At 60.0% G+C, this 131,073-nt stretch overlaps 34 protein-coding genes across 34 annotated transcripts; 13 read left to right on the forward strand and 21 right to left on the reverse strand.

The window, feature by feature from the left end:
* Window positions 1-804: 804 nt before the first annotated feature.
* BXZ73DRAFT_106927 (uncharacterized protein) lies at window positions 805-4,659 on the forward strand (the record flags this gene model as incomplete). Its single annotated transcript, XM_048016773.1, has 14 exons — window positions 805-829; window positions 984-1,032; window positions 1,090-1,305; window positions 2,620-2,818; window positions 2,886-3,006; window positions 3,081-3,163; window positions 3,243-3,499; window positions 3,553-3,622; window positions 3,672-3,725; window positions 3,784-3,911; window positions 3,975-4,104; window positions 4,158-4,347; window positions 4,388-4,440; window positions 4,522-4,659. The coding sequence occupies 14 exons, from the start codon at window positions 805-807 to the stop codon at window positions 4,657-4,659; spliced, it is 1,713 nt and encodes a 570-aa protein (XP_047872207.1).
* A 313-nt stretch (window positions 4,660-4,972) lies between these two features.
* BXZ73DRAFT_81916 (FAD/NAD-P-binding domain-containing protein) lies at window positions 4,973-6,908 on the reverse strand (the record flags this gene model as incomplete). Its single annotated transcript, XM_048023604.1, has 9 exons — window positions 4,973-5,153; window positions 5,285-5,421; window positions 5,521-5,775; window positions 5,836-5,934; window positions 6,076-6,336; window positions 6,401-6,474; window positions 6,534-6,654; window positions 6,716-6,865; window positions 6,906-6,908. The coding sequence occupies 9 exons, from the start codon at window positions 6,906-6,908 to the stop codon at window positions 4,973-4,975; spliced, it is 1,281 nt and encodes a 426-aa protein (XP_047872208.1).
* Window positions 6,909-7,614: 706 nt separating this feature from the next.
* BXZ73DRAFT_12406 (HbrB-like-domain-containing protein) lies at window positions 7,615-10,025 on the reverse strand (the record flags this gene model as incomplete). Its single annotated transcript, XM_048017466.1, has 6 exons — window positions 7,615-7,714; window positions 8,108-8,536; window positions 8,592-8,869; window positions 8,924-9,146; window positions 9,199-9,443; window positions 9,846-10,025. Coding segments are annotated over 6 exons (1,455 nt in total), but the record flags the coding sequence as incomplete, so codon positions are not given.
* A 916-nt stretch (window positions 10,026-10,941) lies between these two features.
* On the forward strand, window positions 10,942-12,974 carry BXZ73DRAFT_106929 (FAD/NAD-P-binding domain-containing protein; the record flags this gene model as incomplete). The annotated part of the gene is made up of 9 exons (XM_048016774.1): window positions 10,942-11,055; window positions 11,104-11,238; window positions 11,299-11,419; window positions 11,476-11,558; window positions 11,626-11,879; window positions 11,940-12,009; window positions 12,066-12,119; window positions 12,176-12,430; window positions 12,540-12,974. 9 exons carry the CDS (start codon window positions 10,942-10,944, stop codon window positions 12,972-12,974), a joined length of 1,521 nt encoding a protein of 506 aa, XP_047872210.1.
* A 719-nt stretch (window positions 12,975-13,693) lies between these two features.
* Window positions 13,694-16,836, reverse strand: BXZ73DRAFT_92953 (uncharacterized protein; the record flags this gene model as incomplete). Its single annotated transcript, XM_048026538.1, has 16 exons — window positions 13,694-14,230; window positions 14,252-14,306; window positions 14,331-14,359; window positions 14,387-14,507; window positions 14,547-14,601; window positions 14,644-14,680; window positions 14,717-14,763; window positions 14,794-15,126; window positions 15,154-15,214; window positions 15,251-15,430; window positions 15,508-15,728; window positions 15,792-15,942; window positions 16,094-16,252; window positions 16,304-16,456; window positions 16,506-16,598; window positions 16,648-16,836. The coding sequence occupies 16 exons, from the start codon at window positions 16,834-16,836 to the stop codon at window positions 13,694-13,696; spliced, it is 2,421 nt and encodes an 806-aa protein (XP_047872211.1).
* Window positions 16,837-17,246: 410 nt separating this feature from the next.
* Window positions 17,247-20,089, forward strand: BXZ73DRAFT_55510 (amidohydrolase family-domain-containing protein; the record flags this gene model as incomplete). Its single annotated transcript, XM_048021356.1, has 16 exons — window positions 17,247-17,571; window positions 17,625-17,717; window positions 17,780-17,851; window positions 17,911-18,035; window positions 18,092-18,257; window positions 18,315-18,477; window positions 18,529-18,553; window positions 18,604-18,721; window positions 18,789-18,814; window positions 18,894-19,001; window positions 19,072-19,225; window positions 19,295-19,322; window positions 19,390-19,423; window positions 19,488-19,660; window positions 19,758-19,798; window positions 19,905-20,089. The coding sequence occupies 16 exons, from the start codon at window positions 17,247-17,249 to the stop codon at window positions 20,087-20,089; spliced, it is 1,836 nt and encodes a 611-aa protein (XP_047872212.1).
* Window positions 20,090-21,165: 1,076 nt separating this feature from the next.
* On the reverse strand, window positions 21,166-24,427 carry BXZ73DRAFT_81921 (uncharacterized protein; the record flags this gene model as incomplete). Its single annotated transcript, XM_048023605.1, has 11 exons — window positions 21,166-21,434; window positions 21,470-21,661; window positions 21,720-21,960; window positions 22,040-22,747; window positions 22,899-23,283; window positions 23,361-23,536; window positions 23,580-23,757; window positions 23,809-23,924; window positions 23,976-24,120; window positions 24,150-24,352; window positions 24,404-24,427. The coding sequence occupies 11 exons, from the start codon at window positions 24,425-24,427 to the stop codon at window positions 21,166-21,168; spliced, it is 2,637 nt and encodes an 878-aa protein (XP_047872213.1).
* A 1,156-nt stretch (window positions 24,428-25,583) lies between these two features.
* On the forward strand, window positions 25,584-27,405 carry BXZ73DRAFT_106934 (uncharacterized protein; the record flags this gene model as incomplete). The annotated part of the gene is made up of 6 exons (XM_048016775.1): window positions 25,584-25,691; window positions 25,733-26,004; window positions 26,186-26,289; window positions 26,339-26,576; window positions 26,630-27,266; window positions 27,328-27,405. 6 exons carry the CDS (start codon window positions 25,584-25,586, stop codon window positions 27,403-27,405), a joined length of 1,437 nt encoding a protein of 478 aa, XP_047872214.1.
* A 604-nt stretch (window positions 27,406-28,009) lies between these two features.
* BXZ73DRAFT_106935 (FAD/NAD(P)-binding domain-containing protein) lies at window positions 28,010-30,543 on the reverse strand (the record flags this gene model as incomplete). Its single annotated transcript, XM_048016776.1, has 11 exons — window positions 28,010-28,116; window positions 28,500-28,941; window positions 29,052-29,239; window positions 29,293-29,305; window positions 29,365-29,418; window positions 29,476-29,545; window positions 29,606-29,859; window positions 29,927-30,009; window positions 30,066-30,186; window positions 30,247-30,381; window positions 30,430-30,543. The coding sequence occupies 11 exons, from the start codon at window positions 30,541-30,543 to the stop codon at window positions 28,010-28,012; spliced, it is 1,581 nt and encodes a 526-aa protein (XP_047872215.1).
* A 3,030-nt stretch (window positions 30,544-33,573) lies between these two features.
* BXZ73DRAFT_55511 (uncharacterized protein) lies at window positions 33,574-35,316 on the reverse strand (the record flags this gene model as incomplete). Its single annotated transcript, XM_048021357.1, has 5 exons — window positions 33,574-33,651; window positions 33,718-34,354; window positions 34,403-34,640; window positions 34,699-34,802; window positions 34,910-35,316. The coding sequence occupies 5 exons, from the start codon at window positions 35,314-35,316 to the stop codon at window positions 33,574-33,576; spliced, it is 1,464 nt and encodes a 487-aa protein (XP_047872216.1).
* Window positions 35,317-37,655: 2,339 nt separating this feature from the next.
* BXZ73DRAFT_55493 (kinase A anchor protein) lies at window positions 37,656-38,490 on the reverse strand (the record flags this gene model as incomplete). Its single annotated transcript, XM_048021354.1, has 3 exons — window positions 37,656-37,913; window positions 37,985-38,082; window positions 38,133-38,490. Coding segments are annotated over 3 exons (714 nt in total), but the record flags the coding sequence as incomplete, so codon positions are not given.
* A 3,568-nt stretch (window positions 38,491-42,058) lies between these two features.
* Window positions 42,059-42,944, reverse strand: BXZ73DRAFT_81925 (uncharacterized protein; the record flags this gene model as incomplete). Its single annotated transcript, XM_048023606.1, has 4 exons — window positions 42,059-42,091; window positions 42,173-42,682; window positions 42,739-42,861; window positions 42,915-42,944. 4 exons carry the CDS (start codon window positions 42,942-42,944, stop codon window positions 42,059-42,061), a joined length of 696 nt encoding a protein of 231 aa, XP_047872218.1.
* Window positions 42,945-44,842: 1,898 nt separating this feature from the next.
* BXZ73DRAFT_92957 (uncharacterized protein) lies at window positions 44,843-46,397 on the forward strand (the record flags this gene model as incomplete). Its single annotated transcript, XM_048026539.1, has 3 exons — window positions 44,843-44,885; window positions 44,943-45,756; window positions 45,842-46,397. 3 exons carry the CDS (start codon window positions 44,843-44,845, stop codon window positions 46,395-46,397), a joined length of 1,413 nt encoding a protein of 470 aa, XP_047872219.1.
* A 4,032-nt stretch (window positions 46,398-50,429) lies between these two features.
* BXZ73DRAFT_55529 (integral peroxisomal membrane peroxin-domain-containing protein) lies at window positions 50,430-52,282 on the reverse strand (the record flags this gene model as incomplete). The annotated part of the gene is made up of 3 exons (XM_048021360.1): window positions 50,430-50,759; window positions 50,822-51,995; window positions 52,059-52,282. The coding sequence occupies 3 exons, from the start codon at window positions 52,280-52,282 to the stop codon at window positions 50,430-50,432; spliced, it is 1,728 nt and encodes a 575-aa protein (XP_047872220.1).
* Window positions 52,283-52,546: 264 nt separating this feature from the next.
* BXZ73DRAFT_92959 (HAD-like domain-containing protein) lies at window positions 52,547-54,121 on the forward strand (the record flags this gene model as incomplete). The annotated part of the gene is made up of 9 exons (XM_048026540.1): window positions 52,547-52,577; window positions 52,682-52,731; window positions 52,785-52,870; window positions 52,930-52,948; window positions 53,008-53,076; window positions 53,135-53,310; window positions 53,366-53,414; window positions 53,472-53,904; window positions 53,952-54,121. The coding sequence occupies 9 exons, from the start codon at window positions 52,547-52,549 to the stop codon at window positions 54,119-54,121; spliced, it is 1,083 nt and encodes a 360-aa protein (XP_047872221.1).
* An 801-nt stretch (window positions 54,122-54,922) lies between these two features.
* Window positions 54,923-56,933, reverse strand: BXZ73DRAFT_81929 (MFS general substrate transporter; the record flags this gene model as incomplete). The annotated part of the gene is made up of 13 exons (XM_048023607.1): window positions 54,923-55,014; window positions 55,071-55,154; window positions 55,210-55,241; window positions 55,303-55,360; window positions 55,418-55,469; window positions 55,662-55,788; window positions 55,818-56,191; window positions 56,247-56,331; window positions 56,388-56,465; window positions 56,529-56,590; window positions 56,631-56,659; window positions 56,720-56,733; window positions 56,797-56,933. The coding sequence occupies 13 exons, from the start codon at window positions 56,931-56,933 to the stop codon at window positions 54,923-54,925; spliced, it is 1,224 nt and encodes a 407-aa protein (XP_047872222.1).
* Window positions 56,934-58,467: 1,534 nt separating this feature from the next.
* On the reverse strand, window positions 58,468-59,165 carry BXZ73DRAFT_81930 (uncharacterized protein; the record flags this gene model as incomplete). The annotated part of the gene is made up of 3 exons (XM_048023608.1): window positions 58,468-58,524; window positions 58,586-59,077; window positions 59,127-59,165. 3 exons carry the CDS (start codon window positions 59,163-59,165, stop codon window positions 58,468-58,470), a joined length of 588 nt encoding a protein of 195 aa, XP_047872223.1.
* A 2,188-nt stretch (window positions 59,166-61,353) lies between these two features.
* BXZ73DRAFT_106942 (uncharacterized protein) lies at window positions 61,354-65,872 on the reverse strand (the record flags this gene model as incomplete). The annotated part of the gene is made up of 16 exons (XM_048016777.1): window positions 61,354-61,592; window positions 61,644-62,128; window positions 62,179-62,483; window positions 62,561-62,837; window positions 62,887-63,092; window positions 63,146-63,207; window positions 63,259-63,415; window positions 63,467-63,812; window positions 63,864-64,120; window positions 64,171-64,272; window positions 64,323-64,349; window positions 64,403-64,531; window positions 64,585-65,095; window positions 65,148-65,261; window positions 65,312-65,558; window positions 65,611-65,872. 16 exons carry the CDS (start codon window positions 65,870-65,872, stop codon window positions 61,354-61,356), a joined length of 3,726 nt encoding a protein of 1,241 aa, XP_047872224.1.
* Window positions 65,873-66,626: 754 nt separating this feature from the next.
* BXZ73DRAFT_106943 (asparaginase) lies at window positions 66,627-68,012 on the forward strand (the record flags this gene model as incomplete). The annotated part of the gene is made up of 6 exons (XM_048016778.1): window positions 66,627-66,855; window positions 66,914-66,966; window positions 67,017-67,090; window positions 67,134-67,611; window positions 67,704-67,854; window positions 67,915-68,012. 6 exons carry the CDS (start codon window positions 66,627-66,629, stop codon window positions 68,010-68,012), a joined length of 1,083 nt encoding a protein of 360 aa, XP_047872225.1.
* A 462-nt stretch (window positions 68,013-68,474) lies between these two features.
* Window positions 68,475-69,735, forward strand: BXZ73DRAFT_55524 (uncharacterized protein; the record flags this gene model as incomplete). Its single annotated transcript, XM_048021358.1, has 4 exons — window positions 68,475-68,938; window positions 68,993-69,040; window positions 69,092-69,449; window positions 69,520-69,735. The coding sequence occupies 4 exons, from the start codon at window positions 68,475-68,477 to the stop codon at window positions 69,733-69,735; spliced, it is 1,086 nt and encodes a 361-aa protein (XP_047872226.1).
* Window positions 69,736-71,960: 2,225 nt separating this feature from the next.
* On the reverse strand, window positions 71,961-74,691 carry BXZ73DRAFT_81933 (uncharacterized protein; the record flags this gene model as incomplete). Its single annotated transcript, XM_048023609.1, has 8 exons — window positions 71,961-72,040; window positions 72,069-72,700; window positions 72,758-72,850; window positions 73,232-73,410; window positions 73,591-74,074; window positions 74,113-74,350; window positions 74,459-74,536; window positions 74,559-74,691. The coding sequence occupies 8 exons, from the start codon at window positions 74,689-74,691 to the stop codon at window positions 71,961-71,963; spliced, it is 1,917 nt and encodes a 638-aa protein (XP_047872227.1).
* Window positions 74,692-77,462: 2,771 nt separating this feature from the next.
* On the reverse strand, window positions 77,463-83,370 carry BXZ73DRAFT_106947 (uncharacterized protein; the record flags this gene model as incomplete). The annotated part of the gene is made up of 7 exons (XM_048016779.1): window positions 77,463-77,896; window positions 77,955-78,343; window positions 79,789-80,326; window positions 80,378-81,644; window positions 81,716-82,937; window positions 83,055-83,244; window positions 83,313-83,370. The coding sequence occupies 7 exons, from the start codon at window positions 83,368-83,370 to the stop codon at window positions 77,463-77,465; spliced, it is 4,098 nt and encodes a 1,365-aa protein (XP_047872228.1).
* A 5,686-nt stretch (window positions 83,371-89,056) lies between these two features.
* Window positions 89,057-90,303, forward strand: BXZ73DRAFT_106948 (GroES-like protein; the record flags this gene model as incomplete). Its single annotated transcript, XM_048016780.1, has 4 exons — window positions 89,057-89,331; window positions 89,388-89,466; window positions 89,591-90,118; window positions 90,184-90,303. 4 exons carry the CDS (start codon window positions 89,057-89,059, stop codon window positions 90,301-90,303), a joined length of 1,002 nt encoding a protein of 333 aa, XP_047872229.1.
* Window positions 90,304-92,381: 2,078 nt separating this feature from the next.
* Window positions 92,382-94,776, reverse strand: BXZ73DRAFT_106949 (beta-glucan synthesis-associated protein; the record flags this gene model as incomplete). The annotated part of the gene is made up of 11 exons (XM_048016781.1): window positions 92,382-92,478; window positions 92,549-92,718; window positions 92,780-92,890; window positions 92,948-93,024; window positions 93,097-93,220; window positions 93,284-93,343; window positions 93,406-93,696; window positions 93,729-94,272; window positions 94,336-94,517; window positions 94,580-94,615; window positions 94,675-94,776. 11 exons carry the CDS (start codon window positions 94,774-94,776, stop codon window positions 92,382-92,384), a joined length of 1,794 nt encoding a protein of 597 aa, XP_047872230.1.
* A 1,907-nt stretch (window positions 94,777-96,683) lies between these two features.
* BXZ73DRAFT_106950 (major facilitator superfamily domain-containing protein) lies at window positions 96,684-98,313 on the reverse strand (the record flags this gene model as incomplete). The annotated part of the gene is made up of 10 exons (XM_048016782.1): window positions 96,684-96,734; window positions 96,786-96,977; window positions 97,056-97,125; window positions 97,181-97,551; window positions 97,608-97,692; window positions 97,748-97,825; window positions 97,882-97,930; window positions 97,982-98,010; window positions 98,065-98,091; window positions 98,159-98,313. The coding sequence occupies 10 exons, from the start codon at window positions 98,311-98,313 to the stop codon at window positions 96,684-96,686; spliced, it is 1,107 nt and encodes a 368-aa protein (XP_047872231.1).
* A 1,499-nt stretch (window positions 98,314-99,812) lies between these two features.
* BXZ73DRAFT_106951 (uncharacterized protein) lies at window positions 99,813-101,097 on the reverse strand (the record flags this gene model as incomplete). Its single annotated transcript, XM_048016783.1, has 2 exons — window positions 99,813-100,138; window positions 100,212-101,097. The coding sequence occupies 2 exons, from the start codon at window positions 101,095-101,097 to the stop codon at window positions 99,813-99,815; spliced, it is 1,212 nt and encodes a 403-aa protein (XP_047872232.1).
* A 1,506-nt stretch (window positions 101,098-102,603) lies between these two features.
* On the forward strand, window positions 102,604-103,221 carry BXZ73DRAFT_10350 (uncharacterized protein; the record flags this gene model as incomplete). The annotated part of the gene is made up of 1 exon (XM_048015598.1): window positions 102,604-103,221. A coding segment is annotated over one exon (618 nt), but the record flags the coding sequence as incomplete, so codon positions are not given.
* An 816-nt stretch (window positions 103,222-104,037) lies between these two features.
* Window positions 104,038-105,419, forward strand: BXZ73DRAFT_55508 (uncharacterized protein; the record flags this gene model as incomplete). Its single annotated transcript, XM_048021355.1, has 2 exons — window positions 104,038-104,994; window positions 105,057-105,419. The coding sequence occupies 2 exons, from the start codon at window positions 104,038-104,040 to the stop codon at window positions 105,417-105,419; spliced, it is 1,320 nt and encodes a 439-aa protein (XP_047872234.1).
* A 6,938-nt stretch (window positions 105,420-112,357) lies between these two features.
* Window positions 112,358-113,187, reverse strand: BXZ73DRAFT_81940 (uncharacterized protein; the record flags this gene model as incomplete). Its single annotated transcript, XM_048023610.1, has 2 exons — window positions 112,358-112,453; window positions 112,495-113,187. The coding sequence occupies 2 exons, from the start codon at window positions 113,185-113,187 to the stop codon at window positions 112,358-112,360; spliced, it is 789 nt and encodes a 262-aa protein (XP_047872235.1).
* Window positions 113,188-113,677: 490 nt separating this feature from the next.
* On the forward strand, window positions 113,678-116,721 carry BXZ73DRAFT_81941 (uncharacterized protein; the record flags this gene model as incomplete). Its single annotated transcript, XM_048023611.1, has 12 exons — window positions 113,678-113,701; window positions 113,760-113,863; window positions 113,897-113,955; window positions 114,010-114,104; window positions 114,158-114,626; window positions 114,696-115,150; window positions 115,211-115,224; window positions 115,281-115,666; window positions 115,723-116,095; window positions 116,144-116,237; window positions 116,299-116,350; window positions 116,390-116,721. The coding sequence occupies 12 exons, from the start codon at window positions 113,678-113,680 to the stop codon at window positions 116,719-116,721; spliced, it is 2,457 nt and encodes an 818-aa protein (XP_047872236.1).
* Window positions 116,722-117,467: 746 nt separating this feature from the next.
* On the reverse strand, window positions 117,468-118,603 carry BXZ73DRAFT_106956 (uncharacterized protein; the record flags this gene model as incomplete). The annotated part of the gene is made up of 4 exons (XM_048016784.1): window positions 117,468-117,856; window positions 117,908-118,048; window positions 118,101-118,328; window positions 118,396-118,603. The coding sequence occupies 4 exons, from the start codon at window positions 118,601-118,603 to the stop codon at window positions 117,468-117,470; spliced, it is 966 nt and encodes a 321-aa protein (XP_047872237.1).
* Window positions 118,604-119,185: 582 nt separating this feature from the next.
* BXZ73DRAFT_55528 (Alpha/Beta hydrolase protein) lies at window positions 119,186-121,019 on the reverse strand (the record flags this gene model as incomplete). The annotated part of the gene is made up of 10 exons (XM_048021359.1): window positions 119,186-119,437; window positions 119,494-119,528; window positions 119,584-119,834; window positions 119,886-119,937; window positions 119,997-120,346; window positions 120,409-120,478; window positions 120,542-120,638; window positions 120,725-120,803; window positions 120,860-120,900; window positions 120,957-121,019. Coding segments are annotated over 10 exons (1,290 nt in total), but the record flags the coding sequence as incomplete, so codon positions are not given.
* Window positions 121,020-125,787: 4,768 nt separating this feature from the next.
* BXZ73DRAFT_106958 (uncharacterized protein) lies at window positions 125,788-127,518 on the reverse strand (the record flags this gene model as incomplete). Its single annotated transcript, XM_048016785.1, has 1 exon — window positions 125,788-127,518. The coding sequence occupies one exon, from the start codon at window positions 127,516-127,518 to the stop codon at window positions 125,788-125,790; it is 1,731 nt and encodes a 576-aa protein (XP_047872239.1).
* A 1,207-nt stretch (window positions 127,519-128,725) lies between these two features.
* Window positions 128,726-131,059, forward strand: BXZ73DRAFT_106959 (alcohol oxidase; the record flags this gene model as incomplete). Its single annotated transcript, XM_048016786.1, has 14 exons — window positions 128,726-128,861; window positions 128,924-129,005; window positions 129,066-129,129; window positions 129,192-129,285; window positions 129,335-129,514; window positions 129,570-129,700; window positions 129,750-129,766; window positions 129,817-129,904; window positions 129,962-129,989; window positions 130,037-130,108; window positions 130,161-130,252; window positions 130,310-130,555; window positions 130,611-130,695; window positions 130,752-131,059. 14 exons carry the CDS (start codon window positions 128,726-128,728, stop codon window positions 131,057-131,059), a joined length of 1,623 nt encoding a protein of 540 aa, XP_047872240.1.
* Window positions 131,060-131,073: the final 14 nt, after the last annotated feature.

Here is a 131,073-nt window from a genome sequence, read left to right on the forward strand (position 1 = left end):
TGGTTTGCACACGCTCACTGACGGGTTCTTGGGTGATACCTGGCGGTGGGGAGTGCTTCGAGTGTGTGGGGACGGTGTGTCGGACGGCCGATGTGCGCGTGCGTTTCGAGACCACAGTGAAGGGCGGAGAGCGAAGGGTTGCCACACACGGACAGGACGGCCAAAGGGGCGTGCTGGAGCGGAGCGTCGATGGCCGATGGTCGACAGGTCGAAAGGCGTCGGGACGCTGGGGATGACGGGTTGTCTCGATCGCTGTACGCCCTGGGACGCAAGGGCGTGGAGGCAAGCGTGCTGGGCGAGATTCTGGCGCATCGAGATGCGCCGGTACGCCGTCGATGAGGCCTTGAGGCGTCGCCCTGCTTCGAGTCCAAGCTTAAGGACGGTCAGCTTGCGCCGGGCGAGGGGTCACCGCAGGCGCTCGATTGCGTCATGTGCGCGAGGTCGGACTCCACGTCGAGCGAGCTCGCGCTCTCTCTCTCTCTCTGCGCCGCCTCGCGCTCTCTCATCCCGTCTCGTACTTGAAAGCATCTGGCCGTCGAGCAGAACACCGAGTCCCGCCTTCTGTGTTCCAGCTCTCCATGATCGAGGCCTGAGGTCCGTGCGTCTTCCTTCGCCACCGCCTATGTCTAACGTGAACTGACAGTACACAGTAGCTGTGCATCCGGCACAGTTCGTCTACCTCCAGAACAAGATATCACCAATGCGCTCAACGACGTCCACGCGATACGTGTCTTGCACAATGTCGTCTTGCGCATAGGCGTCATCGACCTCGCGGAGCCAGGGTAGGGCAGGTGTGGTACGGAGATGGATGTCTGTGGTACAAAGATCGGTGAGTCTGTCTCGCACTGGGTGGAGGTACGACTACCAACTCCGCGTCTTCCGTCCCTTTGATTCCGAGGTTATCCTCGCCAAGGTCGACTCCTCGGATGAGGTTGGGACCCGACAAACGTCGTTTTCGCGCCCTTAAGCTCACTCACGCCCAGTCACTGTCGTCTACGTTCCCTTTGGCTACCTTCTGGAACCTTGCGCCTTGTACGTGCTCCTCTCTCTGCCCTGTCTTCCCCGAAACCCATGCCCGTCCGCCCCCAGCGACCCATCAGAGCGAGCACACTTTTGGCTGCCGGGATCGGAAGTGACCTCGTCCCACGAGCTCTTCGCTTCGCCCCTGGCGGAGTGGATGTACATCGAAGCCGCCGGTGTCCTCCGGGTGCGCGTCGAGGCAGATGAGTTCCATGACGATGAGCTTGGACCGCCGAAGACGCGTGAGAGGCTTGTGAAATGCGCCGTTCCCCGTATACCGTTACCGTGAGTGCCTTCCCTGCTTCCCCCTGTCGGCGGAAAACTGCTTATGTCTGGTTCTGGTTCCAGTGGTCGATGTCGAACAGGGAGTTGGCCCGGATTCGTGGTGTGGAGAAACGCCGGCGTCGAAACGACGGATGGTGCCTGATATGTATGTAATCAGACCGACTTGGACGGGATTGAAGGTGAAGTCGTAGACGCACCTAGTTGCAACGTTTCGGCGTCACTGATCTCCGTGAACGATTCTGAGTCTGCCCTTGTGGGTTCAGCCGTTCTTTGCATGATGTACAGTAGTCCTGAGCGCGGTTCGACGCGCTGTATGAATGACATATCCGCTTTGGAAAGCAACAGCGGGTGAGTGCTCCTGCGCGCGCGGGCCGTGTCGCGCGGTCGCCATGTGGAGCGGGACAGACCGATGGGGCGTGCGCCCTTGCCTGTCCTGTCGAGAACGAGCGCCTTCGGAAGCGTTCGTGCAGGCTACGCACTCGTCGCGCGCGCGACCAATTTGGCCAGCATCCTGCTCGTCTGATCTGCATCGATCCCGGTTGGCTCTCCCTCTCTTTATCTCGCGCCTGCCCGAGTGCTGACGGTCTCCCCGTGCGCGGCGCAGAGCCAGTCGACGAGCGACGGCGTGGCAAGATTTCCGCGGAGAACGACTTCTCCGTCGCGGCCCCCGCCCGCCAGGTTCGCGGCGGCGGCGGCGGTGGCGCCAGGACTTGAAGGTATACATCAGCAGGACAAGTGTACATACATCAACCCGGGCAGGAGCCGTGTGGTGCCTTTGAAAGCGTTGTCGCGAGGTGTTAGAACGGCGAGTGCTGGTCAGCGCAAAGGCTGTCTGAGATAAGTGCTCTCGAGGCCCCACGCGAGGATGCAACCGGCGAGATGCGGTGGCGTCGCCCTGAGGCCCGCCCCTCGTTTCGACCGGACCACATCCTGGAGTCGACCACAATCTGGAGCTCATCCGCGTTTCCAGGTCTTCTACACCGTAGCAACCCTGCACTCGAGCCTGGTACCCGACGCAACACCGTCTCTCGTGCGACCGTCTTGGGCCACTCGCCACCCCGTTCTCCGCCGGGCGGGGAACGAGTGTCAGTGGCGGGCAGAACGCCTGATGCGACCCCTGGCCCGATCATCTGGCCTCGCAAGACGAGACGCTTCCCAGCTACCCGGATGTCGAGGACCTCCCCACGTGGTGAGACATTCAAAGTCACTCGTCGCCACGCGCGTCGCGAATCATCCTCCGACTTGCTCTTCCCGCCCCCTCCCCCTCCTCACACTGGATACTCATACCATCAACCGACGCGCACGCCGCGACAGCGAGGACATGGTGTGTCACTTCTATCCCCTCCCCATCGCACTCGACCCTCACATCGACCGGCAGCAGTCGAAAGCACAATTCCTCTCGATAGACTTTCTAATCGTCGGGGCCGGCGTCGCTGGCCTTTCCGCCGCCATCGCGCTCCGCCTCGCAGGGCATAGAGTGACGGTCCTGGACAAGAAAGAGCCGATCCGGGACGTGCGTCGACCACTTTTCTCCTTCCATCCCGCGCTCCACCCATCCTCACTCTTCATCCACCCAACAGATCCAATCCCCAGGAGGCTCCCGGATATCCCCAAACGCGACCCGCTCGTTTTACCGCTGGGGCATGGAGGCAGAGATGAAGCGGCACGGGCTCAAAATCGCAGGCATCAAGATGCTCGACCGTACGTCTCCACTTCTCGCTCTCTCCCGCGCCTGACGCGCTCATCCAACTCGTCCGTCCGCCCGCGCGTCTCAGACACGTCCGGGAAGCAGCTGGGCGAGTGGGAATTCGGCGCGCAGGTGTTCGAGGAGAAGGGCGGCGACCTGCTGACGATGCCCGTGAGTCCGCCCTGCTTCCGTTCTCACCGCCGTCCCCCCCGCCCGGCCCAACTCCCTCTTCCTTTGTCCTCCCCACCAGTTCGCCCGGCTCTCTCGGATTTTGGCCGAACGCGCGGAAGACCTTGGCGCGACGCTTCGCTCGCAGTGCACTGTTCTGTCCATCCAAGCCCACGCCGTTCGGCCGAGCGTGACGCTCGCTTCGGGGGAGATCATCGAGGCCGACGTCGTGGTCTGCGCTGACGGTGCGATGTGGCCGGAGGGGTCGAGTCGGAAGTGGATGATGGACGCGCTGGGCCAGGAGAACGTCGAGAAGCCAACGGGACGGCAAGCGTTCAAGTGCGTACTCCATCTTGTCCCATCTCCTTTCCTTTTGACGCCTTATCTCGCAGCCTCTACATCCGGGGAGATGCGTTGGCGAACATGGCCGACCAGGGACTCGTTGAGGAGCTCCACCCACGAGTAAGTCGCCATTCGCTTGTAGATACAGATCGCTAAATCGGAGTGGTAGGATAACATTTTTGCCTGGATCCACGGCGGGTATGGCGCCGTGGGATGGTTCATGGTATGTCGTCGATGGTCTCCGCCCGCAGACTACTCAAGCTGAACGCATGAACCGTTAGGAAGGCGCAGAGGAGGATAGATCGGACTTTTTCATGTACATGTACACCGCAGATGATGTGGCAGACAAGAACCTTGAGCTAACAAGCAGGGACGCTCTCATCAAACACTTCTGCAATTGCGACCCCCGGTGCGCATCGCGTCCCCTCCTCCGTGCCCGCGCGAACTTACCTCCTTGACCCACCCGCACCAGCCTGGCGAAACTCGCCGAAGCCGCACACACCGTCAACCGCATCTCCATCTCTGACTTGCCCGCCCTCCAGAGCTGGACGCACCCCGACGGCAACGTCATCGTCCTCGGCGACGCCGCCCATCCTCTATACGTGCGTGTCCTCCCCGCGCGCCCCGTCCCGCTCTAGTACTGACCCCCTCCCAGCCCGGCTCCCTATACCCCATCGGCCTCGCCGCCGGCGACGGCGCCTTCCTCGGCGCGCTCTTCTCCCACCTCCACTCGCGCCCCCAAATCCCGCAGTTCCTCGCCGCGTCGAAGACCAGCGGAGCCAGCGCCTCGCCCAGCTCATGGCCGAGCTCGCCAGAACCCCTACGCGGGCACGCTTCCGCCGGGGGTGACCGACGGCCCAGTCGCCGTCCAGAACCCCGCCCCAGCGTCGATGACGCGCGGGAACCGGAACTTCGAGGGCACGGACGGGCTGATCAGCGTACGTGTGCCATATTTGTTTTTTTTTCTTTCGGATGGTGTGCGCACGCTGACTTCGGGGGTTTTCGCGACGCGCCGCCAGTTCATCAACACGGTGTGGGCGTACGATCCGGAGGACGACGCGGAGGCGTGGTGGCAGGAGTGGGGGCTGCCGGCGGAGCGCTCGGAGCGGACGTATTCGCCAACGGACCTCGAGGTTGGGCACGACGAGCACGAGTGAGGCGACCACGGTCACGGGAGGCCGACGGCACTGCGGACTTTGGATTTTACGGACCCAGGACGGCAGAGTATGAATCGCAGGTCGACATGTTACGCATGGGAGCCTCGAGCATTAGATGGCACTACTATAGTACTGATCACACCGACGGCCGGATGTGCTCATCGAGAACGCGATCGACGGCGTGAGGGCCGGGAGGATATATATGCACCAAGTGTCCGACCGAAAGTACAAAGCAAACCCAGCCATCCACCCCTCCACGCGCGTAAAGGCCGCAAAAGCTGCGAACCTACAACGCCTCGCGCGCGCACCGTCATCACGCCTCCCCTTCCTCACCCTCGCCCTCCTCAACCGTGACCGCCATCCCCATCCCGCCCAAGTTCCACTGCGTGGCGCGCTCCTGCATGAGCCCCCAGTTAACCCACCAGTCGTCCGCCTCGTCCTCGGCGTCGTAGCTGAACAGCTGCTCCACCGCCTCCATCATCCCTGGCTCGGCCCTGCACCCTGCAGGCCGTCGAGGCTTGCAGCCCGCGCTCCGCCGCGCCCGCTCGTCGTCGTCGTCCCGCTCGGCGACCCCAGGCGGTAGCGAGAGCGCGAAGATGTTGCCCGACGCGCCTTGAAGACGGACGAGACGCGCGCCTCGCGGATCTCCTGCTCCGCCGAGAGCAGGGTGTCGATCTGGTCGTGTCGGGTGAGGTGCGAGAAGAGCCGGCCGAGGCACGCCGCGTCGCACGTGCACATCGCGACCGAGAACAGCGAGCCGACCTGACGCACCGCGCGCAGGATTTGGATGTCGGGAATGGAGGCGCGGGACGGAAAAACGTCAGCGGTCAGCAGTCCGCAGACGAACGATCGGAGACGGACCGGTGTGGGGTGGGCGCCTTCGCCGATGCACAGGAGCCGGCCGTCGGGGTGGATCCACTCCTCGAGACTGGGGCGGCCGGCTATGGGCACGCAGGTGATGTACGACGAGTGCTTGACGAGCTGGCGGAGGCGCGGGTCCGAGTCCCCGAGCGCCTCGAGGCACTCGTCGATCTCGCAGACGTACGGCCACAGATGGCCCTCCGTTCTTGGCGCGAAGGCGTACAACGCAAACGCGTCTTCCCCGGTGACCGCTATCTGCGGACATCGGCCAAGGTAAAGTCAGCCGTCGCCGTGCCAGCGGCCGACGTCACGCACCATCGGGAAACCCATCGCTCCATGCCCCGAGCCGTACCACGTGAACACTTTGCCCTGCTCGAAGGCCTGCTCAGTGTTGAGTACCTCCGGTGCAACAGCCTATCGCAAAAGACGCACCCCTTTTCGGAGCTGCGCGAGCATCTCCTTGTCCTCAAGTCGTTCCAAATCGGCTTCGAGTATGTGGCAACTGCGAGAGCGCATCAGCAGAGGTGTTCGCAGATCACAGTGGAGCAAGGACACGGCGTACTTGAAGAGCTGGGTGCCCAACGGTGTGCTCTCGTCTTCCTGCTCGAACGCCTCCATAACAGCCTTGCGGCAGACGTTCCCCTCAAAGATATACCCATCGACTCCGAGCACGACGTCGCCAGTGAGGGTTTCGCCGGACTCCAGTTTCAGCGACGGCTTCACGCGGTCAGGGTGTACGGATACGATGGTATCGATGACGAGCTTCACACCCATCTCCGTGGCATGCTCCGCAAGCACCTTGCGGAGCCGGGAATACTGCAGCGGACAAACCAAAACGCTCCAGAGACTCGCGGGGAAGGAATGGGCTTCGATGACTCACATTTACGAGTAGAGTGTCACCGCCAATCTCCTCCAAGATGCTTTCCTCCCACGCGTGGTTCCCGACAATCGAACCTGAGTGGACTTGGGAGGTCTTCAGCCCGTGCGCTCTGGCCAGCAATGAAAGCACTCACAAGACGCGAATAGAGTGCCATGAGACTTGACGGAGACGGCGTGAAGGCGCTCCTTCAGCCCCCAGCGATAGTACATCTTGGTCGAGTTGGGTGGCAAGCGAACACCCGAGTCGTGATTCGTCTGTGGCGCGCATGGACGTTGGGCGAGGGCCAAGACCGAAAGAAGTCTCATGTACACGTACCGGCTCGTATGGAGAGGTGCGGTCGATGACGGTCACGTTGTGGCCCACGCGCCTGAGGGCTATCGCTGCCGACAGCCCACATAACGACCCTCCAGCGATCAAGAAGTCGATGGAGAGGACATCGGTTTTGTCGCCCTGAACGCAAGCACCCTGTCAGCGCCTCGAACGCGTCACACACCTAACCACGCACCATGAAGTCGGGTATGTGGTGCGTTGTCGCTGCTGCCGTCAACGGAGGGGGGATTCAGAGCTCGGGGGGGATCGAGGGCGAGGTCTAGAACATCCAAGGCGGCGAGGCGGCGTACTTTAACGTTCTAGACGACGCGCGCAGGGCGAGAACAGCGCGGAACAGCTGTTGTGGCGGATCAGCCACTGGACAGCTCGCGTGGGGCATGACAGGAGCCTGTCCGGACGCCGCGGATGGAGCGCGCACGCCGCGTGCGTGCTCGGGATTTCCCCCCGACGGTAGAGACGCACCCAGGCAGAGCTCGAGGGAAAACAGTGCAGCTCGTCAGCGACAGGCGCGTCATCGCGCGTCCTTTAGCGTCCGAGGGTGAGATGCCACGGTTCCCCTCATCCCTTGCCTACGCTGACCGTTCATTGCCAAGCCGGTAAATACAATTTGGGTCAAATCTGGGTGATTGTACAACAAGCAGTCCTTACAAGAACATAACATAGACAACAATAAACATAGCGCACCTAACACTTTGTACCCTTGGATTGGCAGCTTCGCCCGCCGGCGCTGTCCCTTCGCCACCAGCTCGGCCGATCATATGCTCGACCGCCTGTTCGTTGATCGATGCAAGCCCCGACGTCGCGTTTATGTAACGACCCACGTCCAGACGGGCCACTCCCAGGTCCAATCAGCGTACCTGAGCCTGATTTCAGTCCATTGGCCCGTCGTTCTCTTCGTCATCCGCGTGCGAGTCGTCTTCACGGCCTGCGCCGAGGCCCCAGCCGCCCATGCTCATCCGTTGCGTGGCTTCCAAATCCGGGCTCCTGGAAGAAGAGGTCAGCGACGCCTCCAGAAAGGCAGTCCGATTGACGAGCGGAGGTGTCCAAATGTGAGTCCAACCATATCCAAGCACAGCACGACCCAGCCCAGCCCGTAGCATTGAAAAGAACGCTGCGACCCACGAACGCGGGCACTAACGTAAATCGTCAAAATATCGTCGTGCAAGACGTTCGAAGGCCCGGGCCGCGCTCAACCAGATTCCACGCAAATCGCGCTGCCGCTGCCACGGACGACGTCGGCACGGCTCCACACGAGAATGCACGTACGCCTCGCGGCGACATGGCCGGTGCAAGAACGCCTGCGCCTGGCGACCCTATGCCCCCACGCGCAAACCCAACTGCAGATGCAGCCAAAGCCCAAGACGAACAAGGACGTACCTCAGGCTCTCCAGCAGCTCCTTGTCCCGCTCGCGCCCCAGGTCCGCAAACGCGACCGTCCCACGCGGCGTGTCCATCTCGCCGTCGTCCCAGTCTGCGCTCTCCCGCCCACCCGCGCGCCTAACCGCGCGTGCGCCCATCCCGAGCCCACCACCCATCCGCCACTGCGAGCGCGGGCGCGCACCCATCGCCGCGTCTGTCTTCTGCGCGATGCGTCCACGACGGTCGCGCGGGGCGCCTGCGGATAGGAAGGACGGCGCACCGGCGGCGGTCGCGCGCGCGGTGCGGGGTGCGAGCGAGCCGATGGGCGCGTGCATCGCGCGCAGCAGACGCGCGACTGCGGCTTCGCCTTGGCTGAGCTGGGGCGGGTTGGCGGTGAGAGAGAGGAGAGTGAAGCGTTGGGAGCGTTGGGAAACCAGGACGAGGAGCCTGCGGGATGTGAGTATGCGGACACGCGGAGACTCGGAACGCAAGCGGGACACACATCTGACGGAGCCGTCCTGTCTGCACCTCGTGCTCGTTTATGTGCTCATCCTTGAACATGGTCAGCCGCGCGTACAGGCGGGGGAAGAGGGGCAGGATGATGCGGTCACGGAAGGAGACAAGCGCGAGCGCGCGGACGTCGATCTGGGGTCCGGTGGCCTGTAAGAGCGTCTTCGAGCCTTTCCCGTTCTGAGTGGTGGTTGGGGAAGACGGACGGTGCGATTTGGGCCCTCGGTAGAGCGAAAAGAGGACGGGGTCGGTTTGTAGTGGGAGAAGGGCCTAAGACGAGCAAGGGGTGAACGACAGCGGAAGGATACCGGGAGGAACACTGACCCCTTCGAGATAGGGCAGCACCTGGGTCCAAAAGAAGGTCCAGAGATCTCCGATTCTAAGCACAAGCTTCTCCTCATCCACACCGGAGAGCTTCGAGTTGAGCGTGACCATGCCATTGGCGATGAGTTCGAACGTGTCGTTCTCAAGACCAGCGAAGGCTTTGCTCGGAGCTGCGGAGACGACTGTCGATATATGTCGCCTTGCGAGTTGGTTCAGATCCTCGCTGGTGTTCTTGGGTAAGTACGGCGCGCCCATGCGGACGCAGGAGTACGCACATCGGAACGCGGAGCGGTTCGCCGTTGAAGAGCGGGAGGACGAGCACGTGGAGGGACGTCCATGGGTTATCATTGGAGAGTGTCTGCGCGAGACTAGGTGCGGTCGAGGCGGGCATGGCGAGGGCAAGAGAGGAGGCGGAGGCGGCGGAGAGGGAGACGGTGGTGGAGGGCAGGTGGGCGAGGGTGCCCAGGCGGTGCATCTCACGCGAGACGAGTTTCGAATCATAAGTGCGCGCGGAGGACGGCTGGCGGGGGCGTGTCACTGTCAGCAGAGCGAGACTTGCAGCTGGGAACAGAAGTTTGGCGGGAGGCCAGCGCGTATGTATGATCGCCCTCGTGCGGCAGGGGACGTCCCCGTGCATATCAAGACCGCTCTTGCTCGCCACCGCCCCCGGGACCCCTTCCCTTCGCTCCCACCGCACTCCTCCCGCCCCCCAGTGCATACACCCACCCACCACGCACAATTGCGCATGGCCGTGGCAGGAGACAAGCCCAGGGCACTCCGTCAACGCCCGCCTCCTGCCAGAGTGCTCTCCCTCGCGACACCCCGTGAACACCCAAGAGCACGACAAAGTCCAGAGGCTTCCGGGCCATCCGCACGTATCCCCTCCGCCACGTCCGAAGTAACGAACGCAATGTACACGCACCTTTGACGGAGAAGGATTGGGCTTCGACATCTGCGGGCTCGAGGACGCCATGGAGCCGGGGACGGAGAGCGGCAGGCCAGAATCTCCGCGCGAGTGTGTCCGAGTGGGAAGCAGGGCCTGTGGTATCGGCTGCGTCGCAGAGCGCTGCGCCACGGACGGGGCCGCGGCGGCGGAGGACGACGGCGAAGGCGAGTGGTGGAGGTGGCCGGGGTGGAGGTTTTGAGGGATCATGATGCGCGTTCGACGAGTCCGTATGCGGTTTGGCGTCGTCCGAGGCCGCGCGCGAGGTGAGGAGTGATGGGTACGGCGCGGGGGAGGGGGCTCGTCGCTCGTTGCGGTCCGCGCTGAGGAGCGCAGCGTCGGGGGCGAGTCGTCGGCGGTCTGTCTCCTGCGGACCCGATCGTGGATCTCGACCGACCGTTCGCGGACCCGCCCGCCATCGCTTGTCATCGTCTGCCGCAGTGACGAAGGTGCCCTCGTCGGCTGTGGTGTCGGTCAATGGGTGGGGATGGTTGACTGCAACTCTTTCCTACCCATTTGCTGTTACCCGCCTTAGGCTGCAGACGTCAAAGTCGCTCCTGCGCTCATGCACCATGCTCGCAGTCATCACCGTCGGTCCGTCGTTCCCATGAGTATCCTCGCGTTATACCAGAGTGGTGACCCATATGGTGGCATCCATCATCCCCTCTACACCGTGCACTCGTTGAGAGCTTTCCGTACTGCCTTTTCTAAGGCTCCGGAGTCCGATCAAACATTTTGGTGCGCTGCAAAGCAAGCGCCAGAGCAAACCCCTTGCTCCACACCTACCTCCCGGGAGGACGGACGACGGTTTCATGCAGCTCAGCGGGCTGCCATAGGTGAGTACGCCCTGCTTGTACTCGTCCCTTCGTTCATAATCTCGTGTGCTACTGCCAGACGCCATCCACCCGAACCAAATCGCGCCCGGCCTGCTACAAGGCAGACTCCGTTAAAGCCGAGATCGGGGTCGGACTGGCCCCTGTTTACCTTAGTACCGGAGTGACGGACTTTATATATCCGCCACGACGGCTTTCCCCCCGCTGCTACCGTTTCGCCCTCTCACCTCCACGACGGTACCATGTTCTACGACCTCGACCTCAGTACCCCCGACGGGTGCTCTGAGCTCGAGCCCGCTTCTGTTGACGACAATAGCGATGACACCCCACCCCTTGCATGTCCAACGAGCTTCATGGTGCGTGATTTGGCATCCGTACGATGCGTTGTTGAGGAATGAAAACAGGGCGACGAGTCTGGTGTACTCTCCATCGACTTCGTGATCGCTGGAGGATCGTTATGTGGTTTGTCGGCAGCGATTGCCCTCAGGCGTGTCGGACACAATGTGATCGTCGTCGATCGTTCATCTCCGTACGAGCCGGTACATCTGCATCAGGTTTATTTGGTGTTAGCCCTCACGCAATGGCCGCGTTCGCCACAGACTAAATTCGACTCGGGCATCCGCTTGCCACCCAACTCAACCAAGCACTACTACCGATGGGGGCTGAAGGAGCGTCTCCACGCCGTGTCCGTCAAGTCTCAGGGTACCTTGTTTGCTTCTTGTGAGTCCTTCCGACAAGCCTATGACGATGAGTGACGCCCTCTGAGGCACACCCAGTCTACTCAGGCGTGGTTGTCGGGAAACATTCGTGGGAAGACAGCATCCTAGAGGAGCTCGGTGGCGACACGTTGTTCATGAGCGTACGTCGTCAGCGACTGTTTTCTCTCATTGAGACTCTCTGAAGCTCCCCCGCCTCCTCTGGCGCAGTACGCGGAGCTTCGCAAGGTGCTCGCGGAGTACGCCGCGGAGATGGGCGTGAAGATCATAATCGAAAATATCTTGTCTGTGCATCCCGACCCCGTGAAACCGTCGCTAACGCTGGAGTCCGGCGACGTCCTCATCGGCGACGCCGTGCTCGGTGCTGATGGGTACATACTCGAAGGAAACGTGTGCCGCGTGGCGGTCTTGAATGCGCTCGGACAGGACCACAAGAGCACTTGGATGGGCATGCAGCTCTTCAAGTACGTCTATTCTTCGTTTACTGGCACCCGTGAAACACCCCGCCTGAAATGCGTGCGCAGCTGCAATATACCTGAAGCCCATCTGGACCGGCTGGAGGACAAGAAGATGCTCGCGCAGCTGCGAAAAGGGGTCCGTCTAGTGGTGGAACGTCATGTAGGTTGGACACTGAGATGGCCTCTAAACAGGGCAAAGTCTTCACGTGGTATGGGTCAGGGTGTGGAGCACTGGGGTTTCCCGTGGTGCGCAGATCCAGTCCTGCGCCGCCACGACGTGCTTAGTTGGCTGCCGGGCGCAGAAATCCATCACAGGAGATGACGCGTTCACCCTTTACGCGTTCGCACCGCGCGCGGAACTGCTCGAGTGGCCGTACTGCGGCAAGGTCGACGAGGTCCTCGCATCGTTGAAGGACTCGGACCCGCGGCTCCACGAGATTGCGAAGCACGCGTCAGTTATCACCGTCGTTCCAATGGCCGACCACCCCAAGCTCGAAGAGTGGGCTCACCCCGGCGGCCGTCTCCTGTGCATTGGCGAAGGCGCGCACCCCACCCCTGTCTGTCGTCCCCCATCGCTCTTTCTGCCGATCGCCGACTAACGCGCCCGTTCTCGCCTGCACTCTGGATCGCTCGCGGCGCTCCTGGCCACACGTCACCCGTTCGCAGGTCGGCTCGCTGTTCTCGGTCGCGATGTGCACGTGCGACGCGGCGTGCCTCGGCCGGCTCTTCTCGCACCTCACCCGACACGACCAGATCGACACCCTGCTGTACGCGGTGCAGGAAATCCGCGAGGGGCCCGTCGCCTCTGTCTTCAAGGCCGCGTCGGGCAACATCTTCGCGACCTCGCTCCCGCCCGGAATCGTCGAGCGGGACGACGACGACAAGCGCGCGCGAGCGGAGCGCGGGCTCGCGAGCCTCGGCGGCGGGGTCGACAGCTTGACGCCGGAGTCGAGCCCGGAGATGATCGAGGTGGTCGAGCAGCTGTTTGGGTACGATGCCGAGGATGAGGCAGACAACTGGTGGGTCAACTGGGGGCTCATGCAGGAGCGCGCGACGAGGAGAGAGCTTCTCGAGCAACGCGTGACGCCCGCAGTACAATGACGGTTCTTGAGCGGGCACGATGGTAAGCCGGCGCGCCGGATGGTGCTTTACATGCGCGCGTGGAGACGTGGATGGTCGAATTTTCTTGTGTAGGATACCAAGCTCTCTGTATAATTAGTCTTGTATGTATAATCTAATGCTTGGCCCATGTCTTCATTTGTATCATGTACTTAACTGCATCTCCGGCCTGGAATGCGGGTGACGTGGGGGTGCAAACACTTTGCTTGACTCGTTCAGAATTGTCCGTCCCTTCATCCGTTTACCCTCGCCGCCCCTGCCCTGGATCCGTCCTTTCAACGTTATATATCTAATCTCTGAGATGCTAAGTTGTATCGAGGCATCTTTGCAGTTCTCACGAAAAGACGACCGACTTCGAAGGCGACAAGTCGACTCACGTCGCCGCTCATCTAAGTTTATGGTGGTTTTGCTGCTCAGAACTATGAGTTATAGCAAGTCCTCGCAAAACGAGACGCACCGCGCCAGAGCTGTAGCGGTGGCACGAGCGGGGTTGTTTTTCGCCACGCGATTCAAGATCATCGAGGAGCGCCTTCAAGCACACACCTGGACTACAACGGTCGCCCACGATGCGCCTGGGCGCTCGCCACACATCTCGTGAGACGTCGTACGCAGCCACACGAGGTGGACGTAGAATACAATGTACTTGCGACTCGAGAGCAAATGTAACAGATCGACAAGGCTTTGACCAACACGCATCACGTCTAGCTCGACTCCGCCGCCTCGACGAGCTCCGCGTCCGACGAACCCGAGGAGGACCACTCGTCCCTCGCGCTCACGTTCGGACCTGCATCCTCTCCCTCTCCCTCCCTCTGCAACTCCCTCTCCTTCTCCTTTTCCTTAGCCTTCTCTCCAGACTCTGAAGACGACTCCGCGGCCGCCACCGCGCTCGAAGACGCCGCTGGGGCCGTGGTCACAGCCGCCGTGCCCTGCGTGGCCGGGAGCACGCTCCGGACCCTTGTCAGCTCCTCCACGCAGCGGTACACCGCGCCAGACACGCCCTCGAGTACGCGCAGCCGCTCGTCGATCGCCTCGCGCGTAAGCGCGTCGAGCCGCGCGAGCTGGGCGTCCGTCAGTGCTGCGGGGAGCTCTGCAAGCGGGCGGCGGCGACTTGCGTCCGCCGCGCGCTGAGTGTACGGGTACGGGGGCGCGGGCCGCGGTGGGAGGACGAGGCTTGGGTCGTACAGGGGGATGAGCGCCGGGAGGGGTGGATGGCCTTGGGCGTGCGGCTCGGGCAACGTCTGGTTCGACGACGATCCTACGAGTTGGGGGCGCGAGGGGGCAGGAGGAGATGTGGGGCTCGCGGGAGAAGCGGCGCTGCGCGAGGACGAAGACGAGGACGCGCCCGCGGTCATCGGAGGGCGCTCGCTCTGTCCCGCGCTTACGCTTGCGACGACGGAACTTCGCCGCTTCGGCACGAATACGATGTTGCTCTCGCGCTCGGCCGTTGCGTTCGGGCTGGCGGAAGCCCCTAGCTGGCGTCTCCGAAGCGCAGCGAGCGTTGCCGCGGCGCGCGGGCTATTCGGTTCTGGTTCTGTCTCAGGTTCAGCCAGAGACGGCGCGGTTGCCTCGTCTGCAGCAGCGGTTGTAGGTGTTGGGCGTGGCGGCCCGCCTTCATGTCCGAGGCCACCAGACCCAGATGCGATCGGCTGACGCTCATCGACCGCTGTAGGGGTGTGCGTAGGGTGCCTCTCCACCGCGGGTTGTGTTCCGGCAGGTGCAGGTACAGGGGCGTGCTGAGCTGCTTGAGCGGCCTGAGCGTACCATGCGGGGTCTCCCCACGCCTGCCACGCCTGGCCGGGACCATAGAACCCACGGAATGGGGGTGGTGCGTGCGGGGGTGGTGGGGGATGTTGCCAACCCTGCCCATAAAACGGCGGCGGCGGCGGAGGGGGGATTTGCCCGGCGAGATGGGGTGGTAGCGGGGCGCCCCACCCGAGCGGCTGCTGGTGATGCTGGTGCTGTTGCTGGTGTTGCTGGTGTTGGAACGGTTGCGGATGGGGAAGCGCAGCGCCGGCTCCTGCGCCTGGCGCCGGGAAGGCGCCGGGTCCGAATTGCGGTGGAGGCGCGGGCGGCTGCACAACAGGCGGCAATCCGAGGAAGCGTCCAAGCCAGCCCATTGGTGGCCCAGCGGCCCCTGCGCCCATTTGACCGTTAGGTGCACCAGGTGCAGCACCGGGACGAGGGCGCGCCACGCGGGCTTGATCTTGACCCAGCGCCTGGTCCTGTGTGGGCTCGAGAACCGTTCGGCGACTGGCGACATAAATCATGAGCAAAGAGAAAGGCGGAGATTGAGGCACTAACCATGTAGGGCAACTCTGCTGGCGTTCAAGCCATGAGCGAAGGCATTGGAAGTGGAAAATGTGTCCGCAGGGCAGTTTTTTGGGCGTCATGTTGGGCCCATCTGCGGGCGGTGCCGCTTGTGCTTGCTGATGTTCTGGCTGGGCGTTCGCAGCGCCGTCGGCAACTGGCGGGGTGTCAACGGGAGGCGCGCGCGAAACCATCCCTCGCGGCAGACGACGCAGGTGCGATCTGACATGACGGCTAGCTCTGCTTCGGTCGCGTCGGGATAGCGCCGATCCATGTCTCGGGTAGCGTTGTGGTAGCGGATGAGCGCGCGGAGACGGGTGATGAACGAGCGTGCGGTGATGAACACGTCACGGATGATGTTGAGCGGGAGCCCGTAGAATGTGAGGATGATCATGAAGAACGTCAGGTAAGTTGCCAGTTTGAGGAAATCTGTTAGCGGGAGCGCGCCAGAATTAGCGAGTGAAGATAGAAGATGGTAAGACAGCAAAGCACCAGTGAGGAGTTCGATATAGAAGATGTACATGCTCTTGTTCTCCCACGGAGGGGCGCTTTCGCCTCCACGTGTGCGAGCGCGTCGCAAGTCGATGATGGACAGCGTGTAGCGCAGTATTGCATTGAGAGCGCTCGCGAGAAGGATCGCGTACTAAAACACCATCAGTACAATGCGGAGGAAGAGTGTACACAACGAGCGGGAAGAGGGTGATCGTGACATGGCATCGGAATCCGATGGGACGGCGTGGAAAGAGCATGACGTACTGTCCGTGCAAGGACAGAAGGCTGTGGGAGGGACTGACCTCGCTCGCGAAGAGGACCATGCCTCCGACTCCGTGGCTGAGCGTGCTCTCGACTGCAATGGCAAACATGGTGGCATCCACAGCCCAGAGAACGGCAAAGAGGGAGTTGATGCGGATGTGGAAGAGGGTGGGTGGACCAGGATAATTAGTTTGATCCATCTAAGCGAGGGGATTAGTCGAGAAGAGGGATGGAAGAGGCTTGGTACTCACAGATTCGACGCGGTCTGCCACAAGCCAGTGGAAGCACTTGACAAACAGGAGGAAGCCGAACATGAGAAGGAAGGGGATGTCGAACTCGTCGCGGAAGATGGTGAAGGCAAGGAGGGACTCGGTGACAAACATCCATGTCTGGTCGTAGAGACGCTGGGAGGAGGTGGGTATATGCACCAAGAAGGAGAGAAACGGGACGCACCTCGACCTCACGGGGCTGTAGGGTGCCAAAGAAGAGCTTCTGGAGAATGCGACCAAAGAGGATGGAGCATATGAAGCCGAAGTTGGCAAGGATCTGGCAGGAGATGAGTAAGGAGAGAGGGAGATGGCGAAAGGAGACCGACCAGGACACTGCGACTGCTGTTAGAGAGGAAAATGGAGACGGAATAGAAGTTGCTGTGTTCGCGACAGGCATTGGCGACGGTAGCAGCGACGGCGAAGGTGGAGAAGACGGAGTAGAGGAAGATGCGGTTGGAGGTAATGGCTGCCGTGAAGGGCTGAGCACGCTGCCGAAGGATGTCGTGCAGCGGCATCGTTGCGAGTCGCAGGGCCCAGCGTGCGCGCGGGAGGAGATGGCGAGCGGGAGGCGGGACGGGCACTGGCCCCACTGGGCAGTGACGCCACACCGACGTGGCTTGGGGTGTGCACGTGCTACGTGACTGCAGAGGCGTCACGCACGAGCGCTCCCTTCAGGCGCCCGCGCTCTTCTCCCGCGTCGTGGCTGGGCGCTCCTCGCGTGGGGGGGGCGCCCAGGGCGCTGAGTTCGAGCCGGCTCTGCACGTTGCACGCTCGTTCCATGCTCCTTTCGCGTCTTCGCCGAGCATCGCGTCCGTCCTGACCGCGTTTCGCCCCGGCCCCCTCTCACGACGCCCGGCCGTATCCCATATAAGCACCTCCCACAGCCCCTCCTTCCACAGCCGCCCACCCGGTCTCCTCCCCCGCCATGTCTCCCACAGACGACGGCCATCTCCGCAAGCGTCCCAACGCAGACAAGCACTCCACCTCCCCTTCACCTGCCGCCTGTCCCCCCGCCGCCGTTCCCCGTTCCACCTCTCGCTCCGTCTCGACCGCGCTCTTCGGCTTCATCTCCCTCGCCATCTCCACCTACCTCCTCTCCACCAAACTCTTCTTCTCTCACCAAGCACTCCACGCCTCATACGCCCTCTGCGCTCCCGATGGTGCACACATACACACCGTCGATCCTTCGAATCCTCGTGTCCAGTGCCTTGTCGTCCACGACTCCCACTTCATCTTCACCGGATCACTCGGTGCGCGTCTCCGCACCGGCGCCCTGCTTTCAACCGCTCACAGACTCTTCCAGATCACGTACGATCCCGCTGGGCTGCCTCCTTCCCCGGTCGCCTTCAAGTCCGCTTCATCAAGCCCGGCCAGATTGTGGTCCCCGGTCTGAGCGGTACTCCGTCCCGCCTCCTCCCCGCTCCTCCTTCTCACGCTCACACACACACACAATCTCAGACTCTCACGTGCATGTGCTTGAATACGGCGCGACGCAGGTCATGCCGTTAGAGGGGACGAGAGACATCCACGGTACCACCCCGCTATTTCCAATTTCCCTCCCTCCCACTGACCCCGCCATCTGACGCCAGAGACCGTTGAGCGCATTGAGGCCTACGTACTTGCAGATCCCGATATTCTCGCGGACACCTCCAAGCCCATCGAGGGATGGGGCTGGGACCACACAAAGTGGTCGCCCGAGCACTGGCCTACCTACGTCCGTCGGACAGCCGTCACCTCCGTTCCCGTCCCAGGCTGATCCACTTCTGACAGCACGCGTTCGAAGCTAGCGATGTTCTTTCTGGGCGCCCGATAATCTTGCAGAGCAAAGACGGTCACGCGCTCTGGGTCTCAAAGACAGTCATTGATTCTATGGGTGACATTCCGGAAGAGATCGAAGGCGGCATGATCATGCACGATGCCGATGGTCAACCCACAGGTCTGCCCGGCCACACTCTCATGAGACACTCGCCAATCCCTTCTCCATTCGGCACAGGTGTATTCTTGGACAAGGCGCAGGATCTCGTCCCTCGCGTAAAGCCGACATTTAAAGAGCTTCACAAGCGCTTCATTTCGACCGTCAAAGACGCCCACGCCGTCGGGCTCACCTCCGTTCATGATGCCGGTTTCGATCCCTTATCCCTGCAATTCTTCAAGCGGTAGGTCGCCCGCATGACATGTGTTTACTGCGCTCACTACGCTTCATTCAGGGAGGCCGAGGCTGGCCCTCTACCAGTACGTCGTACTAATTGACCACCCCGTGTTTTGCCTAACACCGGCAACAGATCCGCATATACGGCATGAAGCACTTCGACGAAACCTCCGACTATTGGGGCGACGCGTTTGAGAAGATCATTCTCCAGAATCGTCTGAGTGTCCGCAGCGTCAAGGTGTTCGCAGACGGTAAGATTTGCTCAATATCCAGCGCTCCATTCCTCTGACCAGCGCTCCCCGATCACTGCCGCCGCAGGCGCCCTCCGCTCAGGTGGAGCAGCGGTGCGTTTCGCCCACCCAGTCTGATTGTTACGGGCGCATCTGACGGCGACTACTGCCCCGTTGCCGCCCTCTCCCACAGCTCTACGAGCCGTACACCGACAATCCGGAAACGCGCGGGTCCATGCGCATCGCGCCCGAGACGCTTAACGACGTCGTTCCGCGGTTCATGAAGGACGGCTGGCAAGTGGTGGGTTGGGTCGCGTCTAGCGCACATTGATCTCGGGCCCCCTGTTAACCTCACGCCCTTGCGCCAACAGAACGTGCACGCGATCGGAGATCGGGCCAACGGCATCGTTCTCGACGCCTTCGAGGCTGCGCTTACAGGCGCGAACGTCTCCGCACTGCGCCCACGGCTCGAACACGCGCAGATCCTCGCCGAGAAGGACATGGCGCGCTTTGGCGACCTGGGAGGTGGGAACTTCTCCCGTTACCCCTGTTGATCGTTGCCCTCCGTCCGCTTTTTGACCCTCTATATTGCAGTCATCGCAAGCGTGCAACCTACCCATGCGTGAGTTCCTGCCATCCAACGCATGCACCAAAATACGACGCTGACGACGGAGCGACATGACCGACAGCATCAGTGACATGTGGTTCGGAGAAACGCGCCTAGTACGCCCGACCGTCCTCTAACCTCGTTTCGTTCCGATCGTGCCCGCTAACAGCCGCTCTTCAGGGCCCCGAGCGCGTCAAAGGACTCTACGCCTTCCGTAGCATCATCGACCACGGCGCCCGCATAACGCTCGGCTCCGACTTCCCCGTCGAGGACATGAACCCGCTCACCGGCTTCTACGCCGCCATTACCCGTGTCTCGTTCGAAGGCACCTCCCCGCACGGCCCTGGAGGATGGTACGTCTCTCTTCCCGCGCACAAACCCCCCAAACGCTGCACAGCGCTTGTGACACGCCCCTGGCCTCACACGACGCTGACCCTGACCACGCCCCAGGTTCCCGGAACAGCGAATGACGCGCGCCGAAGCGCTCAAAGGTGTGCCCTCTCTCCCTCCCTCGCACCCTTCCACGACGTTCCACACCTGCCCGCGCTGCGCCCTGACCATGCCGCACGCTGAACTGCCGACCTCCCGCCCACACAGGGATGACGCTCGACCCGGCGTACGCCTCCTTCACTGAGCACCTCCTCGGCTCGATTGCGCCCGGCAAGCTCGCCGACTTCGTCGTCTTCGACCGGGACGTCATGACCGTCCCGCCCCCGCAGATCCTCGACGCGCGCGCGGTCGCGACCGTCATCGACGGCCGGCCCGTATTTGGCGCGATCTGATTCTGAGCAGTGCTCCCAGCGGCCGCCCACTCGCGCTGCGAGCGGAAGAGGATGGGCGTGGTTATGAACGTACCGCCCAGGACAGTGGAGGGGAACGGGGACGATCTGCACCCGCTAGACACCGAGACGCCACGACGCATGTATCATACTACGCACTCTGCACGGCTCACGACGCTCCACGACTTCAACACGAGATACGCACGAACAGGATAGCGTAGCGCACATGGGTCTTTTCTGTATCTGTATTTATACTCCCCAGTTCGGCACGTATCTCAGCTGTGCTGTTTATTTCATGTACATCATCCCTCGCCTTGACCAACTCTCAGTGCGGTTTTTCCGACACCCCGCCAGCCTGGCGAAGGCGCCAACCCCGAGCGCACCAAATTAGCCCCATCGTGACCCCCTCGGCTGCCATGTAGCGGACGTTCTGCCGCGAACTCCAGCGCGCCTGCTCTGGGAACCCGGTGGACCTACGATACAGTCGTCGGGGAAAAGATCACACTCATGACGGCCGGGGGCGCGTCTTTCCCGGTGGGGTCCGCGAATCTGCCGCGTGACGGGGGGAGAAACGCGTTAACCATTCCCGAAGTCATGATTCCGAAGTGAACCGGGACCGCGTGCCGTGCTTAAGCGAGGCGGTGGTAATCGGGGGCGTATGGTACGTACGAGCACTAAGTAGGCGGGGATATACAAAGAATATATGCTATCGTAAACGAGACTATCGGAGACTAGACTATGGGGTATTTCACAACACCAGTACACCATCACCCATCGAGCGGTGTGTTCTACACGAAGCATCAATACAGGTCGGCGTACAGTTTTTATCCTCATCTCCCAGCAACATCCGTCCACCCGCCTGGCAGTGAACGGAACCACCACGGTACCGCCCGTCGCCCGCCCCACGCGGTCGGTCAAGTGAGATCTATCGTACCTGCAAAGAAGCTCTCCCCGCGCCTCTCCCCGGCGCCTCGCTGGGTCGCAGTGCGCATGGCCCGCCCTGGTCGCATGCCCCGTCCCTGCTCGGCGCTCGTTCAGCCTTCTTTCCCCCACCGAAGCGCGCACGGCGGACCTGTGACCTACGGCATGGGAGAGCCGTCACCGTTGAACTCCATGTCCATATCCATCGTGTCGTGGGCGGGGCCTAGCGTGCGGGCGCGCGTAGCCGGACGCTCGTTATCAGAGGCATCGCTGGAGAGGCTGATGACGTCGTCGTCCGGCACCGGTCGTTTCTGGGACGAGCGAGCGGGGACGACTGGGAAAGAGGTTGGGAGGACGACGGGGTTGTTGGCGGGCCGGACTGGGACGAGGCTGGGGGAGCGGAGCTTTGCGACGATGAAAGCCAATCCTTCGGCGGCCAGTGGAGAGAGGGAGAGGATGCACGGTCCTCTGCGTCCAGCTCTTCGAGATCCGGGAACCCTTGAGGGACCCTAGCTGGCGTCGCGGCAATGACCGAGCGTGCTTCTCGCCGCCGTGTCCCAGCAGTGCTCGCACTAGCACTGGCACTAGCACCGACATTGGCACCGACGCTGGCGCTGGCACGGGCACTGGACTGGAGTGGGACAGGAAACAGCGCTGCCAGCACCCGCACCCATTCCCCCCGTCCGCACGTCCGCACCCGCGCGCGACGCACTTCCCCGCGCTGCCTGCACCGGCCTCTCGGCCTCAGACTCCTCCGACGAAGTATCGCGCGGCAGCGCCCACTCCCTCGTGCCCGCCGCTCGTCTTCCGCTCGTCTTCCTCCGCTTCGCCGCGGGCTCACGGACCGTGCGTTGCACACCCCGAGACGCCGACGAAGCCTTCGCGCGACCACGGCGGGCAGGCCCGGCGCCCGCGGGCACCCCGAGGATGCGGTCGAACTCATCGATCGTCCCCTGCGAGAACCGCGAGTTGAAGCGGGCTCTTGCCACTGCTCGTCTTCATCGTCGTCCGGCACAGGCGGCGACTGGGCACGCCGGCGGGTGCTGCGGGTTCGCGGCGCAGCCCGTTGGTAAGCTGTGGACGCCGAGGCGGAGGGCTGGGGCTGGGGCTGAGTCTGCGGCCGCTGCGACGGCATATGCTCGACTGGGTACGGTCGGTACTCTGCCAGTCCGAAGACATCGATCTGAGTGTATGCGACGCGCGTCTGGAGGTCGTCTCGCGAGCCCGTATCGACCACGAGGCCGTCCGGGTCGTCCGGGTGGGCCACACGAACACGAATCCGCCGTCGAGCGCGAGCGGGAAGGTCGATGCTGCGAGCGGGTCGACGTTCTCCCGGGAAGGTGTGGCCGACGCCCGAGGGTTGCACGAACGCGCGTACTCGTCCAGAGCGTCCGCGGGAGGCGCGCGGGCTCTGCCTTTCCCTTTCCGCGCCGTTGCAGACGCGGACGGTTGGGAATTTGAAGGCCCAGCCTCGGCGTGCTGGGACTGGGTGGCCACGCGCCGCTTCGATGGGGACTTCTGCTTCACTTTGTCCTCATACGCCGCGACGATCTCGGGGTGCACCTGGCGCATGATGGACGCGGGGATCCAGAGGAGCGTGTTCGCCTTCGGGTCCTTGGACTTTGTCCCACCCCCGTCTTCCTCGTCCTCATCCTCGTCCGCGTCGCTGTCCCGTCCGGCGGCTATGCCGGTGGGGTCGGGGTGCTTGCCGCGGATGCCAGAATTGGCGATCTCCACAAACTGGCGCGGACAGATCTCGACCCGTACTCGAACAGCTCGTCCGTCGAGACGTGGTGCCGCATGCGCGTGATGCCGACGACGATGGGGTGCGGGTCTGCGATGACCTCGAGCGGCGGCTCCCTTCCTCCCGCTGCGGCGCGCCGCGGTTGACGAACGCAGACGCGATGCGCTCCATGGCGTCGTCCTGCGTCGTCCTTGTCGTCCGCGTCTGCCGCCGGAGGCATCGCCGCACGAGCGCCGCGGGTGTGCCCACGCCCTCCTCAGGCAGGGGCCCCAGTGGGGTGGTGAGCCGGATGGCTCCTGGGTGCGCGCCGAGCTCGAGGAATTGCTCCTCGTGACGCTTGTCCGCCTCGACCGCGGCGGCTTTGAGGACGGTCATGACGAGGCCGGGCGTCAAAACGTTCTTGAATCGCTTGAGGATTTGCGTGCGCGCGCCCCACTCGTCAAAGTGGTTCTCGCAGAACGCGGCGAGGCCCGCGAGGTCGATCGCCCGTTTGTCGCGCGGCGCGCCCCCGCCCGTGTGCCCGGTCGTCGCGCTGGTGATTGGGTCGATGTACATGGCGATGGCATCGAGAGCGGGCCACGCGACGGGAACTGGAACGTGTGGAAGCACCGCGAAAGGAAGCCGCGGGAGTTCGTGCGGAGCTCGGCGATGACGGTGGCGCGCCACTGCGCGGTGAACGTCGCCCAGTTGGGGTACGGGCGAGCGTGGTAGGCGTCGAGCAGCTGGTCGCCGAAGCCGGCGCGAGCGAGGGCGTGCGCGGTGACGGTGTTGACGCCTTTGAGGCCCTGTGAGAGAGTCAGCGGGAGAGGGAAAGAACGGGAGACGCACGTCGTCATAGTCGTTGCGTGACATGAGCGCAATGAGGAGAAGGCCGCCGCGCGTGAGTTGGACGTCCGGGTGGGTCTTGAGCTCGTTGGCGGTGAAGACGTGCGCGTGGTGCACGCTCGGCTTCCCTTTCTTGTCTTTCGCAGGATGAGACTTGTTCCCGGTTAGGTTGAGGCTTAGGCTGCGACACGAGCTCATTTAAAGACGGCGGAGCGAGAAACACGGTACTTACTTCTTGATAACGGTGCGCGCGCCGAAGACAAAGGTGTCGGCGTCGTCGGAGATGATGGCGTCAATAAACCCGCGCACATTGAGAAACGCAAGTTCTGCCTCCGCTTCTCCTCTCGCCTGTGGCCGGCATCCATTTCCGCAGGAATGGACAAGAAGTCGAGAACGTACCTCACGCCAATCCATCCCAAAAAGCTCAATCAACTCCTTCACGCCCCGCGCAAGGTGGTGCGCACCGCTCTTGCCCATCCTGCTCCCCCGCTTCGTCTTCGGTCTCTCCCTCCCGTCGAACATGAAGAGCAGCGATACTGGCAGCCTCACGAGCTTGCAAAGTCGAAAGAACACCATCCGCAGCTCCGCGTTGGCCCTCGGTCCGGCTTCTCGCCCGTGCGCTTGTCCTTGAAGCCGCCAGAAAAGGTGGCATGTTGCAGCCAGATGGACGCGTCGATGCCGAGGCGGAGGGTGCGCTTCCCCGAAGCGTTGCGGTCGAAGCCGTCTACGACAGCGAGATCCGCAATGGCGCGCGACTGGCCGGCCTTGTTTAAGATCTACGCGACCTGGTGTCAGCGTCTAACCATGTTGGCGTCGCGCGTACTCACATCCCAGAGGCCAGGGATGCCCATCGCAAGGGCGCGCAGAGGGTGGCGGAGATGGAGGAGGAGGAAGGAGTGAGAATCGAGTCGGCCGTCGTCGTCAAGTGGCTCTGCCCATCGCTGTGGCCGGCAGCGCTGACGCGACCCGTCACACGTGACGCGACGCGTTTCATCCAATTTCCCTGCCATAGTCCACACCACCAGTGAATTGGGCAACTTCTTGCGCAAAGTCTCCTCAGGGCATCTCATGGGTATTTCATGTCCGGCTTCCTGTTTGGCTACGTGGTAGTGACAGACTGATGAAGAACAGTCAAGGTGAGAACAGACTATTTCCGTCGGGCAATGTCCCAGGCAGACGCCGTCGAGCACGTCGAGCTGCAAGCCGCGGTACACCATGTCATTGAATGCGAACTCGCCCACCAGTACTGGCGCCAGTGCGGCGTGCGCGCCTTCTCGTCATATACTTACCTCGTTCTGCTCGCCGAGGACAGTCTTGGACGGGATCTCGAATCATTTCGACACCATTCGGGAACTGGCACTCGTCACCGAGCGGGCTCTCGGCCTGTCATTATTGGAGCTATTGGAGCCGTTCCTGGGACGAGAGTCGCTTCGACTGAAGTACTGAGAGAGAGAGAGAGAGAGAGTCGGACCAGCGCCGGTCCGCTCAAGCGTTTGTCCTAAGTACCTGCCCTAAACTAGCAGCCGCCGATCGCGGCTCAGTCCACAAGTAAGTAATGCCGGATACTTTCACCCGAGATCCAGGCTGTCATTCAAAACCTCAGACGATCCGGTCTGGTACTTTTGAAAGTTTGCAGGGTCGTCCTAGTTAATTTGTGGGACTCGCGCGGGATACTAAATGCGCACGCGTCGCCCGTGGCCCAGCGAGCCTCTGCGTGCTGTTTGTAAGTAGATCGATCATGCAGTGGCCGAACGTCGGGAGTCGGATGTTAATTGCAACTTCCTCTCACCTTCTGGACCGGACTCAGAACTGGCAGTCACTCTCTCCTCATGGAAACCGCACCCGCCCTCGTCCACCGAGTAGACTCGGAAGCTTCGGGCACAACTGATGTCCACATTGATGCGCGCCGCGCCAAGGCCCAATCGACACTGTCGTACCTAGACCATCCAACAGCACCGACGCCTAGCGTCCGTTCCGTCTCCGCCAGCGCTCCCGACCACAATACTCATGCTCCCCACCACCCGTCTCGGGGGCGGGTACTCCAACGGCCCCTCCGACCATGCCCTCCTCGGTTGCTTCACCCGCCGCCGAATCATCATCGCTCTCGCCTCCGTCGTCGCCCTCACCTTCGTCTCTCACACACTCTACCGACGCAGACCCAGTGCCACGCAAGTCATCACGTCCCCCGCGGTCACACCCCCGGAACCCCAGCGAAGACGGTCGCAGGGGAGAATGCTACTTTACCGCCGCTGTACACTGGATACCATCGCGACCTCATGCGCCTCCCACAGCACCACTGGGAACGCACAACGCCCGCTCCACACGAGAGGTTCTTCTTCGTCGCAGGTCATGCCGCCGGCACCGGCTGGGGCAACGGGATGGAGGAGTTCGTGATGAACGGGTATATGGCGTATAAGGCAGGACGATCGTGAGCATCCTATTTCTCTTGCTCCCGCTCGCCGTATCCCGTCGTCCATCCCTTCTGAAGCCTCTCTTTCGAGAGAACTTCTTATTGTTATCCCCCTTCGTGCGCAAGTTCACACTCGAGCGTGCCTCTTCGTCGACTACGCCGATCGTGACCCCAACGAGTGCTCATGTTCTATTCGCAGCTTCGTCTTCGGAAACTACACCTGGAACTCGGACGGTCCCCTGTACTCTGAGTACCACGGACACCTGATCCCCTCCTTGATTCCTTACAGCGCTATCACCAGAGGTCCGTCGGTGAACTCGTTGTGCGGCAACAAATGCTTACACAATCGCAGGATACCTCACTGGCGACCCTCTCCCCGCAGGCGACCACGCGCCGCTCGCCGTCAGCCGCCATTACTACGAGCAGCTCTGCCCAGATCCCGTCATCATCTCCCGCGAAGAGGTCCACGACCACCTCGTCCATCCACTCAACGCCAAGGAGGTCACCGACGCATGGGTCGCGAAACTGAACAGCGTCGATGACCCTTGCGTGCAGTCGGCCAAGAACTCCGGCCAGCTCTACGACTACATGTGAGCATCGTGCGCGACATGCGGGTTCGTGCGACAGACTGACGATGGCGCAGGGTCCTCGGCGACCCCGACGCGATGCACGACATCTGGCCCGAGTTCTCCACCTCCCCCATCATCACCCACTGGCGCTGGTCCCCGCTCATCGAGCTCGCCTACGACATGAACCGCGAACTTTTCCAGCCGAGCGACACCACCGTCGAGCCCTTCTACGCCGCCAACACCGCCCTCACCAACAAGGCCCGCTACCCGCAGATCCACGGCCTGCTCGCCCTCCACGTCCGCCGCGGCGACTTTGTCGAGCACTGCGACAACCTCCGGAACTGGGCGTCGACGTTCCTCGGCTTCAACTCGATGCACGACATGCTGGACCGTTTCGAGCCGCGGCCGCCGGGGGAGCCGGACCTGAACGCGGTGTATATGCCGCGGTGCTGGCCGACGGTGGAGCAGATCGTGAAGAAGGTACACCAGGTGCGGCAGACGCCTGCGGGGAAGGGCCTGAAGCGGGTGCACATTATGTCGAACGGGCGCCCGGAGTACCTGGCCGAGCTCAAGCAGGCGCTGTGGAAGGAGGGCGGATGGGAGGCGGTGGTGACGAGCCGGGAGATGCTGCTGAACTGGGAGCAGAAGCACGTGTCGATGGCGGTGGACATGCTGATCGGGCAGCGGGCGCAGGTGTTCATCGGAAATGGGGTGAGTGCTCGGCGGTCTGTGAAGTGTGCGCAGCGTTTGCTGACATCGGCTTTGTTTTCAGTTCTCGACGCTGACCTCCAACGTCGTCATGATGAGGAAGGCAAACGGGTTCTCGGCGGGGAGCTCACGACTCTGGTGATCCTCGAACGCACGCTTCGGCTTCTTGGCCTCTCTTGTGGAAGGGAAATACGGCCTTGGAAGTCGCGCGTACTTCGCCCCTTCACTGTTCTACACACCTTCGCCTCATTGTCGCGAACATTCCACAAACATGGTAACCGCATTATTGCGGTACCCGACGTTGCCGGATAGATCGGACATATACGTACGTCGTGTTCATAACGATCGAGGCGTCTCCCTGGCGGACGGACGCTAGTTCTCGAATAGGTCGTAGTACATGTGCACGGACTTTATATTACTTACCTAGGGTTTAATGGTTTCGTCGTGTATACAATTTCAGTGGATTATCGTCCCGGCAGTCTCAAGACAACGTGCCCGCTCGAATCCGCACCCCCCGCGCGGAACCGTCTTCCAGTAGGTGTATCCGCAGCGGTCGGCATCGATGATTGCGCAAAGGGATTGCTTTACAGCGATACGTCTCAGCCCCTTGGGTGTCCCCTGGTCATTTAGAACAGGGCAGTGTATGAATATTTCCAGTGACGGTGCTCGGCGTGAACGCAGGTGTATGTTCTCGTTATGTGTTTCCAACAGCGCTCTTTACGGCATTACAACGGATGACGACACTCTCACGACACCCCTATATTGACCAAACGCACATACATGTACATGTACTCGAACGATGGCTCGTTTTCGTACGCCATGTACGCGAGCTGCGCCGCGAGTGACTTTTTGCCTTACGCTGGCCACTCCGGGAGCGCCGGTGAATACTTGAGGCACGGGAGTTGAGCTTCGACTCTCAGAGAAAGTCACTGCAAGAAGCTGAGATGCAACGAGTCAAGCAAAGCGATTGCGCGCTCTCGTTCCAGGCGAGGGATGCAGCTATATATTGCCACGTTGTCCGATCGTTGTATTACAACACTAATTATACATACAGCTGGAGCACTAGACGGATGCATCGGACAGACAGCATCGCCGGGGGACCGTGGTATCCAACGCACCGCAAGCAAAGTCCACCGCCCACGCCTCCAAGAGCACCATCCACCGCGTAATCGTGTGCGCCCCGCGCAAGCACCGTCATTGTATTGCCCCCTCCTCGAGCTCGTCCCTACTACGTACCACTCCCTTCGCCCCGCTCGAAAATGACAGGCAGCCCGCGCTTCTCGGAAAGCTCCCGTCGCATCGCGCGCTCCTGCATGAGCCCCCAGTTGACCCACCAGTTGTCCGCCTCGTCCTCGGCGTCGTACCCAAACAGCTGCTCGACCACCTCGATCATCTCCGGGCTCGGCGCCAGGCTGTCGACCCCGCCGCCGAGGCTCGCGAGCCCGCGCTCCGCCCGCGCCCGCTCGTCGTCGTCCCGCTCGACGATTCCGGGCGGGAGCGAGGTCGCGAAGATGTTGCCCGACGCGGCCTTGAAGACGGACGCGACGGGCCCCTCGCGGATCTCCTGCACCGCGTACAGCAGGGTGTCGATCTGGTCGTGCCGGGTGAGGTGCGAGAAGAGCCGGCCGAGGCACGCCGCGTCGCACGTGCACATCGCGGCCGAGAACAGCGAGCCGACCTGCGAACGAATGACGTGGAGCCGCGCGCGCCGGGAGTGATCCAGAGTGCAGGCGAGAAACGGGCGCGTTAGTGGACGATCGACAGAAAAAGCGATAGGGGAGGACGGACAGGGGTGGGGTGCGCGCCTTCGCCGATGCACAGGAGACGGCCGCCGGGATAGGCCCACTCATCGAGGCTGGAGTGGTTGGCCATGGGCACGACGGTGATGCGTGCCGACTGCTGCGCAATCTCTTGGAGTTGCGGGTTCGAGTCCTTCAACGAGGCGAGGAGCTCGTCGACCCGCAGCAGTACGGCCACTCGAGCAGTTCAGCGCGCGGTGCGAACGCGTAAAGGGTGAACGCGTCTTCACCAGTCATGGATTTCTGCGCCCCACAGGCAAGTAAGCACGGTGTGGCGGCGTCAAAGGACAGAATCTGCGAACCATGGGGAAACCCAGTGCTCCACACCCTGACCCATACCACGTGAAGACTTTGCCCTGTTCAGAGACCATTTCAGCGTCCACGCCCACACGACGTTCCAGCATTAGACGCACCCCTTGTTGCAACTGCGCGAGCATGTCCTTGTCTTCCAGCCGGGCAAGATTGGCTCCGGGTATATCACAGCTGCGCACGTGTTTCAGGCGAGGGTGCCAGTAGACGAAACAAAGGAAGGGCAGAGCACACCTGAAGAGATGCATGCCCATCCAAGTGCTCTTGTGGTCCTGCCCGAGCGCGTCCAGGAGGGCCGTGCGACACACGTTTCCTTCGAAGACGTACCCGTCGGCACCGAGCACGACGTCGCCGGTGAGGACGTCGCCGGACTCCAGCGTCAGTGACGGCTTCACAGGGTCAGGGTGCACGGACGAGATGTTTTCGATTATGATATTCACGCCCATCTCCGTGGCGTACTCCGCGAGCACCTTGCGAAGTGGGGTGTACTACGCCCGGGGAGGCGGGGGAGCTTCATGGAGTCGCAGTGAGAGAGAACAGTCGCTGACGACGTACGTGCATGCACAGCGTGTCGCCCCCGAGCTCCTCCAGGATGCTGTCTGCCCATGAATGTTTCCCGGCAATCGCGCCTGAGTAGACTGGGCGTACGTCAGAGGGTGTCGCTCGCCAGTCTAGACTTGACGGAAGGACTCACAAGAAGCAAACAAGGTACCCTGAGACTTGACGGACACGGCGTGGAGACGCTCCTTCAGCCCCCATCGGTAGTAGTGCTTGGTTGAGTTGGGTGGCAAGCGGATGCCCGAGTCGAATTTAGTCTGTGGCGAACGCGGCCATTGCGTGAGGGCTAAAACCAAATAAACCTGATGCAGATGTACCGGCTCGTATGGAGATGAACGATCGACGACGATCACATTGTGTCCGACACGCCTGAGGGCAATCGCTGCCGACAGACCGCATAACGAGCCCCCAGCAATCACGAAGTCGATGGAGAGTACACCAGACTCGTCGCCCTGTTTTCATTCCTCAACAACGCATAGCATGGTTGCCAAATCACGCACCATGAAGTTTGTTGGGTATGCAAGGGGCGGGGTGTTATCGCTGTTGTCGTCAGCAGAAGCGGGCTCAAGCTCAGGGCACACGTGGGGGCTACTGAGGTCGAGGTCGCAGAGCATAGTACTGTCGCGCAAGTGAGGGGGCGAGACGGCGGCACACGGGGCGAGGGGAAGCCATCGTGGCGGATATATGGGCCGGTATTAGGGTCCGTTACTCCCCGCGCGCGAACAGGGGCCTGTCCAAAGTCGAGCCCAGTAGGCGCTCGCAGTACCCCTACGGTGGAGGCGGACCCCCTGGGCGGAGAATCAGGGATGAGAAAAAACGAGTCAACCGTGCTACTCGAGGAAAGAGAGATATTGACAACTCGCGCCAATCCATGACTTGAAGATCTTTCACAGAGCGGGGGTACTGCACTAGGGGGTGCGATGGAGAACTCGGTGGGCAAATACGATCCCAGATAGGTAGCAGAGTGACTGTGGGCACCGATACGGGGTAGAGCAAGAATGCGAGTCAGCTCATGGAGGCGGAGGTCGATGTCAAGCCAGAAAAGACGAGGCGGAACGAGGAGGAGCTGTGTGTGGCGTCTCTGCTGGTCAACGCTCACTTGCCACGATTGCAATGAGGAACTTGGGAGAGGAGCACAATATGACAGGGAGCGCGTAAAGGGCGACTCAGTCACGGCAGAGCCGTGCCGTGACCGGTGCAGCGACACAGTCATGCTCGGTCCGCTACCCCCGGCCCCGACCACGAAAGCGGCCGAGAGATGCGCGCATCTGCGCCTGCTGCTGCGTGCACGCACGAGCGAGCGGATTTGCACTGGGCGCAATCCCCGTGGTGTTTTCCTGCTCCCGCTGCCCCCAGCTCGCCCTCCGAACAGTACTTGGATGGGAAGTCGACTATCCTAGGGGAAAACGCGGCCGTATATAGTCCCGCGCGGACGCCGCGCGGGGCACTTGGAGCTCTTACTTATCAGCTCACAGTATCACTGCGCGGCCGCGGCGGGAGATGCCCAGCTCATCGACGACGGGGGTGATGGGGGAGGCGCGCGGCGACAGCGACAGCTCGCGTTCTCGCGCTGCGAACTATTCGTCCATGAGCGCGACGCGCATGACGGCGTTCGGGACGCGCAAAGCTCGCGCGATCTGGTGGTCCACCGTGGCGACAACACGAGCGCGGCAGAACCGCGGCGCGGCGGACCTCGAAGGGTGAAACTGCAAGGGGAGGAGGAAATGCAGGCCTTTCGGATAGCGCTGTGTTAGATTGTCATATAGGTTTGTCATGTTATTTTCGAAGGAGGGGCCCCGATGTCATGTAACAACCAAGTGTTATTAACATGTATATAACATATGTCACATGACGTGCTATAAACATGTTATCAATGCAAAAGAGCGTGTTAGGAAGGTGCGGGTGTGTTATCTGTGCAACTAGAGGTCGTCAACACCACAAGGTTTGTCCTCAACGTCCGACATGTTATCCAGCAGTGGTCCGCAGAACCCAAAGATGACTTACCTATCTATGGGGAGCTTGGAAAGGGTAGTGCTGTCGAGCTTGACATAGTCGACGACGGCCCAACAGATTGAAGTGCGGGTGGCGAACGGGACCTCAGTGCTACGGATCGTTCGCAATGGTCGTGTCAACCTGGGACGTCCCGTCGAAATTGTACAGGTCTGGGTTGCTGTATCGACTCACAACGCAGCTTTGGGGGATGATATCGAGGGAGATGGGGGTTGCAGATGAAGAGAGGGCAGTTTTGCGCAGCTATACCCCCTCCGACAGCACGCACACGGTGGGAACGGCACGAGAACTGGCATGAGGCTCAGCCTACCTGAATCCTGATACCAGCGGCCATAGCATCATTTACTTTGACCTACACGGTGCAGATCATGGGTGTCTATGTGTACCCAATTACATCTTCTACACGCCTATGAAGTTTCTGGAGCTTAGGAACTAAGCCTACGATCTCTAAGTGCCAATCAAGAGCGAAGAGGACTCGGCGCCTCTGATAAGCGCGTGTCCCTAGGTGCGCGGACCTGCGGACTGCGTTATCCCAGTTTCGTTGCCTTTCTGACTGGGGAAACACGCCAAGGAGCATAAGCCATACAAAGGGACATGAATGAAGGTATTTTCCCGAAAATAACACTATCTGACATGGGGTCCTGGACCCTCTCATGTTATGTTAGTTACTTACAGTCATATAACGTGTTATATAGAGGATGTATGTAACACTTCTGTATGTGACACAGCACTACTTTCGGAGGCTGTCGTGAGCAAGTGATGACACGACGGTGTCCACCGGGGCAGCTGAAGCAGTTCTGCCTACAGTAAGTAGTGATTAATTGTGCGATAGCTTATCAACAGGTGCAGATGCGCCTGTTGTCCCCGCCGGCCATTGGCACGCGCGTGACGCTGCCCTGAACGCCGGCGTCTCACGGCCCTACCACCCGAGCTCGCCGTCTCCGAGCTCGTCATCCCCTGACTTCTGGACGCCTCCTTCATTATTTCCCACTCCAATTTTTTGTATTTACTTGCATAATGAATGCACAAAGCAAGTGCGGGCCGCGGTCGCCCACGGACCTGCGGGCGTCCTTGTCAGTGCACTCTCATCGCAAAAAAGCGCGGCCAATTCAATCATCTTTCTAGCCTCGGCAGCCGTCGAGGCGTCCCTGGTCTGTTCCCACGCGGCGGGCGCGCCCTCGAGTGCTTGGCATCATACGCAACCCACTAAGAGGGACGGCAGGAACTACCGACGGGCCGCAACACAGCCGAAGAACAGACCTAAAGGAATCCTATAATGTCCGTGTACATACTTCAGTCCCAGGAGAACTACGATACTTCTATCGGTATTATGCGTCCCAATAGACCTGCTCGACGCCTACGTGATTACAAAACGATTATTATATATACAGAGCATATACTGAGTGTGGACGATCAAGGGTAAGAAACGATCACCCGGGACCCGGCTAGTTCGGAGAAACGATGGGGGTATGAGACATTGAGGCGGCATCGACGCGTAACCAGGAGTGCAGTGAGACATGGACGGCGTGTTCTCTGCGAAGCGCGGCTCAGCGACGGGCGCAGTCCTGCGTAGACTCGCGAGGTCGGCGATGCGGACCAGTTTTGAGAACCCGAAGGCGCAACGCGCGTCGGGATCACCAGAGCCGTGAGCTGCCCGCCGAGAACCCGTTTGCCTTCCGCATCATGACGACGTTAGAAGTCAACGTCGAGAACTGCAAACAAAGCCGACGTCAGCAAAGCTCCCAGCAGACGCGGCGCGCCATCCACCGAGCACGCACCCCATTCCCGATGAACACCTGCGCCCGCTGCCCGATCAGCATGTCCACCGCCATCGACACATGCTTCTGCTCCCAGTTCAGCAGCATCTCCCGGCTCGTCACCACCGCCTCCCATCCGCCCTCCTTCCACAGCGCCTGCTTGAGCTCGGCCAGGTACTCCGGGCGCCCGTTCGACATAATGTGCACCCGCTTCAGGCCCTTCCCCGCAGGCGTCTGCCGCACCTGGTGCACCTTCTTCACGATCTGCTCAACCGTAGGCCAGCACCGCGGCATATACACCGCGTTCAGGTCCGGGTCCCCCGGCGGCCGCGGTTCGAACCGGTCCAGCATGTCGTGCATCGAGTTGAAGCCGAGGAACGTCGACGCCCAGTTCCGGAGGTTGTCGCAGTGCTCGACAAAGTCGCCGCGGCGGACGTGGAGGGCGAGTAGGCCGTGGATCTGCGGGTAGCGGGCCTTGTTGGTGAGGGCGGTGTTGGCGGCGTAGAAGGGCTCGACGGTGGTGTCGCTCGGCTGGAAGAGCTCGCGGTTCATGTCGTAGGCGAGCTCGATGAGCGGTGACCAGCGCCAGTGGGTGATGATGGGGGAGCTAGAGAAATCGTCCCAGACGTCGTGCATCGAATCCGGATCGCCGAGAACCCTGCTCTGACGTTAGCGTGTACAACGAAAGATAGCGTAGGACGCTCACATGTAGTCGTAGAGCTGGCCGGAGCGTTTCGCCGACTGCAGGCAGGGGCTGCTGATGCTCCTGAGCTTTTTGACCCATGCCTCAGTGACTTCCTTAGCGTTGAGCGGGTGAACGAGATGGTCATGAACCTCTTCTCGGAGGACGATCTCGGGATCCGGACAGAGTTGTTCGAAGTAGTGGCGGCTGACGACGAGTGGTCCGTTGTCACCTTCCGGGAGCGGATCGCCAGTGAGGTACCCTATCGAGGGGCGTGAGCATCGGAAGCACTACTGCGAGTGGGGTGGGCGTAGACGAACCTCTCGTGATGACATTGTACGGGATCATCGAGGGGATCAGATGCCCCTTATACTCAGAGTACGGACTGCCGTCCGAGTTCCATGTGTAGTTCCCGATGACGAGCCTGTTCAGGGAATGTGAGTACTCTGTGACACATGTCGAGACAACGTTGACACCGCTACGCGCCGTTGCGGCCAGTGGTCGCACAACGGCTAGGAGAGAGACACTCACGATCGTCCAGCCTTCCAGGCCATGTACCCGTTCATCACGAGTTCCTCCATCCCGTTTCCCCAGCCGGTATTCTCGGCGTGACCGGCAACGAAGAAGAATTTCTCGTACGGTGCGGGCATGGTACGTTCCCATCGATGTTGAGGGAGGCGCAAGATGTCACGGTGGTACCCAGAGTATAGTGGGGGCAGGATCGCATGGTTGTCTCCGAGGGGCTTCGTTTGTGGTCTTGAGGTGGCAGGAGTGTGTGCTGGCCTACAGCAGAGAGCCCGGAAGACGAGGACGAGGACGGTGATGGTGGCGACGACGGCGACGACGCGGCGGGCGAGGAAGCGGAAGAGGGCGTGTTTGGCGGTGCCTTTGGAATAGCGAAGGCGGGAGGTGGGGAGGAGGGAATACTTGCTGTTCATGTTGCAGACGGGGACGTCGTGGTCAGAGAGAGATTTTGGGAATCGGGCAACATATCCACGTTCTGCCCAATTTCCTAATCTGATGGCTGGGTTCCATGTGCTCGGGGCGATGCGACCGCGGAGAGATAAGGCGAACAATCCGGCTTCGTCGTGAAGACGGCTGGTAGAGACCGTCAGCGTTTATGGTTTGCACGCGGCATCAATTCAATGGCAGACTAATATTTGTCCTGGATGTGGTTGTAACCGTCGGCGGAGTAGGTGACTTTGGCGAGCATCTGAAGGTCAAGTATTATCGAGTCCATGACCATTGATTAATTGATTGCGCGTCATGTCTGAGAACTGGGCGTAAGTACGCGGGGTGGCAAAACGGAGGGGTGAGACCTCGCCGGCGCTGAAACCGACTCCAGAAGCCGCATAGGCTGGGCAGGGCGGAGTCGGGGTCCCCCCGGGCTTACATCTGCTTACATGAGAAGATCATGTCTCGAGATGGTCTCTGATGGTCTTAACCACGTTCGGCGAGAATCGCCTCCCACCGGCAAGCGCGGGCTGTGCACGGCGTGATCCTGCCGAGGACGCAGCTGCACGTAAGTATATGGTGCACGGATCAGAATCGGCGCACCCTGATGCAGCCTATTGCATCCTATCGAATTCCGTGCAAGTATCTCTCCGGAGTCCGCATCCTCGTACACGGGGGAAGTGCATTTGGCGAGGGTGTTCTCACCGCAGTGCGCGCGGTTCCTACGTGCGAGAGTCAGCAAACGAACGGTACAAACGCTACGGCGCACCTCAGTTCGTGGTCATGACTCATGGGGGCTCCCGGCTCCGGCTGAGAAGGAGCGCCGGCGGGCCGAGCGGACCGTCTTTCGGCCCAGTTTACGAGCTCGATTCGCGCAACGAGCCGGCCGACCTCGCGCGACGCCTCCCTCCTCGCACGAGGGCGCGCACACGCTGGGCCTGGCTACAGTACACAGCGCACCTTCAGCGCACCACACAGCGTGTTCGCAGCACAACTGCACCCGACGTTCGGCCATGTGGCCGAGGCTTTCTGCCTCCCTCATCAACGGATTCCACCAGCACAGCCTACAGGGGCCGAGTGCATACTCAAATACTGCCCGAGGCCGCGTCGTGGCAACGCCACGGGTGAGGACTATTTTGGAATATTGGACGGCGGAGACAAATCCGCATTCCTCCAACCGAAGGGCCGGATATCGAAAGTTTTGACCAGCGCTATAGCATGACCTGTAGCTTTCCACGCGATCGTCCCTCACCCGTACTTCCCAGGCCTACGACGGCAAGAGGAGCAGCGACCAAACGCGCAACCTGTGCCATTTCGCGTGTGCATGCAGTGAGAAAATGGGACCACAGAGCGACCTATCGACGTGTTGACGGGCAGTGGGTACAGCGTAGACGTACCAGAAGGAAACTTCTCGCGACGCACTTTCACGCGTCCTTGACAGTGCATCATGTCCACCCCCCTCACTCGTGCGTCGAAAAAAGCGCGCGCATACGTACCACAGCCCCCGCGCTCGACAACACGGCTCATGCACCGGCGGATATCGGGGATTCGGGGAAGCCTTCCCGGGTCCATAGGGCGTCGTCCCGCTGTGCGGAAAGCGGCGTGACGCGGAGGAAGCCGTGACGGCACGGCGACCCGCTGTGCGGTACTTACTTACCGTGTGCAAGACATGCAGCTGGTTGGTCAGCTGGTGGTGGAAAAGTCCGATCGCCTTCACGTCGACCGTCTGGAGTGAAGTGAGTGCGGAAAGGTCCGGGTGGTAGTGCACCCCTGTGATAGGGTCGGCTACAGGAGGATCAGCGCCGCTGAACAACCGAGAGGGCGAACACGTACGTGCGATATAAGAGTGTGCGAGCGGGTCGACGGTGTATGCCAGTGACAGAGCGGTGAGCTTGTCTGGGCTGGGAAGCAGGGAGAACAACCGGTTGGTGCCGTGCATACCAATATCGGTCGTCTAGCGAGACTGGAATCAGCGTAGCTATGAACAGACGAAGGGAGCTTACCGGTATATTCCGGAGGACAGGCAGCAACGCCCCCGCGAGACGTCCTGCAAAGCACACAAGAAGCTCGCCCAGGACTGACCACGATACCCTGAGACGACGATAACGGGTTACGGCATGCATTAGGTTTGTATTCCATGGTTGTCCATGTCCGGACTGCGGATGCCAGCAGATGGCAGGAGCTTGACTGCGCGTGCATCCGAGTCTTCCATCGGAGTGCTAGCGGCCGAGCTACGACACGTACGGATCTCAACGAAGAGGCGCAGACTATGAACATCCGGCACGTGTCAATTAAAAGCGCCAAAAACATACCGCTTCATCGTTCATGACAGGGACACACGAGCAGCAGCAACGTACTCTCCCTCAGGCCCCCAACTACCCATCTCGCAGATCTGCAACTCGTTCACTTCCCATGTGCCAAAGTCCACGGCGATCGGTCCTCTCTGGGACGAGGTCGAGGTGCCCGCGTTGGCCAGTCTCGCTCGGAGCGCAGTGGACGCCAGGATTGAAGGGTATGAAAATGGGATACGTTCTTTAGGTCGAGGTTTGCGGTAGATGGTGTTGACGATCGTGCAGTGCAACTATATGCGGACGGACGTGATTAGTCGAGTGGCAGGTGGGGAAAAGAGCGCTTCATCAGGAACAAGGAGACGAGTGATTTGCGCGTTTCCGCAACCAGATCACATACCTTGAGCGGGCGATTCTCATCAACCAACAACCCAGAATCCTTGAACGCCTTGTGTACAAGGTCTACACAGGGGCATAAGCGCGATCAATATCCCGTGTAGGGGAAGACTCACTGGCGACTGCCCTGAAGGTCTCTCCGCCCGCCGTGTCTGCGGGTCCGAACCACATGACGTGGGCGCGCTCCTGATCACCCCGCTCGGGTGGCATGATGTCCACTCTGTCCAGAGAGACCTTGAGTTTCTTGCCTCTCAAAACCTCCAGGATCTTAGGCCTGACGCTTTGCAGGAGCGCAACAGCTGCAGCCAGAGTACGAGCGGAGTCCTGGGAGTTGAGCGACATGACGCCGAGCGTAAAGTGCAGTCTGCGGGCGGGCATTACGACCGTTTGGTCGAGTCCGGGGATAGTAGGTGACGCGGCGAGGAGGGCATCGGTGAACGCAGTGACGGACTCGCGAAATTGGCGATTGTGCCCCTATACGGCGGCGATTAGGCTGAAGGTGAAGCTTGCAAGTGGGATGAACTCACGAGAGGTATTGCTAGAACTTGAGGAAGAATGCTATCAATACAGCTTCAAATCGGGGGCATATACGGACTCACAATGCGTAAGCGGGGGTCTGGGAATACGCTCGGGGCGAGGACGACTTGCAACGGCGACACCCCCGCCGGGGACGGCGTTCGGCGCGCCTTCATCGCGACCAGGAATCCCCCCACGCCCTCTTCCTCTCCCACCTCCGCGCCCTCTCCGGTGGCCACGCCCTCGTCCTCGCCCTCCTTCGGAGGCGTTGTGAGGGCGCGGCTCACCTCCGGTTCTCGTATGTGCCGATGCAGTGGTGCTGTTCATAATACGTCCAGATGGTTCAAGACGAGATGCAATGGTGGAGTAGAAGGAAACATGAAGACGGGGGGAATGGGCGAAGTGGGTGAGAGAGATGGTGGAGTAAGTTCTGTCAAACATCGATGCTCTAGCGCCCATCCACCAATCGCACCTGGGCGGCGCAGGCCGGTCCGACACCGGTCCGGAATGGTCCCGCCAACACTTCTTGGACGCCCAGACTCCAAGTTGAGCGCTGAGCGCTGAGGGGTACTTGGCATGAACTACGATCGACAGCGAGCCATCGCCGATACGCCTGCAAATCTCCCCGACATACTGCTTGGCGTCATCGGGATCTCTGATGTAGATGTTCGCGCTACAGGAGAAAGAACTCGTTAGTTTCAACGCGCCGTTTGATCGAGCTCGAACCACTTGGGATAGTCCTCAGTTAACGAACTCAACGTTCTTCTCCGCCAGCCTCACCGGCGCCACGGGAGGCACCGGCCCCACGCGTTCCCGAACATCGTAATCGATCCTTTCGTCTGCACCACCACGAAGTTCTCCTCGAACGTCGCCGCCCCGACCCTATCGAAAGTACACAGCCGCGACGCCCTTCCCTTCCGTCAGCTCCGATACCTTCGCCTCCACGTCTTCCCCAGACAGCACGACATGATCTACCCCGTGCTGTCGCGCAGCTCCGCCTTATCCTCGGCCGGCGTCGTCCCATGACCCTCGTGCCGCGCGCGGCGGCCGCCTGGGGGATGCGCAGCCCAACTCCGCCCGCCACGGCGCGCACAGGCACGGTCTCGCCGGCTGGATGGGCGGGGCCTCCGAGGTGAACTCGAGCGCGGCTACGCCCTGCACTATCGCCGCGGCGCCGGTGCGAAGCGGTGCGAGTGGAGATCGCGGGCGGTAGCGGGATGGCTTTGTACCACGGGGCAGTGACGTACTCGGCGAACGCGGCCATGCCGACCTAGGCTTGGATGTCAGCTGTTTTCGTTAGAAACGTATGGAACTGGAACACACAATGATGACCTTACTGCCGACCTTGAGAAGTGGGCGTGCATTGAAGGCGTCTCTGGAGAGAACGGCGTTGTCAGAGGGGAATGGACGGGAAGCGAGGGCAACGGATATGCCCCTTTGCGGAGCTGAATATCGATGAATTGATGCCTGAATAATCGACCTTGAGGTCTGGGGATGTCGCCGCATTAAAACCGAAAAGAACAACCAGAACGGGAAGAGTTCGTATACGTACTTTGACACGGATCTCGTCACAATGATATCCAAGTCTCCTGTTTTGCTGATACCAACTGCCTTGATGGTAGTAGGAAGGGCGGACAGCTGAGGAGGGTATTTCGAGAATGATTCATTAAAACGACGTTGAGAGCAGGTTGTTGCATACAGCCGTCGAGTTGTACGCTCCACTTTATACGCGTTGCGGCGCAGATTGAGGGCGACCTACACATGCTTAACTTAATGAGTAGCATTCGGGAGCTTTCTAAGTATGCGCAACACGCACGCGAGCGCTGGCCAAGTGCAGAAATCTGCTTCCGAGCTTGCAGAGCTTTCGACCGGCATCCGACGCAGACGGTCATGCCGTGCCGTTCGGAGCTTGTGCCGACTTAGCTGTGATCGTGGCCGGGTAAAGTGCAAAGACCTGTGAGCAGCGATGAACATGGCAACAGCGGTATCCGAGTCGTGCTTACTTTCGCTGCTTCCACCAAGTGCCCAGTGCGGCCCCGCCACGACATTATACATAAGGATTCAAGTATAATAGGACGGAACACCCACCGAACAGGCCGGCGCCCAAGACAACTCATCGTCTTCCAACGAATACGAGCGTATTGGGCTGGATCGTTTCGACATGAACCATGTAACGTTACCGCGGCTGAAAAACCCAAGTTGATCTATAAAGAAGGGAGCGGTGGTGTTAGTAAGCCGCGTACGTCGCTTGCAGCGATACGCGAATTTAGCGAAGTTGCCGAAATAAGCGACTCTAACCGAGGTTTTGCCATGTGGCTTCCACGTGCGCCGGCCGGCCGAGCCTGCGAGGCTGGCGCCTTTGTGTGGCCGAGCTTGCGAGGCCGCCCCAGGTCGGGACTGTCTTTCGGCCGAGTTTACGAGGTCGATGCGCGAGGCGATGATACCATTTTTTTTTTACAGCTGGCTCGATTTTCGTGCACGAGCGCAAGTGGGGCCGTGTTCAATTTCGGAGTGGGCCACAGTGCGTAGCGCCCTCGCGCATCACCGTGCAAAGTACAGTGTGAGTCCGAGCGCACCGCCACGAGCACCGCGCGCGCGTGACGATATCTCTGCGTGCACTGCAGACTCCCCGCGCGCGAGCCTCGCGAGGTACGGCAATAGCACGGCATCGTATCGTGGAATGGCCACTGCACCCGGTGCAAGGTCCTGTTTGGACATGAGTCCTCGCGCGCACGCAAAATGCACACGGGTGTTCTGCGGTGCATACAGAGATGTCACCACACGCGTGCGGTGCTCGCGGCGGTGTGTTCGGACTCGCGCTGCACGTCGCGCGGTGGTGCACGAGGGCGCTAATCACTGTCACCCGCTCGCGCTCCTGCCAGTGCGCGAAACTGGCTTATAATCGATATTGGACCAGCTATACGAGGCCGACCCCCCGCGACGCTTCCCTTCTCGCACGGGGGCGCGCACCAGCCGGCGCTACATTGCACTCCTACCACACGGCGCGTGGGCATGCATTAGAGTGTAACTGAATGGGGTGGGCACATGCCCTGCGGAACTGACTACATACTATGCCTCCCCCAGAAGCGGCGGGGGTACCGCCGTTCCGCAAATATATCTCCCCCTCTCCCCGTTTGCCTTCCTACTCTGCACATGGGTGCCGAATCCACATGCCCTCCTATGTACAAATTTCACGAAGAGCGGACGAGTAGGGAAAAATTGCGCAAGGATCCAATACTGGCGCACCCCAGAAACAGCGGTTTGGCGCTGGCTCGGGTTACGCCCGGGTCACATAACACCCCACTATCCGACAGGGTATAAAATTCTGAAATACCTGGCCGATATCACGTTATATAAGAGGGCCAAAGGCCGCACGCGCCGTGGCAACGCCACGGGTGAGCACTAGTTTCATTGAGTCGCACGGGGAAATTCTGAAATCGATGCTTCTTTAATTCCACCATCGTCGCGTACTTCAAAAGACACATTGCGAACAAACAGGCTGATATACAAGCGGCGGGAACGACTACTAGTGTTCCCCCCACGAACGACACCGGGCCAGCTGGTCCAAACGTGCGTCATCATCCCCTGCAACGAGCAATGACTGTAAGTACCAGGCCTCTCTACAACAAGTCTCACTCACCTCGTTCCAGCTCGCCTGCCACACCGGATGCGCCTTGATGTCCTCCACGTACTTCCTCAGGCGCGCAAACTTCTCACCCTCGCTCAGCTCCTTCCACGCCGCGAGCCCCAAGCCCGCCTCGTACTTGCCGACATCGTGCGAGAGCATGAGCCAGGCGAGCGCCAAGTGCGGCCCCGCGACCATCTCGGCCATCGACCACTCCCCGACCGCGAACGTGCCCTCGCTCACTGGCGGCAGCATCGCCTGCACCTCCGCCAGCGCGGTGACCAGGGCCGACGGAGACTCGCCCTTGCGGAAGGCGGCCATCCACGCCGGGACGAGGCGGGCCTCGATCGTGTGGGCAAATACGCGAGCCTTCGTGCGGGCGGAGAGATCCTTGGGCAGAATCCCACCGTCGGGGTAGAGCTCTGCGAGGAACTCGATGATGGCGATCGACTGGTAGACGATCGTCCCCGAAGGCGCAGCACCGGTACTGGGGTCGGTGGTGGCGCCGTAGCTGAGCGCAGGGATCTGTGGGGGACGCTCATCAGACATTGTTTGGGCGACGGGGTGACCGAGGAGCTCACCTGGCCGAGCGGGTTGACGGTGCGGTACCAGTCAGGCATGGCCATGAGGTTAATCTCTTGGGTGGTGTACTCCGCCTTGGCCGTGTCGAGCGCAAGGCGAGCACGGAGGGAGTTGTTGGAGACCTGGAATTATCGTTGAGTACATCGCCGAAGTCATCCTCTCCAACGCGGCTCACCGGGTTGGTGTAGAAAACGATCTTGCTCATGATTGCTCGAGGTGTGAAGGTAGCTTTGCGGTGTGTGTTTCTGACTGTCTCGGGCTCTGAGCAGGTTATATAGCCTTGTGGCCATGGACGAGCAGAGGAAGCAGCAATGTGTGCGAGCTCCATTTCGGGCGTAGCTGACTCGTTCGGGGATTTCCGCGTCCCGATTTAGCTTGTGCCTCCCTCGCTGAGTCAACGATCAAATAGCTTACTCACTCTGCTCTAATTGCCAAGATCCGAATGGTCAGCATCTGTCTATCCTGTAGCTTTGTTCAAGAAACTTGGTTGCCTGGTGGGCACTGACGAATTTGACGAGCCTCACGCTGTCGCGTACCACTCGAACCTTGAACGAATTTGACACCCGCTTGTGGCTGAAGACGACGGCGATCATGCTACTTCAGGCACCATCTGAGGCCACTGGTCTTGGCTTGAACCGCGATGACAGTCCGTTGGCTTGGCGGACACGTTTGTACTTTGAGAATTCTCGCGTTCACCCTCTGGATCTGGAGATTGGAGGTGTCCCTTTGTAGATTGTATGTCCGAGCGAGAACACCCAAAAACTCGTACAATGCTATATGACTCTGAAATGGGAACCCTAGAGGCTCGTAGAGCGCGAAGAAAGCTTATGAAACGCCGCACGGTCCGTAGACGGTGCGCGGTGGTTGGGCCCGCTTCTCCATTCTCAAAAAGACAATTACCCCGCGCTGTCCCTCCCTTGAAAGCAACAAAGTGCGCACCATCCTGTGCACCTGCCTTGTTCCCCTTGATGGATCAATGTCGAGACGGCGTTGAACGTGTCGGTGAGGAGAACTGTCAATGCGAAAGCGTTGTATCACTGAGCGGGTGTGGTGCTTACGTGCGAACTCGACGGGGCAGTGGACGCGGACTTCGCGCGCAAAGCCGTTATGGAGGTGATCTTGGCTGTAGCAAGTCCCACGGACCACCTGTCTGACCGAGTCCCAGAGTAGGCCGCTACGAAACCTAGCGCGCGCATCGCGGACATGGTCGCGGGGAACTCAATGAACATTGAAAGACACAGCTACGTTGGCTGGTCTTCGCGCCGTGCGACGGTCGACCCTTCGCCTCCGTGTCTGCGAGCTCGACAGCACCGGTGAGCCACGTGGCCTGTCCTCGCCTCTGCGGGCGCCACCAGTCTGAATGCCCGCCTCCAAAATATAGTGCGTTCGCGCGCGGGGCGGGAATGTAAAGAAGTGCATCCACATCGCGTATTCATTGTTCGCCCATACTCAGCACGCGTGGAGGTAGAGTTTACCACTACGGTGCGCGAGCTGGGTGCCAGTGCGCGTGCCACATCGTAACATTGGTGCATTGGGGGAGATGCAGGTTGCAAACACAGAAAACGCGCGCGGGAAAAAAACGCAGCAGCCTGCTAATACGAGTGCAGACTCTACGCTTCCGCGAGGGCAACTACGGCATGGTGGACAGAACACTGGTAAGGGTGTTTGCCGTACGCGCTCACTTCAAAGTGGGGGTGTGCATGAAAGATGGTGATCGAGACTTACTCACTGTTTTTCCATGCTACATAATAGCCTCGCGATATGGGGGCGGACTCTGTCGTCGACTCGAGTGCACCAAGGTGGGGACAGGTTGACTCCACCAGGAGAAATCATCTGATTCGGCTTGCTGAGGCCACGATGGTGCCAGAGAGAGATGATGTCTTTTCCATGCATTAGTAAGCGCCAAGAGGGGCGGAGGGTAGGCAGAGGGAACATTGTGGAGAGCATGCACAAGGAGAACTCGCTAAGTATAAACGCACGTGATGGGAATAATAGCGGGGTGTCGCCGCGGGCGCCAACGTAGCCTCCAAGATTCAGCCGCTTGCAGTGTCAACGTGTCAACACTAGCGGGGCCCTACCGACTCCCGGGTCTAGATCTACGGGATGACAGTCGACACCCCACATGGTCTGCGCCTTCGCAAAGCAGGTAAGAATACTGGTAGAATCGTGCATTCATGCTGAAGCTGACCATCCGTTGTACTAGGTCCCCTTGAGCAGCTCTTCAACGCCCGTGGACAGCTTGGCTTCACTTCTTGGGTGGTCTCGGTGGCACATTACAAGAACGACTCGTCCGCCGTTCTCACCAAGCCGCTCTTATACAGCGCACTCCGCACCGTCATCCATGCCAATATTGGTCTTGCGGCACAATTGCCTCGCCCACCAGCGAAGCCTGTCTGGGTGCGCATGCCATCCCTCAACCTCGACGAAGTGATCACGCTCCTCGACAAGGACGGCGCGAGCTCATTGACCGAAGTGCTTGAGGCAGAATTTGCCACCCCGGTTCAGTACACCGCCGACTTGCCCTACTGGCGTCTCTTCGTCTTCCGAGACGGCTTCGTCGCCTTCGCGTACGACCACACCCTCGGCGACGGCCAGTCCGGCTCCGCCTTCCACGCGAACCTCCTTTCCGCCCTCCGCGCTGCGTCTGCCGGCTCCGATTCCCCTGCGCAATCGCCTCTCATCTCCGACTTCCCCCTCGAAGCCCACCTCCCGCCCGCCGTCGAAACCGCCGCGAAGACCACCCCGCCCCCACTCTGGGCTGCAAAGAAGGTCGCGCAGACGCTCCTCCCGAAGCTGAACCCCCGCGCGCTCGCGTCCTGGACCGCGCACCCGGCGCAAGACCCCCCGACGCTCGTCACCCGCGTCCGCATCCAGCACATCTCACCCGCTGACACCGGCACGCTCGTCGCGCTGAGCCGCGCGCACGGGACCACCCTCACGGGACGCTGCACACGCTCGCGCTCCTCGCGCTCTCCGCTCTCATCCCCACGCACGACGCCTCGTGCGCACCCGCCGCCGTGTCCCCCGCCGCCCGGACGGTGACCACCTCCGTCCCGTTTTCCCTCCGGCGCTTCACCACGACGCCCCGACCGCGCTCTGCAGCTACGCGTTCACGATCCGGACGCACTGCCCGCTCCTGCCCGTGCCCGCGCCGACCGACCCCGACGTATCGGGCTACGCGCACGCGCTCGACGTCCACCCCGCGACGTTCCCGTGGGCGGCGGCGGCGGCGATGTCGGCGCGGCTGCGCGCCAAGGCGCCGGGCGCCGGGCGGCACATCGGCCTGCTCAAGCTCCTCCTCTGGGACCTCCGTGCGCTCTTCGGGGACGCGGACGCGGACGCGCTCGGGAGCGTGGGCAAGAAGCGCTCCGAGGCGTTCGAGCTCTCGAACCTCGGCGCGTTTCCCGCGCTCCCGACGGCACCAACAAACGGGCTTGGGAAGGAGGAGGTGCAGTGGCGGATCCGCGAGGTGCTGTTCGTGCAGGCGGACGTGACGCTCGGGGCGGCGGTCAAGCTGAACGTCGCGGGCACGCCGGACGGGGGGCTGGGCTTGAGCGTGACGTGGGGGGAAGGCGCGATCGAGGACGAGTTTGGGGAGGCATTCGCGAGGATGGTGTTCGACGGTGTCCAGAGCTTGTGCCTTGAACAGCCTCTTTAACACATAGAATCTAGATCCATGCCCTGCCACTGCAACGGCGATTCCCTCGCGAGACAACCCTGTTGCACGTCCATCCTACGAAGGGAAGCAAAGTTTTCCTCTACGCGCAGAGCAGCCTCCTAGCGTCTTCGAAATCTCTCCCCTGAAATCTATATACCGTGTGTCGCTCTTTGCAGGGTACATCATTATTTTCCGCTGAGCAAGGATCATCTACTCGCGTATCAAAGCCCAAGAGGACGTACAACGGCCACGCAAGGCTCATACCCTGCAAACTTGTCTCCGAATCGCGACTCCCAAGTCAATCGTTGCCTCACCTCGCTGCAGGATCGATGGCACGAGACTGTGCTGAGGTCCAACACGAGCTCGCATTAGCCCATTCGCGTTAGCTGGGCAGTGCAACGGCTCACCTCGTCGCTGCGGTATCTCCAATAAGTCCCAGACGCGAGCCAGCTGATCGTCGATCTTCAAACCCCTCGGAAAGTACCGGGCAGTCTCGGGCGCTAGCTGGTCGTTCCACTTGAAACCCGGCCCAATCTCCTGATACACCCACTTCCCCCCTCTCCCCCTCCGCATCACCGTACCCACGAGCGGACCGTGCCGGGGGTCTCTCGGCGGGCGCGCGACCAGCGGCTGCACAGGGGTGCTCCCCAAGAGCTGGGAGAAGAAGTTGCAGGTGAGGTCGAGCGCCGTCTTGTCGCGCGTTGAGAGGAGGTCGGTGCGCGGCGGCCCCGGGCGCGGGCGCATGCGGTAGATCGGGTACGCGCGGACGACGGCGATGCCGAGGTCGGTCATGCAAAACTCGACGGGGAAGTATCCGAGCACGGCGCCTGCGTCTTCCGGCGTGCGCGCGAGGAAGGCGGCTTCCTGCGCGGCGCGAAGGCCCTTGAAGTTTTCTTCTGTGTGCTGGGGCCAGATTGGGCTGCTGGTGGTGCTGCCCGGGCGGGGGGGAAAGATACCCTGGGAGGTGAGCCAGAACGCCGTCGACGGGGCGATGGTCGTTGTGGATCCATCGTTGAACATGAGATTGATGGTGTAGTAGAGCGGGGAGTCCAGGACATCTTTCACCGTGGATATGCCCATTCTTCTCTGGAGGACGGCTGTGTGGTCTGTCGAAGTGTAGACGGTGCAGTTGGCGACGAGCGTGAGGGTGTGTTCGTGCAACTGTGTCCAGATACGGATAGCGGCAGCGAGAGCGGCATGCGATGTGTAGCGAGATAGCACCTGCTCTAAACGCAAGCGAGTGCTTTGTTCCCTAGGGACGCATACGGTCCTGAATATGCACGCTGGTCAGCGGCGCATCATAAACAATCTGTGACGCTCACCTGTGAGTTGGCCAATCGTTCTTCTGGCATGTTCTGTTGCAGTACTTTGTCACCATGCACCCACTACACTCCTTCATACCGGGAGAGCGCAAGCCGCAGTACAAGCAACGATGCCGAAGGGCGACCTCGGCGGTTGCTGAGACAGAGAAGTCGGGCTGGAAGACTGCAACAAGATATGGATGTATGTTTACGGCTCGAGGGGGTGGCTCGTCAGATGTGTCATTTCGCAAGACAGTCTGCATGTTTCTTCATCGATTAAGGTGAAGGGATCGGGGTCGGTGGTGGATGGAGTTGAAGCCAGTTTCGGCGCTCAAACGAAAGCTCTGTGGCCCGTACTTGTTATCATTCAGGCATCACGTGGTGTCAGTGCACAACGCATTCAAGCTAGCTGCTACTGGTAACTGGCCGTAACTGAAGGCGGTGAGCAAGCAACGACCGGCACCCTGGAGAGCACGTGGGCAGATAAGATACAGATTGCTTTCATCACGCGACCGCGTCATCAAGAAAGCGGGCGAAGGGCCTTTTCTGGCTTTCATTGTCGTCATACGACCAGTCAGCGCGCATCAGCAGGCTTCACGACAACGATACATTATCTGTGCTATGACACAAGGTCACGACCTGTAGACGCACTTCTCCGAAAAGAATCCTACGACAGAACGTCGTTAGCTTCGTGTCGCGCTCACTGAAACACCCGACTCACCATCTAGACCCGTGTCGCGTTTAAAGAACCTCTCCTCGACAATGTCGCGTGCTCTTTCGCCGTCTTCACGCCATATTTCCGTCATACCGACGCGCCCTGCCTTACGCTCGATCCACCAGTACCGATGGTCCCGCGTTCGCTCGCCTGCCAGTCGTCGTAGCTCAACCACGTCTTCGTCTTCCGCGTCCTCGTCTTCTTCCTCCAGCCAGACCACGTTGGGGTTGGATGCCCCCAGTGCGAGCACGCGCAGCGTCGAGATACCGTCCGCGAGCGCGCGCGGGAGCACCTCGCGCACAACACGGACTCGCTCCACTTCGTCCTGCGAGTCCAGCGGCTCTGCGTCCGGCCGGACGACGACGCTGAGATAGACAAGCGGCAGCTGCGCGAGCACACGGACCAGGTTCTCCTGAACAAAGACTACTCAGTTTCCCATCGACGCGGAAAAAGAGCACCCACGCACCCCCAGCGCCCCAAACGTGACGTCCTCCGCCGCGCGCTCCACCTTGAGGCTCAGCGCCCGGAGGGCCGCGTTCGCCAGCGGCGTCCACATCGACTGCGGGCGCTGGCGGAGCGCCTTCACCTGCCCCATGAAGTCCGTCTGCCCCGCGGCGCCGTCCACGACGAGCGCGAGCTCGAGCCCGCACATCCCGGGCACCACCTCGAACGGGAGCGCCGCCTTCGTCGTCTGCTCCAAGTTGTGCGCTGCGACAGGCACGGCCGGGCCGTCGACGACGAACCTCCCGATGTGATTGAACTTGCCCATGTTCGCGGGCCGGAACCGCGGGCCGGTGTACCTTTCAGGCGTCGGGAGATACGTGAGCGTGCGGAGCGGTGGCCAGTCGCACCGTGTGGCCATGATCTCGAGGTCAAGACTCCCAGGCGGAGGCTGCCGAGGTTCGGGCACAGCGGCACCATCGACGGGGTGCAGTCGATAAGCGTGAGGGCACGGACGTTCGGGAGTTGCGGCATCGCTACGCCCATGTTAAGCCCGAAGGGCGTCCGCTCGAGGCAGTCCGTGCAATCGATGCAGAGGTCTTCGAAGCGAGGGAAACCGGCGAGGATCGCGAGCAGGTGCCCATAATCGCGGGGGTCAATGTGGTAATCATACAGAGCGAAGGAGAGCGTGATGGAGCGGAGGGTCGGCTCGAGTGGGGGGAGTACGGTGAGCAACTTCCGAACGATGTCCCGGTTCACCAAGGATATCGCGAGCGAGGTCAAGCGAGTCATGGAAGGAAGGGTGTCGAGAACCTGGGGACTACGCCACGCGTAGTCTTCGCCGTCAGGGAAGGCGAGCGACTCGAGCCGAGGTACCTGCAAAAGAAGAGAGGAAAGCTGGGGAGCGTGAGGAAGAGGACATCCGGGCATCCAAATCCAAGCTGTACGGGGAGTGGGAGGAACACGGATGTTGCGGATGTAGTCGGAGCGTGGGCGCTGGAGATAAGAGTCGCGAGCAAGCGCGAAGTCAATGTTCGTTAGATGGGAACCCCCTTTGTCGAAGTGAAGTTGCAACGGGAATCCAAGAATGTGTGGCATAACGACGGAGTAGTGTGCTTTGGCAGTGAGGGAGAGGGAAAGAGCATCTGGTGCATCCAAGAGGCGGACTATTTGTTGAAGCACTTCACCATCAAGAGAGTGCCACCCCCGCATGGTTGTGGATCTGCAAGGAGTGGAGGGGGTATTGTTGAGCGATGGTCGCGGACGAAAACGAGGAGTGAACGCACCTACTTGTCCCTCTCGAGATAGGAGCATGGGCGGTCGCGGCCGTTGCATCATCATTCGCATGTCCTGAATATGCAGACAGGAGAACCGGCTCCTAAAAAGGGCGGATAATGCAAGAGTAGATAGACGCTGTTGTGCGAGTTAAATGCTTCGCATCACAGTGATCTCAGCCCGGCACCAACGGATATTGTGGCTTGGTTTCGAAGCAAGAGGCGGAGGATAGCGTTGGAGGCGAACCAGAAGGGATAGTTTTACAGGAACATACCAACGGAGTTGACACACTACAGCCTCCTACCCGTTTCCCGCCGCACCCTTAACCGCCGCCTTTAGCCTCTGTGCCAATTTCGACGTATTTTCCGACCCGGAATCTGTTCGTGCGTGTCCGGATAAAGACCCCCCTTCGGGCGCGTTCCCGTTCTCGATGACGCCCCGTGGAGAGAGTGGGAGCGTTGAGAGGACTGGGGATACTGGTTTCGGTACGAGGGGGAGGCTGTCGTTGCTGCTGACGCTCGAAGAGGGCGAAAAAGGCTCGTCGCGTTGCACACCTAATTCGCCAGGACCGACGATCTCGATGCTCTCCGTAAGGACAGCGACGCGCGTCCACCGCCGGTACCTTGTGTACTGACCACATACACTCGCGTAAGGACCAACAAACGCAGGAGCAATAAACGGGAGTGACGCACCTTGCCCATCCCGCCTTTGCTACTCGTGTACTCCCACTTGTTGTCCGCATACATCCACCCGTCCGCGTCCGTGCATGGCTCGTCCTCGTCCTCCTTCTCGTCCGCCCCGTCCGCGCCATGCGTGTGATCACCCTCGTGGTCGTCGTCCGTCCGGTGCTCGTCTGACTCGCGCTCCTTGCTCCCTTCCTTCTCCTCTTTCTTAGCGCCCTGTCCCGCCGCCACCGCCGCCGACGCGTCGAGACTGCCCCCGCGCATCTTCCCCGCCGCCTTCAAGATCCGGCTCGCGCCCACCGCCGCCACACTCTCCTCTTTCGCACTCGGGACGGGTCGTTCGACCCGGACGCTCCCACTCGCGCCCTCCTTGCGTACGACGACGCGCCATTCCGGTTCTTCCCACCGCCAGCGTGCCGTGCGCTTCACGCGCTTGTTCGGGTTGCCGTCTGGAGTCGGGGTGTAAACCGTCGTCGCAGCCGGCAAGGAGAATGCTGAGGGTGGGGCAGCAGGTTGCTGTGAGGAGGAACACCAAGAGGGCCGTTCGCCAGGGAGGAGCGCGGCAGTCCAGTCGAGGCCCATCCACCAGCGCTGGTTTTCGTAGAGGGTGAAGAGGAAGCGGACAGAGGTTTCGGGCAGAAGACCGCCGTCGAAATCCTGTGCGGGATCGGAAGTGGTGGTCTTGCCGAGGAGCTTTGAAGAGGAAGTGGCAGACGCAATACGCGCGTCGGCTTGTGACTGGGGAGAGCGGCCACGGGTGGCGAGGGGCAGTGGAAACCCGGTGAGGCGGGCGAGAATGCGGTAGGTGAGCCAGCGGAGGTGAGCGCTGCGAGTTAGTGCTGTGCGGACGAGAGCGGCCCAGCGAGCGCGCCAGGTGAAGACGACGGTTCCCGCCAGAGCGAGGAGAACACGGAGGTGGATCAGGTGAGTAAGGAGGAGATAGGGTACAAGAAGCAGCGCGAGGACACGTATAAGAACAGGGGGTGAAGGGATGGCCTGTGGGGAGAGGAAAGCGGAGGTGGGTCGCAGCGAGGGTAGAGACGGGAGGAGGGCATGGATGGTGGTGAGGTCGGCGATTGCGCGTTGGATAGTGTCTTCTGTCACGGGCGGCGTGGCGGAAAGAGGGGCGGGGTAGAGTCGCGCGCGGATGAAGAGAAAGAGTACGAAGAGTGGTAGGACATATCTGTACGCGTCGACACGGATAAAGTCGGTGTATGCGCTTTCGGGGACGACGAGGATGACGTACCTGACGGCTATTTCAGGAATCAGACATACAGCCCACCAAAGCGCAAGCGCGAGCCAGCAATTCTGCCATGATGCCCTCCAAGTGAGTATCTGCAGCAAATGGCGCGTCCTAGCAATGGCCGGAGAGAGGCCGGCGAGTGTGGTTGTGAGGGGCGACGGGAGTGTGTTGAGGAATTCGACGAGTGGGGCGGAGTGCGGCAACTCGTCGTTTGTTGCCTTTGACATCTGGTTGAGCAACGCTGGCTAATATACAGGCAGGCAAGAAGAGAGGGAGGGTGTGGGTGTGGGTGTGGGTGTGGAGGTCATGGAGGGAGAAAAGCAAGGCAGACGAGCAGAGGGCGACGAGGGGGGTGAATCACAAGCCGGCCGCTGCCGCGGTTCCCCGCACGCGTGACGTATGCTGCATGGGCGCTTCCGCCACGTCGCCTCGAGGCCAGCGCTTGCTCTCCTGGATCTGTGCCACGACCGGCCCGATGTTGTCAGCACGACATGGCCTCCGCGCCATCCCCCGGCCCCCGCCGTGCGTTCAGAGGACATCGAGGAACTGCCGGAGACTCCTTCAGCGTACGTTACCCGCCTTTTCCCTTTCAGAAAGGTCTATTACTCACCCGCAAAGACTGACAGACCGATCTTCGCCGGCCCCCCTACCACCGCTCGTTTTCACCTTTGACATAGTTCGTGCTCACAACATTGCCACCCATTCCTCCTTTCCACTCACGTCTCTCAGGATGGCGTTCTTATCAGAGGCGCACAAATTATACCAGCGGCCAGGAAAGCTTTCGACATGCTCAACGGAAACAACCCCATGGGCGTGTACGTTCCATCTGCCTCACCCACACCATCGAACCTCAGAAACACTAATTTAATTGCAGAAAAATACCATACATTCTTGTGAGGTCTCAAAAACATCGTTGCTCGTCCACTCATTTGTTCATACGCGCACTTCAAAGCTCACTAACGGCGGAGGAGTCGGCGAAGAGGCCCGCCGATTGAAGCTCAGTAAACAGCTCGGAGTTGACGTCAGTGTTGGCGTCTTTTCAGTCCATAAAACCGCTCATTCAAATGTTTTGGCGACAGCTGGACGTCGACCAGATAGTACAAGCGCATACCATGCTCAAGTCCATCGCCCACAAGTACGCGGACAAACCCGTCCTTGTCCTCGGAGGCCGGACCGACGTCGTACGCAAGGTTGCGGAAAGCTATGGCTTCAAGCACGCGTATACTACCCTCGATGTTCTTGCTTGGAAACCCGAGTACGTATCGTATCCGCGTTTTGCCTCACATCGTCCTGCTCATCCTGCAACCCAGAGCATGGCCATTCCACGAACTCACGCCCGAAGAGCGCGCCTCAACTCAAGTAAGCCCCTTCTCCTTGATCTTATCAGACTTCTCTGACAACCATGTCTCCTACCAGTCCGTCGACTTCTCCACAACCCCGCTCTCTGCCATTTTCGTCTTCCACGACCCGCGCAACTGGTCCCTCGACATTCAGATATCCCTCGACGTCCTTCTCTCGCACGGCTTGATCGGAAATACCCACCTCCTCCGTGGTGCTTCGCCACCCGCGATCGACATGGTGTTCTGCAACCCGGACCTGCTCTGGAAGAACGAGTTCCCGGTTCCTCGCCTCGGTCAGGGCGCTTTCCGCGACGCTTTCCAGGCCGTGCACACCGCCGTCACGGGCGCCAAGTACCCTCACGTCGTCCAGTACGGCAAACCGACGCGCGCGACGTACGCGTTCGCCACCCGCGTTCTCTACGACCGCCTCGCCGCGCTGCAGGGCGGACGAGCGCTCGCACAGGAGCAGCTCCCGCGCGTGTACATGGTCGGCGACAACCCCGAGTCCGGTTTGTGTCCTCCCTCTCCTTCGATATGTCGTAACGCGCTGACACAGCTCCAGATATCGCGGGCGCGAACGGCGCAGGGTGGGAGTCCGTGCTCGTTGAGACCGGCGTCTACGACCCCGCGGAGGGTCCACCCGCTCATGTGCCGACGCACATCGCCACGAACGTTGCAAGTGCGGTACAGTGGGCGATCGAGCGCGAGATGAGTGCAGCGCAATGAGCTTAGAGGTCGGTGAGCACGTTCGAACCACTAACCGTTCATGGGCTAATGCGAGCTCGGTTTGGACTAGAAAGCAGGCCCATGCCGTTGTTCGTCCATCTCTCCTGCTGCGCGAATTTATTGGAAGCCCCTAGAGCTACAACAGCATACCCATACCTTTCCGCAACTCTGGGAGCGAGCCATTAATAGTATTATGGCAATGGCCGAGGTTGCTCTTCGACAGGTACCGGTGTATGCACTGTGGTTCACACTCGTGTCCTCAAAGAATGCAGCGCGTGCTTGGTTACACAGTACTGTGACCAAACATGCCAGAGAAGAGATTAGCCTTTCCACAAGTACGCTCATTAGACTGTCACTCTTGCTGGAGGGAGGAAGTGGGAGTACTCTGAGATTGAGGGCTCCCGATGGGAGCAGGGGCGGGCGCCCGACGCGTCGGCGCATCGGAGTGGGTTCGCGGCGGACGACCTTTTGGTGCGTCTCTGGGACATGCTGGAGATGCCGCGGCCTTGAGGTGGGTCCTGCGCACAGCTCAAATCACATGGACTGTAGTCGCACATTTTTCGGCTGTCTGTTGTAGTTACGGTGTACCCGGTACAGGATCTTTCAAGGGTACATCGCGAGTATAGACCATCATGGCATGTTTCGGAAGACACACGATATGGCGCACGAATACAGACATCTTAAGGTGCTAATAGATACAATCTAATCTATACAATCCTTGACGAGCTGGCAGTCTACTTCGGGAGCTCATTCACCTCCACCGACACTTCCGACGGCGCACCCACGGAGTCCTTCTCGACATCAGCCCGACCGGCTTGAAGCCGTCTTCTTCGGCAACGACTGAATAAGGTTGTAGCGCTCGCATAGCACGCCGTGCCGACAAGCCCGACGCACTAGAATCCGCAAGCCGTCAGGGGCTTCGACCATCACGAACGAGTTCGGAACTCACCCCGCTCCAAACCGCGGGCCGCCACCAGATGAAGTCGCGTGTGAGGAGCGCCCGTCGATGGGGTGCCGACGAGCGTGCCAAGCCCTGCATATATAAGTCTCAGTAGCCTGCCATAGTCACAAGAACGAGGATCGCGCACCACAGAAGAACAACGCGATGCCGAGGCGTGCTCTGCGAGAGGCAAGTATCCTAACATAGCGACTTTCTTCTATGCGAGCTGGAGTGCACGCACCCGATCTCAGCAGGGTTGTCCGTCAGCTCCACGATTTGCGGCGCGATGAGAGAGATGTCTGCCAAAGCTCGTTTGAGTCGTCGTGTAGCATGCGCCAAACCGGAGTGTCACTCACAGCTACCGCCAAAGAGCCAAAGAGGATCGCGATGACGATGATGCTTGTGGCGCTCCCCAACCCGATCATTCCGAAGATCACGACCGAACACGCGAACGTGGCGAAAGTAGTCATATGTGTCACGCCGAATCGGCCCACTACGAATCCCGGTGCGATGCGACCGAGGATGGAGGGACATTCAAAATAACGAGCTGTTGTCCGACGTGAGCGCCCTCGCACATGTGCCAAAGTGGCAGATACGTACCACGTTGAAAGAGAACGAGGCGCTGCGACCGTGCAGGAGCGCGTCGAGCTGGAGGTAGAAGAGGGGATAATAGTACGCGATGATGAAAACCGTCATCCTGCGCGCCTCGATGATCAGCGAAGGTGCACTAGACGGCATCAAAGCGCATGCACTCACCCTGCCGTCGTCCACACATAGGGTCCGTCCCGCATAAACTTGGCCGCCTTCCGCCAGAGGCTTTCGTCTGAGCTTGGGTTGCCGCGCTTTTCATGCGTCTTGTCTCGCACGACGAGGCACCCGAGAAGAACGATGCCGGTGATGAGCGCGGCGTTGGCCCGGGCGGCGGCCTCGAATCCCCACTTGTCGAGCGTGCGGTTGAGCATGACCGGGTGGACGACCGCGCCCACCGAGGATCCCGCGGCGACGATGGTGAGTGCGGTTGCACGGGCGCGACCCGCAGAGGGCCCAAAGCGAGCAGATACAGCAGACATGGAGGGAACGTAGAGCAGCCCGCCTCCGAGGCCGGCACCGATGCCTTGCGCGAGGAGTATCTGTCAAGGGCGTCAACATTCTCGGCACGAGGCAATCTGCTATGCAACTGCATACCTGATAGAAACTACCCTCGTGCGCTAGAGATAGCAAGAATAGGGAGACGGCGGTGAGGAAAGAGCCGGCGTATACCAGATGGTAGCTGCGTGGAGACCAGTCAGCATGCGGCGATGGAGCTGGGCCCGAATGAGTGCGCACAAGTATCCGCGGTCGTAGAGTGGCCCGGTGAGGATACCGGAAGAGATGACGATGAACGCATTGATGCTTCCTATCCACCTGCCGCACAAATGTGACGCTAGTCAGGACGAGGGACACGGGGGACGACAAAGGGAGGCATACGAGATGACGGAGGATGAAGAGTCCTTGAGGTACACACGTGTATAATAGTCTGTCCCGCGACTCTTCAGACAGAAACGGAAATACCCAACCCAAGTTACGTACCCTGATAAACCCCGAAGGAGGCGGTGTATCTGCGGAGTTGAGCACAGTCAGCCAGCATGTCAGACCGAGCAGAAACGAGGTGGACTGACCCGAAACAACACATCTGAAACAAAAACCTAGAAGAATTTCAGCGTTCGAAAGACACGAATGCATAAAGACCACACACCCGGCCAAGATGTTCAACCATGTTTGCCACCTTCCCTCGCTGGATCCCTTGGCCGGTGCGGGCGGGGTATTGGTCCCGTCTGTAGCGTTCCCAGAGTCTTCGGTGGTGACGGTTGTCCCGTCCTTCGACTTGTCCATGGCAGGTGCCGTCGGGAGGGTGGCAGAGGAGGGACGGGGAGACGGGGGCTGGCTCGCGGGTTATATGCACTGCACCAGCTGTGAGAGAGTTGAAGGCGGATTATACACGTGTGTGCCATCATTCTTCTTGAGTTGCGGCGGGTGGACGAGGCTGATAGCACTGGTCTGAGAAGACAGAAGCAACCCGCCCGGGCCCGGAGCATCAGGCCTTCAGGAATCAGGAAGCTCTGCAAGTCACGAGCGTCGTCAGCTCACTTGCAGAAGGCCGATATAGAATGCTCTGTCGAGACACCTGCCGATGCCACATTGCACAAGTATACAGCCTGAACCAGGATGCACTTGCAGCGTCAGGTGAGTCCAAGCATCCTTGATAGAGCCGTGTGGTGAGCGAGGGCAGAAGTGAGACCGGAGCACAACTGCCCGAAGATGATCAGATAGAAGCTCCCGGTATCGGAGTTTCACTATCTACTGCGGAGATCCAAATTGACACTAAGTTCGAACGGCGACTGGCCATCACACCACAACGTTGCACAACACATGTTTCCCCTCGCGCTCCACATCCCGATCGTCTTCTTTTGACATAATCCCGTATCGAAGCCACGGCAAACGTGCGCTGTGAAGCAAACTCCCGGTGCACATGCGGATCACCCCAACAACCTGTTCTACAGCCCTTTGCATACTTAGTATGAATCGCGCGTGCGATTCTGATGTTTGTTCCAAACAAACACAACCTGAAAAGTCAGGGTTGTGACAGCTAGTTTGACGGTTCCGTGACGTGCTGTCCGAGTTGTCGTTCTGCTGCCCTCGAAGGCCGGATCCCCGTATACTTGTATACATGTACAGGGCTGTAAGCACGACAGCCACACACACGCTGAGCACGCCCACACATCTCTCCTCAGTTTCCCCTCAATCGCCTCATACGCTCATCCCCAACGTCACATCCGCCTGCGCAACCGGCGATGCGCTAGCCTCCGGCCCTGGCGTCTCCCTCGTGCGTGCGCGTCATCGCACCCCGGGAATACGCCGAGGTTCGAGAGCTCAAATGCCTCCGCGTCCTTCTTATTTGCGGCCGTGGATCGTAGGGGAAAGCAGCTGAGCTTTTGTGAGAACGTCGTGAATGGGTGAACAGACCGATGGTGTTGCTGAGCGGGCACTTTGCTGAGGCCCATACTTGGGGCAATGCCAAGTGCTGTGCAGAACGCGGTCGTTGGGAGCGTCAAGAAAAGTGGTCATTGGAGAGCAAATTGTTGTCGAAACTGGAAGCGATGCAGTGAGCATCGGGAGGTTCCGGCCCGCGGATTCCCGCGCCCTACGAGTATGTGCTACTTACTTGCTCGCAGGTCTCTTCAGACTGCAACTTGTGTTGTCAAGCAGCCCTTCGCGCACCACTTATGTGCTGCATGCGGCAGACACAGAGTCACTGGACAGGGTACTAGTATCAATTTCCTTCGCCCGACTAGCGGTATAGTACACAACGAATCATCGTCCCTGAACGACATCAGTCTCCGATTTCCAGGCTTCATTTCTCAACCTTCTAGTGGCTACTGCGAAGAACGCCCTCCCAGCTGCCCCACACCTTCAGCTGGTCTTCCTGAAAAAGGACATTTATCGCCCGTCAGTCTCCGACCCTCAACCCCGGCATGCGTACTCACTTCGTCCCAGGTCGCCTTCCACACAGGGTGCGCCTTGATGTCCTCCACGTAGCGCCTCAGGCGCGCGAACTTGGGGCCTTCATTGAGCTCCTTGAACGCCGCGGGCCCCGCCCCGGCCTCGTACTTGCCGATGTCGTGCGCGAAGAACAGCCACGCACGAACCAAGAACGGGCCCGTCACCATCTCCGCCATCGACCACTCGGCGGTGACGAACACAGGCTCGCCCTGCTTGGTGCCGACGGGGATGGGCGGGAGCTGAGCCTGGAGGCCGACGAAGGTGTCGAGGAGAACGGAGGGCGGCTCGCCACGGCGGAAGACGAGGCGCCAGGGCTTGGAGACGTACTTTTCGAAGTGCTCCGAGAACTCTCGGACGCGGGTGCGCTCGAGGAGGGACTTTGGCTGGATGCTGGAGTCGGGGTAGAGCTCGGAGATGAGCTCGAGGATGGCGAAGCTCTTGTTGAAGAGGACGCCTTCGTACGAGACGGAGGGGACCTGAGCGGCGAGGTGAGCGTCGTCCCAACCGCCAGCGATGGTCACTCACGGTTCCCCCAGGGTGCAGAGTAACGAACCAGTCGGGCATCGGGGGGAAGGGGGCATCTCGTGTCTCTGGCACTCGGACTTGGCGGTGTCGAGCGCCAGCTGGATGCGCTGCGCGTACTGGGAGTGCTGGAATCGTCCACGGTCAGTATTCCTGCGTACGACTCCAGATGATTGACAAAGCTCACCACGTTGGTGTAAAAGACAATTTTGCTGTGGGCAGACATGTCGTCGGCTTGGTGGTGGAAGAGTGCGGCCGTGTTGTGGATGGGACGGTGAAGCGAAGAGCAGTTGTTGGAGGAGAAGGCGTCGAGACTCTGGTTTTATACGCCGGGGGCTGGGAAAGAACCACTAAACCACACGGTAAGCACGAGCGTCTTCCTGCGCTGGAAAGACATGACTCGAACGCTGATAGACAGGCTCCTACCCAGCCGTCTGTTCGAGTTGAGTGTGCCGGCGCAGAGCGTGCCCCGCGCCCGGCGGCGCGGCAGGCCCTACGGGCCTGAAAGCAATCATGGTATGTGGAATGTAGAGTACCAATAGAAGGAATAGAATGCCAGGTGGGGCCGGGCCAGGCGGGCCCACGCCACCAGGTCACGGGAACACACTCAGCACCGGGCACACTCAACTCTCACAGACGGCTGGCTTCAAACATTGGTAAACAACGGAGCCCCGGCGCCGAAGCGCCCGCAACGACCAGAACGGGATCCTCGGGAGTGCCAGGCCGAGCACGAAAAATCCTCGGGACGTCTCTCATTTAATGACAGGCATTGCGCACTCACGCGGCCCGTCGTGTCGTGCTCGTCGTGCAAGGGCGCATACATTGAGTGAATTCGTACATTCTTGCCTACAGCCATGCCATCCAGTTCCGCGCAACGTGCGATCTCAACACAGTGGTTTGAGCACAGCGTGCGCGATCTCGCGCTCTTTGCAGTAGCGATCCTCGTGGTCTAGCGTGGAGGAAATGGTGTTTCTGGAGGATGTAGGGGCCGTTGAAGAGGCCGCGGAGAGCTCAGTGGATCCAGGTCTGTCTCGCTCTACTGCCTTGTTCGCCCGCTGCCCACGGACCCTCATATGCTTCGCTGGAAGCGCAGCCGGCTCGTGGGCTGCCAGGCTCCAGCGCGTGCCTGCGGCCGTGGGGAGCACTGGGGGCGTGCACTAGCTGCGCGTACGCGACGCGTAGCTGTTCGCACTCGGTGAACCGACCGTCGTCGGACGCGTCGCACATACATGAAGAATTCGGCTGCATTCCCAGCCATTTCTGCCTTCGGAACCTCCCGAGGATCCCGTTCTGGTCGTTGCGGGCGCTTCGGCGCCGGGGCTCCGTTGTTTACCAATGTTTGAAGCCAGCCGTCTGTGAGAGTTGAGTGTGTCCGGCGTTGAGTGTGTTCCCGTGACCTTGTGGCGTAGACCCGCCTGGCCCAGTGTTCTATTTCTGTTCTATTCTTTTGTATAGCTGCATTCTATGGACTAGTATTCCTCTCGCAGGCCCACAGGGCTTGCCGCGCCGCCAGGCGCGGGACGCACTCTGCGCCGGCACACTCAACTCGAACAGACGGCTGGGTAGGAGCCTGGCTGATAGAGTTCCCGGCACCAACGCGGGCAAACAAACGGATATCTTCACCTCGCCGACCTCGTCGACGTCATCAACGCGCGGCCCCCTCGGCATCGTGCCGTGTGCGCGCAGGAAGACACGCACGTGCCCAGCTCCACATATGACTTGTATTGTCGAGTCACTTATGTTTAAGTTTAGCCAGTCACTACTATGCCCCACGATGCACTCACGGACCCACTGCCGTCTCCGTGAAGGCTCGACGCAGAAGCGGGCCCAGACCCCTCGTGGCCACGGTAGCGTGTGTGGTGCGCAGCATAGCGGTGGCAGACTCGGAACTCGCATCCCCTCGTCTGCGGCTGCAGTAAGCAGCTGAAATCCCGGAGGCTGACTCTCACCTATTACAAAGTTCGCTGATGCTGGAAACTGGAGAATTCAGTTCATCAGTCTCACCGAGCTGTTTGCCTCTCAGTACAGCAGGCCCAGGGGTAACTGCTGCTCGGCAGGACGAAATTACTAATCCATTGGGTTCGAGCTTCACTACGAAGTTTAAAACATGTGAATACGTCTTCATTGGGGTATAGAGTGAAAGCCCGGATGCACAAAGATAGATGTCGAACGACTTCGATGAGTATCACCAGTCCGCAGGTATCCCAATCCTTGGTATCATGCACGCGCATCAAGTCGAGCGCGTGCCAGCAAGCGTCATCAGCACCTTTTCGATCCTGTCCATCTGCACGGTCAGCGCAATGAGCTGGCCCTCTACCGACGTCAGCCGTTCCTCCGCCGTCTTCGCCTCACCCGCATCTCCGAGCGATTCCGTGCAGCGCACCAGGGTATGCGTCGCGAGGTGCTCGTCCACGTCGCACCCGCCCTTGTTCTCGTCGCACTCCCCGCACACGAACACGTTCGACTCCACTGCTCCCAAGTCAGCGCCCCTCTCCTCGCTGCAAAAAGCGGCCAACGCACCAGGACAGTCAACACAGAACCAGCACGGCACCGCCGCCGGCGCGTGACACGACACACACGTCGGCGTCGCCGCCTTGCGCTCCTCGAGCAGGCCGTCGCCAAAGTCCCCGTCGAACCGCGACTTGCGCTTCCCCGTCGCGCGCCGGCGGAGCACCGCGCTCTCGAGCGTGTCGCTGCGGCTCGCGCGCGCGCCCTTGCCCGCGCCCGTGCCACCGAAGAGCAGCCCGCGCGCGTACTCGAGCCCGGCCGCCGCCGCGCGGAGCACGCGCCCGATCTCGCGGTGGTAGTGCAGGTTCGCGCGGATCTTGACGAGGTCGTGCGTCGGCACGTGGGGCGTCTTGAGGTCGTCGCGGTGCTTCGGGAGGACGACGGCGCCGGCGCAGGAGGGCGCGTCGTGCAGGTTGATGGTGGTGCGGGCGCCGCAGGAGAGGCAGACGAGCCAGGCGCCGATGATCTCCTCGTTGCAGACGTCGCACGGGAACTCCCTAGACGGGCTGGTCAGAGGCTGGAGGGCGAAGCCGGCAACTAGACGCACCCGATGAGCGGATTGGACGGCGTTTGGCGCAGCTGCTCGCGCGCAAAGCAGGCCCGGATGTCGTCAGGCGTCAGCCGGCGGTACAGCGCAGAGAGCGCCCGCTTGTCTGCGTCCGACGTCGAGCCGTCCGCCTGGTGTCGCAAGATGTCGAGGTACTCGAGCCTCGCATGGCGCCGCTGCCTGATGTACGACCACGAGAAGAGTCGTCTGCGTGCCTCGTCGAGCGACGCCATGAGCGCGTACCGCCAGAGCGCACGCGTACGGTTCGCCTTGTAGGAGTTGAGAGACGGCCGCGCGAGGAGGATCTCTGGGGCCACGCGCGAAAGGTAAAAGGGCCACGGTCGGTCTTCGGCGCTCGTTCCCCAAGTGCCCCGAACGTCACCGCGTCCTCGTCGAGCCGCCCGCGGAAGTAGAGAAGCCTCTCGTCGTGGTCGTCCGTTGCCGGGTACGTCTGCGTGAATGAGTAGCGCACGAAAGTCGCCCCCTCGACCTCCTCGATCTCATACGCGCCGACGACCGTGTACGCCTGTCCTTGCGCATCGGTGCCGGAAGCCTCGAAGCTCGGGCTTTCGACGCTTCCGGACGGCTTGAAGACGAGGGTGAGGATTGGGCATGTCGGCCATCGACGTTCGCCAATGAACCCATTCCAGCGACCGAGGCTGGAAAGCATGTGAGCCGATACCATGGATGACGAGAATGGAGCCTTACACCCTGTTGAGCACATCGTCTGGAGTTGGCATGATGTCATCCTCAACGACGGCGTACAAACCATCGGTGGCTATGGGGTAGTTCAGCGGTTCGCTGACAGCGACTGTGTGCTTCTCCTCCTCTTCGTCATACGGCCGCTCGGTGAACCGAAGTTTGCGAAGGTTCTCTAGAGACCAGAACTTAGAGCTGTCATGCCAGTAATCGAACTGCGGGACGATCAGTGAGCGTGCCCGGCAGATAAACCAGGAGAAAGCTTTACCAGTTCGCACGAATACGTCTTGAATTGATTTCCGGGATCCAGTCGTTGCTGGACAAAGAGTGCTACGGACCTTGTAAGCACGAGCGAAACCCACACTCCAAAGGTCAACCTACCTGAGAGATCATCATGCCGCTCGTCCACGGCATCAAACAGAGAGAGCATGCTGATCGCGGAATCTTCGAGCTCCTTTTCGTCGATGAGAGTGTTGCGAGCGATGCGGAATATCTCAAAGTCCCGTCGCATGAGAAGGTACAGAAGAGGCATGATGAACTGGGATGCGATGTCAGTCATGAGCATATACTGCGTGCAAGGCTGCCATACCTGCTCGATCCTTCCAGGACCTGTGATAAGTGCAAGTGTTTCAACCTCGTCGATTTTGTACTTGGCAGTCTCCAGACCCTCCCGGAGCCGCTGCTCTTCCCCGTCGACGTAAGACTTGAACCGCTCGTCTAGTGCCTCGGACTGGTACGTCGTCGCGAGGGACGAGGTAAGCGTGCAAACACGCTTCCAAACCAATCGCAAGTACTTGTCGACCGCCGAGCGGTTCGCGGGGTGTATCTGTGAGCGGATGGCGAACATCTTCGAGCCCATCTCGACGACCTCGTCGCGGTAGCGCGTCGACGCGATCTGCCAGCCAATCGCCCAGTACGCGAGCCAATGCGGAAGACTGACGTGCGCGTGAGTAACGGTCCGTCTCTCAATCCCCACGATCACATACCTCCACTCTTTCGGCCTCGAAGACGTGAAAGTGTTGACCTCTGCTATGGTCACGAAGCCGCTCGCGTCGTCGTCGAACGCCTCTGCGATCGCTTGCAGCCGGTTCATGTTGATCCACTCGAGTGCCCACTCATCTTGGTCGCTCACCCGGGCGGGGTCGTCGCCCTGCTGGCGCTTCATGCGGTGCTCGACCTGGGCACGGTACCGATCGCGAAGGGCGGTAACAAACTGGCGACTCGCGCCCTTGGGTATCCATGTCTGCAAAGATGTTCATATCAGGTTTGGGTGCGTGGAACATGCGCGCTTACTAGCTCGGTGCGTGCTCTGCGCTTCTTGTCCATGATGATCTGGCGGTAGTAGTCGCGCAGCGCGAGAACAAAATGTCGCGACTTGACATGTCCGGGCCAACTCTGCAACAGATCTTTCAGTAACCCATACGGTTGTTCCGAATGGTACTTACCATTTCCTTCCAGATAGCATGAATTTCCTGCGCAGACTGTCAACACGCGCAGCCCACTCAGAAATATCGTCGCAGCTCACCGGGTCAAAGATGCGGTCGTGCGCCCCCGCATTCATAGCCGCGATCACCCGGTCTCCTTCGTGGTGCACCGCGCGCCGCACCTCCTCCATCAGTTCGCGCTGCTGGATGCGGAACTTGCGATCGAACACCTCAAAGTTCTTCGGATCGCCGCCTCCGGGCCCTCTGTGAGCTCGCGTTTGACGAGCGCCAGCTCCTCCGCCTCTGTTTCGCCGTCCCGCCCGGCGCCCTTCGCCGCATCGCTGTCCGGCCCCACGTTGTAGTACAGGAGCTCCTGCAGGATCGCGTCGTCCTGCATGACCTTCTCCGGCCCCCCGCGCTTCGCGACGATCGCCGCCAGCTCCAGCTGTTCCGGGGTGGTCGCCTTCTGGAAGTACTCGAGCACGGCGTCGAGCTTCGCCTCGAGCACGTCGAGCTTGCGGTTCGCGCGGTCGACGCCCTTGCCGGTGTGCATCGCGAGCGCGAACATGAACTCGCGCCGGCGCTCGATGAAGAGGTCGATGTGCCCGCGCAGCGTGTCGTCCCAGGAGCCGGACATGATGACCTTGACGACGGAGCGGGTCTTGAGGTAGGTGTCGCAGACGTTGGCGCAGGCTTTGATGTCCGTTGCGGTCTGGATGACGAGGTTCTGGAGGCGGGCTTTGATCGTGACGCCGCCAGGGCCTTTGGAGTCTTCGTCCCTGATCGTGCGCAGTCTACGATGAAGTGAGTGGGCGCGCCAAAGGAACGTGAAAGAGGAGTCCTGACTGGAGAAGGGCCTCCATCGTGTCGCGCATCTGGCCGAAAAGGACACCGATCTTGCGGTCGTTGTCTGCGCGCTTGAGGTTCAGCTCGATGACGACCTTGAACGCATAACGGCCACTGTGATGAGACGCAGTCAGCACTGTTGGTGAACCGTGCCGGGTCTACACGCCGCACCGGCAATGAACGGATGGATCTTGGACACGTCTTCGAGCGCCTTCACGATCGTTGGTAGGGACTCGCTGAGCTTGCTGATCCCGTCGCGGACATTCTGGAGCTGGTCATCGTCTGCGAGCCTCGCTGTGACCACGCTCTTCCCCGCTGCCGGCGTAGACACAGTAGTATTGTGGGCACCAGTAGTGGTGGTATTGTAAGCGGCCGTGGACATCGAGGTCGACAGCATCCCAAGTCCGGTGACTGCGCGTTCGCGTCAGCACCGCCTCCAGCTATTTTGAGAGCACTCGCGTACCAGCTTTGTTCTGGATGCTCAGCAGCATCTCGTTTTGCGGGCCAGGGAGAGGGCCGCGACTGGTATCGTTGACGGCGCGGAACGCGCTGGCGATCTCCCGTCTCGTTTCGGCATCGTTTGTGCGAGGACGACCGAGGGTGGACACCGCAGATGTGCGTGGCCTGACGTCGGGAGGAAAAGACGGCGGTGGCGGAAGTTGCTTCGCTGGGAGGTCCGGTGGGTTTCCCGGCGCGGAGCGCTTGCGATGGCGGAAGAGCGGCATTGTGGACAGCGAAAGACTGGCGAGGGTGGGATATAAAGCCTGCAGGGTAGCGCGGCGGGTTTCTAAGGCCGCAGAAGCGGTGAGCTGGCAGATCCTGCGAAATGCCCTTGCACCTTCTATACCAGTTCAATATGCAATGCTTGCGGTTGAGGTATTGAAAGGAGTGACTGAAGAGAGATGAGTTGGTTTCAACTTGAACATCAGAGTTTCTCGGACTGGACTGACCGAAGTTCGGATTGTGAGGCAAGCTTCAAGGAAAACGTGTGAGGATGCTGATGAAATGCGTATGCTGCGGTTGAAGCCCTCAGAACCGAGGGTAGACCTGTCTTGCCACTGACATACCGCGAAGTGCAAAGAGCGAAGGCAAGTTCAACTTTCAAGTCATTGGGCGCTTCTACGTGTAGAAACGCAGCAGGCACTGGGCGCCAGGCGTTTTCCCTGTTTAGACATCCTCGGCAGAACGTCGGGCCTCGGCGAAGGTGGCCGATTCACCGAAGGTGCTACTAGCGCGCATTCCTTCTGACACTTTTTCTGGCTCTACCATGCACATCCCCTGCTATCCTCCTTCTCTGCCTTGAAGGAATACTATGATGAAAAACCCAGAGACCCAGGAGGCCACTAAAGTTCGACACTGAGAATAGTCGTCGGCATATGGGGAAGAAGGAGCATCCGCCGATAAGGGCTACACAATCATCCGTGAGGCTTATTCCCACTTTTCAGCTCGCCCTCGCTCCTTCACCTTCTTGCCACCATCATGCCCACCAGCAGTGAGAAGCTTGCCCCTTCTCCCGCCCCCACAGACGCCAAGTTCAGGCTGGTCATTCATGGCGGCGCAGGGACGATGGACAAGTCTCGCGCCACCCCGGAATTGCGCAAACAGTACAAGGCTGCGTTGCGACACGCGCTGCTCGCCGGGTACGCCGTTCTGAGCGCAGGAGGGGAGGCCATGGACGCGGCCGTTGCTGCAGTGTCATCCATGGAAGGTGCGTCTGCTCCCTTTCTTACTGGCTATATGCGCCCTGGACGCACCTTCCACTGCAGACTGCCCGCTTTTCAACGCCGGCAAGGGCGCCGTCTTCAACGTGGGCGGAAAGGTAAGCTCCCTCCATTTGCGCATATTCAATCCCCACAAACACTGCTCCAGAACGAGCTTGAAGCATCCCTCATGCTGTCCAAGCCTCCTGCGAGCCACCCTCACATCCCGCCGGAACGCCGCGGGTTCGGTCTCACCCTCCTCACGCGCACTCGCAACCCCTCGCAGCTCGCGCGTGCGCTCTACCTCTCGCCCGACTCCGCCCCGCACACCATGCTCTCCGGGGAGCCGCGAGGACCTCGGCAAGCCGCTCGGCATCAAACTCGTCGACCCCTCCTACTACTTCACCGAGAACCGCTGGCGCGAGCACCGGCGCGGACTGGGGCTTCCCGAGGAGCCTCTTCCTCACGCCGAGACGCATGACTTCGCCTGGGACGCCGACCTGCCGCTCGAGGAGAACGCGAACAAGCAAGTCCCGGACGCGCTTTTGCCGAACCCGAAGGGCACGGTCGGCGCGGTCGCGCTGGACGTGCGCGGATGCATCGCGGCGGTGACGTCGACGGGCGGGCGGACGAACAAGCTCGTCGGGCGCGTGGGCGACACGCCGAGCATGGGGTGCGGGTTCTGGGTGGAGGAGTGGGAGGTCGACGGGTGGGCACGGAAGATCTGGCGCCGCATGCGGGGCGGGGAAGCACCGTGGCCATGGGTGTGAGTGGCACGGGTGACGGCGATGTGAGTATCCTTCGTCTTTCGCGCGTCGCATCTGGGAGGATACGGCTGATTTTTGTGCTGCTGTAGTACTTCATCCGGCTTGCGACGGGCGCGACAATTGGACGGCGCATGAAGTACCTTAACGAACCTCTTGATGTCGCCGCCAAGGCGTGTGTCGAAGAACTCCGCCGAGACGGCGGGGTGGGAGGTATCATCGCCATGGACAACACTGGGAACAGTAAGTCGCTGCTGAGGTTTGAGCCGGGTTATGTGCTGACCCTACCCCGACGCACTCCAGTCACCATGCCCCTCAACTGCTCCGGCATGTACCGAGGATTCGTTTTGGAAGACGGGACACCGAAGACTGCGATTTTCGATGACGATGAACTGAATTAAGTGCGTGATGACAGCACTCTGAGACTCGACACGGTTCTCATTGCACTACCCTCGCACTTTTAGTTACCTACCCCCTTGAGCTTGACACGCTCTTTGCCAGTATGCCCATTTCCACCTATGTTGGAAATTAGTTTCGACGGGGAGGATATCGATGAGCCTACAAAGCCAACTCCCCATGTCCTCCAAGGCTCGCACGTCGTGCAGCATGTCTCACATGCGACGACCCATTCAACTGCGACTTGTTGATTCATACGAACCAGGTCGAGTTGATGCTGCAACTTTAGAGTATTGGAAGTTGTAGATCACACGTTCTGCTGTAGTAGTTGAGCTGTATGGCAATGCGCCTTTTGTACGTCGGCCTTCCGCTGCTCATCAACTCGACTGCGCTCTTGACCGGCGCGCAGAGACCGCAGCGCCGCCATGCCAAGCGATCGTGAGGCCACAGGCGCGTCGAAGACGCCGATGCTCCCTCTCCCCGTCTCCCTCTCCTCGCTCACTGCCCGGGGCGGTCGCCTCGGACACCGCTACTCCCGCTCAACGCACGACGTTCTCCGCACTCGCGCGCGCGTCACCAACCTCTCCGTCCTCCTCCTCGCTCTTTCGCTGCCTGCTCCGTCCTCTCAACCTCTCGTACTACTTTGCCTCGTCGTCTTCCTTCGCCCCCGACCGCGGGTACAAGCTCCCCAACGACGCAGCCGAGGCCACATGGGCACACGACGGGCCGTACGCACCCCATGGGCGATGTGGGAGACGGTCGCGCGGGATAGGAAGCTGGAGGGCCTGGACCATCTCGTGCTCGTGCCCGGACACGCGGTGTGGACGGGGAACAGCGTGGAGGAGGGGCTGGACGAAGACCACTGGATCCTGGAGCCGTACCAGCGCGGCGGCGGACGCGTGCAGGCCTTCGTCCGGCACATCCTCGCTGCGTGCGTCGTCTCCACCGCCGTCCCATCCGCCCAAGCTGACCGCTGGCCACGCAGGTCCGACATTGCTCGAGCAGACACGCACGCCCTCCTTGTATTCAGCGGGTACGTCTCCCGTCCTCTCCCCCCGTACCTCTCTCCAACGCCCCCTCCCAGTGGCCAAACACGGCTCGCGGCGACGTCAACGGAGGCAGAGTCGTACCTCCGCCTCGCGCACCTCTCCTCCCTGCTCCCCTCCGCGTCGTCGCCCGCAGCGTCGCCCCACACGCCCGTGCTGCGCGCGACGACGGAGGAGCACGCGCTGGACTCGTTCCAGAACCTGCTCTTCTCCCTCGCGCGCTTCCGCGAGTACACCGGGCGGTGGCCCGCGCGCGTCACCGTCGTCGGCTACGAGATGAAGCGGCGGCGGTTCGCGGAGCTCCACCGCGCCGCGCTGCGCTGGCCCGCGGACCGGTTCGAGTACGTCGGCATCGACCCGGACGGCGAGGACGCGGCGACGGCCGCGCAGGGCGAGGTGAGTCCGCTTGCGCACGCAGCGACGGGCCCTCCCGCAGTCGTGTGCTGACGCGCGCCGCTTGCCGCAGCTGCAAAACGGCTACAAGCCGTACAGGGAAGACCTCTACGGCTGCCACGGCGTCCTGCTCGCCAAGCGGCGGTCGCGGAACCCGTTCTCGCGCTTCCACTCGTACTACTCCTCCACCCCAGAGATCGGCCCGCTCCTCAACTGGTGCCCTGGCCGCCCAGACGGGGGCCAGACAGAGATCTACCCCGGGCCGCTGCCGTGGGACGAACCCAAGTGAGGTCGACATGCGGGGGCGGAGGGACTCGTAGCTCCAGAACGAAGGGTGTCTGCACCGTTGGTGATAGATACGGCACCCGTTGTATATGTACCCGGGCTTTGTGTATCGGTAACGCTTTGGTAGGATATGCTCATCGTTGTTTTCGTCGCTTTCCCTTGTTTTTGCCGGATTTTGTATGATGGCCACCTCTTCGTTCGCCTTCGCATGCCACGACCGCACGCCAGTCTCAGGGCCCCGCACTTCATGCGCTCGGACTCAACGGCCTGCCACGCCGTCAGCCGTGTGACGCGTCATCCGTGTACTAGACGCTCACGCATCGACAGAACATGTGCAGACATGTCTTCGCGGGCAAGCTAATACAACTACTTCATGATTGTACATAATACAAGGACGTTCAAGCCCATGAATATTTGCTCCAGTGTCCTCCACCAACACTTCAGTCTCTGAAAGCAAGATGTTCGGCAACGACTCACCACAAGCTCACGGCATCTCCACCATCTCCCATGTGCGCTCCAGCATCTCGTCGATCCTGAGCGACGTCTTGTACGGCCTTTCCAGCCCCGAACCGCCCGGCTGCACCCAGTTGAAGTTCGGCACTTCCCTGTACACCCACTTCTTCCCCGCCCGCACCAACACGCCGCACACGAGCCGCGCACCGTTGCGCGTGTCCTGCGGCGGGCGCACGATCGCCGGCTGCTCGGCCATGCTCGCCAAGACATCGTCATCGTGTAGAGCACGTCCTCGAGCACTCCACGTCCGCCGCGGACAGCGCGCGGGCGGGGCGCGGAGGCGGTAGATCGGGTACGCGCGCACGACGCGGACGTGCACGTGGCGGCTCTCGACGGAGAACTTGACGGGCAGGAAGCCGAGCACGGCCTCGGGTTGGTGGGGCATGCGCCGAAGAGCCTGCCGCCCTGCGCGGCGCGCACGCTCCAGAACGGATCCTCCGCCGAGGGGCTCGTCGCTTTCGGGCACGGGGGGCCGTCCGAGGTGCCGGCGCCGGCGCCGGCGCGGCTGGGTGGGTCGAACCAGAGCACGGTGTGCGCGTGCAGCCGGAACCTGGCGGACGGGCTCGCGGTGGGGGGCTGCTCTCTGTCGATGAGTTTGATGCCGAGGTAGGCGTTGGAGTGCACAAAGTGATCCGCGGTCGGGACCGTCGCTGTGCTGTGGGCGACGGCGTTGGCCATGAGCGTAAACGCGTGGTCGTGCAGGGTGACCCAGTCGCGGATGGCGGCGTGAACGCGGCATAGCACGGATAGTGCGGCAAGAGATGCGCTTGAAGCGGGCTGGCGCTTTTCTGCTGCGGGACGCAAACCGCTCTGTGGGCAGTGTGAGTGCAGTCGGAAGCAACAGGTTGGATGCCTACCTGTGCTCGGGCCAATCTGCTTTCTGACAACCTTGGCTGCAGTACTTCGTCACCAGGCACGCGCTGCACTCCTTCAACGCACGGGAGCGCAGACCACAGTGCATACAGTGATGTTGAAGCGCGACGTCAGCGACTGTGAGAGCCTGGTTCGGCCCTACGATCGCGGAACGAAAGGGATGGAACTCCGCTGGTCCGTCGTCTTCCGCATGCATCTTCCACCGCTGGCGACGCCGTAGTCGAGATCTTCGTGGGCAATCGGAAGGCGACCTTCGAGCGAGGCGACCAGCGCATGCAGGCGATTCGGGCGGAGTATCAAACTTGGGCACATGACGTCAATGCTGCACGCCCCACCAACACCGAGCCACACCGAGTCGGAGCAGGCGTAGACAGGCAAGACGCGCGGGCCCACTGCGCACCAGATTCCCCGCGCGTCCCGGTGTGCTCCTTCGCATGAGCGTGAGGTTCTTGTTCATGCGCGCGAGGAGGAGAAGGGTCCAACACAAGCTGACGATGGAGCTGTCTACGAGGCGGCGGACGGGTCAGTGAAGATAACCGGTGTTTTACGCGCGTGAGCTTCGACGCCACTAGCTACCGAGCTCCCTCCGAGTCCAATACTTGTAGCCCTCCAACACCATCGTCCACTAATTGTTCGCCATCGCTGCTCTGGAGCCCGCGACGACGAGACTCGCATCAGCCTCGAAACTTGAGTCCGTCCGAAGTCGACGGCTCACCTCAGGATCGCGGCATCTCCAGCATCTCCCAGAACCGCTCCAAGAGCTCCCGCGTCCCAAGCCCGCTCTGCCCATACCGGTCTTTGTCGTCCGGCAGCGGGAACCTGTCCCAGTCGAAGTTTATCGGCTCATGGAACACCCACTTCGTCTCCCAGCTTGGCACGTGCATCATGAGACCAGCCGTGAGCGGCGGCCCTCGCCTCGGGTCCTTCGGGGGCGCACGACGAGCGACGTACCGCCAGCGGTGGAGAGGATCATCTTGAAGACGTTGGACACGTCGTTGAGCACCGCCAATTCGCCTGTCGACAGTCTGTCGCTGTCCGACCGGCCAGGCCCAGCCCGTCGGAGGCGGTAGATCGGGTACATGCGCACGACCGCCACGCCGAGCTCGGGGACCACGAACTCCACGGGGAAGAAGCCTATCACAGACCCGGCGCGTTCAGGGTGGCGCGCTTGAAACGCCGCTGCTTGCGCCTCGCGAAGGCGCCCGATGCTCCGCCACTGGTCGTGAGGCCATACGGGGATCTGGTCAGCCTCGAAGCCGTGGGAGATGACTTCCTCGAAGGTGAGCGCGAACGAGGCTGCCGGACTGGTCGTGGGAGGGTTGCTTGTGTCGGCGAGAGTGAAGAAGAGGTATCCACCGCATCGTATCATGTCTTGCACTGTGGCCTTTCCCGGGCTTGACTCGATGATCCCTTCGACGTAGGGCTGCATGTGGCTAGTCGCGTTGGCGGCGACCACAAGTGTATGCTCGTGGATCTCAAGCCAGTCACGGATGGCTGAAGCAGCGGCAGAATGACATGAATAGCGGGATAAGACGTTCTCAGAACACAGTTGAGGTTCTCGCTTCGTCGGGACGCAGACTGCCCTGCAGTAGAAAGTGTCGGCATGTGAGCGGGATATAGAAGATAAAAGAAATGCTTACTTGTGAAGAGGCCAGTCGGTTCGCTGGCAGCTACGACTGCAGTACTTCGTCGTCACGCATCCGCTGCATTCCTTCAGCGGGCGAGAGCGTGAGCTACGACCACAGTGCATGCACCGGCGTCGAAGAGCCACGTCATGCGTCGCCACGACAGACGTATTCGGCCCGATCACGGCGGAAAGAAATGATGTGCGTTGGCGCCCGGGGGAGACATCTTGATTCTCGTTCGTGTTCTGCATCGCATGCGGTGAGATCTCCTCTAGAAGCTCGGTGCTGGAGTCGACGTGGTGGATTTCGGGAGAAGTACGACACCACGCGGTGGCACCGCCGGCGCCTCCACGTGTTCATCACGTGGATTCGGCTTGCACCTGCGGCCTCACATCCGTCGTGCGACTGTCGAAAAGAGAGCAGACTTCCATCGGAGAAAGGGTATCCCAAAATTCCAACCGAGTGATTGGTGGACAATTGGTCACGTACCTCAGAGCTGTGGACGATAAACACCGTTTCGTCATGTAGGCAGCAGGGTTACCATCGCGCCAGCTGGTGCATGGGCAGTGCGGGAGGTATGAACAGAGCACAGTCCGCACATGCAAGCCTCCCCACCGCGTGAAGAAGCGAGATCCGAGTCCAAAGTTCGTTGAATTTGGTGGCACCACCTGGTATGTACGACCCAGTGATGCGACTCAAAATGAGCCCACTCCCCAACCTTCATCCGTATGCATCACCCCTGAAAATCATAGCTGTATAAGTGACGGGCGCACTAGCGCATGGTCATGAAGCAAGTCCGACTGCTCACCTCAAAGCCGTGGAATCTCCAGCATATCCCAAGTACGCACCAACAGGTCGTACACCCCGAAGCCGCTGTTGAAGTACCGCTCCGTCTGCGGAGTCCGCATCGCCTCCCAGTTGAAGTACTCGTGCTCCTCGTACACCCACCTCTTCCCCCGACCGCGCACCATCTGTCCGCCCACGAGCAACCCCCTCCTCGGGTCCCGCGGCGGGCGCACGATGATAGCTGGGTCGCCGGTGCTCGCAAGAGCGACGTGAACATGTGGAAGACGTCTCGAGCACGGCCATCTCGCGCTTCGTCGGCCGCTCCTCGCCACCCCTCGCGCGACGCAGGGGTAGATCGGGTACGCGCGGACGACCGTCGTGCGCAGGCGCGCGACGAAGAACTCGACGGGGAAGAAGCCCAGGATCTTCCCGGCGTCGTCCGGCGTGCGGATCGCGACCTCGCGCTCCCGCCGCCCGCGCGTCGTCTGGAAGCGGTCTTCCTGCGCCTCGTTCCAGAACGGGGCGTTCTCGGTCGGGACGCCGTGGCTGAGGCCGCGTGCGCGGTCATCCGGAACTTCGCGGACGGACTGGCCGTGGGGGGTTTTCCGGTGTCGACGAGCTCGATGGAGAGGTAGGCGGCGGAGTCGAGGATGTCTCGGACGGTGCAGGTCCTCGGGTCTTGGTCGATGAGCCCATCTCCGTACGGCGCGAGGTGAGCAGTGGCGTTGGCGGCGAGCGTGATCGTGTGTTCGTGTAGGTAGGCCCAGTCTCGTATGGCGGATGCAGCCGCAGCGTGACTTGTGTAGCGAGACAATTGGTGTTCTGCGAATAGTCGCGTGCTCTGCCGTGTCGGGACGCACACTCTCCTGTGATTGTGCAGCAAACGTGTCATGACAAAGGGACGTTGATCAGATAGCCAGCAAAGCTTACTGTGAGAGTCCCAGTCGTTCTCTGGCAAGCTCTTCCGCAGTATTTGGTTACGATGCATGCGCTGCATTGCTTGAGCCCCTGTGAACGCCATCCGCAGTACATGCACCGGTGTCGGAGAGCAACGTCGGCCATTGTGTTGATACACATGTCTGGCCGATGGTCGCAAAGACGGTTGGAAAGACATTGGTGGATCGCGGAGACCACTCTGGACTCCCTTCACCATCCTCAGGCATCGTGATGATATGTCGAGGGCGAAGTGGCGGCGGGCAAGTGCGAAAGCTGAGTAATCATCCCTCAGCGCTCAACGACATTTGCAGCGGCCAACGTGGCACTCGCGTGGCATATGACATCATAGATCATTCCAACTCGTCCTTGCAATCCGATGCGACTCCGGTGCTGATCGACAGACGCGGTGTCTTGCCAACGAACTGTCGGTGTTCAGAGGAGAATATGCCCCAATAGACCGTGTCTCGTCGCCATGCAAACCTGTGAGCCTGCCTCCGCGAGCCCTCACTGCACGTCCCACGGCGACTTCAGGGATGGGAACGCCTCTTTCAGGAACAGCACTGGATACTTCAATTTCGGGACATCCGTGCGAGGTGTTTACTTTGAGCGACGGCCACATATCGCTGATAAATGCGGGGATCTATGACAGAAAGCTGGGCCGACGAGTGTTCTGCTACACCGGAAGGCGACGGGCGGACAGGCGGGGACTGTAACGGACAAGTTACGTCTTCGAGCGGTGTTCACCGGTGCGGCGTCCGGTGGGGTATCTGTCCATGGGTGTCAGTCCTGCCAGGGAGGTAGATGGTGGACGTACTTGTAGCGCGTGATGTCACCATGGACGTCGAGACGTGCAGGGAAGGGACAGGGGAGGACCCAGTGCCTGAATGAGTCGACTGAGCGGTCGTGCGACTGTGGACGAAGTGAAAAAGTCAGCATTCAATTACACAGATACATAAGGGATAAATTAGGGGCGACTGCGACGGGCGGCCCGTCCACGGGGATCTGGCTCGCACAGCAGTGCACACGATGCATGACGGGGTCAGGCGCGCTGCGACCATTGCCAACGAAAGGAAGCGCCGTAGACCTTGAAATCAATGGTGATCGAAGCGTCGGAAGTTCGAAGGTGAGAATGCACCACGACCATCACGATGTGGCCGGGTCGACGATGGGCCGCAGACATCCCCAATGTGTCCTTTCGACAGCGAGCTTCTCGCCTCCAACGGAGACCAGCAGCGCAAGCGAACAGGATGCTGGAAGCAGCGGGAAGAAACGATCAGTTCGAATATAGCATGGGCTTAACCGTGCGGAGCATGAATAAAGCTGTTTGGGTGTTTCTGGCATTCACGACCGACGGATGCCTGCACGTGAATTCTAATACAACACAGGCTCTCTGAACGGCGACGTCAGTGCATGAAAGATGACTCTAAGCAAGTGCGAGTTGCGATAGCTCACCTCAAGGTAGGAATATCTAGCACGTTCCATACACACGCCAGCATCTCGGAAACATCCAACTCGCTCCTGGCCGTCCGCCGATCGTGGAACGCCTCCAATCCGAAGTGCTTATACTCCCGATATACCCACCTCTTCCCCGGCCGGGTACCATTGTACCACCTACAAGAAACCCTCGCTCCCTGTCCCGTGGCGGGCGCACCACGATAGGCGGATTCGTGCGGGTGTCCAGGAGTCTTATGAAGACGCGGATGACGTCTTTGAAAGCCGCTTGTTCGAGGATCGTCAGCCCGTCCCTGGGTGGTCCAACGATGCTGGGACGCAGGCGATAAATCGGGTACGCGCGGACGACGGCTGTGCGGAGGCTCTTGACGACGAACTCGACGGTCAAGAATCCCACTACATGTTCAGCATCTTCGGGCTGCGAGCAAGCATTTCGGCCTCCGAGCTGCGCGCGTGTGGTAGAAGTGCGTCTTCTTGTCCCCATTCCAGGACGGGGCGTAATGGGTCCTCGGGTCGATGGGGCTTAACCATACATTCTCGGCGAGGAGGAACTTTGTGGACGGGATGGCCGTAGAGGATAGACCTACGTCCTCGAGATTGAGGGCAATGTATGAACGTGTGTCCAAAACCTCTTCGACGGTATTTGCCTCCAACCCTACACTGCAGGATGGCTCGAGGTGAACTACGGCATTGGCCATGAGTGTGATTGAATGTTCATGCAAGAAAGCCCAGTCTCGAATGGCTGACGCGATGGCGACGTGGCAGGGGTGATCTGATAGCCTGTGTTCTGCAAGTAGTCGTGTACTTTGTTTCGTGGGGATGCATACCGCCCTGGTATGAGTACGGACTCGTCAGCATCTGTTATGCAAAGGCGAAATGAAGCTCACTTGTGCGAGGACCAGTCGGCTCTCTGGCAGCTCTGGTTGCAGTACTTGGTGACAAGGCACGCGCTGCACTCCTTTAGCTCTCGAGAGCGTCGTCCACAGTTCATACACCGGTGTCGAAGAGCGACCTCAGCGAGCGCAGTGACATGCATGTTCGGCCCGATGATCGCAAAAAGGGTTGGGAATACGTCGGGGATTCGAGGACTCGCCCTCCATTGCCTTCGTCTCGGTCATGAAGCATCTTCCACCTGCGTGTGTGGCGAGGGAGAAGTAGCGACGACGTCGGTGCCAGCCTCTTACTAATGCCACTGTGGCCGTCATGCGCGTGTTTCGTGGCAGCGATCCACGTGGCTTGCATCATCCTTATTTCCATAATCAAGCGCTCATTGCATGGTGCGCCTCTCGAACGTGGTGGTGGGCGAGTCAGGCTCGTGGCCGCCGTGGGCGCGTCTCCAGCCACACACAAGACCGGATCTGGAAATGACAGAGTGGTACAATTCTCTCAGTGAGCGTACATACAATCAGGCTACACATATGGTCCACGCTCTGCACCAGGTCTAGTCGGGGTTGGTGCACTGGTGGTCGGCGCGCAGTCTCAGCAGCGAGACACCACCCTCAGACAGCACCAGCCTAGAAAAACAAGTGGAAGCTCAAAACTCGCTTCAAGACCGCGGCATCTCCAGCATCTCCCACGTCCGTTCCAGCATCTCGTCGATCCTCAGCGAGGTCTTGTACCGCGCCTGCCACTCCGGCCTGCGCATCCGCTCCCAGTCAAAGTCCGGCCGCTCCCTGTATATCCACCTCTTCCCCGCCCGCACCACCGCCCCACCGACGAGCCGCGGGCGCCGCCCCTCCCCCCGCGGCGGGCGCGCGACCAGCGGCGGCCCCACCCCGTCCGCCAAGAGCATCGTGAACGTGTGGAGCAAGTCCGCCAGCACGTCCACCTCCGCCGCCGCCAGCGCGTCCCCGACGCGGGGGCGGTAGACCGGGTACGCGCGCACGACGGTCGCGCGGAGGCGCTCGACGAAGAACTCGACGGGGAGGAAGCCGAGCGGCGCCGCGTGCGCCCACGGTCCTTGAACGCGTGCTCGTTCCGCTGCGCCGCGCGCACGCGCTCGAACGGGTCGTCCCCCGGTGCGGCGGCGACCGCGGACCAGGACGGGGTGCTGCCATCCGAGGTGGGGGGGCGGCGCCCCCGGCGCCGTGGCAGAGCACCGCGTGCGCGCGCAGCTGGAACCGCGACGGCGGCGCGCTCGCGGCGCGCGCGCCGCGGCGGTCGAGGAGCTTGATGCAGAGGTACGCGTTCGAGCGGACAAAGTCTTCGGCGGTGAGCACGGTGCCGGCCTGCGCGGGGTTGAAGAGCGAGAGGGTGTGGTCGTGTGGGGCGCGGTGGGCGACGGCGTTGGCCATGAGCGTCAGCGCGTGGTCGTGCGTGTTTGCCCAGTCGCGGATGGTCGCTGCGAGCTCGGCGTGGCACGAGTAGCGAGAGAGGAGATGCTCTTGGAGGAGGCGAGCGCTTTGCTGCCGCGGGACGCATACTGCTCTGTGGGGTGGGTGAGTACAGTCTGCACCAAAAAAGTTGAATGCCTACTTGTGTATCGGCCAATCTTCTTTCTGACATCCTCGACTGCAGTACTTCGTCACCACGCACGCACTGCACTCTTTCAGCGCCCGGGAGCGCAGACCGCAGCGCATACAGCGATGTCGAAGAGCGACGTGAGCGATTGTCACGAGAGACTGGTTTGGCCCCAAGATCGCGGAACGAAACGGATGAAAGTCTTCCAGTCCGTTTAGTCCGGAATACATCTTCCACGACGATAGCTTATCGACGGCCTCGTTGAGATGTTGGTGGGCAATCAGAAAGCGGCTTACGGGCGCTAAGAAAGGGCTCTTTGGATCTTGGGGGAGTTGAATTTGTCCACGTGCTCGCCTCGTGGCGAATATATACAAGGGTCTTTAGTGCGGATTTATTGGTCTCGTCCCCAGCCGCTCTGCTGGCGGGGTGCGGTACAGAGCGGCTGGGGACGAGACCAGAATTTATGGTGCTGCTATATCAGTACATGGGACGAGGCCGCTATGCATGAACTTTTTGTCTCCGCAGCACGCATCCAGAAGATAGATCGCGGCCTCCCCGCTCAAATTCAAATCTCCGAGGCACTGCACCGGTACCAATCCATATGGCAGCAGCTTCTGGGGCCGTGATGGACTTCGCCACCGCAAGGAGGCGATGCCCCCTTCGCGCATCGCTCGGAGCCTGGAGGCCCATCGCCACCCATCAGAAAGGCATCACACCAAACGAGAAGCACGCTCCTTCTTGACCTCGGGTCGCGCGGGGACGGGGATGGGGACGGAAGAGTCGTGGGTAACGGAGTTGATACAGCGTCGACCGGACGTGCGGCCGAATCACAAAGGAGTGTGCGACGTAGAGTGGATCTGCGAGCAAGGGCGAGAACAGAGCGAGGCGGAGGGTGCACAATACATAAAAGCCCGCGGGCGAGAGGACAGGACAGCGCCGAGTACGGGAGGACACGGGCGAACAGGCGAACGGAAGGAGAGATGAAATGATATCGGATACACACGGGGCGGGCGAGCAGTGGTGGTACAGACAGAGCTTCCTCCCAAGGTGAGAACGGACGGAGCGAATAGTGGACAGGCGAACGAAAGCGAGGCGAGGAGCGGGTGGACGTGCAGCGTGGAGCGATATGTACAGGTGCCGGAGAGTGATGGGGGACGCGGAGAGATGAGCCGTGGCAGGGTGTCAAGAGAGGGGGGAGTGCGGTAGGTACATAGATAACAAAGTACAATATGATACGCTCAAACGAATGTGAGGGAGTGCGACAAACGCGCGGATTTGGAATGAGTGACTAAGGTAAGAGTACTTGACGACGACGGAAATAGAAACGAGAGGTAGCCAGAGCCGGGATCGAAGGTAGCTCTTCAAGTCGAGTATGGAGGTCGGTGGAGGGGACAGACGGACGAACTCCTCACGTCGCCTTCCCCGTCAGCGTCTGCACGAGGCCCTTGATCCCACCAAACCGCCGGCCGCTCGGGGCCCCGCCCCCGTTGCGCGAGAACGGGGTGGCGGCGCCGCCATTCGAGCGCGGCGGGCCCGCGCCCACGGCGCCAACGAGTCGTGCGAGAGCAGGCCCATCTTCATCAGCTTTTTCTCGCGCGCGCGCTGGCGATCCTGCTCGCTCAGCGTCCGCTGCGCGACGATGTCCGGCGACGCGTGCCGCGGCGGCGCCGTGGCGATGCGCGAGAGCGGGACTCCGAACGACGGCCTTCCGCTCGAGTCGTGGTCGAGCGAGGCGGGAGGACGACAGGTCGCACCCCTCGGGGTCGGGCGTGCGCGAGCGGACGATGCGCGGTGGCGGCGGCTGCGGGAGGGTTTTGGTGGAGAGAGGGGCGCGAGAAGCGGTGAACTGTCCGCGAGGAGAAAGCAGCTGGCTGCCGGAGAGCGTGGGCTTGTGGCCGGGCGAGACGGGCTGCCTGAGGAAGCCGGACTGCGCTTCACTAGAAGAGTCGCCTGTGGAGGAAGTTTGAGCACCAATACCAGATCCACAGACCACATGAATACTGACCGTCTGCGGTGTGTGGCGCTTCCCCTTGCCCCGCTTCGACGCAGGCACGGCGCTGATCATCGGCCGCTCCTCGAGGCTAAACTTGCGAACGTCGAACTCGCTCGCACGCGGCCTGAGCGGATCCGCCCGCGTCCGCGCCTGGCTTGGCGTGGTCGGACTCCCAACGGGCGTCTCAAGCTCTGCCGACGCCCCGGTGCCCTGCCGCTCCTTCTCCTTGAATCGACGTTCGAGCGCGAGCACCTCCCCGTACGCGGCGAGCCGCGCGCTGAGCGGCGTCCGTCCAGATGGCAGCGCGCCGCTGCTCGGCGCCGGGGTGAGCGCCCCGTCCGCCCCGATGGTCGACGTAGAGCTGGGCCGGGCCGCGGGCACGTCAAGCTCAACGCCACTCATGTCCATGATGCTCTTCTGCGCGCGAGCGACGAGCGCCTCGGCCTGCGCGTGGCTCGAGATCGCGCGGATGTCGATGTCGAGCGGGGGCGGGACGTGCCGCGCAGCGCGCGAGGGGCTGAGCGTGCGCGCGGGGCTGCGCTCGCGCTCCCCGAAGTAGTTCGCGCTCCCGCCCGAGACGGAGGAGTTGGTGCGCTGGCGGAGGTGGTCGCGCTCGCGCGCCTTCTCGTCCTCCACGGACGTGGCGTCAAGCGGAAGGTCGAGGGGGAGGGAGTCGGGTGAGAGGAAGTGTGGGCTGAAGCTGGGCCCTGGACCTGGCGTCTCGGGCATGCTTGCCTCCGTGCTGGTGCTGATGCTCCCGAAGCTGTCACCGCGGACGCGGTTGTCGATCCCGTGTGATGGTTGCAAGCGCGAGTCGCTCGTGGACGCAACCGATTGCTCAACGGGGAGAGGTTCTGGCGGCGGGCGGTTGATACTGAACGGGCAGTCAAATTCGTATCCGGCGGGATCGTTGGCGGTGGTGGGCGAAGGGAGGGAGCCATTCGAGGACGCGCGTGAGCGTTGAGAACCATTCGACGGTCGACGCTCAAGAGTGCGCGCCTCTGACTTGAGCTCGTGTAGACGCGTCTTGCTTTCTGGAGCGAGGGGTATGCCGAGGCCGAGGCGGGGAGAAATAACCTCGCCGTAGCCGTCGGGCTCAAAGTCGTCGTCCGCCTCATCCGCATCCTCATCGTCCAGGACCGTGGCGTGTCGATTTTGAGAGTAATCGGACTCTTCATTCTTGAGGTCCGCGGTTCGTGAGCGTTGGTGGGAAATTGAGGGGCTATCCCTGCCTGATGAGCCCCTATCCGACGTCTCGAGACCCAACGCGGACCGCTTGCTCGACACAGACGGCATCGTGGCTCAGAGTCGAACCTAAGAGAGCGCAATGGTGCCGTGCCATCTACCAATCCAAGGCCAATCGGTGGCTGGAACTGGGTCTGACCGGACGACGCGGACCGGGCGTGGGGCCGGAGGATACCGGGACGGACCTGCGGGCTCCTGTGCGCTGCATTCTGGGGCGACGGCAGAGGTTTATTCGTGTCGAGCGAGGTGCTCGAGGAGCGGCCGCGCATGCGTTCGGCCGACAGCTTGCGGTGGAGTTCGACCGCGAGTGGGGGATAACTCGCGTCAACCGACGCCTCGCTCTCGCTCCGGAGACGACTGCGCGAGCTCGGTACGGTGGACAACACGGGCGGGAACGGCGACGAAGCGGCCGACGGGAGGAGGCCCGACTCAGACGCGCGGGTCTTGAGCGGGGAGTGGGACGAGGACGAGCCCCTGCTGCGCTCGCGTTCGCGGTCAGGGGCAGGTGATGCCGACGCCGACGTCATCGGAGAGCTGCTGGACGCATAGCCGGACAAGCTCTCTTTCCCTTCAGGGGTTGGCGGGGCGCCCGGGGTCGACGACGACGACTCGCCCGCAGCCTTCTTGAACATATGTAGAAGTGAGAGCTTGCCGCGCAGCCGACCAGGCGTGGACACGGTAGACACAGCCGGCGATCCCGACTGGTCCGCATCGGTGCCAGCTGAGCGCGGTCGGCGGCAGTGAGAGACAGACGCTTGTCTCGATGACCGGTGTGGGGGATGATTGGAGCTTTGGGTGGGATATTGGGAAGTGGACTGGGACGGAGAGTCGAATATGTGCGGGAGGGAAGGTCGTCGTGGCGGGAACTCCTGCGCGGTGGAGGTGGCGGGTGAAGAATCTGATGAGCCCACATCACCCGCGAACTCCTGCGGGATGGTGCCGCCAGAGGGAGGCGTGGGCGCGGGTCGGAGCATGTGGAAGGCGTTGTCTATGGAGCGCTTCACCTTGAGCTTCTTCTCGTGCACCTTGCACTCGATGTTGTCCAGGCGCGAGCTCGGTTCGGGATCTGGGGACGGCACGTGGAGCACCTCGCGCTCGCGGAGGTCCTTGTCCTTCTCATGGGACCACTTGGAGAGGAGTTCGGCGCATCGTGCGTAGCCGTTCTGGCGCGCGAGGCCCTCGGCGGTCACCCCGTGCTTGTCGGGGCGGTCGGGGTGGGCGCCATGGAGGAGGAGCGTCAAGACTACGTGCTCATGGCCGTTCGCGGCGGCAAAGTGGAGGGGAGTCGCGCCAGAGGTACCCACGATGGGGGCGGAGGCATCTCTGTGTTTGTCGCTCAAGTACTTACGGGGAAGCCTGGGCGAGCGCGGCGGGTGCGCATTGCGAGAGCACGGGGTCTTGTCAACTTTGCGGGACATCGGAGGAAGCGGGGGGACGCACCTGGGCGCATTTACATCCGCGCCTCGATTGATGAGCAAACGGACCACGAGATCGTTCCCTCCAGAGCACGCGACGTGGAGGGGGAGGACACCATCGAGGACAGAGTTGACGGGTTGACCGTGATCGAGGGCGTAGGTGACGAGGCCAAGGTTCCCAGAAGAGGCGGCAGAGTGGAGGCCGAGATGGGGGACTGGTGCAGCCAGAGGAAGGGGGAGGTGGTCAAAGAAAAGAAGAGCACGGGAGTACGCGCATACATACAGTCCAAAGTCACGTTGTACTTGGCCTCTGCGCGCTGGGTGCGCGAAACCACGGGCATGGGGAGGAGAGACAGGCAGAAAGATAATGCGGAGGTGCAGGACGCAGGCTGGAGGACGCAGGCACTGAGACCGCGAGAGCGGTTCAGGCGCTTGCGCTGGGCGAGTTTGCGGAGAGTGGGAGAGGTCGGATGGTGCCACTGGGTCGAGAGACGGGTCGAGATCAGCTCATGGGGCGGGGACGCGCGCAGGCGGGCGGGGCGGCAGACGCGAGGGGGGGAGCGGGGGCGGAGGAGAGGAAAGGAGGGGAGGTGAGGAAGAAAAGCGGACGGACGAGAAGAGGCGGCACAAGCCACGGGCGTCTGCACGAGCGCCGGGAGGAGGTCTGCCAGGCGAGCGGCCGGGCTTGGCCCAATCAAGTCCGCATCGGTCCTCTTCGGGGTCTTCCCCTCCTCTCCACCTCTCTGCTTCCGGCCTCCTCCTCGAGAGCTGGCTGCTGCCCTCAGGCCTCGGCGCTTCAGCGCCGAGCGCGATAAGCAACTGCTCGTGCCGCCTTCCTCCGTCCCGAACGGTGCTTAGCCTATCCCCACCACTGCTCCGCTCGCCCATGCGCCCCAAGAGCATCCACGACGGCCCTGGCCTCTGCCCAGCTCTCGATATCCTGCTCGATGGTGTGCATCGCAGCCGGCGACTTGTCGACCCAAACCTCCGCGGGGCGATGCGCCAATATCCGGCCTGCGCCCTTCCGGACCCGCCCGGATGCCGCCCGAAGCTGGAGACGGTCCATCGCGGGCGAGTTCACTGCGGGCGCGCGTCGCAGGAAGCGTCCGATAGAGTACTCGAATCAACCCCCGATCCAGCAGCCCGTCCCGCATATTGGCCCCACCATCGCCGCCAACGAGCTGGGTCGTGCGCGAGAAGGGAGCGCGCCGTTCGCCCGCGCATGGCGCATATCAGACCAACAAGAAGACGTTTTGCGTTGTGCGATGCGAGAAGCGTGCCAGCCAGCCAATGACCAACGGGTCACCGGGATGACCGGGCGTGCGGAGCTGGAGCGGCACACGAGATCGTCCCCGTCAGAACGTGGCGCCGCCTGAATCGAACATGCCATATGCGGCCAGATTTCAGACTCAGAGTTCACGTTCCGCGAGGGAGCACGACGGGTGTGGCCACTGGCCAGGCCGTCTACCTCCACTCTTCCAGCATTCCGTTCGCTTGCGCTCTGGTTCTCGGTGGGAGGATGGCGAGTCCGAGAAGCTCGCTGTCGAGATGACGGATGGGTGATGTCTCCCTCGTCGACCAGCCACACCGTGATGGTCGCGGTGCATTCCCACCTTCGAACTTCCAACGCTTCGACCACCATTGATTTCAAGTGCGTCCGCTTCCTTTCGTCAATGGTCGCAGCACGCATGGTCCCATCTTTCCATCTAACCGCACATGCATTGTCCCCACTGCCCACAGTCCCCGTCAGGCTGCGGCCCGGGCCAGATCCCCGTCGACTGGCCGACCGTCGCAGTCGCCCCTAAGCAATCCCGCTATCGGTGTCATTGCTGATCTGTCCGCTTCGTCACAGTCGCACGACCTCTCAGTCAACTCTCTGACTCATGCATGATCACTTCGCCGCGGGTCCGTCGCGCACAATCTGCCTCCCAGGACTGGCACCCACACGCCAATCGCGGACAGATACTCCACTGGACGCCCCAGATGCGGGCGCGACGCCGTGTCCGGTGAACACACTAGCAAAAGTTGGAACGCGTAAGTCTGTTACACTTACAGTCTCCACCTGTCCACCGTTGCCTTCGGCGTACCAGAATGCTCACCGGCCCGGTCTTCTGTCATAGATCCTCGCATTTATCAGTGATCTGTGGCCGGCGCTCACAATCGCCTCTCGCGGATGTTTCGAACTTGCAGGCACCCTCCAGTGCTGTTCCTGAAGCGGTCCCAATTCGTTCTCATTCCAAGTCGCCGTGGGACGTGCGGTGCGGGCTCGCGGAGGCATAATGTCTCCGAGCACTGCGTCCACTGAGCACAGCCTCGCTCTCAGGAACGGGCACCCACAGGCTCACAGGTCTGCATGGCGACGAGACATAACGCTGCCGAAGCGTAATCCTCTCGGAGCACTGACAATTCGTCAGGAACTGCCTCCGAGCCCCCAGGTCACGCCGTGCTTCAGCGCCGGTATCCATCGTACCGCTGTGCGGAGCCCACACAATCGCTTCATCGTGCATCCCCGGCACAGCACGACGCCCGCGCAGCCTGGCTCCATTCGCGCTTTTGACATGTCGGCGTGGGCCCCGTATCCGGAGGGTGTCAGTCGATGCTTGTCAACCGCTGGGATTTTCTTAACCCACGTCTTGGGCGTCGATACAGGCCCGTGGCGCAAGCTACCGACCATCGACGTCAAGCGCGCGCTCTTCAGGCTTCTGAATTGGTCTGTGCGAGTCCACGTCCGGCGCTATGGGCACCGCGCTAGCTGATAATGATGCTTTGATGAAGTCGACCGTACTTTGTGATTTCTGTGCTGCCACTGAGTTACGCTAGGCCCGAAAAGCAGACGGGAAGGTTCATGATAATTGATTGGGCGTTTTGGGAAGGGTCATAAGCGGAGTGCTGGGTAAGTATGTCGTATGTACGTGAGCCGGAGAGCGCCTGGTGAGCCCGTGATCATTTTCTTTCGCCACGCTGATCGTGCACGGATGCACAATGTGCCGCACTTTGTGCTCGACCCAGTACAGGAGCCCTCGAGGACGTGAAGACTGGTGATCACTGGGTACTGTGAGCACGCTAATAGTGATAGACAACTCGCCGCCGTCTCCAGCATGGTGGCCGATACCTAATCCCAGACACGGCCGGGGTGAGCCTAGTCATCGGTACGTGTCTGCACGACTCCATCAACTGCCGTACGTACTCACTTCGGACCCCGCCCAGATTCGCAATGGCATCAAAACATATCTCACAACCTTCCGTCAACAGAGCCGGAGACGCGCGGCTCGGACATCGCCGTCCCAATCAGCCTCCCTCCCGCTTCTACGAGCGTCCCGTAGCAGCCCGTAGCCTCGTACCGCGCACGCGGATCAAGGGCACGTCGGACGGATCGCAGGGGTGCCAGGGATGCATAATCAAGGTGCGTTGGGCGTACGCGAACCCCTTGTTCTCTTTTTGTACGCCTTTGCTCCGAGCCGGATCAACGCTCTCCACTTTCCCAGACCAACGCCCCCTGGGCTTTGAATTGTCGCACGGGCCGTGTTCGCCTATGTACTTAGTTCCCCCGACATCTCAACCAAGTCTCAAATGCCCGAGCTGAATCCGCACCTCGATCGTGCCTGTAAGCGCTTAGGCGTTTCTGGGTGTCCGCCGGTCCCTGGCCCGCGGACGCCGGCCCGCGCCGGGGTGTCACCCATCCTGCCTGTTCTCAACGCCTGGCGGTCAAGGAAACTCTATCTGGCACCACGATTTTATTGATGACCAGGTTTATTGGCTCACAAGAGGTCGATATCAAATCAGAAGCCACTTCAAAGTCACCAAAAGGTGCTTCAGGACTGCTCGCGCCGATGCCGACGGATTGGCGCTGGTTCTGGGCGGCTGTCATCCGAGGCGAGCGGGAAGACGTACGCGGCACTGCACGGGTGCATACCAGAGTCGCGGACGTTTTGCAGCACGGCCGGGTTGTGGAGAGCCGCGGAGGGCGTAGATACGCACCCCTCAAAAACACTGAACAGATGGGTCAGAGTTTGCGTCTATGATGTCATAGACTCGCCTCCAATGACTCTCAGAAGTACGAATACGGTTTCCGCGATGACAGGAGGAATTTTTCGCTTTCCAGAGGCCTATTCCGAAAATCCGACCAAATTCGCGGCCTGTCCTCATCCGACCGCAACCGGGAAGCCGGCCCGAGGCCACATTACGGCGCTTCTGGTAAAATCGGAATCAGGCATGGGAGATGCCGGGGGTCCTGGTCGCCCCCACTCGGCCGACGAGGCGGACCCGGCCTCCCGAATATATCCATCTCTAAGTAAGTACCTCCCCGCCTCGCGGGGTGGGCCATAGTCGCCCCAGCAGTCCGACCACAGTAGCGCTGTGTGCTGACCTTCCCTTTGACAGATTCCCGTGTCCCGCGCGGACGCGTCGCTGATGACGACCGTCGCCGCGGCCGTTCTGGAGACGATCGGCGAGGTTCGTTCTCAGCTGTAGCCTGCCTTTTCCGGAGCGGCGCACCGGCTCCGTGTACATGCCAAGAGATGTGGTGGACGAGTCAAGCCCCCTCAAAGTCCACCGTGGCGATGAGGGCTCGGCCGGGGGAAGATGACTTGCTTCGAGTGTAATGAGGGTCCGAGGGAAAGCTCACAGACCAGTGGATACCGTAAAGTTCGTCGTGATCCGTCGCGTAGTATGAAAGTATGAAAGCGATTCCAGTGGGTGAGGCGTAGAGTGTGTTGCACAGATGCGAAAGGGGGCAGGACTGATATATACTTGTAGGCATTCTTTACTGTGTGCTGCAACATCTCGAGAGAAAGGCTTCCGGGTACGCATATTCTTGCATGAAAAATAGTCCAAATCAGCCTCCGGACCACAAAACACTGATGAGCGAGAGGCGTAGACATTGACGGTGGATGTTTGACACTGTCACCAGTGGTATGACATTCATTAAGCGAGTCCACGGGCCGGCGAGGATGTGTGAGACCCAAGTAGAGCGATAGTGGACGAAAAGCAAATTGCAGCTGTCCCAAAAAAATCGGCCGTTTTCGTGCAGGAGCCGAGTGGGGCCGTGTTTGGTTTTGGAGCGAGCCGAGCAGACTCGGCTGGTCAGGGTGCATGTAGCGCCCTCACACACCACGCCCGTACGTAGTGAGGCTACGGCACGAGTCCGCAACACCTGCTTGAGCCTTGCGCGCACCGTGAGCATCGCGATACCCCCGCGCGCGCGCTGCGATGTACCGCGATTGTCACGAATTCTACGCACGCGCGATACACTCTTCCATCCAGACGCAGTCTTCCGGTTGACGACCACAGACGGCCTCACGAACACGGCGCAGCGCGCGGGCGCTTTCATGAGAGCAGGTCCCAGGAACACCTCCGCCACTGTCGCAGACGTGTTTCAATGTGTATGGCCAATGGAATACCTCCCAAGAAAAAGTGCAGTGACTTGGGATTGAAGGCGAGACGATGGGTTGGGATTAGACCGGAGATGACTTTCTGGGGGAAACCGTATAGACAGTGCATGTCACGCAGCGTAGTGCGCACGGTGGAGGTTGCGGCGCATGCGTGGACATCGTCGTAGCAGCGGGCATCGCGAGACTCGCGGTGCGCGCAAGGCTCAAGCAAGACGTCGCGAACTCGCGCCCTGTTCGGCCCGCCTCAAAACCAAACACGGCTCCACTCGCGCTCCTGTGCGAAAACGGCCCATCGTTTTTGGGACAGAGCGCTGTAAGCAGGAGCCTTCACTCCGAGCTGTCGTTGAGGCGCCGGGTGTCCCCCGGCGTCGGGTTTTCCTCTGGCCAATCACGGCGCGCTCCCACGGCTACAACCGCCCGTGCCGTTCGCCGATCCGCTCGCACAACGCCCCATCTCCGAACCACCACCGCCGGTGACGCTCATTCACCCGGTCCGGATTGCGCACGCGTCGTCTTTACCTCTCGAATCCCTCCCGATGGCGGAGTCCAGAGTCCACATCGCGCCTTGTTCAGCGGAGGCAGACAGCGTATAAATGCGCCATCCTCCGCCCCTTCCTTCCGACACCCCCACCTAACCATGTCTACACCCACCATCCAGAAGACTTTCCACTTCACCGAGGCCCCTCCCCAGGGCAATTTCTCCATCGCCGAAAGGCCGGTGCCCACCCCGGGTGACGGCGAGGTCCTCGTCCGCGTCGAGGCCGCTGCACTCAACCCTGCCGATTGGAAGATCACTGGCCCTGAGCTCATCCATGTGATGGGCGTCCTCCCCCTCCCCCTCGGCACGGACGGAGCGGGTGTCGTCGAGGTCGTCGGCTCCGGCGTCACTACCTTGTCCAAGGGCGACAGAGTGTACGTGCTCTTCTACGACTCCAACTTCTCAGAAATGCTCATGGTCTCGTTTTCAGCGTCTTCCAAGGCTGGTTCGCTCCGGACAAGACTACCTTCCAGCAGTACACAATCGTCAACCCCGCGTTCGCAGCCAAAGTGCGTACCGCCCCCTCATGAACCGTGTTCTTGGTCTAACAGATCCTGGCACTCAGATTCCAGCGAACATCTCCCTGGACCAAGCCGCGTCCCTCCCGCTCGGCCTCATGACCGTCCTTCTTAGCCTGTACTCTCCCGCGTCCACGAACTCGCTCAACCTCCCCCCTTCTGGGGGGCGGGCCCCTCCCCCTCCGCAGGCACCCCCACGCTCATCCTCGGCGGCGCATCCTCCGTCGGCCAGTTCGCCATCCAAGCCGCCAAGCTCGCAGGCCACAGCCCGATCATCACCACCGCGTCCCTGCGCAACACCTCGCTGCTCACCTCGCTTGGGGCGACGCACGTCCTCGACCGCTCGCTCTCCGTCGACGCTCTCGTCGCCGCGATCGAGGGCGCGCTCAGGGGGACGCCGCTCTTGTACGCGTACGACGCGATCACGTACGCGGACACGCAGTCAGTCGCCGTCCGCGCGCTCGCGCCCGGGGGAAAGCTCGTGACCGTGAACCCGGTGCCGCTGAGCGAGGAGGACAAGAAGGCCGCTGAGGGGATGACGATCGTTTTCGCGCAGGGGAACGTGCACGTGCCGTTCCACAGCGCTTTCGGCGCGGAGGTCTTTGCGCAGCTGAGTGGCTGGCTCGAGAAGGGCGACATCAAGGTGCGTTCGCTCTCCCATGCCATCTGTCCGTTTGACGAGGGCTGACGTGTGTGATTGCGCTGCAGCCTAACCCCGTGGGAATTCTCACCAAGGGTCTGGCGGGCATCCAGGACGGATTGAAGCGCATGGAGGAGAACAAGGTCAGCGCCGTGAAGCTCATCGCGCGCCCGCAGGAGACGCCGTGAAGAGACAGAGCATAGGTTACATACAGCTCATTTTTACGACAATGTTGTAGAAGTAAAGTGAAAACCCGACCCCCATCGCTCGATACGTTTGCGAGGAGTAACATCATGATAGTCGTCACGCTTTCACACCCAGGGGTAGGTATAAACACTTCGCGCTCGCGGTGACGAGCTCTCCCGCATTGACTGGATGATAATCCACCAAGTGGGTTATCACCTTCTCGTGGACTTTAGGATGAGGGCTGGGCTGCGGTGGTGAAGCATGCGGGGGGTGAATTTGAGTCGCCTTCACCGGAACGCATACGGAGGAAGACATACATCCACCAAGTCCCGTGCTCATGGTACACCGTAACTGGACGCTTTCAAAGACAGGCAGGCCTGTGGGACCGAGTCCGCCGTTCCCGTGCCTACACCGGGTATAGACGAGCGCAGCAGAGATGAGGAAGCCGCCGAGCATGAGCTGGAGGAAATTCAGTCGTGCGTAAATCTAACGAATAAAAGGACGTCTGATAGAATCCGGTACTTTCAAGTGATCTCTTGGACTTGTCGAAAAGACTGCTGTCCGGATGGGTCCCAGGTATGGGAGAGGATGGTGTAACCGCCTGGAACAAGGGATGTGTCAGCGAAATGCTTTAGAGTCGCAGTTTCTGTTTGAAGCAACAACAAAATCTTCTCAGAAAGAAGTTCAGGGGTGTTGTAGAGGAGGGGACAGGCAAGATACACACCCACCAAGGCCATATATATGTCTTACTCGAACGTCAGGCCGCGCCGTCGCGCGGTACACACGATCCAGGTATGTCCTTCCTGCCACACACTACGTACCTACGCTCTGTCAGTCCAAGTCTTGATCCATGTTTGATCGCGCACAAGCACTTACCATTCCTACTCAGCTGCGTGTGGTAGCGGTCAAGACTGGAAATCGGCGCCCCGAATTGAGGTTTGATCTCCGAAGGCATACGCGTGACACAAACACGTCGGCGAGTGCAAGTCTGTATCACGAAAACGGCGGCGAGTGGATTATCTTATTGGGAGAAGGAGAAGAGATGGGGCGACTTGGAGAGCCTGGACCGCTCTCTCAGGATACAACCTGGGTGTCTCGGCTGAACCAGGATCTCTTCGCTGTCTCCAGCTCACATGCCTCTGATACCACGTAACCTGGTGTGCGGGACCGAGAACGGAAGGGTTGACATACTCGTGGGCGGTGGACCTGGGCGAATACTCGCGTGGCGGCGGCGTGTCCAGCCCGGGGCACAGCGTGTGGAAAGTGGTGGAGAGCCCCTTAGATGTGGCAACCGGCCTGATACCTGCGTGACACCAAGCACCACTGTGCGGGGTACAAATGCTTGACCTTAAAAAAGGAGAGGGGGAGAGCCTCGCGACAGGAACGCCGGGACTGGGTACGCGCGTACACGGACCGGGCGCCGGCGGGCGGGAAGCGTCAGCAGGGCGCCGAAGTCCCCGGCCTGCTCGGCTACCGGTGGCCGAAGCGCATTTGGAGCAGGTGCGATCGAGGCAAAGTCGGGCAGGGTGTGGATGGTGGTGTTGAACGAGAGTTGGCTCGCGGGCGCAAGGGCCGACGTGCCAGCGTAAGGCCTAGGGTGGCACCGGACGCAGGGAGACGCAGGAGCGGCATCGGAGGATATCTAGCTAGATGCGTACGGAGCGCAGGGGATGTGTGCGTTCAAGCCTCATGGGCCTCAGGCCTCAGAATTCAAGTACTCAGGAAGGCGGACCGCATCGATGCCAAGCCCAAGGCCGGCGCTGCTGGCTGAACCTGCTTCCGGCAAAGGCCGAGACGCCGACTGTTTGATCCTCAGAGTCAAAGCTTTGACTCACGCTTAAACCATTCCCGTGACTGCCTCTTCGTTCTTGCGCCCGGGCACCTTCGCCCGCCCGACGAAATCCCGCGCGCGACATGTGCGCATGTACGATACCTTCTCAGTTGCGCACGAGCCGTTCCGTGATCCACACGCGAGTCGGTCAGGGCGCTCCATTATAAGACAGATTAAACGTACAAGGTCCGAGCAGAGACACGATCAGAAAAAAAATAACGATAGCGGCACCCGCGCACCGAGCGCGCCTCATGAGCACTCCCCCAGGAAGCTGTTTTTCGGCATCGCCTGCTTGAAGTCGTCCTCCCACGTCGTCAGCAGCGCGTTCGTGTACGCTTCCTGATACCTGCAGAGTGCCATCAGAGTCAGAGTCAGAGTCACGTCTTCAGACCGGAGCGGAGGAGGGATGGACGAACTGGGCGATGTATGCGGCGGTGGGGAAGTCGCTCGGGTCGCAGCCGATGTTCTTCGCGCTCGGGTCCTGGTAGACGCGTATCCAGTCGACGCGCATCTTGGTCGGGAACACGAGGTGGGCGAAGTCGACCTCGCCGAAGCCCTGCGAGATGCCCAGGTTCATGATCAGGTACTGTAGCGGGCGGAAGTTCGTCAGCAACAGCCCTCGTCGCCAAAAGCAGAGGGAGGTTCACCATGGGCTCCTGCGACACGAGGCGCTGGCTGATCTGCGAGTCCGAGTCGGGCCCGACCGCGGCGGACTCCATCGTCCACGAGAGCGAGCCGTCGGCGACCCAGGCGATGTACTGTCGCGAGCCTCGGTCAGGAGGCCGTCATCGGCACCTTTGAGGAGGAGAACTCACCGCACCGTCGGCCCCAGGCTTGTACTGGAAGCCGTACGTCGAGAACGTCTGGCCGCCGTGGTCGTACGCATCCTGGTCTAGTGACGGGCACGGGCGCGGGGTGAGCACACACATGTGCCGGTCAGGTCAACGAAGACGGAGGGACGTACTGGCCCTGGTGACCACCGAGGTCGCCTGCTGGAATATGCCGCCGCCGTACGAGTTCGCCATGCTCTTGCTGGTATCGGTGATGAGGTAGGCGTCATGGTCCGCGCTGTACCCCGCGTTGAACGGCTGCGCGCGCGCGTCACGTCGTCAGCTCGACCGACACTCCCCTGCCCCGCCCGCGACACTCACCGCCCACTGCGCGGACTGGGACACCGCGCCCAGCGTTTCGTCTTTGACCGCTCCGCCAACCTAACGGAGAACGACACGTCAGACCTGTCCCGTCCGACCGGCGCAGCGAGAGAGAAACGCACCTGGCCCTCGAACATGTCGATCTCGGGCACCGAGCGCCCGACGTACTCCCCGTTCTCGTGCACCGGGCCCGGGTGCGACTCCCCGGGGCAGGTGCAGCGCGAGAGGCGCTGGCCGGGCAGGAACGAGAGCGCGCCTTGGTCGCCGTTCTGCGCCGCGACGAGCGGGAGGCCGTCCTTCGTCTGGTTCTTGACCGTGCCGACGTCGCACGAGTCGTACGAGTACGGCCACTGTCGTGCGAGGGGGGAAGGGATGGGGAGTGGGGTGGGAGGGACGACGGTCAGCCGGAGACCCTGGGAGAGGGCGTGAAGGCCTGCGGACGCACCATGCCGTCGAGCGAGGCGCCGTAGCCGGCGCGCCCGAGGTTCCCCATCGACCAGATCGCGGGCCAGAGCCCGCGGACGTTGTTCGTGCCGGGGAGCGTGACGGAGGCCTCGACGAGCCCGCCGGTGAAGCAGAACTGGTTCCAGGTGGAGAGCATCCCGCCGGTGAAGTTCAGGTTGTGGTTCGGCTTCTCGGAGAGCGTGATCTCGAGCGCGCCGTTGCGGGTCATGATCGCCGAGGGGTCGTACCACTCCAGGTTGCCGGTCTGCCAGTAGTGGAGGTCGACCGCCTCCCAGTACGGGTCGTCGCCCGGGTAGAAGGTGCGCCCGTCGGTGTTGAACTCGTCGCTGAACACGAGCTCCCACGTCTGCCCGTTCACGTAGTCCGTCTTCGTCTTCGCGTCTTCCGGCGTGTCGCGGTCGATGACCGCCCGGTTGCCGGGCATGAGCGGGATCTGGCCTGTCCCGTTGATCCCGCCGTAGTTGAAGCCGCCTTGAGTTGAGAGCTTCGGAGTGAGGATGTACGACGCGAGCGGGAACCCGGCGCTGTGGGTGGGAGAAGGCCGTCAGCGACTTCCGACGTCCCTCGCTGTGCGCGGTTCGGCTTACAAGAGGCCGACGATTCCGACGGCGAGGACGAAGACGCAGCCGAGGTTCATGAAACCGCGGGTGGTGAGGATGATCCCGCCTTTGTCGGTTTTGAAGTCTCGTCGCGTGTCCGGATTGTGTAGCTTGTCATCAGCCTCAGGACCGTTGAACATGGCAGCGGGAGAGTCGAAAGGAACGGCGAACTGCATGAGGAGATGATGGTGAGACACATGACGGGCAATTCAAGATAAGAACAGGCTTATACCTTGTCGGAAACTGATTGAGCGGCATCGCTACTTCCCTGTCGGCAAAGTCGTCTCAGTCGAATCGCTCTGTGGGTGGCATAGTGCGCGTACATACCATTGACGAGATGCTGTTCGTGAGACCGGACCGAAAGCGGCGTGGGGGTGCCCAGGGAGCATAGGGGGGCTGGCGGCTGCGAACGGGCGCGTATCCGCTCATCTTGAAAGTTGAAGGTGTGTAAGGGGGCTGCAGAAGGCACGGCTAGAGGAGCCGAAAAAAGGGTGGCAGCGGGGAAGGGGAAGGAGAAATGTATGAAAGGTGGAATGTCGGCGGGCGGACAACGCTCGGTCCTTTTGATCACCACGAGAGCTCGGTGTGGGCGATGGGTATATAAGACATCGGCCTCTGACGACAGCCGCAGAGGGAGCCACGAGCCCCGAAGATTAGCACGGGATCTTCCTCGTAACAATCGATCGGAAGGCTGGGAATCTGCACGGCGCGGTGGTGAGACAGCGAGGCACAGTTGCTTTAAAGGAACGCCACAAACTTCAGCTTGTCGCGGGCATCTTTTTGCTGGCTGGAACCGGCCGGGGAGGTGAAACGACGTGGGCGGGGCAGAGCAAAAAGTCGGGCTTGGCATTGTTGGGAACCGCGTTGACGCCCTGTGGCGGGCCGGGAGAGGAGAGGGACCAAGGGAACGCGGTGGGGATCACGAAAGGCTCACGACGCAACTGGACGTCGTACATGTTCCCGGCCTCAACTCCGCGTGGAGGTCGTGGGGAGCAAAATTAGACGGGCGCTCCATCTCGGAGGTGCTGACATCCCCGCACCGCCACGTACGCCGTCGCCGTGAACCAGCTGCTCAGACGACGGTCGAAGGCGATGCGCTCCACTCTCACAGTCCCACCAAGGACCGTAGTAGTCCGAGACCATATCAGGTCCGACCCGCATCGACTCTCATTGAGCACGGCCATCCGACTCGTCGTCTGCGGTGCTCGTGAACCGAGAGCCTCGATGAGCACCATCCACCCCACACACAAACACTCCCCATCCGAAACGTAAGACCAACTGCGACAGCTCAAGGGGAGCTCCGAGCTCCGAGCTCCACCTAAACGCGGTAGGGGTGATACACGCGCGCCTAAGTATACACATACGGGATAGAGATGAGGTCATCACATTGATGATGACGGGCGGCGTTGACCGCGCATGCACTTCTCCCTCATTGACACACCTCGCCCGCGCCATAAAAGACAGCATGTAGACCCTCACGAACCACTCTCCGATGGACGTGCTGCGAATAAATCCGTCGGTGAGTATCTCTCCCCGCAACACGTCGTCCGTGCTAAAGCTGCCCCGGTAACTCCGACTATAGCAGACCTTAGCAGACCCGTCTTGTCCCATCATGTACAGCTTCATGAGATGTCCTAGAATGATGCCCTTCCTCCGCCGGTCGTGTCGATCGGGGTCTGGCAGGCAGTGCGCCGGTCGCGCTTCAACCAATGGCGCACGATAACGATCGGGCACCGGGGTCTACTACGCTACGTCAGCTTGATTGGTAACGAACATCAGGTGCGTTTCCTTGACGTTGGTGCGTGCTTCGGAGACGACGGAGCTTGCGGGCTCTCGTGTGTGCAGTGGGGCTGGAGCCGTGGTATGCATGCGGGCGAAAAAGCGTGTCTCGTGGTCTCCAAACACAGAGAAATCGCCCTGATTGTTGTGGTAAAAGAGTTGTTATGCAACGGTTTGCCCGACATCGAATCGACATTGCCTACGACGACGGACAAGCAGGAACGTGGCAGCCGCATAGCATGCTGTTCCGAGCAGCCCGATGCTCTGTAAATCGCACTTTTAGCGGGATTGCAGTCGTAACAGAGTGTATACACATACCCCGCTCCATACCGCAGGTCGCCACCAGATGAAGTCACCTGTGAGGAGTGCCCCGTCGATAGGCGTCCCCACGAGAGTGCCTAGGCCTGCATCCGCTTCTGTGAGCGTCTCGCGATAGCTGAAGAAAAAGACGATAACCGACCACAAAAGAACAAAGCGATGCCTAGGCGTGTTCTGCAATAGAAGAGCGCGTCAGACAAGCGACATACAAAGGAGTAGAGGGTAGTACTGACCCAATCTCAGAGGCGTCGTCTGTCATATCCGCAATGACCGGTGCCAAAGAGAGATATCTGAAGGTGTGGTTAGTAACCGAAACATCGTCATAAGAGAACATCATTCACAACTGCCGCCGAAAAAGCCAAAAGTATCGCAATCACGATAACGCTGGTCGCGCTTTGGAGGCCAATCATGCCGAATATCACGACGGAGCACGCAAACGTGGCGAACGTGCTCATGTGGGCAACACCGATTCGGCCGGCCACGAATCCAGGTGCGATGCGGCCCACAATGGCAGCTACGTTCATAATGACAAGCTGTGGACCAAATAAGTCCTCGTCACCGCGCACGCGAAGACGGCATGCTGACCACGTTGAAGGAGAACGAAGCGCTACGGCCGTGGAGTAGGCATCGAGCTGAATGTAGAACACCGGATAATAGTACGCGACAATGAAAATCATCATCCTACAGTCCCGTGATAAGCGGCCGTTCCGTGTAATCCGAGCGCGAGCGCACTCACCCGGCTGAGGTACAGACGTACGGTCCATCCCGGATGAACTTTCCAGCCAGTTTCCAGAGGCCTCTCCATTGTGGTGAGCTGCCGCTTTTTCTGTGCGACTTGTCGCGCATGAGGGCACACCCGACGACGAGTACGCCGGTGATGAGCGCGGCATTAGCCCTCGCCGCGGCCTCGAACCCCCACCTTTGAAGGGTGCTGTTGAGCATGATTGGGTGGACGACCGCGCCGACCGAGGACCCGGAGGCGACGAGGGTGAGCGCGGTGGCACGAGCGCGGCCTCCGGAAGTGAAGCGAGCGGAGACGGCCGAGATGGCAGGGATGTAGAGCAGCCCTCCTCCGATGCCGGCTCCGACGCCTTGCGCGAGAAAAATCTGCGATGTGATCAATGATCTGGGAGAGTCGTGAACGAGATGCAAATAAGACGTACTTGGTAATATGCGCCCTGTTGAGCTAGCGAGAGCATAAAGAGAGAGATCGCGGTTACGAGGGAGCCACCATACAGAAGATGATAGCTGTGTCCATTCATTGGCTTGTGGGAAATGGGGTGACCATAAGAAAGATGCGCACAAGTATCCGCGGTCATAGAGCGGGCCAGTAACGAGACCAGCCGAAATGACGATAAAGGCATTGATGCTACCGACCCACCTACCGCGCGGGTAAGCTCGGATAGGGGATGAAGGGTCAAGGGAGCGAAGACGTACGAAATGAGCGAAGACGAGCTGTCCTTGAGATAGACGCGTGTATAATAATCTGCCCACGTGATAAAGAGAGGATTCGACATTCCGAGGCCTGATCACGGACCTTGATACACCCCAAAGGACGTAGTATACCTGACGATACGAGATAATCAACCAGCACGTTTACCAAGGAGCAGCGGTACCTACCCGAAACCGCACACTTGTAGCAGAAACCTATAGAAGTAGGTCGAAGACGTCATTACGGTCGCTCACGAGTGGTTCAGAAAGAGTGAGGACTGACGCGCCCAGGATGTTCGACCAAGTCAAGTAGGTGTCTTTGCGTGTGCGTTTACCAGGTTCGGTCATCGTAAGGTCGGCCGCACCCGTCGCATTTTGAGAAGTTGGCGTATGTCGATCTTCGGTGGTGATGACAGTAGCATCCTCGGATTTCTCCATATGGGAAGCCAGAGAGGTGGAGCGGAGAAAGGATGGGAAAGCTGTGGCCTGACAACTTGGTGGGGGCTTATGTACCCCGTCCCAATGACAGAGAAGCAAGAACGCCATGTGCCCAGTTCCGTAACGGGCCAGCGTTGTGCTCTCCAGGCTCCCACGCGGGGCCACAGAGGCAAGCTCGTTTCTCAGATCTCAATGCCCGACCAGGTTGCGCCTATATCAGCTGCGCACAGTGACATCAGCTTTCTCCGTAGCCCCCGGAGTGACAGCACCGCGCACGCACTGCGAGAATAACACACGGCCACGTGCACTCGCGCACAAATCCCTGTTTTGGTTGCAACGGGGGAAACCTGCTCACCTTGATCCTGCCACACTCGTCCGCTGAAATGGAATGCCATGATCGGCTGGCCGCGCGATTGGCGGGGTGGGAGAGAAATCCACGTGGCAGCACCTACCAAAAATGGCGCGTGGGAGCAGCGTGGGTGAAAACAGGCGGGGAATACTTAGACGCTATCCGCGTCGGAGCTCTTGAATCCCCGCTCGCCGCACGAGTCCAAGCTTGCGACCGCTCAAGGAGCCGCGGAGCGGCATGCCGCGCATCGGTAAGCTGATGTGAAAGGGAAGAATCGGGTGCTCGATGAACAGACTGGCTGGAACTGGGATCGCGTCCAATGGCAAGAGACGCCAGCTTGGCAGATATCTTCGCTCCGGGCTGTCTTGAAGCCATACTTACCGCTGGGGGGACATGCTACAGTCAAACCCCTCGTAGTGCATACCTGTGATAGTGCATACCCCCACATAGTGCATACCTTTGGCCTCTTCCCGAGTTGGTATAGGGGCATAACGCATACCCCCCCGCATACCGCATACTGCATACCTCGGCCGGGGGGTCCATAACGCACTGTACCTATGTATATAATCAGTATTAGCGCCCCACATGTATGCCTTGCATGCCGCCCAAATGCGGGATAACTTTCCCATGTGTCCTCCGTGCCCGACTGCCAGCAGCCTGGAATAGCCACACAAACCGTCAGGACTGGCCGGGGCTCACGCGCGACTTGATCACACCCCCGGCCACCTCTCCCTGCCTCCGCACTATATATCCCTCTCGCCTTCCTCTAATCCGGCCTTGCTGTCCTCGAGAAGCAGGTGAAAGAGCGCCGAACGGCCCTTCAAGCTTCTCTTCAGGCTGGGAAAATCATCTCGTAGTCATTGATTACTTTACTCGTATGTAGGCTATGTAGGGGGGAGGAATGTGCGCGCGAGGAATGCGCGCGTGAGGATTGATACGCGCGCCAGAGGCCAAAAGGGCGCCCTGCAGAAGGGCGTCAATGGGTCTCCCACGATAAGCGCTTCTCTCATACTGCATACCCCCACATAACGCATACCTCGGGGGCCTTCCCGAGGGGTATGCACTATGAGGGGTTTGACTGTATTTGTGTACTCATGGAAAAACAGTCGTACGTATGATTGTGTAGCCTTCTCTGATTACCCAAGGACGCTCAATGCAGATATTGAGGGTAATCATTCTGCATCGCCCGCCTGCCCTTCTCTCCGTCCGCCCAACAACCCAGGTCCCCTCGAATCCGTTCCTCGTGGTAAAGGTGCAACATGTCCACGGACTCCGCCTGTCCGCTCCCCGAGTACATCCAGGAGATGGGGGCGAAGACGTATACCGGCAGGCTCGCCGACGCCAGCGACATCCACATCAACCGCAGTTCGAACACGCCTTCTTTGTCATACTCAAAGTCGTCTATGAAGCTCACGAACGACGGCTGTATCACGAACTGCCGCAGTCCGCGCCACTGGGGCAACAGGGGCACCTTCGCTGCAAACAAGAAGGACATCGCTCAACGTCAGCCGATAGGTACCGTAAGCAGGAATGGACCAAATGCACGCACGTGGATCCAGTGTGCTCTCGATCGTGAAGTCAGGAAGCCCATACCAACCCTTTGGATGCGTTCGGTGGTCCCAGGGCTCCACGCTGTCTTCGACGCGCTCCAGCATGTCTTCGTCCGCGCAAGCGTCGAACACGCCCGGCATGCTGTCGCCCATGTAGCCGGTGATGCGGAAGTGCGTCAGAGCGGGGAGCCGCTCCGCGACCGCGGGGATGTCGTCCAGCGTGCCCCCTGGGCCCCGGCGGTCGTACCAATGAAGGCGTCGGAGCGCCGGGAACCGAGGTGGTTGGTGCGGCGGGCGGGGCTCCGCGAGGTCGAGCAGCCACGATGGCGGGGCGCCAGATACGGTGAGCTCGCGGAGGGTGGGAAGAGTGGATGGAAGTCGTATGTATTGGGTCAAGTCGCGCTCGAGGAAGATGATGGCGAGCGTCTCCAACCCTGAAGCGGCAGCGTGGAGGAGGTCGTTAATAAACTTGGCGTACCGGAAGGCACTCGTATGAGCGTGAAGGCTGCCGGAATCTATCGTAGAGTCGTTTGCGCCGTTCAGCGGGGCGTAACCCTCAGGGAGGTATACGGGACCTTCGTGCCTAGAGAAGGAACGCTTGCTCTTTTCCACGAGCTGGAGATATTGGGATTGCGTGCAGCTCAGGAATAGGTGGCGGAGCCGACCCCGAGATGTTGCGTTGCGTTCCTTTTCTGCTTCTAACCGTCGTGTCAGTGCCATCATGTATTTTGGTCGACCCATGAGCGCCACGTTATCGAGCCGGTGGTATTGAGATACGCTGTGGATGTGCTTGGAGACAAGGGCGAGGGAGCAGGATGTAGCGCCGCCGTCAATGGTGGCGAAGAAGAAGATTCGTTGCAAAAGCTCCAATGGAAGCGTTTCCATGACGGACTGAGCGGGAGTCTGTATGAGCGTCTCTGAGAAGGAGAGCGGATGTGGATGAAGGAGGACGGGATATACAGGTTTGCCCCTGACTTGTGCGATTTATATGAATTCAAGTGCGACGACTCATAACGCCACCACGGGGCCGAACAGCGCCACCACAGGCTGCTCCACTTTGCGAATGATTAAGAGACATATGAACTCATCACGAGGTCGAAATCTTGACGATAGAGCGGTGTAAGCTCAAAAACGAGGAGGGTGGGATGAAATCAAGAAAAGAGAGTGAATTGGATGCGTGAGAACGTGAACAAGAGAGACCCCTGTTATGCGCGCAGTGTCTTTGTCACGTGCAAGGAAGAGGAAAAGGTATGACCTAGTTAAACGAGTCAATCGCAACCATGAGATTTGAACCCCAGTGAGGGTCCCTCCCGTCTACATACGTCTACATACGTCAGCAACTGTCCCTGTGCGTCTAGAGACGATGGCTGCCGTCAAGCGCCGGCCGTGAGCTTCTGTCGAGCGCGCTATCTCTGTCGCTATCTCTGTCTCTCTCTCTCTCCGTCTCTCTCTCGGCTCTCTCCCTGTCATCGGGCCTGGCTTCAACGTTTCAACTACTCCCGTGTCACTCTATGCATACATCCATTCCTCCGGCCACACCACACTTTCAGGTCACGGTTGCGCAGACTGTATATAGCCCAATACACTACATGGTGCGCCCTGGCACGGCGGCACGGTAGTACTGCGTTACTTCGGAGTTCTGACGAACACATCCTCGGTAGCAACCGTTCTAATTCAAAGGGATGCCTACAAAAGGCGGTCTGCAGTGTCGCAAAGCCGCAGGGCACGCACTGGTTCGCTACCACCGTGCGTCTCTCGTCTTTCCCCGCCATCTCTCGGCCTCCGCCTCATCATGTCTTCCAGCTCTGCGCCCCCTAGGGACACGGAGCAGCGCGTTTGCACATGTCAAGCCCTGTGTCTCGGCGAACCCACTCTGATGTCGGTCCGGAAGTGGCGCACTCACGCCAAATACCGTGTCGAACAACCCGCAGACTTTCTTGCCGGCCTTGGTGGATCCTTTACTGCTGTACCTCGTGGTGCTGTGAGTACACAACACTTTCGACTATGCTTTGACTGATACATGTGCCATGTGCAGGCTGCTGAATCGCGTGTTCCGAGTAGTACACCAGCACGACTCCCGCAAAATGCACCCTCCCAGGTATGTATATTTGGGCCCTTGGCATCAGCTCATAAACTTAACCGACATGTCCACAGGCCCCAGCTCGGGAGACCCAGGGTCCTCCCAACCGTCCCCCAGAGGTAGACATTGGCCCCGAGTCTCGTCGCGGTTCGCTTGGTCAAGGCGGCTCGATCACGCGAACCTCTCCGGCTCCACCGCCACCGCGCAGCCAAAGGAGCACAACCGCCGATCCGCGCACACCTCCTTCCAGAGGCAGCTCACGTCCGCTTGATGAGATCGAGCAACTACCACAAACCAATCTCGACCCGGAGCCCATCCCGTTCCTTCCACTTCCCGACTCCCCAGAGACTCTTCCACGCCCTCGCGAGCACCCAGACGACTTTGAGGAAGCCATGGAAGGCATTCACGAAGCTACGGGAGAGCCTGCGCACGCCACGGTCACGGAGCTTCTGCATGCGGAGGCGTTCGTGAGGGACTTGAGAACCGCTCGGCTACCTGTCCTGCCACCACGCGAGGACGACGAGGACGAGAACATCGCCTCAAGACGTCGCCTTCAAGAGCCGCGCCAAGGCCCACCGAAGCTTGACAAGTACCAGTTCGCTGGCCTGAAGATGTTTCTCGCTCGAGGTGACGCGTCGGAGCACAACTACATGGACAACCGTGCTGCCTTCCTCGACATCCACCCTGATGATCCGCTCCCCACCTACGACGGCGTCAAGAAGCTTATCTCGTCCGTTACCGGAGTGTACTCTATTCGCATCGACATGTGCCTCAACTCCTGTATCGCGTATACCGGCCTGTGGAAGGACAAGGACGTCTGTCCCTTCTGCAACGAGCCTCGGTACGATCAGTGGAAGGCTCTGAAGGCGAAGAAGGTCGCGCGCCGAACATTCCAAACCTTCCCCGTCGGTCCTCAGCTGCAGGCCATGTACTCGTCGCCAACGACTGCCAAGTCTATGCGGTGGCGTGAGGAGGAGACGTCGCGCATCCTCGCCGGGATCGCGGCTGGTCGACCTGATGCCTTCATGAACGACATCTACCATGGTAGCGACTATCTCACAGCTGTCCACCGCGGGCAGTTTACATACGACGACAATCTCCTTATGTTCTCCATCGACGGCGCGCAGCTCTACCGGTCGAAACAGTCGGACACGTGGCTATACATTTGGGTGCTTTTCGACCTCCCACCTTCCGTCCGCTACCACAAGCGGTTTGTCCTTCCCGGTGCGGTGATCCCGGGCCCCAACAAGCCGAAGAACTTGGACTCTTTCCTCATGCCTGGTCTCATCCACCTCGCGGCGCTGCAGCACGATGGATTCCAGATCTGGGATGCGCACCGGAAGAAGGTCTTCACGTCGCGTCCGTACCTGTGGCTCGCCACTGCCGACTGCCCTGCCATGGCCTACATCTCGGGCCTTGTCGGACACAAAGGTGCGCTCACTTGTCGCGTCTACTGCGGGCATCTGGGCCGACACAAGCCGGGCAGGTCCATGTACTATCCCGCGATGCTCCAACCTCGTGATGGAACCGGCCATCCGTCCTTCTCACTCCCGATCACGAGCCTCCCTCCAGGAACCGTCGACGCGAGGAGGACTCTCTATAACAACAACCTCCGGATGCTCCAGGCGGCTCCGACTGAGAGGGCTTACACAAGGGCCCGGTTCACGACTGGCATCTCTAAACCCTCGCTCTTCTGCGCCCTCCCTCGATTCCCAGGCTGCCCGCACGGCTTCGGCCTCGACTTGATGCATCTCATCAGCCTCAACATCCCCGATCTCGTCATCTCCTTGTTCCGAGGTTCTGTGAAGTGCTATCGTCCGGACGACAAGGCGACGTGGGATTTTGCGGTCCTCAAGGACGACGAGGTCTGGGCAGCACATGGACAACTTGTGGCCGATGCGACCCGGTATCTCCCTGGATCGTTCGATCGGCCCCCTCGAAACCCGGCCGAGAAGCTCAACAGCGGTTTTAAGGCTTGGGAGTTTCTCCTGTACGTGTACGGTCTCCTTCCCGGTCTTCTCCGTCTCAACTTCAAGCCGGAGCTTCATCACTACTATCGACATTTCTGTAAACTCGTTTATGGCGCCCGACGCGCTATGCAGCACACTCTCCCCCTTGCCCACATCGCTCCTGCTTTCCAGCGGATTCACGAATACGTCCATGAGTTTGAGCCCCTCTACTACCAAGGCCTGCCTGAACGCCTTCATTTCATTCGCCCTTGTCTTCACACTCTCTATCACGTCTTCCAGGAGATCGAGCGGACGGGACCATGCTCCGTGTACACTCAATACACCTTGGAGAACTTCATCGGCAACCTCACGCGCGAGATCAAGCAACACGTCACTCCGTACGCCAACGTCGCGGAGTGTGGATTTCGTCGGTGTCAAGCTATCTCCTTGAAGGCCACATATCCGGAGCTGGATCCGGACCCGAAGGTGCCGGAAGATGCTTGCAAGCCTGACGACGCCCCGGGATTCATTCTCCTTCGCCCCAAGGACAGTGCCCCACGTCGTATGTCGCCCGCTGAGGTGCTCGCTTTGAGTGCCTACCTCGAGTCTATATTCGAGCCTGTACCTCCGACCTGGGACCCAATCGTCATGCGCTGGGCACGTCTGTGCCTTCCAAACCACCAGATCGCCCGCACCCTGTGGAAGGAGGGTCCCCTCGAAGCGGGCGGATATCGCCCTCGACGTGCGCGCATGGTCAAGGTACGTGTATCTTGTGTTCCCTTGCACATAGTGCTGATCCCATCCCGTACCTGCAGCTAAACTCTTCGACTTACGCAGAAGTCCAGTACTTCTTTTTGCTCACTGTTCTTGGGCCGCCGAAACGCACCATCAGTCTCGCCATGCTCTCCGTGTTTTCCGCACCCGACCAGGGCATCTACCAAGAGTCTCTCGGGACCGTCCTGGCCTGCACTTATCGTGGACAAGACGCGTGTGTTGTAAGACCCATCAAGACGATCGACGCGGTGGTCGCTATGGTCCCGCTACCGCCCACAAGCGAAGAGCAGGCCACAGGCACCGACTTCACTCACCGGTACTTTGTTGTCGAGAAGCCAGGTTTAGAGGTGGCCGTGTTGGCTGGTCGAGTCCCTGACCTAGATGGGGATGAGGACGACATATAGACAGCAGCCCTTCCTCACACCCATGCCAACACGTCGCTCCGCAACACATCTCATTCTGTCTCGCACACCTATATAACCAGTTCCAGAAGGCTGTCCACACTCCATCGCCCGACTTCTTGTCCACTCCGCCATGCCTGTCACCCGACGAGCGTCCATTCCACCACGCTCGTCACCCAACTCCTCGTCTATTCCACTGCACACACCCAACGCGATCCACCATGGAGCACCCTAGGATCAAAACAGCAGCACCTGCTTTGAGACGCGATGCATGCGGCGATGCCGCGGCGCCCTTCACGCCTGCTCGTGGCCTTCACCTCACGCGCTAGATCTCGACCACCGGTGGTGCAGGACTCCTACCCCTCGCAATTGCTCCCTGTTCACTCTGTTCTCATGCGTCTATTTCGTCTTTCGGTCTATGTCCTTCCTATGTACCATCTCTGTCTCCGCTTCCTGTGTCGGGCCCCCGTCTCGTCTCTTTCTGTCTGGGTCAGTTTCCGGTCGGTGTGTCGCCGACATCATGCAGTCGGACACTTACATATGATCTCCTGCCCTCTCACCCTGTCGTGCGCTGTGCCCCCACCCCTGCACGTGTGCACATTGTTGAACATTGGATATCGAACATACGTACATTAGGACAGTTTACGCATCCACATGGACTCTGTGAGAGACTTCCCATATTTCCATATGTCACTTCACTGCCTTGTAGTTCCTTATCTCTTCCATTCCGTTCTTCTACGCTTCTCTCTTTGTTCCCTTGTTCCACTTACGGACTTTCTTTGTCTTGAGCGCACAGCCCGCACAGCCCTGTAACCATCTTCTGTCCGGTCTGTTCTCTGCGCCAATTATGTCTTCCCATCACTGCTTACGTATGCTACTTCTGGACAGTATATAGGGAGGACTCTGGCTCGCACTGCTCTTCAGTCGTTCTATCACTGACTGAGGAGTAAGTCTATTCACACTACTATGCGCTCCTTACATATGCTTACTCTATCTGTAGTCGCTCCTCTTCGTGTGTTACAGGTAGAACTTATGCTCTCAATATAGTCGTTCTATCACTGACTGAGGATCGCTCCTCTTCGTGTGTTACAGTTGGTCCCTTGCCTTACTCAGAGTTCATCAGGTTATGAGCCCTGCGCTCTAGCTTGCTTACGTTGAGCAACGCGCGCTTCACCTTTCGCCAACGATTCAAGATCTCCCCATCGACTACTCGTGGACGGTTTCAGTCGGACATAGCTTTGGGTTTTACCCTCGCAGTCCTCTTCCTCCGTCTTCACCTCTACCCTCCACAAGGCCTTCCGACAGGCTTTCGTAGCGAGGTTGCCCCAACGGGTGCTCATTCTCCACGAGTAGGGGATATCGTTCTCAACATCGCGCTTCTCTGTACCTTCAACCGACTTAGCCGTGGCATCGGATCACTCAGACGACTCCTCCACTGAGCCTGTCTTCGACGAGAACACTCCTCCGAGTGATCTTCATTGCTACCGCTGTTTTCACGTATTCGACACACGAGACCAGGAAGATTGTCACTGGGACGAAGAAGAAGAAGATCTTTACGCTTGCGGTTTCCAACCGTGTCCTAACCGTCATCGGGATATCAACGCGCCAGCAAACTTTGGTCACAGACCTGCTAATCTACGCGTACCAGGACGACTTGTCGCTCCTGATTACCCGCAGCACCCTTCTCATCTTCTTTCGCTCCCTGCGCTTCCTGCGTCAACTTCGGTCACTGCGCCAGGTTCTCCACTTCCCTCGGCCGCAGCAACCGGACCTCCTCCCTCTCCTATCTCCTCACACCACTCTTCGCTCGAAGTCGAGCAAGTCCTTGAAGCAGACGTCACCCCAGACGCTCCGCTCTACGGTTCCTACGTCTACGGTCCCCTCGAATTTTATCCTATCGTCGTTCACACTCCCTCTCCGCCTTCACCCACTCTCGTCCCTCTAGACGATACCCTCGAGATCCTCTACACGCTACCACTCATGGACACTGTCCCCGTCGCCAAGGGTTCGGTGCTCAAGGGTCGCGATGGATACAAGCAGTGGGCACACGACATGGAAGGGATGTTCCTCATGCTCTCTTGCTGGGAAATTGCTGCTACTCCTTCACTCGACCCTCCACCTGCTGCCACCGAAGTCGCTGCTCACCTTGCCTGGAAGCAACGTGAATCTAAGGCACGAGGCCTGATTGTCAAACAGGTCTCGATCGAGGTTAAGGAGGCGCATCTCACCGGCAAGACCTCTGCGAACGCAATGTGGGAGGCTCTCAAAGCGGCTTACGACAAGTCGGACGCTGCGTCGAGCTTCGCCCTCTTCGAGGAACTCATCAACCAGGACCGTTTCGACGAGAACAAGGACCTCGCTGATCAAATCTCGACCTACAACGCCAAGTTCGACCGCATCGACGCCACCATCGCGAAATACGGTAACGGTCAACGTGCCTTCATGTGCATGGGCAAGCTCCCGGTCTCCTATCGCGCCATCGTCACAACTATTCTTGCGACTTACGAGTCCAAGAACATCACCGTCGACAACGTCATCTCGCAGGTTCGCTCCGAGCAGACCTTGCGCAAGACATCGATCGGCAACGGTGAGGAGTCCATCAGCAAGGTCACCAAGACCAAGCCCAAGCCCCGTGGTCCCTGCGCTCACTGCAAAGGGAAGAACCACGACGAATCTCACTGCTGGCAGAAGCATCCCGAGCTCAAGCCGCAGGGGAAACGTCAGGGCAACGGCAAAGGCAAAGGCAGAGATAATGGTGGTGGTGGAAATTCTGGACATTCGCATAACGTTTCGGCTCAGACTGTCAATGTACTTGTAGCGTCGGACGCCTCGTCCGCGTCGAATGAGATCTCTGCTGCTTGGTACAACGCGGGTAACACCGCTAAGCGTGATTCTCACTTCGCAGTCTGGTGCATGGATTCGGGTGCTTCGCGTCACGTATCGGCATATAAGCATGACTTCTCCTCCTACACTCAATACCGTGAGCCCAAGATCTTCCATACGGCTCAGGAAGGAGATGCTGGTATCGTCCGCGCACTCGGAGAAGGAACGGTTATTGCTCGAATCGATCTCAACGGCAATCATGTCAAAGTTGAATTTAAGAACGTCGTATACATCCCCAAGCGGGTACACGTCTCTTCTCAACTGGTGCCATCGAGAACGCCGGAAACCTCATCATTCAGGGGAATGGGAAAATGGTCATTTTCGATCCTCGCGTCCTGACGCATCCTTCACACACGCTGGCTTGACATTCCCTGGTGCTATGCGTCTTGAGGCTCTGTTTAATCCGATCAACAACCTCTATCAGCTGCCCACGGATATCATGAATGGCAAAGTCGTCCAACCCGTCCAACCTGCAGAACCTCAACCGCGGCTCAGTCGTCGTCGTCTACCGTCGACTGGGAACTCATTCACAACCGCTGGGGTCACTGTTCTAAGGAAGCGATCAAAAAGCTCCCTAAGGCAGTCAAAGGTGTTGACGACATTGGTCCTGCTCCTCCCCCGTCTACTGTTTGCGATGGTTGCGCCAAAGGAAAAATGACGCGCAAACCACACCCTCTATCACCGAAGCGTGCAGAAGCTCCGGGCGACATGATCCACACTGATCTAGTCGGCCCACTGCCCACTTCTATCGGCGGATATACGTACTTCGTAACATACCTTGATGACTTCTCTGGTGCTGGTCGAATCTACTACCTGAAGGCGAAATCGGAACAGACGAAAGCTTTCCGAGCATACTACGCCTGGGTATCGACACAGACTGGTCGCAAAATCAAGAAGGTACGATCCGATCGAGGGGGTGAATATACCGCAACAGAGTTCCAAGAACTTCTTCGAGAACTTGGGATTGAGCACGACATGACCATGCCAGGAACGCCGCAGCAAAACGGTCGTGCCGAACGCTGGAACCGAACCATCATGGACAAGGCCCTGTGTATGCTTCACTTCGCAGGTCTGTCTCACGGTTTCTGGCAATGTGCGGTCGACACTGCGGTGCATATCTACAACCGTCAGCCAATGCGTCGTCTAAAATGGAAGTGCCCGATCACGGCATGGAACGGAGTCGTCCCAGACTGTTCCCACTTCCGCGTTTTCGGCTGCAAAGCAGTCGTACATGTGCAAAGGGACAAACGCGACAACAAACTCGAGCCTAAGGCACTCGAAGTTGTGTTTGTTGGTTACGAGGGTTCCAAGGGTTATCGTTTCTGGAACCGCTCTACCCGCTCCATCATGGTCTCTAGCGATGTGGATTTGATGAGAACGTCTTCCCTGCACGTGAAAACCCCACCGGCCGTCGTCGTGTAACCCCCGACGATTCACCGTTCCCGGACATCCCTGAGGGAGAGCCTGACAACGAACCAGTCGAGCTCATACCTCCTCCTCCAACTCCTCCTCCGGAACCTGCTATGGTCCCACACCCTCCTCAAGCTCCACCCAATGCCGAGCCTGAACCAGAGCGCGAAGCTCCGCCACCGCCTCCTGTCGTACCAGGTGCACCGCCACGTGCTCCTAACCACCGTCGTAACCGTCATCCTACTGTCGAAGACGTACCTGATGTCGATGCTGGTCCTCCACCACAACCTCAGCGCCCTCAGCGTCATGGTGCAGGACAGAATCCGCATCGCAACAGGGACAACTTCTATGGTGACGAACCGCCTGCACGCGTCGACGCCAGGACACGACGAGACGGACAGCTACGTACAGCTGAAGAGCGAGAGTACTTCGATCTGCTCAACACTATCATCAATCACGCTGCGCGCAAGAAAGGCATCCCTCAGTCCTACCGCGAAGCACATAACTCTCCTATGAGTGATGAATGGTTCAAGGCTGAAGCTTCGGAGTACAACTCGTTGATGGAAAATCGAACCTGGGTGCTCGTACCTCGCCCCAAGGGTCGTAACGTCATCGGATGTCGTTGGGTGTATGATATCAAGCACGATGGTCGAGTCAAGGCTCGCCTCGTAGCTAAGGGCTATACGCAGAACTGGGGAGAAGATTACTTCGAGATCTTTTCGCCTGTATCGAGGAACGAGTCGACCCGCTTCGCATTTGCGCACGCCGCGCTCGAAGACTGGGATATCGACGCCATGGACGTCAAAACCGCGTTCCTCAACGGCGATCTCGACGAGGAGATCTACATGGAGCAGCCGGAAGGATGGGTTGAAGCTGGCAAAGAGGACTACGTCTGTCTGCTCAAGAAGGCCATCTACGGTCTAAGCAAGCCTCTCGCCAGTGGAACCTCAAAATCCACGACTCGCTCATCAAATTGGGATTTGTCCGCACGTACTCAGATGCCGGAGTCTACGTTTATCGTCGACAAGGGGGTGTTCCAGGCGAAGTCACGCTGATTGTTCTATATGTCGACGATCTACTCGTCATGGGCAATTCACGCACGCGCATCGACTTCGTCAAGGACTCTCTCAGCAAGCAGTACAAGATGACTGATCTAGGACCGGTGCAACGATTCCTCGGTACTCGTATACGTCGCGATCGCGTCAAACGCATCCTCGACATCGACCAGGAAGAGTACATCGACGCCGTCCTCGAAAAGTTCAACATGTCTGACTGCAACGCTGCTTCCACTCCTCTCCCCGCTGGTTGCGTCCTCGTCGCTCGACAGGATGAAGCACCTGCAACTCTTCGTCGGGAGTACCAGAGCCTCATCGGCAGCCTCCTTTACGCCATGCTCGGTACTCGTCCAGACATCTCCTACGCCGTCACGCGTCTCTCCAAGTACAACGCCAATCCGTCTGAAGATCACATGCGTTACGCCCGCTACGTCCTTCGCTACCTCCGTGGTACCTCGCACTATCGTCTTCGTTACGATGGAAAGGATGGCGCCGTATGATCGCGTACTCGGACTCGGACTGGGGAGAAGACCGCGATGACAGGAAGTCGACAACCGGCTTCGTTTTCCTGATGGCAGGAGGTGCACTCTCCTGGGTCTCTCGCCGACAACGCACAGTATCCCTCTCCTCCACTGAAGGGGAATACATGTCCGCGTCAGACGCTTGCCGTCAAATGAAGTGGCTTCGCACTTTCGGCCGTGAAGTTGGTGACGATATGTCGAGTCCTACACCGCTCTGCATGGACAACCAGGGATCGATTTTCCTCTCTGAAAACCCTGCTGTTGACCGTCGCACGAAGCACATCGACATCCGCTACCACTTCATTCGCGAATACATCGAGGAAGGCGAAGTTACTCTCTTTCACGTTCCTTCTGCGGAGCAGCTAGCGGACTCGCTTACGAAGTCAGTTCCTCTTTCGATACTCAAGTACTTCTGCGAGCACGTTGGTTTAGTTTCATCCGCGTCTTGAACGAGGGGGTGTGTTGAACATTGGATATCGAACATACGTACATTAGGACAGTTTACGCATCCACATGGACTCTGTGAGAGACTTCCCATATTTCCATATGTCACTTCACTGCCTTGTAGTTCCTTATCTCTTCCATTCCGTTCTTCTACGCTTCTCTCTTTGTTCCCTTGTTCCACTTACGGACTTTCTTTGTCTTGAGCGCACAGCCCGCACAGCCCTGTAACCATCTTCTGTCCGGTCTGTTCTCTGCGCCAATTATGTCTTCCCATCACTGCTTACGTATGCTACTCCTGGACAGTATATAGGGAGGACTCTGGCTCGCACTGCTCTTCAGTCGTTCTATCACTGACTGAGGAGTAAGTCTATTCACACTACTATGCGCTCCTTACATATGCTTACTCTATCTGTAGTCGCTCCTCTTCGTGTGTTACAGGTAGAACTTATGCTCTCAATATAGTCGTTCTATCACTGACTGAGGATCGCTCCTCTTCGTGTGTTACAGTTGGTCCCTTGCCTTACTCAGAGTTCATCACACATCACCGTTATTGAGACTATATCGTGATTCACACCTTGTACTATACAGACTACTGCTCTCCAATTTCGCAGTTTACATAAGTTCTTGCTCAGTCCCGGTCTGCGTGTTCCTCCACAAGCCTGCACTGCAAGCACTCAACCTCGCTTTTGTTTCGATTCACCCTGCCAAAGGGGCTCACCTCAGCCTGAAATCACCCACACAACACGGAGGTTGGACAACACATACCTTCAAAACGCGACCCTTCTGCCATTTCTTCGGCTGTCCCGGAAAGCCAGATAGACCACAGATCTCCCACTCCTCCTCCCAGGGCATTCTTTGGCGTGGCTGCGGAGATTCCTGTGATTGCGAGAAGGAACTTTCCGCCACGGGTACGTCTTGGTCGCCAGGAATCTTCGGCGGTGGCTTGAGAGCTTCAGCTACTGCCATGGCGAGTGGACCAGACAAGCGTGCAGAAAGAGAGGTGGCTAGAGAGTCAATGAGAGCTTGATGAGAAGATGGTTCCAGGAGCTGCTTCAGTCGTTCTTCGATGAGGTTGACAAGCTGATGGTGTTCTTCTCCAATGCTCGTTTGGTGCTGAGACAGGTCGGGGACGGCCGCCATGGGAGTGCTGGGTGGTGACTCGGAGTCGAGGCTTTCTTCAAGCTCTGTCAAAGCAGCGATGAAGAAACTGGTGAAGCCTTCCATTGCTTTTGTGGAAGAGGTGTGTATATCACGATATTCTTCGGGGGAGAGTGACGGGGAGGATGCGATGTCGCAGGCGAAGTCGGCAAACATGAAAGAGAGAGTGAGGAGTTTGCGGGCCAGGGTGTCGCGTGCAGGCAATGTCGTGTCCTCTGCTGTCTTAATGACACAGTAGGCACGGATGATGGAGTCGGCTGAGATGTTGTCCATGGGAGTAGGAAAGGCGTAGGATGACATGAGTTACTAGATCTTGCAATTGGACTGGCTCCTGCTCTCCGATGTCATTGGCACGTGATCAGTAGCATATACTTATCCTGTCGCTCACTGCCGCTCCTGCGCACCCTCGTTTCTTTCCACCTTTCATTCATCTTCCCCGTCCTTTCCATATAGAGTCCCCTACAACGTCTTTATAATGTCTAAACCTCTGCCATTTTGGCTGCAATCATCCTCGACCGTGTTGCGCCCTCCAGTCAACCCACGGACCGTTGGCGGACCGCCCACAAACGCTGGCTATATGCGCTCAAATCAGACGCGCCATGCGCCCTTCCCTACCCCCACGACCTCCACCGTACAGCCAGTTCCTTCCCCAACCCATCCCAATTTCTCGTCTCCTTCTTACCCTTCATCGTATGACAATCATGCATACCCCATTAATACGTACTATGAAAACTCGGAAGTTGATGACCCCAATGGGTGGATGCAACTCGAGTCCGAGTCGGCACAGACAATGAGCCCAATAGGGCAGCCTCCAGTGAGTCTTTCCAGTGTGATTTGCTCTGATATTCTTGCTGATCACCTCGATATATCAGTTCTTGCACAATCCTTGCCGTCAAATGCACGTGAAGCTCGAGGAATCCATCACCGCCCTTCAAGAGGAGATAGCAGAATTGAGAAAGGAGATCATGCCACTAAAGTAAGTCCTATCGTGATTCCTTGTGCATTCTAGGCTGGTTTATCCAGCCCCGCACCCCAGAAACGTCCCTGGGATGCAAGACAAGGCTGCCGGTGCGTATTCCGGTTTGCACAGCCGGAATTGTGTCGTAATGGCTGTGTATATAGCTGCTGCTGCACGCCGGGTCTTCAAAATGGATGAAAACGGGTTCTGGATCGATCTTCCACGAACACGCGAAGACTTCCCAGTCCCCGATGACGTTGTAAGCATATTTTTCGAGTGGTTATTCACCCCATGCTCACCTACCATCGGCAGAAACTCTTTTGGACCGAGCACGAATGGAACAACAATCAGCCGCTGTCCACAGAAGTGGGTCAAACGAAGCAGAAGGGTGGAGGGACCCGGATGGCGGACAACGAGAATGTTCGAGAGCGTTATATCGTCAACACCAACGGAGAACCTGTTGATGGGTTCACTGCGAAGGCGATTCGTGAGTCCTTCTACACGTATTGCGCACATCTCGAGAGCAAGTATGGCGGGTTCGACAAGCTCCCTGCAACCTGGCAACGGAAGTTGCACCCGAGCGACTTCATCGATTACTTTGCTTTCATCCGCGCGAAGCATCCCGAGCTCCAGATCTGCTTGCAGAACTGGAAGGCGAGGAAACTAGCCGTCCGGGAATATCCTCAGTGGCGCAAGAGACGGATCGAGGTGATCCACCGCGAGCAGAAACCAGTGTCGAAGAAGCGCAAGCGCAAGGCGCACTCGCGCAGGCAAACGGAAGGTAGGTTGTTGAAGTGGTATCATCTCTGATCGATGCACGAACTCATACACATGCATTGGTCACCTCTAGCTCCCGTCGACTGCAAGAGCGAAGACCAGAAGACTAACGGTGACTTCTACGATAATGCGAATGAGCTCGAGGAGGATATCATCCAGCCTGAAGAGAACAGTCAAGGCAGCGACGAGTTTATGAACAACAACGATGACAATGAAGAGGATATCGACTATAACGACGGTGAAGAGCAAGATCACGACCAACCTGGCATTGCATGGAACGAAGAGCACGCGGTCCGCAGCACGACCCAGCAGCGCTCGATCGATCTCGAAGGTGCTCCCTACCGCATCTCACCAGCACCCGATCAACCTGTACCCACCACACCACACGCACTGCCGGATGTTGAAGAGACGGACGACCTGCACTCGCAGCCATCGAAGAGACCTAGGATCTCGTCTCCTCCCCCGATCACTGAATCCTCCTTGTCTGATAGTAACGACGGTCTCGTGCAACCTGCACCTCTGCTATTGGTATGTGGCTCCCTGCTTTCGACACTCAGGTTCTCCGCTGATCTCGTGGTGCTGTGACAGATGCCTAGTGCACTGTAAGTAGTACTTCCTTACGGTGTCGCCGCAAGATCTCATTCTACCGCCAAAACAGAGCCTCATCATTTCCTCCAACTGGGGGCAAGCCGCTTCCCGAAAGCCCTGTCGTCCCAAATGCTGTGAATCATCCCCCTGTCCCACCTGGTGGCTTCCCTCCTCCCGCACGCACGGTGAAGAACCAGACTAAGGGTAAGAAGCGCACCGGTACCGCAACTCAAGCTGCTCCCAAAACCACCGTGGCGATGGCACCACCAACTCATACGACCACTGCTACCGCAAGTACGGCATCGACTAGCTCACGCGGTCCCACGGACGTTATCGGTGCACAAGAAGCCGCATCAATGACCCGAAACGGGTCCACTCAGTACGCCAATGACCTGATGACAAACACGCCATCCGCTTCCACCAGCGGACACTGCGGTACAAGCACCGTCGCTGCAGGTATTCTCAATCGCGCGCAGATAGATTGAGTATACTGAACTGCATTGTGATCGCAGGCACACGCCTCCCAGCCCCTCCGTTTGACAAGTCAACCGCCCTAACCACTTGCCAGGAGTTGGACACGTCTCAAGCTGTTCCGCGCGATACACCTCGGGAAGACATCCCACGCGAAGATTGTATGGATGTCGACACTTCGGGGGGCGCCGCCGGTCCTTCTCAATCTGCATCCGCCCCACCTCAGCCAGCACCCCCAGTCCCAGTGCAGTCTGCGGCACAGACTCCGATGCAGGTCGCCGCTGCACTCATGGCACTTGCCGGCACTGCCCCTTTACGGTCCTCCATGAAGAACGTCTCCGCAAGCTCCAAGAAAGCCTCCAGCTCCTCGAAGTTTGTGTGGCCTCCGGTGCCTGCGGAGGGAGCCAAACTCAGGTAGAGTCTGTTTCGCTTTTTGGAACCTGTATTCACCTCCTATCCTAGGGACCAATGCGCAGTCCTGTGGTACAATACACATCACGGGAGCCACGAAGAATTCGACACATTTTACAAGTCGATGAAGCACCCGCAACGGACGGTAAGGGCTCGTTGGCTCGATCCAACCGCGTCGCGACGTATTGACGCGACGTCTGTTCTAGAAATGGCGAGACTCCGCCGTCTGCAACCAAATCGCGCTGCAGCCGGAGCGGCGTGAGTAGGACAACGCAGAGCGGGGTGTGGACGACGAAGGCGTGGGGCACGGGGCGCTGGGCTGCAGAGCTGGGGTCGCGAGGCGCGAGGTGCAAGCGAGGCGGGAGACGGACGCGAGACAGGTGCGAGGTGGGAGACGGGCGCGAGGCACGATACGTGCGCGGACGATGGGGCGCAAGGCGGTGGCGACAGGCGGGGCGCAGACGACGGGGCGCAAGGGGTGGGGCGCGGACGATGGGGCGCGAGACGCGGGCGACGGGGCGCAAGGCGCGGGCGATGGGGCGCACGGCGGCGGCGACACGCGGGGCGAGGGCGGGTGGAACGGGCCGATAGCCGTGTGGAGCTTCCCCTGTCCAGTACCAAGCGCATAATCAGACGTATTTGAACATATACAGACAGATACAGACAGATTTAATACGTCTACATGTGAGCAGACGTTTCTAGACGGATTTAAAATATGTCCTCCGACCGTGCTGGATGTCTAGATACGTCTACATATGTGAGTGGCGCGGGGACGTATCTAGACGTTTGTAGACGGGAGGGACCCTCACTGGGGTTGAGGATCGAAACTTGCTGCTGCGCTCGCCTGCCGCGTTTCTACAGATCCATCATTGATTTGTCATCCCCTGAACCAAAACCTCAGGACAGGGTTAGGGCTTCGCGAATCACTTCACGCCTCTCCCACCACCATGGCTTGCACACTTCCTCGTCCCCGGGTTGTCTGACCTGACAAACACTTCGTATCGGCCATAGCAACACCTCGCATTGGAGAACGACTAGGGATTCAAGCGCGGAGTGGGCCGGAGGGGATGAGACGCAGCAGCAACGGTACACTTCCCTTCTTCAACACAGCCGTCATGTCAGGACCTTCCTTGCATGCATCTGACGGTTATGACCCAGATTGAATGCGCTTTATGTCGAACCGGTGCTCACACATAGCGCGTACCTATATCTGCTCCATCGAAGGGCCCATCCCAGACACGTACGTCTTCTCGTATCGTTCCGTCCCTTCGCTGGGTGCCTCTTGCTCCATGTTATCGTTCGTTTTCCTACGTGCATCACCTTCTGCCCTGCGTCACTCGGCTGGAGGTCGATCGAACTCTCGTTTGTGTCCTACCTACCATAGCGGCTCAGATAAAGAGTACGACTGCCTCTCGCACAGATCTCTGTTGACGAGGTAGTCGGGGACGTCCCCCCTCTGCTTCGCGCGTTTCCAGCCCTCACGGACCTCCCAGCACCCGATCCCTCCATCGCCCCCGCGAATCCGCGCGAGCCGCTCCCGCGCGAGCCGCTGGACGTCGCGCCCGGCGTGGTCGAGCGCGTCGTCCTGCCGCTGCGCGGGAATCATGCACACGGGCAGACTCGAATGCTCGAGCGCGCGCCAGATGTTTTCGATGCCCTCGATGTGCGCCGTCTGGATCCAGGTCGCGTCGCGCAGCATGAACGGGCTCACCTGGAGCAGCAGAAATCTGACGTTGCGCAACGAGGGCGGGATCGGCACCTTGGCTGTGGTTTGCCGTGAGTCGTGGAGTATAGAAGGGGTGGGGAGAGGCTTACAGAGTGGCGAGGCACCCTCGGGGCGGTTGAAGGCGCCGGCGGAGCTGGCGAGGCCCTCGAAATTCGACAGGCGGACGTGCGTGAGCTGTGGCGCGTGCCCCCCGAACCGTGCGATGCCGAGCGAGGCCAGGTAGACCCAGTCTTCCGGTGCGCCGAACCAGTACAGGCGGCGGAGGGCGGGGAAGCGCGGCACGCGCGAGGACGAACGTTTGAGACGCTTTGACCACCGTGAGCTCGCGGAGATGTGGGAGCTGCGTGGGCAGGGCGGTGTTCCAGCTCAGATTGCGCTCCATGAAGACGATGCTTAGGGTCTCAAGGCTGGGGCCAGCCTGGGCAAAGAGGGAGGAGAGGTGTGCAGCGTAGTGCGCGGAGTCTGATCCTGGCTCCGCTGGAGTCTCGTCCGCGTCCGGGCCCGTTGTGTCTGCCGTCGACGATCATGCAGTCTCGGTATCTGCTGTCTCTGATACTCCTGATATCGTTTTCGGCACTGGTGACTTCTGTGCAGAGCAGGAATAAGTCCAGAATTTGTGGGGGAGAATCCGGGAAGCGCGCTCTGGAGGCTGCAAGGTGGGCAAGGAGGGATTCCAGACGGCCGACCGTGGCGACGATGAGGATGACAGTGGAAGCGATAGGGTTGTGATGCGTCGGAGACCCATTTGGAGGCGAGCGCGAGAGAGCGGGCGGTGGCTCCTCCATCGGTTGTGGCAAAGAAACAGATGTATTGGAATACTTCGACTGAAAGCTTGTCCATCGTCGTTCCCTTTGAAAGAGCTACCATCGATCCTGGCCTTGCAATGCTTGGCATGCTTCCTATCAGAGCGGCTGGTGCACGTGCAAGCCACATGGCAGTGCAGGCTGCGATTCCTGTCCAGTGTCTTCCTGCTCATGACTAGCCCATCCTCGCCAGCCACCAAGTGGAACCCACGAAGCATCCCATCTACAAACATGCCGGATGTTCGCACTCCTCAACCTTTAACGGCCGGCCTCAGTGCTCCTCCCAGCAACTCTGTACGGTCATCCAGCTGGTGGAGGTGGTTGGGGAAGGATGGTCGCTGCCCATTGTGGCGCCGAAGGGCTCTGCTGCCGTGCTTTCATGGCAACACTTTGGCCATCCTCCGCGCAGCCGTTGGATCGTTACAATATTTTACTGTATCTTTCCAATAGCTCAATAAAAACATATACTATATGTGATCATTTCGCGAGTCCAGAAGGAGCCAGATATTAGCCCGCCGTCCACTGCAGCGTCCTCCCACCACAACAAAACACTCCGCCATGCAACTAAACGGGCCACGGCATCTTCTGCCCCATCTCAATGAGGAACTCTATCGGCGCCTCGCGGTACGTGTCGTTCGTCAGCGAGAGCGTCGTGTTTCCGGAGAACTCCAAGAGCACCGGGTTGCTCGCGTTGTACATCGGCCAGTTCTGCGTGACGTTCGCGGCGCCGTTCGGGTCGAGCGTGTTCGCAAAGTGGATGAAGATGTCCTGCAGGTTTCCGCCCCCGTACATGTCCGGGACCTCCGACGCGTGCGTCTGTACGGGGAAGATGAGCGGGGAGCGGGGAGCTCCAGGGCAACGCGGGGACGTACCGATCCCAAGCCGGGCACGTATTCCCGCCTGTAGTCTGGGAAGAAACATCAGCATCGTTCCGGGGAGAGAAGGGCGATCGGAAGACGCACAGTACGCCCAAACGTTGCTGTGTGCGCTCATCTGCTGCGTGAAGAGGCGACGGACGGCGTCGACGCCCGTGTCCCCCTCGAACGACGCGACGCGCTTGTGCATCTGCGTGTACTGGAAGTCGTCTCCGGTGCCATACGGCGCACCCTGCGCCGGGTCGTTCGGATACATTTGCACCAGCGTCTCGGCGTCGGCGGAGCTGATGTTTGGAAAGTACACGGCTCTGGCGTACCCAACGAACTCCGTATCGATGCTGCCGAGGAAGGTTGGTGAACAGCAAGCAATGCAAGACGTATACACGCACGTGATGTTGGGTAGGTTGAGAGCGAAGAGCGTCCCTTCATCCTCGGCGTTCCCTGTAAAGTCGAATGATCATTGGCAGCTGGTCAATGGGGACGACGGATTGGAAACGTACCAGCGACGATGGGAATCTTCGCAACATGCCCTCCCATGAGTAGCGTCTGTGGAAGGTCCGAGATGACGTTCCCGTCCGCGCGTGGGCTCCACACGGAGGCGACGGCGCTGACGTTGGTCACCGCATCCGCGGGTGCCTGCCTGAGACATGTCAGGGTATCGTTCGCGTCCGAACACCCCACCGACGCCACGTAGGTGTCGTATGCCGCTTGCGGACGCGGGCCATCGAGCCAACCGACGGGTTGGATGGCGCCCGATTCGGCCCACAGAGCATGGAAGAGCCCTTCGGTGTTCCCGTCGTTGTACACGATATGCAACGCCGCCGAAACGCCGCCGGAGCTGAGGCCCAGCCTGTACAGAACAGTCCACTGGGCGATCAGTGCACGACTTCCATCCCAGTTCGAAGTACACACAAGGTGACCTTCGTGGGATCGCCGCCAAACTGGGTGATGTAACGCTGGATCCAGCGAAGGGCCTCACGCTCTGTGAACCGTGCCACCAAGTCAGCAATCTCGTGAAGCGAAATCAACTGACACGTCGGCTTACGATCCTGAAGGCCGAGATTTCCGACATTCGCGTCCTTGACCTCCTTTCCTCCGAGCCAGCCGAGTGCTGTAAGCAAATTAAATTGAGACTCGGGGCCCTGGAGTCGTAATCTCGTAAGGCAACTCACGTCCAAGCCTGTATACCATCGTGAGTGTCGATAATTCTTCTATGAAACGAAAGGACTGACCGATAGCTCATCGATACGAAGATGACGGGCTCGCCCAACTCTGCAGATCGTTTCACCATGTTCCGCCCATCAACACTGTGTCACATTGTCAGGAAGGAACGTCCTGCAAATGCTCAGCGATTTTCACTCACTCGAAGGCTCCACCGAAGCCAAATGCACCAAAGAAGATGTACTGGTGATAACACATCACTACTCTGTTCGCACCACATTGAAGAGTACACTGCTCACAGCGACGACAGGGAGCTTGGACCCAGGTTTGACAGACGTAGGGGTAATCACATTGATGTTCAAACCTGGACACCGGGTCAGAACCTAGAAAAGACGTGACGACCGTGCAGTACTTACAATCCTCTGTGTAGAAGTTCGCGCAGGTTCGGGGAAGGGAAAACGAAGCTTGATTAGCGCTGTATGCGCGCGCGCTGTAAATAGTACATGACAAGAACAAAGACCTAAGAGTATCGTAAGGCGTGATAGACTGAACTAAGAGATAAGGAACTACAAAGGTATCATCCGAACGCATAGCGTAATCTAATCTAATCGTAGCCGGCGCTTCCGCGCGTATCTTCAACACTCCCCCTCAACTCGGCGTCTGAGAGGATCCCGAGTTGCCGCCGCAGCATGTGGAAGCGGTCGCGTGGAAGCGGCTTCGTGAACATGTCCGCGACATTGTCCTCCGTAGGTACGTGCTTCAGTTTGATAGTACCGGCTTCTACGCATTCGCGAATAAAGTGATGCCGGATGTCGATATGCTTGGTACGCGCGTGATGCACGTTGTTCTTGGAGAGCGCGATGGCTGAGAGATTGTCCGCATTGAGGTCCGTCGCGTCCTCCTGCTTCAGATACAGCGCCGCGAGAAGTGCGCGCATCCAGATCGTGTGTCGCCCGCAGTACGACACCGCCATGTACTCCGCCTCCGTCGACGATAGCGCTACTACCGCTTGCTTCTTCGAGCTCCACGCGACAAGTCCACCGGCGATCAGAAACGCGTATCCGGAGATTGATCGCCGGTCCACCGGATTAGCGCCCCAGTCCGCGTCGGTGTACCCTTCGAGGCGCAAGTGCTGGTACGCCACTTTCGTTACCAGCTCCCCCTGCGCGTGGTAAGTGATACCGTAGTCGAGTGTCCCCTTGATGTAGCGGAAGACGTGCTTGAGGGCCGTCCAATGTACTGGGCCGGGGCGCGAGCAGAATTGGGACAGCGCCTGTACGGCGTACGCGAGATCCGGTCGCGTGCCGAGTGCCGCGTACATCAAGGTACCGATCGCTGATTGGTACTCATGGACTTGTGCGGGGGTCACCTCCTCATCCTCGCTCGTCTTCAGGAGCTTGACGTTCGGGTCCATCGGCGTCTTCACCGGTGTACACTCTGACATGTGGTGTGCTTCAAGCGCGCGACGTAGGTAGTTCGTCTGTCGCAGCGTGAGGTCGTCAGGTGATCCGATAGGGCGCGAGATTTCAAGTCCAAGGAGTAGACGCGGCTCGCCTAGATCCGTGATCTCGTAGTGACGCTCGAGACCTTCTTTGATCGTGTCCATCTCCGCCTCGTTCGGAGCCACAGCCACCATGTCGTCCACGTGCAGTCCGATGCCGTGCTCGCCGCCGGGCCGGACATAGACGCACTGATCCGGTTCAGTGCGAATAAACTTCATGTCCTGTACGAGTGCCCCGTCGATGTGTATGTTCCAGACATTGGCGGCTTGCTTGAGTCCGTAGAGGAGCTTCTTCAAGCTGAGCACGTTCGTGGTCCCGTCCTCAAAGTCCGGGGGCTGGCACATGTAGATCTCCTCCTGGAGGTCGGCATTGAGGTAAGCGCCGACGACGTCGAATTGCCGAATGATGAGTCGCTTGTGCACTGCGATCGCGATCAAGGCCCGAAGTGCATCCATTCGCACGACTGGCGCGTATGTGTCGAAGAAGTCCAGCCCGAAGATTTGGCTGTACCCGAGCGCTACCAGCCGTGCCTTGAATCGAAGGATGATGCCCTCCGCGTTGACCTTCAGGCGATAGACCCAGCGGCATCCTATTGTCCTCCGCCCTTCCGGTAGCTGCACCATCTCGAAGACCCCAAGTCTGATGAGTTGCGCGAGCTCGCTCTCCATCGCGCGCCTCCATTCTGGCCACTCCGGTTGTGCGCGCGCCTCCTTCAAGTTGCGCGGCTCGATGACGTTCCCCGCTCCCCCTTCAACGCCGAAGAGTGAGAGTAAGCACGTGATGAGTGCTTCGTCGGTGATGGGGACGCGTTCGCCGTTGTGCGCAAGTGCCTTGTAGTCTAGGCGTGGCTTGCCTGCCAATCGCGACGCGCGACGCGGGACCTCCGGTACGGGCGCGGGCGCGAGCGTGGGCGCGAGCGCAGGTGCGGGCGCAGGCGCGGTCGCGGGCGCAGGCGCAGGCGCGGGCGCGAGTTCAGGCGCGGGCGCGATCGCGAGTTCGGGTGCGGGTGTCCGGTCCGCGTCTCCTCGGGGTTCTCCCCCTTCTTCTTCGTCCTGACGCTCGCCAGACTCCACATCCTCCCCCTCGAGCGGCTGGGCGAAGTACTCCATGTACTCCCATACGTCCTCGTCCTCGTCCGCGGCGGAGTGGGCTTCCGTACGCGAAAGACCAAGTTGCGTGACTTTCCGATCCGCCGCGCGTGCCTGTCCCAGTATAGCCAGGCTTTGCTCCCCGGAGCCATCCCGACGAAGCGCATCGGTTCCGATTTCGGATCAAGCTTTGATCGCTTCGTTGCTGACGTGAGCACCCAGCACTCGGCACCCCAGGCGTGGAGTTCGGAGACGTCGGGCTTCCGCTTGTGCCACACTTGGTAGGGTGTTTTGTCCTTGAGTGCGCGAGTCGGGAGGATGTTCTTCAGGAAGATGGCATGTGCGAAGGCTTGTGGCCATAGGAACTTGGGTAGATCGGCAGCGATGCGCATGGCGCGCGACCGCTCCAAGGTGGTCCGGAAGACGCGCTCGGCAATCCCGTTCTGGCCAGAAGACTCGGGTGCGGTAGTCTCGATCGTGATGCCGTGTTCCTTGAGGTAAGCGCCGAACTCTCCCCCGAGGAACTCCTTCGCGTTGTCGAAGCGGACGCGTTTGATGGTGACGCCGTGGAGAGTTTGCAGGCGCATGCGGTATTCGTGGAAATGTGATTTGATTTCAGACTTCTCCTTCCCGAAAGCCGCTTCCGACATACGCGAGTGCACGTCGGTGAACACCCATGCGTAGCGCTCGTGTCCTATCCCCTCCGTCCGGGCCGGTCCCCACGTGTCCAGCACGATCAACTCCCCGATCACTCCCACCTCCGTCTCCGACGCCGCCGGATATGGTGCCACCGTCTGCTTCCCCTGTACGCACGCTTCGCACTGCTCCTGCGCGGGCGTCCCCTTGTCCACCACCAGTCCGTCCACCAGTTCCTTCCGCATCATCGTGTCCACGACCTTCAAGCCCGGGTGCCCTAGTATGGCGTGCCATTCGTCGTAAGTTCGTTTGCGGATAGGTCTGGAAACAGCGCCCGGGTACGATACCTCCGGAATCTCCGGCGCTCCGTCCATTTCGTAAAGGTAGCCGCCCCCGCGGCGTCCAGAGGCGTAAGCGCGCCCCTTCCGGTTGAGGAATTTGATCTCCCCGCCGGCTAGTTGAACCGTGTGTCCGGCCGCTTCGACGCGACCGATCGAGATGAGATTGTGCGGAATGCCGGGTGCGTGGATGACGTCAAGCAGGTCGACGGTGGTAGTCTTCCCGTCGTGCTTGTAAGTGAAACGTATGGTTCCGCGACCGAGGATGGGGGTGGTTCCGGCGCCTTGGAGGTACTTGCCAGTGACGGGTGAGTAGGTGGTGAAGAGGCGCCGTTCGCGCGCGACGTGCGATGTGGTGCCGGTGTCCGCGATCCATGCGCCGGCGCTCATAGCGGTAAGCGCGACCTCGTTGATCGTGGCGCCCGTCTCGATGAGAGCGTAGGCGTATCCTTCATCGTCCGAACTCTCCTCCGCTTCCCTTTCTTCTCCTTCGCCGTCAACGCCTTCTCATCCTTTCCCGTCTCCCTTTCTTTCCCTTTGCCACCGCCCCACGGACGATGGTTCGGGCAATCCCTCTGCACCCCGACCTTCCCACACTTCCAGCAGTGCGGCGGCCCGCCGCTCCGCTTCCCGCCGGTCCCACCTTGCTTCGCCAGGAACGCGGCCTCGGTTGCGTGAGTGCGCGCTCCGTGATCGCGTATTGATCCGATGATGGTGTCCGGGTCTTGGAGCGCGCTCTCTTGAATCGAGCTCGTGAAGCCGCGCCAAGACTCCGGGAGTGCGCAGAGAAGCAGAAGTGAGAACTCATCGTTTGAGATCGTCCGGTTCATGTCCGCTAACTCCGACCGCCACACACCCATCCTCTGCACCCACTCGTCCACGTCCTCCCCATCAGAGTATTGTGAGTTCATCATCTTCCTCTTGATCTCGATGATGCGTCCCACGCCGCGTACTTGATAGTTCTTCTCCAATTTCATCCAGGCGTCGTGGCTCGTATCCGCGTCCGATACAAGCGCCGCGGCCGCCGTCCCGAGCTTGAGTTGCATACCGACAAGCGCCGCGAGGTCTTTGTCTTCCCAGGCTTCGACGTCGGCTCTGTTGCTCCTGTCGTCGGCTAGCTTCGGGCGCGTCTCGTGACCGAGGACGATGTCCGAGATCTTCGCGAGTTTGAGAAGCCCTGAGAATTGCCGACGCCACCGGGGATAGTCGCTCGATCCCGAGAGTGGCTCAATCTTCGCCCGGAGCAACGAGTTGATCTTGTCGGTGTTGGAAGTCATAGTGAGTGGAGATGTCAAGCTAAGGTGTGTACAAGAGGCTGAGTGGATACTGCTTTAGAACGAAGCAGGGCTCATAACCTGTAGAAGTTCGCGCAGGTTCGGGGAAGGGAAAACGAAGCTTGATTAGCGCTGTATGCGCGCGCGCTGTAAATAGTACATGACAAGAACAAAGACCTAAGAGTATCGTAAGGCGTGATAGACTGAACTAAGAGATAAGGAACTACAAAGGTATCATCCGAACGCATAGCGTAATCTAATCTAATCGTAGCCGGCGCTTCCGCGCGTATCTTCAACAGGAAGGGTTGCGTTTTGTGCGGCACCTGTCCGCCTTGTGGCCGGGCTTGTTGCAGATGAGGCAGAACAGCCCGCGGCCGTTGAAGCGTCTGCCTGATGGAAAGGACTGCCCGTTGTCGCGTCCGCCGCCGCCACCCGAGGATCCTCCCGCCGCGTCTGCGTTGCCGCCGTGGTTGTTTCCCGAGTCCGCGTATCCCCCGCCCGGGCCGCGCCCCCCACGTGCGTTGCGGTTCGGTCTTCCGCTGGATGAGCCAGAGCCGCTCGCTTGTGCCTGAGATGTGGCCCATTGATGCCGCGCGAGCATCATCGTCTTTACGTAGGTCGGGCCGCCCACGTCGAAGCGCGACTTCTTCCCTGGGCCCTGTGTGAACCACGCGTGGCGGAGGTCTAGGTCGAACTGTCGCAGCGCAGGGAAGCTCGTTTTGTAATCAATCTCGTTTTTGATGTAATCGACGTGTGCCCTCCAACGCGCGATGATGGCTTCCTCACAGACGCCCGGCATGAGACCTTCCAACGTATTCTTCCACGCTTCCTCCCAGTCTGGGGCTGACATCGTGCGCTCGTCCGGGAAGACGCTGACCTCGAGGATGTGGTGCTTCTTTTCCCCCTGGAGCGGCTCCGCCTTGACCAGCTTCCTCTTGCTTCCGTCCGAACGTATCGCGCGCAGTGACTCGTTGGTGAGGGCGGTAAGGGGGATGTAGTGGCCGTTACGGAACATTGTGATCAAGCGACTGTCGATGGGAGCTCGGTTGAGCGTGAATATGTCCTCGGCGTCGTCGGCCTCGCGGACCACGATGTCGTCATTGTCCTCTTTTCCGTCGGATTCTTCGCGCTCGTCTTCGTTCTCGGAGTGGCTCGCGGATGATCGCGACGGCGATCGCGAAAGGCGTTTGGCCGCTGCCTTGCCGATCTTGCCGAGGGTCCGCTTGGTCCGCTTGATCCGTGCCTTGCCCGATTCGACGGCACTACGCTTGCGCTTGACCGCGCTGGACAGGATGTCCTCGACGTTGCGCGCGCGAGTTTCTTCCGCCTCCTTGCGCTGACGCTCGGCCCTCTCGCGCTTGCGCTCGGCCTCGCGCGCGGCTTCCTCGGCTTCGCGTTTGTCCTTCCTCTCCTTCCTCCTCAACTCCCTGGCCGCCTCGCGCTCAGCCTCTTGAGCGGTAGCCTCGCGCAGCAACCGGCGCGCCTCAGCCGAGGTGTACTTCTCCTTTTTCAGGGCTTTGAACTCTTCGGGGAACTCGGAGTCGTAGTCGCTGTCCTGGGCGTCTTGGGGGTCCCGGCCCGGGGGGTCCGCCGGCTTGGTCCGTTCGCCAGGTTTTGCCGCGCTGGATTCTCCACCGGGTGACGGAGGCTGATCGAGGTCCTCCAGGCCGTGCGCATCGCCGTTGGACCCAGCGTCGTCGGAGTCCGGTTCGGGGGTGAACTCAACTGCCCTTGCTTTTCCTTTCCCAGCCGAGGTCTTCTGCGAGGCGCTCGGGGTAGGCTCCACGCGACTCGCCGCGTCTTCCGCAGCGTGGGGAAAGCCGACTATATGCGTGCCTGAGCTCACCGTGTGAGACGATGCCTGGATGCCTGAGCTCCCGGGTTCGGTGCTAGCCGGCGTTGCCGACGGATCGCCCGCTGATCGTGCGAGCGCTCGTGCGAGATCGCGGGCAAACCAGCTTGATCCTTGAGCGCGAGCGGGGTTGGAGACCCCCGGGAGGGCTGGGTTCTTGTCAGCGACCATGTCAATCGATGATGGAGGAGGATCGAGTGACTATATGCGCTTTGGGTGCGCGTGGACGCGGAGGGGGAAAGGAGAGAGGCTTGGGCCTTGACGCGCTGACGCGCGCTTTCCACATCCGGCGTCCCGCTTAGTAAGCACCAGTTCGGCCGAGCGCTCGTTCCTCGCGCTCAGTCCGAACGACACTCGTCATGGGCTGGACCGTCCGGTCGACGGGGATAACCGTCTATGGCAGGTGGGTGGGGGGGCAAGTTTCCGGGGTCCTGGGCGAGCACTTTCCGGAGTTGATATCCAAAACTTTCGTTCTCGCCACCCCTTGTGGTGGCGGGAGTCAAGTGGCAGTGAGGCTAGCCGGCGGAATGGCATGGCAAGTCCAGCCAGCCTCTTACCGTCATCCACCATCATCTAGTTCGTTCCGAGATCCGCCTCTTCTTCTCTTCGACCTCAACCCCGTATCCGCCGTTTTCGACCTCCACGCTCCTCAACAAACAAACTTGTCTACACTCAGACATGTATACTGGAATGCCCAGCGTTGACAACACCTCAAGATGAATTCAAGGCAGGAGCGGCAAGGATGGACCTGGATGGAGGTCGTGCAGAGCCGGTGGACGTGTCGGTCGACGAACTGGAGATGAGATCTGCGTGTAATCTGTTCGTATGTATCCATGCGCCGAATCTACCACCTTCCTCTACCATCCGCCTCCCATGGGAACCACTGGCCCATCCCCGTGGCATGCTGCTCCAAGCTAGCTCATCGACTCGACATCTCACCGGCGACGACGCTAGCGGGCCAACACAATAATAACTGTTCAGTCAGTTTTCCCGTGACCGCAGTGAGGCTCTCTCGAATCTCCGGCATTGACCCCTCCACCATTTCGTTCTTCGTAGTTTCTTGCCAGATCACACGCGGATCTCTAGGGACATACTCCTTGAATCCATGAGTCTCCGGATTCACACCTCCGAGGTACTCTGTGCAGAAGGCGGGCACATGACGCAGGGCATGCGTGCCCCGCTGCGGGTGCCATAAATACGCGATATCTTCTGAGAAGGGACGAAGCTGTTACTTCTCTGCGTGGCAGGCGTGGGGAGAGCGTGATCTGAGTACGTACCACTCCACCCCTTTCCCCCGCCTCCCATTCGCGCGCGGGGGTCCATATAGCCCCCCAGCATCCATCTCTCTGCTCATCTGCTCATCCAGTTGCACCGAGCGATGCCCTCTCCGCGTTTCTCTGTAATCCAGGCGCTTGCAGCCGTCGCGCTCGGGCTCCACGCGGCCCAGGCTGCGCTGTTCGTGAGCCCGACGAGCGAAGTGCTCAGCAAGTCCTACGATGTCATCGTTGTTGGCGGTGAGTCGCCTCGCCTTTTGATCTCATCTCCTTTTGTTGCTTAGCGATATATGCGCGTGTAGCTGGCGCGGCAGGGGCGGTGATGGCGAACCGCCTCACTGAAGATCCGGACACGACCGTTCTGCTCATCGAGGCAGGCTCAGAGTGAGTGCTGATCTATGCTCTACGCTTTCACGTGCCCATCGAGCGCAAACATACGCACAGCGACTTCATGAACTTGAACATCTCGGTACCTGGATTCGCCTCCAGGCTCACTGGGTCACAGTTTGTGAGTGCAGTTCCGAATGTGCTTCCCATACCTGCGGTGTCTAACTACGGTTTTTGTTCCAGGACTGGAACTTTACCACGACCCCACAAGAAGGCCTGAACAACCGGGCAATCCAATACCCTCGCGGCTTCGTCCTCGGCGGCTCCACTGCGATCAGTACGTTCTTTTGCTTACGTTCGATTATCGCTCATGTCTGAATGTTCAGACCTCATGGCCTTCTGCCGCGGGACCAAGGACGACTTCGGCAGGATCGCAAACGTTACTGGAGACAGTGGATGGGAGTGGGAGAATCTTCTACCCTTCGTGCTGAAGGTCGACAACATAACGGCCCCAGCGGACGGGCATAACACGACTGGGCAATACAATCCGGCGGTCCACCGCCATGGTGAGCGTTCTTTTCCCTGAACGATGGAGATGGGTAGCTGCTGATCTTGGTTTAGGAGTTGTGGACATTAGCGTCCCGGGGATGTTCCTGGAGCCCATCGACTCCATTGCTCTGAACACCTCTGCTGAACTCCCAGACGAATTCCTTTCAACCTTGACTACAACTCCGGTGACACAATTGGCTTCAGTAAGATGCTCTTCTGCGGGCATCCAATGCACTATCTGACGAGCTCTAGGTTGGGCTCAATGGACTGTATGCGTTTCGGAATGCTCGGTGAGACGCATCCCTAACCTGGACCACAGATCCACGACGGCGTACGCGTCACTTCAGCGTCCTCGTATCTTGCCCAAGCTTCCAGCCGTACTAACCTCGACATCCTCGTCAATACTCGTGTGACGAAAATACTGCCAGTTGGCTCCTGTGCTGACACTCCAGATATGCGGACAGTCGAGTTTGCTCAATCTGCAGATGGTGGGTGAGTCTCGTAGCATGCGTACTGGAAGCCAGCTAACACAACGTCAGGTCCGACTTACAACCTCACTGCGTCAAAGGAGGTGATTTTGTCTGCGGGGTCTATCAAGACTCCTCACATCCGTGAGCATGCAGGCTCCTTATCTGAATATTCGCGCTCACGGCCATTATACAGTCATGTTATCTGGCATTGGTGATGCAACGCACCTTTCTGACAAGGGTATCACTCCTATTGTCAACCTCACTGCTGTAGGCAGAAATCTCCAGGTTCGAGATGTTTCCTTCACCTGCAACGACATCATCGCTTACAGTCCCTGAATCAAGGACCACGTCTTCCTCCCTAATTCGTGGAATGTCACTGCCAACTTCACTCTCGACGACCTTCATCGGAGCGCCAACCTGACCGCGGAGCAGCTTCAGCTCTGGATGACGAACGGAACAGGCTTTTTGGGACTTCCGCCTTCTGATCAGTTCATGTGGCTGCGTGCAAATGACTCGATTTTCACCGACATCGATGCGGAGGACCCAAGCGCGGGTCCTACCTCCGCTCACTTCGAGATCATCATCAGTGTACGTATCTTCCATAACGCACGCTCATTCCGGCTAAAACTGACTCCATACTTAGGACAATTTCGTGTCGAAGCGCGTTGCCCTCCCGTCAACAGGCCGCTTCCTCTCCCTCATCACGAACGTCATCTCCCCTTCGTCCCGTAGGTCCCTGTCCCCAGCGCTTCCCTTTCACGCGCTCATCTCCCAACGCCCGCAGGCGGCAACATCACCCTGAACACGACCGACCCGTTCGACGCCCCCCTCATCAACCCCGCACTGCTCTCGACGGACGTCGACCGCGCGATCATGCGCGCCGCGATCGCCGCCGTGCGCCGGTTCGCCGCCGCGCCCGCGTTCGCCGGCTACCTCGTCGGCGAGTTCGGCGCGTTCGGCGCGGCGCGGAGCGCGGACGAGATCGACGCATACGCGGCGGACAACGCGGACACGGTCGACCACCCGTCGGGACCGTCGCGCTGGGGAGCGCGCTCGAGCGCGACTTCCGCGTCAAGGGCACGAGGGGGCTGAGGGTCGTCGACGCG

The sequence above is a fragment of the Epithele typhae genome (genome assembly GCF_022376455.1).
Source record: "Epithele typhae strain CBS 203.58 chromosome Unknown BXZ73scaffold_95, whole genome shotgun sequence".
Taxonomy (NCBI): domain Eukaryota; kingdom Fungi; phylum Basidiomycota; class Agaricomycetes; order Polyporales; family Epitheliaceae; genus Epithele; species Epithele typhae.